General features: G+C 43.7%; 3 protein-coding genes across 5 annotated transcripts; 1 reads left to right on the plus strand and 2 right to left on the minus strand.

Annotated features, from left to right (window-relative positions):
• Positions 1-17,873: 17,873 nt before the first annotated feature.
• On the plus strand, positions 17,874-76,250 carry Clint1 (clathrin interactor 1). Of its 2 annotated transcripts, none has more exons than XM_057775873.1 (12): positions 17,874-18,101; positions 50,061-50,165; positions 50,694-50,790; positions 53,055-53,163; positions 54,004-54,168; positions 57,467-57,644; positions 60,224-60,470; positions 61,365-61,434; positions 68,167-68,241; positions 71,356-71,642; positions 72,978-73,182; positions 74,207-76,250. In XM_057775873.1, the coding sequence occupies exons 1-12, from the start codon at positions 18,061-18,063 to the stop codon at positions 74,551-74,553; spliced, it is 1,926 nt and encodes a 641-aa protein (XP_057631856.1). In that variant the 5' UTR covers positions 17,874-18,060; the 3' UTR covers positions 74,554-76,250. The 2 variants fall into 2 exon arrangements, with proteins under 2 accessions (XP_057631856.1, XP_057631858.1); XM_057775875.1 differs by having other exon boundaries at positions 73,032-73,182.
• Positions 76,251-93,825: 17,575 nt separating this feature from the next.
• Positions 93,826-111,686, minus strand: Lsm11 (LSM11, U7 small nuclear RNA associated). The gene is made up of 4 exons (XM_057776143.1): positions 111,236-111,686; positions 104,982-105,121; positions 100,258-100,341; positions 93,826-99,868 (listed from the first exon to the last, which is right to left on the minus strand). The coding sequence occupies exons 1-4, from the start codon at positions 111,684-111,686 to the stop codon at positions 99,455-99,457; spliced, it is 1,089 nt and encodes a 362-aa protein (XP_057632126.1). The 3' UTR covers positions 93,826-99,454.
• Positions 111,687-114,063: 2,377 nt separating this feature from the next.
• Thg1l (tRNA-histidine guanylyltransferase 1 like) lies at positions 114,064-123,979 on the minus strand. 2 transcript variants are annotated; one of them, XM_057775228.1, is made up of 6 exons: positions 123,784-123,979; positions 122,426-122,602; positions 120,705-120,874; positions 118,774-118,862; positions 117,625-117,732; positions 114,064-115,587 (listed from the first exon to the last, which is right to left on the minus strand). In XM_057775228.1, the coding sequence occupies exons 1-6, from the start codon at positions 123,972-123,974 to the stop codon at positions 115,426-115,428; spliced, it is 897 nt and encodes a 298-aa protein (XP_057631211.1). In that variant the 5' UTR covers positions 123,975-123,979; the 3' UTR covers positions 114,064-115,425. The 2 variants fall into 2 exon arrangements, with proteins under 2 accessions (XP_057631211.1, XP_057631212.1); XM_057775229.1 differs by lacking the exon at positions 123,784-123,979 and having other exon boundaries at positions 120,705-120,779; positions 122,426-122,492.
• Positions 123,980-143,594: the final 19,615 nt, after the last annotated feature.

Raw genomic sequence — 143,594 nt, forward strand, 5'->3', positions numbered from 1 at the left:
GCAGACCAGCCTAGGACCTGGTTTGCCCTTTCCCTCACTCCACCCTGGCTGTTGGAAGGGAGGGGCAGGTAGAGAGGAGTCAGGAGAGAAGGGTCTCAAAGGCTAGGGATATAGCCTGGTGGTACAGAGGTGACCTAACATGCTTAAACCCTAAGTTAAACCTCAGTCTCACCTGAGGGACAGAGGGGAAAGGGAAGAGGAAGGGAGGGGAGGGGGAAGAGGTGGTTCAGGTAGCCCAGACTATCCTCTAACTCATGTGCCCAAGGGTGACCTGAAATTCCTGATCATCCTGTGTCTACCTCTCAAGGGCTGGGATCACTTGGGTGTGCCTCCACAGTGTGCTTCGGCACTGTTTAGCTTTAAAACAAAAAGCACTTAGCAAGGGTCCTCCTCCCACAGAGTACTTGTGGTCTCATTTGTTCAATTTTACTGCTGTGAACACCCCCTCTTCATCCCTGTGATGTGCTGGGACAGCAGCAGGAAACTAAACAGAATGGGGGGAAACATGTATGAGTGTGTGCGGGTGTGGGTACACGCGCACGTACATGTGCTGGTGTGTGGTGTGCATGTGCGCAGTGTGCACAAGGCAGAGGCAGGCAGATCTCTGTGAGTTCGAGGCCCAACTTGGCCTACAAAGAGAGTTCCAGGACAGCCAAGACTGTTACACAGAGAAACCCTGTCTTTGCCTCCCAAGCGCTGTTATTAAAGGCATGCACCGCCTGGTTTCTAAGGCAAACTAGTGTGGTTACTGAAATTAAAGGTGTGTGTCACCACTGCCTGATATGTAAGGCTAACCAGTGTGACTGTTTGACTCTCTGAACTTCAGACAAGCTTTATTTATTTATTTATTTATTTATTTATTTATTTATTTATTTATTTATTTATTTGTTGTTTGTTTGTTTGTTTGTTTTTCGAGACAGGGTTTCTCTGTGGTTTTGGAGCCTGTCCTGGAACTAGCTCTTGTAGACCAGGCTGGTCTGGAACTCACAGAGATCCTCCTGCCTCTGCCTCCCAAGTGCTGGGATTAAAGGCGTGCGCCACCACCGCCCGGCCAGACAAGCTTTATTTATTAAAATACAAATGAAATATCACTACAGTGTGGTGTGAATGTGGTGTGTGTGTGTGTGGAGTGTGGGGGGGATGGGAGGATGTGTGGGGTGTGCGTGGTGTGTTGCGATGTGTGTATGAGGTGCATGTGTGCGCAGTGTGCGTGTGCGCAGTGTGTGTGGTATGTGTTGGTATATGTCTGCGATCATGTGTGAGTGTGTGCATGTGTGTGTGTGGTGTGCGTGTATGATCGTATGTGAGTGTGTGTGTATGGCACATGCATGGGTGTGTGTGTGTGTGATCGTGTGTAAGTGCGTGTGAATGTGTATGAGCATGTGTGAATGGGAGTGGTATGCTTTCAACATTTAAGTTAATACTTGGGGACCAAATTCAAGCAATAAAACAGTGCTGTTTGCTGTACTTATCATATACAAACAGTGCACTCACTATAGGCATATGATCAGAGATTGGAAATGTCAATCTCCTCCAGATCTGGTGTGTTGGCCTGACTTCTGTCTTTTTATGTAACTGCACGTGGAGATCCTCAGAGACAAATTTTAGTCTTTTCATGGAGGAGAGATCAGACCAAAGGTCTTCATTCTACTAAATTCTTGAGCCCTGGGTAGTTTACTGAAGAAAGAGAGGAAGGGCTCCCTCTTGCCAGACCCCTCTCTCAGAGTAATCTATTGCCAGAATAAAAAAAAACAGCTCAAAGACGTCCAGGTCTTTCTGGAAGGGACGAGCTCTTCCCTAATGTTGATGAGGGAGGTAAAAATCTAGATGGAGAAGTTACATTCCAGGAGCTTGGTTAATGAACACCTGGAGAGTGTCACCCAGGGCCGATGGCTTCAGTCTCATGCGCCTGTATTTTTATGTGTTCTGATGGAGTCATGAAATGGAGTCCACTTCCTTCTGTCATTAAAAAGAATAGTGAAAGGTAAAACAGAACAAAAACAGACTTTACAAACAAAAAGGATCTGTGGTATTTTGAGATACTCTGCTTTTGAGTCCTATCTGAGGAGTTCCCCTTTGCTGCAGGAGAGAGCCTGGAACCTCAGCAGGAGGTGGCTGCTCGGGCTGGGGAGGTGGCCTGCTGTGGTAAGCTCGAGGATGAGTTACAATCCCCAGAACCCTGGTAAAGCTGAGAGTTTACCTTTCCTCTAGGGCAAAAGCTCAACTCTACATAGTCCAGTAGTCTTAGCCAGACTGAGAGTCACTTTGTTACTTGGCTGGCCTCAAACTCTGTATGACATTCTTAACCTCAGCCTGCTGAATGCTGAGATTATAGTTGTGAGTCACCCAACCTGAACAAAATACTAGAGCTTTGTGCTGGGCTTTGGGTTTATTTAAGTTGCTTCACCTTTACAGGATTAGGGATGGAATCCAGAATCTCGCTCGGTCTAGGCAAGTTGTCTACCACTGAACTAACATCTTCCGCTTGTGATAATACTGTTAATATCCCATTAGCCTCAAAAAGATACCAGTAGCTCTAGGATTTCTGGGTATCTGAAAGACCTAGAAGAAGACATCTCCCGAGAGGAAGAAGGGGGAGATGTGGTTCTAAAAGCTCCAATTATTAACATACACTTTCATCTGGTGGCCACTCACTATGCCCCTCACTTGGCCCATTTATTAGCCCATTTGTCTTGTGCCTATATATTTAACCCTCAACACATAACATCCATTTCACAGGTAAGAAAACGGAGGCACAGCCAATAAGTAGCTGTGTGTACATTTCTGTTGTTTTTAAGAATCAAGGCCAGCTGGCCGGGGTCTGAAAAAGCATGGGACAAAACCGGTCTCGCTGAACATAATGGACAATGAGGACTACTGAGAACTGAAGAACAATGGCAATGGGTTCTTGATCCTATTGCACGTAATGGCTTTGTGGGAGCCCAGGTAGTTTGGATGCTCACCTTAATAGACCTGGATGGAGGTGGGTGGTCCTTGGACCTCCCACAGGGCAGAGAAACCTGCTTGCTCTTTGGGCTGAGGAGGAAGGAAGACTTGATTGGGGGAGGGGGAGGGATTGGGAGGTGGAGGCGGGGAAGAGGCAGAAATCTTTAATAATTAAATAAATTAATTAATAAAAATAAATAAATAAATAAATAAAAAAGAATCAAGGAAGGACTCGCTATATAGCCCTGGCTGCCTTGGCTCTTCATGTGTAACACGAGCTAGCCTCAGACTGGTGTTGATTCTCTGCCTCCACTTCCCAAGTGCTGAGACCATAGGCACATGCCACCACATCAAGCTATGCTCACACTTTACTGAAGGCAGAAGCTAAAGGCAGTTACAGAATCTCAGATAAGTCAAGTAAAATTCTCTAACCGCGTGTAACTTTTTGTGGTTAAAATGGAAGGCACCTACGAAGAAACATTCATAGGGGAAGTTCCCTTTTGGAAATCTCTAGATCCTCATCTTGCTTCTCTGCCCTCATTCGCCTGAATTTCTGCCCTTTTCACCCCTTTCTAGAACAGTCCATTCTCTGTACAGGGACTATTCTTGCCCATGGCCATCCCTCTTCTTGTACTAGGTAAAATGTCACTGTGAAGCAAACTCAATGCTTGAATTACTCCATTTAAAATAACATCCAGACCTCTCAGAGAGGTTAGTATCCCAGTCGCCTGACTTCTTTGGTGCCATTGACACTTAGCCACAATTAAAGACCCTTTCTTCCCGCCCTGGTCTGTCTGTAAACTGTTAGGTCATACTTGTGTGCCCCAGAGTGACTCCAGAGTCCAGTGACTCTATAGTGACCTGTTTGGATGGGGAGAAACGTCTAAAAAAGCTGTGTGATGTCTCTCTTTCCCAATGAGGCAGCTATTACTTTGGGCTGATACTATTATTTGACTCACTGCTTCTTCCCTACAAATCAGGTTCCCTCGGGCACGCCATTTTTCTCCCCTTAACTCCGTGAGGTGGCAAATGGAGCCGAGGAAGGCTTGGGCTTTAAGCTCATCATAGTGTAAATGAAGCTTATTCAGATTGTTGTTTTGATATAGGGGCTCATGAATTCAGGCTCGCCTCAAATTCCCCACTAAGTAGCCAAGAACGACCTCGAACTTTTGATCCTCCTGTCCATCTCCAAAGTGCGAAGATATAAGCATGTACCACCATGCCAAGTTTATGGGGTACTGGATATCAAACCTGGGTAAGTGCTCTGTCAATTAAACCATATATCAATTAAGCCAATTTAGCCCAGGACTTCTTTAAAGAAAAAAAAAGAAAAGAAGAATACTCCTTCCTTAGTCTAAGCAATCAATAAAAGGCTGTGGTGGTGGAGGTACTCCTTAGTCACGCTCTAATCCAGACACCCGAGGTTTTTATTGGGAGTTGCCTAAGGGCCTGGTTGTTATTAAACAATGTATAACTACTTTCTTTGAGCCAAATACCAGGCCTTGGCCTTTGCCCAGATAAGTGGTAAGAAACCTCATGTTAATGTTTTATTGGGGTAAACATTGCTTGTGGTTGTTCCCTAAGAAGGGTAAATCACTCACTATAAACAAGCCAAAGATATTTCTTTTGAATGAAAGCGACTCACACTGTTCTCGGGGCCCAGAATAACAAACTTTCTGATGCACATTTATACACACACTCCCCGGTTTCAATCTAATAATTCAGAACAGTGATTAGAGCTGGCGTCATTACCTGCATTCAGTAGACCAGGAAATGGAGCTGCTTAGAGTCAGCCGACTGGGCAAGGTCATTCAGCCGGTTAATCAAAGAGCAAAGCTTGTTCTCTGGCGTCCTAGGGCAAATCTTGCCAAAGCATTGAGTTTGCTCCTTTATGTTGTAAAGGATTTTGCAGTTGTCCCCCTGCTGTATGATTCAAAGGCATCTTTTAAACCCTCTTCCATCTCCATAAACACTCTATGTAAAGACTTTAATTTTCCCCGCCCAAAAGATAAGGAAAATTTGCAGTTATTGGCCCATGTGCCCCTATATAAGTGTGCCCTTCAAATGCTTCAGTGTGTTTGGTACGGTGTTACTCAAAGATTACAGATCCCAGGACAATCTCTGAAACAAATGGCCTCAGAGTGGAAAGGGCAAAGGGTGGTAAGACAAGCTACAAGCCAGCAGTCATGTTATTATCCTTGACACTGGGAATAATTAGTGAGCATGAGCAACTCATTTTCAGCAAGGCACCAAAACAATTCATTAGAGGAAAAATAATAAACTCGGTAAATGGTGCTGGGACAACTGGACATCTTCAAGCAAAAGAGTGGAGTCCTCTTCTACAGAAATCCAAAAGTCATAGCATGTGCTTAGAAACTTAGAACTCTAGAGGCAGAGGCAGGAGGATGGCAAGTTTGAGAACTAGACTACATAGCAAGATTTTGTCAAGAATGAGGAGAAGGGGGAAGGAGGGGGAAAGAGGAAGGAAGGAAGTGAAAGAGGAGGAGGAGGAAGGAGACAGAAGGAGGAAGGAAGTGAAAGGAGGAGGAGGAAGGAGAAGGAGGAAGAGATGGAGGAAAAGGAGAAGAAGAAGAAGAAGAAGAAGAAGAAGAAGAAGAAGAAGAAGAAGAAGAAGAAGAAGAAGAAGAAGAAGAAGAAGAAGAAGAAGAAGAAGAAATAATAAAGACGTCATTGAAATGGACCATCTGAATGTGAGAACTAGATCTATGAAACTCTTGGAAGAAAATGTAGGACTTAGATAATGTCATAAAGAACAGGTTTTCAGACATGTCATCAAGAACATAAATAACTGGGACTCTGATATAGCTTAGTCGGGAGAGTGTTTGCCTATTATGCACAAGGTCCTGGGTTTGATTCCTAACACTACAGGAACCAAGCATGGTGGCACATGCCTATCTATAATCCTAGCAATCACAACTCTCAGAAGGTAGAGTCTGGAGGATGATACATTCAAAGCCATCCTTGGGAATTGGAGCTAGCTTAGGCTAAAGACTTGTGAGAGTCAGTTCTGTAGTTCTATCATGCAGTCTTCAAGATGAAACCTAAACATGGAAACAGGCATCTTTACCTGCTAAGCCATCTTCCCAGTCCTGTGTTTTTATTTTGTAAAGTAAGCATCATGCAGAGCATGATCTCAAAACCTACTTATGTGCAGATATATTTGCTTATATCTGTATGGACAAGGATAAAGGGTAGGAAAATCCAGTGACCTTTTATCAAAATTGCTAAAGAGGGGAGAAAGCATTAACTTTTGTGAGTTTTGGATTCTCTCTCTCTCTCTCTCTCTCTCTCTCTCTCTCTCTCTCTCTATCTCTATCTCTCTATCTCTCTCTCTCTCCAGGATTTCTCTAGATAGCTTTGGAGCCTATCCTGGAACTCGCTCTATAGACCAGGCTGGCCTCAAACTCACAGAGATCCACCTGCCTCTGCTTCCTGTGTGCTGGAATTAAAGGCATGGACCACCACCACCCAGCTTGGATCATTCCCACTTTTAAAAGTGACTGTACTGGTCCTTTCGCTTTTAATTCTCCTTTCCCACAACTCTTTATACCTCACCTCAGGAAACCACAGTGCTAATTTTTTTTTTTTTACCTCAGCTCTTCCTGTTCTAGCGCTTCGAACAAATACAATTATAACGTTTGTGCCCAGTTGCTCTTGCACATTAGCCCAGGTTGTTGCCTATCTTAATAATTCATTCATTTTTCTTGCTGAGTCAGATTTCACTCAAATGATGCAAGCCATTCTGTTCATCCAAACCCTGCTGATGCACATTTTGGGTTGATTTTGGGTTTCTGCTACTGTGAATAAAGTTGCTAAGAATATTTTTCCATTATAATTTTTATATAGCTTTTCATTCTAGGTAAATACCTGAGAGTTGAATTTCTGGGAGAAAAGAAGACACACGAGCATGCTGTATTTATTATTGAGATAATGAATAGACTCTTCTATAGAGAGGAAAAAGGAGGGCTGAAGTGTAGTTCAGTTTGTTGAGGGCTCACCAAGCACACAAAAAGCCCTAGGTTCCACTGACAACAATGCAGAAACAGAGTGTTACAGTACCTGCCTGTAATCATAGCACTTGAGTGACAGAGAGGGGAATATTTAAAAAATTCAAGGTTCTTAGCTACTTAGAGAGTTGTAGCCACTGCCTTGAAAAGAATTTTTGATGGGAAGAAATCTCTATTAAGGATGTTGGTTGTTATAACGTGTAATAAAATATTCTATCTTTTTTCTCCCAGTAGGTATTTGGGTCTCTTAGATCTTCACTTTCCTGGCCAGGTCCATGACCCAATGGCCTCTGGGGTGGATCATGGGAAAGGGACATTCCTAATGGTATGCCTGCCTGAGGGAAATTAAGCTTCATCAAGAGACTCAAGTAAGGTCAGAAACCCCACCAGCAGACTGGAAAAGCAGTTTCACCACACAGGGGGCTTGGCAAGCTAGACCGCACCCAGGAGACTTGTATTCTATAATCACAGGGTGTCACTGCAATATATGCTTAGCATTTAAATAGAAAAAGGGAATAGGTTCTGGGACCAGTGAAGAAGTAGCCTCACCTCTGGGAGGGTGTGTACATGCAGTGTGAGCTTGCTTCAGTGGCTTACCTGTCTTAAAAATCCAGCTGGTACCCTGAAGATACATCCTCAATAAGTACTGATAGCATGAAGACACAGTCTTAAGAAGCGCTGCCTAGAAATAAATACGATGTTGGTGTAAACAAAAATGGACACCGCAGATAATGGAAAAAAAAAAGAATGTAGATGACAGACCTTTGTGGTATCTTCTGTTCTGGTGACCCACACTCTCAATCTGTTGAGCGCGTCCTGAGAACTGGCCTTGAGTCCTAACCCAGAGCAAATCCACAGAAGCATCTGTCCTTCCAGATTTGGGGAGGAAAACCTGAAGGGTTAAATTTGAGCTCTACATGTCATGGGAAATAACTTAAGAATTGTGTACTGTTAGTAACATGATCTAATTTACAATCAATCCAAGAAAGGTTGTGGATACCCAGACTGAAGGGTGCTTACAAATACTTGAGAAATCTCGAGAGATGAACCGTGGCTAATATCTGCATCAGAGAGGAAAAGACAGAGGCCTCTCTCTGCCCTCATCTAGTAGCAAGAGAGGAAACCAAGTTTTCCAAGGAGTCTGAACTATGCGGAGAGAGGCCTTCTGTAAAGAAACGGAGGGTCCACAGTGGCCCAAGAAGTAGTGATGGAGATGTTAATAGAAACAGATGAGGCTGGGATACAGCTCAGTTGGTAGAGTGCTTGCCTCGTGTGCATGAAGCCCTGGGTTTGAACCCCAGCAGTGCACAACAGGGCAAGTTTATGCACACCTATACTCCCAGCACTAGTGAGGTAGAGGTAGGGGGAGCACAAGTTCAAAGACATCTTTGGCTACGTACTCATACCCTAGCACTCAGGAGTCTTGAGACAGAAGTATTTGGGTCTTGGGACCAGTTAGGACTACATAGAAAGAAAAAAAAGAAAGAAGAAAGAAGGATCCCAGAAAAATGAAAGATAACAAGTCCTTAATCTGATGTGCAAAAACCCTCCATGTTGTGATGTGAGCAAGATGGCTCCTTGGACAAAGTGTGTGCTTGTCACTCATGTCTGACAACCCGAGTTCAACCCTTAGAACCCGTGTAAAGGTTGAAGGAGACTTCTACATGTGCGCCATGGCATGTATATAGCCCCCCCAAAAAACATCATACATGTAAAAAATAAATAAAAAAGTCTCCAGGACTGGAGATATGGGTTAGCAGTTGAGAACATGTACTGCTCTTCCAAAGTTCAGTCCCTAGCACCCATGTCAGCTTACAACTGTCCAGCTCATCTGGCCCCTGTGAGCATTGCACTAATGTGAACATACTCACAATTTAACAAACAAAAGAAGCTGGCTGGTGGTGGCACCCTTGGGAGGCAGAGGCAGGCAGATCTGTAAGTTTGAGGCCAGCCTGGTCTAGAGAGCAAGTTCCAGGACTGGCTGCATAGCTACTGAGAAACCCTGTCTTGAAAAACCAAAAAGAAAGAAAGAAAGAAAGAAAGAAAGAAAGAAAGAAAGAAAGAAAGAAAGAAAGAAAGAAAGAAAGAAAGAAAGAGAAAGAAAGAAGTATTCCATATTGGCATTCCTTCAGTCAGCATAACAGCATGATTTGAAATTATGGCCAAAACCTTAACAAGGTGCAATTCCCAGTAAGGTGGGCAAGGTGGGACAAATCAACATATAGAAAAGCAAACATGGTTACCATCAGAGTGAAGATATTGTCCTCCAAAACCTGAAGACTCAAGGGAAGGAGCCTTAGGGGTTGCTAGAACCATGAAGGAGTGCCACCTGTCAGTAGAATGTCCCCCGCAGCAATCATGGTGTTGAACCACTCTCTCCCCTCCCTGTCTTTTGCTCTCCCTCTCCCCAAAAAGGCAGAATCTTTGGGGAGTCCGAAGCCATGATACTGTGGGCCCCGACGTCCACACAAGTCAGACTAAAGCAGAGCAGAGGATGAGTTGAGCAAGCAAAGAACCACCAAGTCCCCAAGCTCACCTCTTCCCTTCCTCCTCTCTCCTTCCAGTCCCCAGGTCCCAGAACAAACCAATCTCCACCATGGGAGGCCTTGACTGCTCTCTCCACCTGGACGGTTCTTCCATTCCCTCACCTTCAGATCATCTTTCCACTCCTTCTTTAAAGGTCACCCTGCCAGAGAGGCCTTTCCTGGCCCCACACCTACCCCGTCTAGATGACGTATCACCCTGCGTTCTCTTGCACCAACCTGTTCTCTCCTCCACGGCATTCCCCAGGGCTTGTGACGACAAATTGGCCCTGGCGTTATTGGTTTAGCGTCTGAATTCTCTCCAAGATGGCAAGCTCCATGAGAACAGGAAGCTGGTCTGGTTTTCACGGTACATTTTTTTCCCACGGAGATAAGTGCCTGGATGAATAGTTATTTGCAAGAGTTAACAAAATTCACCCACCACCCTCTCCCACCTCAACTGAGGTGTCTAGATATAAATAATTTAGCAGTAATAGACCTTGTCTTTAATGGGACCTTAAGCCATGCCAGGTGCTAAGGTAAATTTTTTTTTAAGATTTTAAGGTTTTACGTGTGTGTGTGTGTGTGTGTGTGTGTGCGCGCGCGCACGCACGCACATGTGGGAGTATAAATAACTATGGAGGCCAAAAGGGGGCATCAAATCCCCTGAAACTGAATTATGCTCCAGACAGTGATTTGGGCACTGGGAAGCCAACTTGGAACCTCAGGACTATTGGTCACCTTCTCATCCCCTATGGTGGAAGTTCAATGTAGGTCAGTCAGCCCATTCACTTCTCACAGCAAACTCAATGAGACCTAGACTCAACTTTACAATGAGGGTGCTAAGACCATAGTTACATTTAGTTAATGTCACACAGCTCTGTCGTAGAGACCGGGTGTGACCCAGGGGCTTGTAGATGCCACAGCCTTGGCGCGCAACCCCGACTCACCTATCTCCCTTCAGTTTTTTGCTTCCACACCTGTCTTCTGTATTGGGCGATGTGGGGGCACACCAGAACTCTAGAGTTAGCTAACAAATTAAGCTGAAGACATTTGAGATTCACCAGTACAGAAAGAAGCCTTCTGGAAATCCCCTTACCTGACCTCAAGACAGAAAATTCTGAGAAAGAGTGCCATAAATTCCCTTTCGGGAAGGCGTCTGCCCCAAGGACAGAAACCAAGAATGAACTGGCCATAGAGTCCCTCTCTGACAACACAAAGACCAGTCCCAGACGTATAGAGAAGCATCTTCACAGACCTTTCTCCCATAGCAGGGTAAAACCCACTTCCCCTGCCTGGGGGTAGCTTTTCTCCCTGCTCTCTTTCCCTGCTGAGTTAGGTATAGGAGCCCGGATTTCTAACTCCTCCCACCCTGTGTTCCTCATTGCTGAGCACTCCCGTGTGGATACACCTTACACACGGGAACTCTTCCTTGCCAACCTGTCCTGGCCCAGTCTCGTTCACCGGCCCCTGGGTGGAAAGACAGCAGAGTACAGAGTAAGGGTTCCCGCCTTTACACTAAGTTTTTCAGGTGACAGCTACTCCTTAGTCCCACCATGTATTACAGATGGTCCCGTAGATGACAAAGGTTGACTATTCCAGAAAGAAAACACACCTCGCCGATTGTTCCTCCCCCAAGTCTTCGGTCACATTCATGGTTTACTAAAGACAAGCCGTCCATCTTCGTCGCATCAGATGCTGCTCTATAGCACTGAGCATAATTCTCGAGACCTAAGAGAGTTCAGGAGCTAGCGAAGACTCAGTGGGTTTTCTCAGAGTACTTGGTCTTTCCTGAAATCCACCCCTTTTGGTGGGGGCGGGCAGGGGTTTCAACACAGGGTTTTTCTGTGTAGCCCTGGCTGTCCTGGAACTCCCTTTGAAGATACGCCTGCCTCTGCCTCCTGAGTGCTGAGATTAAAGGCTTGTGCCACCAACTGCCCAGCCTCAGAAATCCCTTCTTTAGAAATGAGTTAGCCAAGGATAGAGAGTTGGCTCGGTGGTCAAAGGACCTGGGTTCAATTCCTAGCACCCACATGACAGCTCACAACTGTCTGTAAATGTAGTCCCAGGGGATCAAATACCCTCTTCTACCTCTGCAGACACCAGGCATGCACGTGGTGCACATATATACATGCAGACAAAAAAAAAAATTCACACAAATAAAACTGTTAAAATAAATAAACCTAAAATATAAAAAGAAACAAGCTAGCCCATTATTTCTGACAACCAACCCAAGTCCTGCATCTGCCTTGGCAGTGTAGAACAAATTCCCACAGCCACACTGATGTCATCCTTTTCAGAGGGGCATACTAGGGGCAGCTTGTGCCCAGAGGCTCTCCCTGTTCAGAAAGCAAAGGAGCAATAGCCAGGAGGCACCCAGGCAGGCCTTACACCATCGCTTCTGTAGGCTCGGACCCGCCCATCTCCAGGAAGGCCTGCCTTCTCCCTGCAGCACACCCACCAGGCTCTCTGAGGAGGCCTCTCTGAGCCTCTGAGCCTCTAAGCCTCTGAGCAGGATCGAGTTTCATCCAGGAAGGGCCCAGCTACCAGCAGAACAGACAGTGAGCGACAAAGTCTGGATAGTCTGCTCGCTTACCTGCTGCCTAGACGGCAACCAGTGGCAGCCTTTCGTGGCTTCTTTCCTGAAGGCTCTTTCCTGTTATTCCTCCTGCCTTTCTTTTCACTTCCGCCTTCCCTACCCTGGCTGTCTGTGGAATTCAGATAACGAGGAAGAAAGAAACTAGTCAAACTTAGTACAGATCATTCCCAGGTCTGGCAAAAATGATTTGGGGCTTCTTTAGGCCCGAAAATACACTCCAGAACTCCAACCTCAGTGGGTGCTCTTGCCTGCATCAGAGAGCGTGTCCTTCGCTGGTGGTGTGGCTCTACTAGAGCTGCCCACTCCCTAAATTCCGCCGTGAGAAGGGGGCGTGTGACCCAACCCAAACCAATCAGTTCCCCCTGGAGATGAGTAGCCCTGATGGCTGCATATGTCAAATTAGGCTGATGAGAATCATCACTCCTAATGTTAGCCTCCTGGACCAAACAGACTTACCTCTTCCCCAAGGATAGTTAACTGAAAACAAATGGCTGTTATCCCTTTAAAGGGGCTAGGCCTTCTTCCTCTTGATGATGAGATGCCTACCTGCAAGCAGCTAAAATGAAAATCAGATGGGGAGTTCTGGCAATACTTATTAAGTTTGCAGAGCAAGTGTCTCAGTTTCCCAGGCTATAATTTCCTGGTTTTGTCATCCCTTTGTTTGTTCATTCATGTTACTTTCTCACTTTGTGCGCACTAGGCAAAAGCTCTACCCGCCAAGGTACAGTTTAAGGCCTTTTTATTCTATCTAAGGAGGAGATTGCAGATGATTAGGTCACGAGCAAACAAGCATTGATGGAAGAAACTGAATCAGAAATCCAAGAGGTAGACCAGAAGACTGGCATTTTGAAAGATGTCCATGACTTACTGATGGGTGGCTGAAAAATGCCTTCACGATAGAGCTCTAATCAATTCTCCCCAATCATAAGAGAACACTGAGATTGAGATGTAAAATAATTTTGATCATATGGCTAGTGAGTGGCAAAATAAAGATTAAAATTTTAAATCCGGCCCGCTTGGCCCCAAGTTCTGAAAGTCTCAGCCAACAACTCTGTTTTATTTTATTTTGAAACAGGGTTTCTCTACATAGCCCTTGCTGGCCTGGAGCTTGCTGTGAAGTCAAGGCTGGACTCAAACTTGCAGAGGTCCATCCACCTCTACCTCCTGAGTGCTGGGACTGAAGGTGTGTACTACAACACCCGACTATTTAGTTTGCCACTCATATCCCACATGCATTAGCAACATCCTTCCTAGTTGATCGTATAGCCTATTCATGATAGTCTATGTAAACGGTGCCCAAGAGGTTGCACAATCTATAATCTACCTGGCTTTTTGTGGCAGCCCACATAATACATCTAGAAATGAAGTATTCTCCCTCCTAAAGAGGAAGAACAGTCAGGTGTGATCAAAATCAAGACACGGGATCCAACTACAGAAAGCTAAGATATGTGGTTTTACTTCCTGGGTCAGTCTGAATACAGCAGACAAGAAGCTAAGAGGGAATCAGAGGTGTAGAGACGTATGGGTGTTGGGAGGAAGGGAGAAGGGAGTGGAAAGCAAGAACAGGTGTCTAGAGTTTCAAGCCCCAAGGCAGTTCTGCCACCTGCGAAAGGAGAGGAGGAAAAAAAAATAGTGGGCACAAGAGGAGTCATTGCAGCAAAGCTCTGATTGCCCTGGAGTGGAGGAAGTGGGTGGAATATTGGGCGGAAACAGCCCAGTTCTGGCCCACCTTGAGCCTGGGAATAAATGGTCCTATAAGAGAGGTTATTGGAGGGTGTCTGCAACCACACACCTTGCAACTGGTCCTTAGTTTATTTGTTGTCTTGCTTGCTTTGTTCACTATTCTTTTTTCATCATTTTGAATTGCCATCCCATCTCCTTCTTTTTCTTTCCTGAGTGTTTTTCTGCATGTATATCTGCGCACCACTTGTATGCCTAGTGCTCATAGAAGCCAGAAGAAGACGTTAGATGCCCTGGAACAGAAGTTCCAGAGGGTTGTGAGTTACCCTGTGGGTACTTAGAATCAAGCCCTGATCCTCTGAAAGATAAGTCAGTACTCTTAGCTGCTGAAACGCCTCTATTTTATTTATTTGTTTGTTTGATTGTTTGTTTATCGAGACAGCATGTTATTCTGTAGCTCGGGCTGTCTTGGAACAAAGTATGTTGCCACGTGAGCCCAGAACTCCTGATTGAGTTTCGGGATGATAGGATTATATGCCCTGGCCAATTGGTCCTCTTGGAAGTCTGGATGGCACTGAATTAGTCAAGCACAGGAGAGCCTAGCAACCCGGGACCCTGCTAGGTTTGAGTTATACACATACCCCTCTTCTCATAATACACTTGACCACCTGTCTCCTTCACCTGTATGTACTATGAACACAAGCCCCTCTGTGAACAATGCACCTCGAAACCTTAGAACCCCCACCTACAGTGAATTACCCATATCCTCCTCCCTCTGAACAAGGGACTATGTTTCTCCTTACCTAACAACAACCCAACACAGACAGTTTCTGTCCAGCTATATCCACCATGTATCCAGCATAACAAGTGGAAATGTCAGTCCAGCCTGAAGTGGGTTTGGGTGCATGAGCAACAAGGCAAAATAAGGTCCTCAAATGACCATTGAGGGATAGTCCCCTACTTACCATCTTGTTGTTCCTATGCATAGTTGGGCAAGGACATGTGCAGTAAAAAAAATGATCTTAAGACCTAATCTATCAATCAAACGCACAACCACTCCCATCGCTTGCTTTAGCAATCAAATCCCTCCTTTTAAACCCCATAAAAGGGACCTTGAGAGCCTTCATTCACACAGCTCTTGCAGTGGATTCTGATTTTTTTCTTTCATTTTTGTATTCTGATCTATTGCTTTGCTTTAAATAAAGCTTTCTTGCTACTTTGGAAACCAGTGTGAGCCCTTATTTCAATTATTTGAATAAGAAGCCAAAATCCTAGAAACCCCTAGACCTCCACTGTGATCTTTGGTAAAAGTGTTGTCCCGTGACTGTCATACTGTGCTCTCCGAAGGAACCACTTGAGAGCCAACCACCCGAGCTAAGCAGTTGGTGGCCATTTGCCTGTAACTGTTCATTGCATGTAACAAACAGAGCTGAGTGTGTTGTCTTTCAGAGCACATGTTGGCTTAGCCTTACTTTAAAAGCGTCGGCTCACTTGGTGAAAAATGTTTCCTGAGGAGGGATTGGCGGGGCGTGTCCCCATTTATTTTTCTACCGTGGACATAGTTAACTGGCTATAAAGAAGTTACTATGGAAACTGCCCTCAAACTTGCAAGATAAAAAGGTAAAAATGGAACACTCTGCCGATATGCAAATGCTTAGTCTCAGGAGACCATCTTTCAAACAAACTCTTTCTGAGCCCTTTTGGGGGCTCCCCTCCCTCTGAACAGTGGACAGAAGGGTTTTAGTGTTAGATTCTATTTGGCCCCAGTGGACTCTAAACACGCCACAGGTGATAACTCATATTTATTCTAGATATACTCAAACTTGGCATTGGATTGAGAATATGAGACACTCACATTGTGTTTGGTGGGTGAATGGCAAGCCTGGCCGAGCACTGCTATGAAGAGCCCAGGGCACAGTAGCTGCTAGTTTTGTGCCATGCCCATTCTGCAGGTGTTCCCCCCTCCCCGGTACCCCCCCCCACACTGGTTTATTTGGAAGTTAACTTGCTGAACTCTTATTTATGCAAAACAGTTTCTCTCATTTGCCCTGGCCGCATTCCATCCTTTGAACTTTGGGCTGGATAATACTTACAACCGGGAAAGTAAACATTGCTATTGAAAGAAATGGGGATGTTCTATTGGGAACCCACCAAGGCCAGCTGGACTGGGTCTGAAAAAGCATGGGATAAAACTGGACTCGCTGAACATAGCGGACAATGAGGACTACTGAGAACTCAAGATCAATGGCAATGGGTTTTTGATCCTACTGCACTGCACGTACTGGCTTTGTGGGAGCCTAGGCAGTTTGGATGCTCACCTTACTAGACCTGGATGGAGGTGGGTGGTCCTTGGACTTCCCACACAGGGCAGGGAACCCTGATTGCTCTTAGGGCTGACGAGGGAGGGGGACTTTATCGGGGGAGGGGGAGGGAAATGGGAGGCAGTGGCGGGGAGAAGGCAGAAATCTTTAATAAATAAATAAAGAAAAAAAAAAAGAAGAAAGATTGCCTCTGTACCTGTCTGTCTGCCTCTCTTCCCAACCTAACGCTTCCAACTTATTTAGTGTGATCTCCAGCGCCCTGTCTTATGGAATATGTGAGCCAGCTGTAGCTTGATTTCTGCTCTCTGTACTTCTCGGTTTAGTTTGCTCTTTTTCAGGGCCTTGCTGGAGCACTTTCAGAGCTGCTTCCAATGACCAAGTAAATGCAGACTGAACAGCGGTCTGGGCTGACGGATCTGGAATTGGAGGGCCTGGGACCATTGCTACTGACAGCCACCATTTCCCCCTCCATCCCCCTTCATTGTGAATGTTAAGGGTTTGTGTGTGTGTGTGTGTGTGTGTGCAAGCGTGCGCGCGCAGGCATGTCCCCCCCCACACACAATAGTTCTTCTCTTGATCTTCTTACAGCCAGTTCCTTTGTATTGGTCCAGTTTTACATTCCATCTCCTCAAAGAGCCCTAAATATTTTCTAATGTTATTTTCTCTGACACCATTGTCTGTAACATTGTTCTTTATTTCAACAAGCATTTCTTCTCTCTAATTAAGTGGTTTTTGATTGTTATGTCCCTCCTCCAAGGACCTTTAAGCTTCCAGGGAACTGGAGCCCCAGCTGCAGTCTTCACTTGTGCCATCCTGAAGAAGCTCAGCAAAAGTGGCAGAGTTTTTAAAAGTAAAAAATAAGAATCATAATTTTATCTAATGTTTAAATATTTTTATAAATATTTAATTAATTTTTAAAGTTATAATTTTAAAAACAAGGTCTTTTTTCCATATACAAAAGCAAAGAGTCTTTATTTATTCAAGCTCAGGCTTGGACTCGAACATAGCTCAGATGTGTTTACTTACTCAGAGAATCCTGTAACATATTTATCCACTGCTCTTTTGCTAAGTCGTAGGGTTTTTTCTTGAGAAAAAACAAGGTCTTATTGTGTAACTCTGGCTAAAATAAAACTTAAGGTTATGTCAAGTTTTCTCAGCTGCTTTGACTGACATAAATAAGTGGAAACGTGATCAGTGACAACTATTTTAGCAGATCTCAGAGAGCAGAGTGTATGTGTGCTTTTAGAAATTAAAACTACAAAGTTCTTGGGTGTATCACATAAATACATATCGGTATTTAGTGCTGGCTTTCTGGTTTCCCAACGATAGTGAGCTGGGTTTTTAAGGCTTGTAACAATGTATCCAACGAAGTTACCAAGTAACTGTTTACATATAAAATCATTGTATCATAGAATTAGAATGAGAAAGGATTTAGCAAAAAACTCTTAACTAATCAGAGCTGGAAGCTCCAGGCTTAGTGATGTATAGATACCTAGATGTTTGGAAGTAAGCGCAGAGACACGTGCGTAAAGGAAGAACACGCACGCCAATCACACCCATATAATCAAGCTTAGCAGCCACTCTGTGCATCTGAAGAAGGTGAGCAGAAGTCTTGCAACCGTCACTGGGATGGTAATCACCTGGAGGTTCGGTCCGAAGTCCCCAAACCGCGGCGACCTTAGTCGCCAGCGCTTCAAGAGCGCAGGACGCAGACTACAATTCCCGGCGTGCGGCGCGCGGCGCGGGCGGAAAGCCGGCCACTTCCGCCCCACGCAGCGCCGGTGCGGCCGCGTCTCGACGTGTCACCGGAGGCGCCGTGGCTGTGGCCGGGAGAAGGAGCTCCGGCGAGGGAGAGTTCGCGGCGGTGGGTGGCGGCGGCGACCCGGGCCTGGAACAGCCCCGGCGCGGAGGCGTCCCGGGGTTCGTGGGGTACGGCGGCAGCGGGCCGGGCCGCGCGGGGCGCGATGCTGAACATGTGGAAAGTGCGGGAGCTGGTGGACAAAGCGTAAGTATCGGGGGGCAGTTGCGGCCGGGGCCGCGCCGGGGGCGGGGAGCGTGCGCACGGTGGTCCGGCGCGCGGCACGCCCCCCCGCCCCGCGGCCTGGTGATGGCGGCGGCCACTGCGGGCCTGGGCCTCGGTCCCTGAGCCTCCGGTGGTGCAGAACCCCCTTCCCCCGTTCGCATCCCTGCTCCCCGGGACGTCCTCACCGCGCCCCTACCCCTCGCCTGGCAGGCGGCTGCTTTGATCGTACCCAGCCTGGCTGGAGTTTGGCCTCCTGGACACCAGGCCGGGCTTGGGGGCGAGGGGACGCAGTGCACCCGCCCACCGTCCCCCTCGGGGTATAACCCGGAGACACTTTAGGCCTGGCCGGGTATGCCCTTTAGCTTGTTGGAGTCCTTTTAATTTCTAGTGAACCTGCAGTGCAGTGGGTGGGAGGTGTAACAAGTGGTCATTGTGGCCAGGCTGGAGTTGCTGGAGACTCGCCCTTCTGGTTTCTCACCCTGAGTGAAAGCAGATGACCAGACAACTTTTCGCTTGTTCCATTCGTTTTCATTAAGACATCATTGCAATAAGAATTTCTCTAAAGGAAGGAAAAAAAAAAAGAACAACCAAGTTTGTGTATCCTGTTGACCTGCTTTTAACGCCTTTCAGACCGAAATAACTCCAGTGACCTTAGTATACTGAGGAACCCTTAACCCTTAGGTTGAGCATATCGAATTTAACAGGTCTTCTAGGTCACCAGGAAATAAAAGTTTAAAATATTTAACCAGTCCTCTTCCTTTTGGGTTTTTGCGATTATGCAATAGTGTGGTAAGAAAACAGTTGGTTTGAGCCACCCTCCTAACTGAAAACCAGGAAGTGAAGAAGCTCTTCTTGACTCCAGAAAGCAGCGTATTTTGCAGCGACTTGGATAATGCTTCAGATGGAACCAGAGTTTGACAGTGCAAATTTTGCCTCGTGCCCTAAGAAGTTGATCCAGTGCTTAAAGAGTACTGTTTTCAGATCTGAAAGAGTTGGGTTCTTATCACAACCTTGTTGTACTCCTGTCTTCCCTGGTTCAGAATGAAGATAGTTAGGGCCCTGTTAAGCTGTGAAAATGAAGAGCCGAGGGCTTCCATTTCATAGGAGTCTTAATAACAAATCGTGTTCATGTCAGCGCGCTTCTGAAAGAGCACACTTTTGCGACTTTGAAGTGAGATAAACCACACAGAGAAGCTGCAAGTCTGAAAAGATTTTCCTTTAGTGGTTTTATCGTTCATTTTTCCATTAAGTTTTCAGAAATTTATATGGGGCCATTCCACTCTTTGTAAACTCTGTTTTGGTTTAACCAAAGAGAAAAATCATTTTTTTTCCGAATCCTTGGGTATTTTCAGGGTATCATATAAGAAGTAGAATACCAACGTAGTTTAGAAATTGTAAGAAGTCTCTAGAAAACTACCCTACCTCTGCTTCTAAGTCAGAGGGTAGCTGAAGAAAACTAAGAAACTCGCCACCCACCCCCACCAAATGTGTGCTACTGCAGAGTCTGCAGGGACAGTGAAACATGCCTCCTTTCTTGTTTCTGCCCGGTGTGGAGCCCAGCCTTGAACCAGCTTACTCAAGGATGTGTAAGAATGTTGCCGCCAAGAACTTTTCCAAAGTTTTGTGTGCACCTGACACACTGAGGCTAAAACAGGAGGCAGTTTTACTGATGAGTGCTCAGCATTTGATTTTTGTCTTTATCTGGCAGGAAAAAAAAATTCTTTAAAATATAAGCCTTGTACAGACCCATTGTATAGTACTCTTATACTGTATGCTTAGAAAACCATGATGGGGCGGGGATCGCATCCGTGGAATTGCTGATTGGTTTGGTAGAGGGATGAGATTATGAGCAGGAAATGGCCAGGTGACTAATAATGGCCGTTCTGTTGCCAGACTGTCAGACTTTGATAGGAATAAAGAGTTCAGGTTCTGCCTCTAGCAGCCATGTTTGTAGTTTAAGGCAGAATGACTCCAACTTTGAATTTCTTATTTGTAAAATGGTGGCCACGGGCTAGGTGTGACTTCAGATTTATTGGGTACTTGATGAGATAAATTCCCATCAAGGAAACAATAAAGCTAGTATTTCACATAAGCAACCAAGTTTTGGAAAATCATGGTCCTCCAGAGACAATTTAGTTTGAAAAGAGTGTTTATTATTATTATTATCATTATTATCATTATTGTTGTCATTATCATTATTTTAATGGCAATTAAAGAGGCCTGAAAAGATGACTCGTCTATTACGAGTATGTATTGCACTTCTGGAGGATCAGAATATAATTTCCCAGCGCCTATATCAGGCAGCTTACAACCACCTGAAACTCCAGTTCCAAGTAATATGAAGCCTCGGCCGTCATGACTGCCCCCCCACACACTGACACACAAACACACACAGAGCTAACAACTTTTTTTTTTAAATTTAATGGCAATCAAAGGTTGAGGCTATAACTCAGTGATGGAGCTCTTGCCTGGTTCAGTCCCAGTACTGGGGCCAGTGAGTGAATTTCCCTAAAAGCTATGGATGGCGGCACATACCCGCAATCCCAACACTTTGGCAGTAGAAACAAGATCAGGAGTTCAGGGTCATTCTCTGCTACACAGCCCCTTGGAGGACTGCTGGGCTAAGGGAGACTCTGTCCCGGGTTTAGGAAGGGAGTGAGAATGAGGGATATATTGCTCACTGGTAGAGTGCTTACCTGATATGTGAAAGTCCTGGGTACTTCAAAGTATAGCCAAAAAAGATGACCAATAAATGTTACATTTAGATGTTTGAAGCAATCAATAAGTACAGCTCATGACTCAGGAAAACTTAATACTTTTAGTGTATACCCACTAGCAAATATGACTTATTTCAACAAGATAGATATATTTTTTTCTGAATGTTTCCGTTCCCCAGAGCAGCCCTTGGGGTCTGTGCCGAGGCAGTACTCAAAGGTAAGGAGGGGCTTCAAACACGAACTCTTGGTAGCATGAAGCCTCCTTCTGCGAAGTCAGGGTATAGTGCCCTCTGTGGTTAGCCCTCCGGGTGGTATGAAATAGGTCTAGAGCAGAACATTATAAAACATCCGGAAAGCAAAGAAGGCCCCATAGGCCAGCCAGTGCTGAGGGCACCCATTTCCCCTGTCTTGTCTAGTTGCTCTCAAGGCCAACTGTGGCAGGAAAGGATAAGTGAGGAAACTTCCAGCTGCAGCTAGCTAGGCGTTGTTATCTCTGACCCGAATTCAAAACTGTAATAAACTGAATACATTTATAATCTGTAATCCCACACAAGGTATGAATGGGAAGTTCTGTAGCTCTGTAGCCTTTTTCTCTGGAAATTTGGGGAATGTGGTAAAAGTGACATGCATGGTCTGGTCCGGAGAAGCTGCTGCTGGCTCTGCAAGCCAGCCAGCCCTTCTCTTTCCTTACAGGGAGCCGTGTATTCCACCAGCAGCCCTTTCTTAACACAGTTGTTTAAACAGCTCTGGCTGTTTAAGGTCAAGGCATCTGCGGTGGATAGTTCGTTTTAAGTTGGTCTCTCAATTATAGATCCCCTTTAGTTATTTTCCTTGCCATACATTGCTTGTTTTTAGTTCCTGGGTGTTTAGCTAATGTGATAGAGCTGTGTGCACTGCTGTTGGAGTCTGACTCCATGCGGAAACTTAGCTCTTCAGTTGTTTGAACAGAGCGTGCATTCGTTGTCTTAGATCAGGCCTGTGGAACTCGTGCAGTGTGGCCCATACTTGGCAGGGCACTTTGCTGCAGTCCACTGCAATGGGAAGACTCTTCCTTTGCTTTTCTTTCATCCCCCCCCCCACCCCTCTTGTTTATCTCCATCTTGCCAGTAAGCCTTTATTCAGTTCTTGGAACTTGGCATCAAAGATGAGAAGGTGCTTGTCAGCTCTGATCTTCCGAGAACAACTGCTCTGAACCAGTTGTTGAGAATTGTTGCCACCGAGACAATGAATTAATTATCCTTCTTTTCTCCTGGTAACAGGACACAAGTAGGTATTGAGAATGAAACTCCAGAGAAAGATGAGGTAGTTTCCCTCCTGCCAGCATTTCGTTGGGTAATTTTCAGGAGCTTAAGTTAGTGAGTTCAGTACTGCTCCCAGGGTGCCTCCTAACAGCCTTGACCTGCCCATACCTTTTGGTGTGCACTTCAGTTTTAGTTTACAGGTAGCTTTTATGTGTTTCCCGATATGGCCACTAAAGGTACTTGCCATCTTCGTTGTAAGCAACTCTAACTAGTCATATTCCTACTTTATGCAACATGGCTTCACAGTTGTGTGTGTATACTTCTATATTATTTTTCATACTCCTTTATGACATTTAATAATTTCTTTAAGAAAAAGAAAAGTGGGGCTGGAGATGCAGCTTAGTTGGTAAAGAGCTTAGTATTTAGGAAGCTGTATTTGAAATTTGGTGTGATAAAAACTGAAAATAAGTGCCAGCATCAAAGATCTAGATATGAAAGTAGGTAAAGCTTCTAGAAGACTTTTATTTGCTTTTGTTTTTTTTTGAGACAGAATTTCTCTGTGTAGCCTTGGAGCCTGTCCTGGAACTTGATCTGTAGACCAGGCTGGCCTCGAACTCGTAGAGATCCACCTGCCTCTGCCTCCCGAGTGCTGGGATTAAAGGCGTGTCCCACAACCACCCAGCTTCTAGAAGATTTTAAATGTTCTTTATGCTGCCTATATTCATGTATGCCTGCTTTCTTCTGGGGGCAACTAGGTGGAACACAGTCTTTGTGTAGCCTAGGGTGGCATTTTGGAGCAAATCCCAGATACCATATCAGTTTGTCTATTCTGTAAATGAATCAGTTCCTAAAAGGTGAGGCATTATCTTATTTATTTGTGTGGGTGGTGTGTGTGTGTGTGTTGGTTTGAGACAGGGTCTTGCCAGTGGCGCTGGCTGACCTAGAACTCCCTGTGCAGCTCAGACTGGCCTCTAGCCTGGAGCAGCCTTCCTGATTGAGTGCCCAGGTGCTGGGATTAAGGTGTGAGTCCCTGTAGTCAGCTAGGAGTCATTGATTTCAGTCATGACCACAATACCGTTGTCATCCTCAGTGATTCCTTGGTATCAAATGTCTGGTCCTGTATTTCTTAATTTCTTCATGATCCTTTTTTTATTTCCTTGTTTAGTTTGGGTTTTTGTTTGTTTGTTTGTTTGTTTTGTTTTTTGAGACAAAGTCTGGTTATATAGCCTTGACTGGCTTGGAATTTGCCACCATACCTAGCCATTTTGTTTTTAATTGTGTATGCATGTGGAGTGGGGGGTGTATATGTGAGTGCATTACCCATGAAGACCAGAAGAGGATGTTGGATCCCTGCAGCTGGAATTCTAGTCAGTCATGAGCCTTACCATGCAGGTGCTGGAGACCAAACCCTGGTCCTCCACAGAGCCAGCATTTTTAACCTCTGAGCCCCACCCCAGCCCTGTCATTTGTTTCCAATGTTCTGATTGGAAGATATATTTGTTAGTTTTCCTTGCTTCGCCTGTAATACTGCCAGACATACCAATCTTCCCTTGATTCTCTTATCCTGCAAGTCAAACTCCATCTTTTAGTCCTAAATGTCTCCCTACTTGTTTGTTTATTGGAGAGCCTGGGTTATTTGTATTTCTCCTCAGTCTGGATTTTGCAAATTCTTCCCTCATCGTCCACTGTATTACCTAAAGATATGACAATTATGACATCTTGTTAAATTTAAGCTCCAGTTTGAGGAAGCAAGACAGCTTCCTTCCTAGTTTAGAAGTTTGGTTTTTGTTTGTTTGTTTTGTTTTGTTTTTTGAGACAGGGTTTCTCTGTAGTTTTGAAGCCTGTCCCAGAACTCACTCTGTAGACCAGTCTGGCCCCAAACTTGCAGAGATCCATCCACCTGCCTCTGCCTCCCAAGTGCTGAAAGGCATGTGTCACCACCACCTGGCTTAGAAGTTCATTTTTCTGACTTCTGCTGATTCTTGTGTAGAGTTACTGCCTTTTAGTCCCAGTTACATGTGATTTAACTTTCTAGGACTACGTGCTCTTGTCACTTCCTTTGAGCTTTCTTTGGTTTGCCTACTTCATTGATCTTTGCTAGCCAAAGACGCTTCCCACCACATTCCGCTGTCTCTAGTTAGTGCTTACTGAATCTGGACACCACTAGTGGATCAAAGGTAAAACATGGATTGAAACTCGGGGCCACTAATGAGAAACAGTAGCTGTAGCTGTGGGTGTTAGAGCAGTGCCTATGACTTCCCAACTGTAATCTAAGACACGCTTGCATGTTTTATAGGCTCATGAGTTTTACATATGAAACCTTTTAAAAATACCTTGATAGCTAGTACCTTCTTGGAAAATCTGTTGTTTCTGTTTTGTGATAGTAGTCAGTAGCACTGAGGAAATTGAGTACAGTGAGAGAATAAAGATACAGTAGATTATTTACTAGTGTGTAGATCTGTGTCCTAATGATGAGCTCATTGTTTACAGTGGGCTTTTTAGAAAGATGTGTTTCTTCTTATCTTATGTGTATGAGTGTTTGCATATATGTGTGTGCACTGCTCATATACAGTTCCTGTGGAGGCCAGAAGGAGGAGGCAGATTCTCTAGAACTGGACTTACAGACTGTTGTGAACTGCCATGTGGATGCTGGGAACCAAATCGGGTCCTCTGCAAGAGCAGCGAATGCTCTTAACCACTAGCCATCTCCCAGCCCCTCAGTGGGCACTCTTTGTTGTTTGGGTTTTATTTTTATTTTTATTCCTAAGAAGTTCTCACTAGACAAGGACTTGCTGTGTCCTACAGGGTGACCTTTAACTCTCATTCTTTTTGCCTCAGCTTCCCTCCATCCTGAGTGCTGGTGTTATAGGTGTGGGCCTCCATGCTCAGTCTTTTGTCTTAAACGCTGCAGTGCATACGCTGTGTTATTTTTACCAACTCATGAATGCTTTTACTTGAATATTGTGAAGCGTACTGCAGAATATTCTTTCAAAAGACATATTGAGGACTGAAGTGTTTGGAAAGACATATTGCAGTTTCCACCTGCCACTTCCACGGTGCCGTTTAGCTTGTTTTGTATTTCTCTGAGATTTTAAAAATATTGCCACTGTAAAACATTGTATCTAAAACATGAAAAGATTTTATGAATGCCAGTGGAAGCCAGCATTTCATCCTTAAACTGGACCGTAAGATATCACTCAAATACGTGATAACAAATACACAGTTTCTTTCTTTTAAAGATTTAATTTTTATTTATCTGAATCTGGTGTCCACGTGAACTTATGGGCACTTAGAGGTCATAGGGCATTGGGTTCCTTGAACTAAAATTACAGGTGTTTGTGACCTGATGGGATGCTGGGAACCAACTGTGATTCTTTGCAAGAGCTATAAGTAGTTTTGAGGCTTTTCTCCACCGCCAGTACATGATCGCTTGATGGTGAATGAGTAGAGAAAGGGCTTCCTAGCTCCATAATAAAGTCTTTTAAAACTCACTGGGGCTTTTCTGAAAGTTGAGTGAGTACAAGTAAAGTAATAGAGCACATTCCCATGCTGGATCCCAAATATAGCTGCTTTTGAGTAGATTAGACTAATGATTTGTTAAGTACAAACGGTTCTTAGAGTCTGACAATAACAATAGGTTTTGTTTTTCACTTCAAAATCTAATAACTAATTATTTTAGAATATCTTTTGACATGGATTTTTGTTAATTTTTTAGTGTAGGAGAACATTTAAATGCTGTGTATAATTTGAATATAAATAATCTTTTTGTAATCTTGCTTTTCCTTTTTAAAAAACAAACACAACAAGGTCTCACTATGTGGCCCTGCCTGGCCTGGAGCTCTGTGTGGTGAACTTGGAGAGATCAGCTTCTTTTGCTTTGCTTCCCCCCCCTCCCCCCCATGTTAGGATTGAAGGCATGAACCAGTACACCCAACTACAGTGTTTTCTTTAAGACAGTCTTTTGTAGCCCGCACTGACCCTGAGCTCCCTTGAACTTGTGGTCATCTTGGTTCCACCTCCTAACTACTGGGATGATGTGAATGCCATCACACCTGAACAGTGCAGGGTTAGGGATTGAACTCAGGGCTCTGTGCGTGCGAGGTTGGCTGTTTGACGATGTGCACGCACTGACTTTGGTTGCTCAGCCTGCGCACGCACTTTCGTAGCACTTCACTCATCTCCTATCCACAGAGCTCTATATTTTCCTGGTGGAAATGTGCATCGTAAGCTCAGGGTTTATTATGGTTTTGTTTTATTTTTTGAGACAGAATCTCTCTACATAGCCCTGGCTGTCCTGGAACTCAGAGATCTGCCTCCCAAGTGCTGGGATTAAAGGCTTGTCTCACCATGCCCAGCCACATTCAGTTTAATTTTATTTTTCTTGACATTTCATGCATTTTTAGCAAATCTGAAAAATAATGTATCAGGCTAGCTGGTGTCTTCTGTAGTTTTTCTCAGATTCGTTATTGTCTTTGATTTTTTTTTCTTTTTAACCAGGGCCTTGATAGATATCCAGGCTAGCTTCACCATGGTTATGTTATGTTCCTCCTACCTCAGCTTTCTGCTACCATCCATATTTGTCTTTTTTAGGTGACATGAAGTTGTTTAGACAAAGTCATGTGCTACTTGCATTTCATATTTTTTGTTTGGCATGTTTGGCTCATGGTTATAGTTGGTGCTGCATGGACTTTTGGCAGGTAGCTCATTTATCACGAAGGCAAATAAAAGTTTGTAACGGGGCTGGTGTGATGGTTTAGTGATTTGAGTTAGTAAAGGCATTTGCTATACAAGTCTGGAGCCCTGAGTTTGATCTGTGAAACCCACGTGAAGGTGGAAAGCAAGAACTGACCCCAAAACGCTGTGCTTTGATCTCCACACATGTACTGTGGTGTGTACTCTCACATACATCCTGCACACATACAGTAATAAACATAGAGTTTATAGGGCCCTCCTTAGAGCGGCAGGACACTCAGCGCTGCACATGGTGCAACGCTCCTGTGACCCTGAGCTAAGGAGCCTAAGGCTGGAGGATCACAGATTCCTGGATGTCTGTACTACGTCACATAGACATATCTTTTTTTTATTTAAATTTATTTATTTATTAAAGATTTCTACCTCCTCCCCGCCACCGCCTCCCATTTCCCCCCATCCTCAATCAAGTCCCCCTCCCTCGTCAGCCCTAAGAGCGATCAGGGTTCCTTCCCTGCCCTGTGGGAAGTCCAAAGACCACCCACCTCCATCCAGGTCTGTAAGGTGAGCATCCAAACTGCCCAGGCTCCCACAAAGCCAGTACGTGCAGTAGGATCAAAAACCCATTGCCATTGTTCTTGAGTTCTCAGTCATCCTCATTGTCCGCTATGTTCAGCGAGTCCGGTTTTATCCCATGCTTTTTCAGACCCAGGCCAGCTGGCCTTGGTGAGTTCCCAATAGAACATCCCCATTGCCTCAGTGTGTGGGTGCACCCCTCGCTCATATTTGGTTTCTAGCCATAAATAAAGGACACTGAGCCTATAATTCGTGGTCCTAGAAAAGCTAAATAAGAAGGTGAACCCAAAGAAAAACATATAGGCATCCTCCTGAATATTAACCTTCATCAGGCAATGAAAGGAGACAGAGACAGAGACCCACATTGGAGCACCGGACTGAAATCTCAAGGTCCAAATCAGGAGCAGAAGGAGAAAGAGCACGAGCAAGGAACTCAGGACCGTGAGGGGTGCATAGACATATCTTAAAAGCAAAAATACCAGCTAGTTCTGCTCGGAATTCTTCAGTCGGAATTCTTCAGTGGCTCCTCATCTCACCTCTCTCCCTCTGACCTCGTGTCTCATTGCTGCCCTGGGCTTCTGTATTTCATAACCTGCACGCAAACAGCATCCCTGTGCCTGCCTTCTTCTGTTTGTGTGTAGTTGTCTATTTTAGTTCCTGCTCTCTTTATTGCCCAAATGCTAGAACTTCATGATGTGCAGTGGACACTTAATAAATGTTTTTGAATGAATTTGCTAAACTTGCTAACTTGATATTTGCTAGACTGTCCTTTAAATCAGGACATTTCTAGTAATAAAGGTCATTATGTACCAAGTAAGTGACGTCAATGTTCAAGTTTTTCCTTTCCTCTCCTCTCTTCTCCTCTCTTCTCTTCTCCTCTCCTTCCCTCCTTCCCTCCTTCTCTTCTCCTCTCCTTCCCTCCTTCCCTCCTTCTCTCCTTCCCTCCTTCCCTCCTTCCCTCCTTCCCTCCTTCCCTCCCTCCCTCCCTCCCCCTTCCTTCCTTCCTTCCTTCCTTCCTTCCTTCCTTCCTTCCTTCCTTCCTTCCTTCCTTCCTTCCTTCCTTCCTTCCTTTTTAAGAATATTTTTGTGGGAACCTGAAGAGATGCCTCTGCAGTTAAGAGTACTTGCTCTTGCAAAGGACCTGAGTCCATTCCCAGCACCTACGTGGCGGGTCAACATCTGCAATTCCAGTTTTAGGGGATCAGACACTCTCTTCTAGCCTCTGTCAACTTCAGGCACACAGATTCTTTTTAATCTTTTAAAATAAATCTTATTAAAAGTACCATTTTGACCATCCCACCCCTACCTCCCTGCTCCCACAGTTTTAATATTCTAATAAGAAAATGAGCTACATAAGTCTGGGTGCATTTCTAAGGTAACAGACCTGGAAAGTAGTCTAAGCTAAAATCACAGCCATCTGCCTTTAGGACATATATCTGCAGTCTTTGCTAGTCTTCCTAAAGAATCACCTGACAAACTTGTATCATTCATTATCCCAAAGTTGAGTTACTAGTGTATAACTTTTGCAAATTGAGACTTACCTGGAAAATATATTTACTACTTAAGATTCAGAACCAAACTTGGCAGTTACCCTTTTCTGCAGTATCCCACATACCATCTTTCTATTAGCTGACCCCAAATGGAGGGAAAGACAGACGTTTTCATATGTGAGATAGGAAACCTTCACTATTGTCATGAAGGCATTTCTGACATCAGTCTTAAAGAATGTTGTCCCATTTATGGGAATTTTCTCGATGCAGAACCACTCATCATCTGTAAATAGCTTCCAAAGCTCTTTAGTTTCCCAGCCCTTTGGTTTTTGTACGATGGTCACTTTGATATTCCCATACTGGTTTGATTACTATCTATTTTTCCTAATATTTCTTGTGTTCCAAATGAACCACTTGGAAATAGCATCTTAGACTTGTATTTTCATGTCTAGATACTGTGATTTTCTAATCCATTCCAAATATTTAAATGTTACGTAGTAACTGGATACACTGTTGAGAGCTTACAAGTATTCTGCAGACTTTGAAAAGTCTTACTCAGTTTCTAAAGAGCTCCACAGAGTCCTGGGCAACATGAAGCCAGACCTTAAGGTTCTAATGGAGTCTATAATTCTGTGAAGTTGCATGTGAAAAAGAAACAATACTACAGGAGATGTTCTTCCAGTTTGGATACTTCAAGTACAACACAAAGCCAGACTCCCAGAAGAACCAGGCGGAGCCAAAACCTGATGAAGATCCTTGTGTTCAAACGTGACTGCTGAAAGAAATTCAAATGAGCTACCAAACATGGAGTCAGAATTGAAGTCACAAGGCAGATGACACTTCTCACTGGTGATAAACTGCACCCAGGTGGCTCTAAGCCTCTTTCAATAGCAGTAAACACTTGTTAGGAAAGACAGGAAGTCCTCTTTTGCCCTCACTAAATAGTCCAAAGTCAATAATTTGAAATATAATATTTTTGTTATTTTACCTTGTTAGCCTTTATGTCACAAAGCCAAGCCTAATCTTGAGGATTTGGTAACATATGTGAGTTTAATCACAGGTAAAAGTGAAAAAAGAGGCTGGGTGCAGTGACACACATCTGTCATCCTAGCACTTGGAAGGTAGATCAGGTCAGCCTTGGCAGACTAGCAAGTTGTGGCTAGCCTGAGCTATACAAGACTGTTTGTGTTCACAAATGTGGTATCATGGATATTCCCCTATTGAAGTATGTATGTCCTGTTGTCCTTCTGTTGGAAGTGTATGAGAGTCATAGACAGACAATTTAGTGTGGATAGTTGGTGCTGTATCTGAAACTAATTGGCCAGTTTATAAGTGATAGAATCAAAGTCCACAAAGAGAATTTCCTGCCTCCTGACTGCTGGATGTTTAACCATTCTGTTATATGGTTTTCCTTGGAAAGCTTACTAATCCAGGTTGTTTAGGTTTTTTTTTTCATTCTTAGAGTAAGATAGTATATTTGATAAAATCCTCAAATATTTTAGGTAAGGTATGATATCACCTAAAAAGCCAGTCATGAGTGTGACAGCTGATCAGATTTCTTTGAAGTTTTATTTTATTTTATTTTTTATGGTTGAGATCATTGAAAGGGGAGACAGCTTTTTTTGTTGGTTTTGGTTTTTGGTTTGTTTGGTTTTTTTTTGAGGGGGGAGGGGGTTTGTTTGGTTTTTTTGTTTTTGATTTATTTATTTTGGTTTTTTGAGACAAGGGTTCTCTGTAGCTTTGGTACCTGTCCTGGAACTAGCTCTTGTGAAGTCACAGAGATCCACCTACCTCTGTCTCCTGAGTGCTAGGATTAAAGGCATGCGCCACCACCACCCAGCCAGACAGCTACTTCTGTGTGAAATTGGTATAGTTTGCCTGTGAATCTGTTAAAGGATTAAATGAACTGATGTGTTAGATTTTATCATTGTGTTCTGAGTAGATTGTTCTTCTGGGTTTTTTTGTTTGTTTGTTTAAATTTTGTCATTGAGATAACCTTAAAAGTTATAACACAGGGTCATCAAGGTGGCTCAGAGGCACTTGTCACTAAGCCTAATAATCTAAGTTCAGTTTCCAGAATTTGCATAGTAATAGGAGAGAAACAACTTCTGCAAGTTGTCCTCTGGCCTCCACATATAAACCACTCCCACAGCAGATTTGTAACTTTTTAAAATTATGACCCACAGGTTTTAAAGTTACATAATGACAGTATTTTTTTCAGGTTAGTTTTATTTCATAGGAATTTAAAATTTATTTATCCAAGCATGGTGACCCAAACCTTTATTACCAGCACTTTGGAGGCAGAGTCAGGGTCTCTGAGTTTGAGGCCAATGAGTTCTAGGTCAGCCAGAGCTATATAGTGAGACCCTGTTTATAAATTAATAAATAAGTAAAATATGATTTTTTATAACATTTTAACCTATTTTAAATGTAACAGTTTTACTAGTAATTATTATGGCTGTAATTCCAACTAGAATTGCAATCTTCTTTTTTAATTAATTTATTTATTATATATACACTTTCTAGGACACAGTGCTGGATCTCATTACAGATGGTTGTGAGCCACCACGTGGTTGCTGGGAATTGAACTCAGGACCTCTGGAAGAGCAGCCAGTGCTCTTAACCTCTGTGCCACCTCTCCAGCCCTAGAATTGCAATCTTATACAAATAAAATTCTTGGGCTGTGTTCATTTTTTTAAAGTACCTTGACTATTTGACTATTTCCCCCAGGAGAATAATACTACACTGTCCTTTCTTAAAAACAGCAAAGCATCAGTTTACTGAAAAGCAGCTAGTCTGTGCATACAGCATTATTAAGATAGGTCATGTAAGATACACTGATCGTTTTAAACTGTTTAGTAGCGCCTAGTACATTGCAGCATGGGCAGTAAGGGCATTTTCTCATAAAGCTCAGACTATCCTAAAATTAATATGAACCTAATGTGTCCACCTTCCCACTGCTGAAATGATAGATGTGTGGTGCTGTGGAGAGAACCCAGGGCCTCGTGCATGCTAGACTAGCACTCCACCATCTAAGGCTATATCTCTTGCCCCTGATTTAACTTCAGTTTTTTTTTTTTTGTTTTTTTTTTTTTGGGTTTTTTGAGACAGGGTTTCTCTGTGGCTTTGGAGCCTGTCCTGGAACTAGCTCTTGTAGACCAGGCTGGTCTCGAACTCACAGAGATCCGCCTGCCTCTGCCTCCCGAGTGCTGGGATTAAAGGTGTGCGCCACCATCGCCCGGCTTAACTTCAATTTTTAAATGTATTATATGCGTGCATGCACTTGAGTTTATTGAACCCTCAGGGCCTTGTAGAAGATGTCAGAATCTTTGGAACTGGAGTTACAGATGGTTGTGAGCCACCATGTAGTGCTGGGAACTGAATCCAAATCCTCTGCAAGAGCAAGATGTACTCTTAACCACTGAGCCAAATCTCAGCCTGTCTCTTTTTTCTTTTTTCTAGAATTTCATGTTTGGGTATTTTGCTTGCATCATTTTCACCCCTTCCCCTCTCCTCACCAGCACCTCCCATGCCCTTCTAAATACATGACCTTTTATATAATTATTATTTTTAGACAGACTGACACAGATGTGTGCATGTATACATTTAGGTATATATGTAAAAATAACCTAAGTCCATTTAGTGTTGATCATATGTATATGTGTTTAAGACTGACCACTTGGGTTTGGAAAACCTACCAGGAGGCCCCTTCCTTGGAAAAAACTAACCCTCCCTCTCCCAGCACACTGATTGCCTGTGTTTCTTCATCTAAGGTCAGGACTTGTGAAATCTTCCGGGTCCACATTGCTGTGTCAGCAGCTATTGTCACCATACAGGTCTTGTTTTAGCAACCACACTGTTAATCTCGTTGCTGCAGCTTGCCTGTCATGTCTAGAAGACACTGTCTAGCAGCCAGCGCTCTGACTTTTTAAACCTTGGTATTTTGAAATGAAAGTTCTAGAAATTATGACGGGGCGTTCCTGAACCCCTTTCCATACTGCTCAGTGTTTACATGTGTCATTCCCTACCCCCACCCCATGTGTCTGTAGACACATATTCTGATCTACATGAAAAGAGGTTACTTAAATCGTGCCCCTCTTTTTAAAAAATGCTGGTAATGTGCAGCCCTCTACCAGCTAAGCACCATCCTCAGTCTGGCTTCATGTTGTTAGATGACCGAATGCCGTGTATGAAGACAGCTAGTGCATAGCAGAGACTTGGAGGTTAAGAACACATTTATCTATCTGTTTTCTCCTTTTTTTTTTATCCCCAGCAATGCAGTTTGCTTTCCTTAAACCAATTAGATATGAACAGACAACAATCAAAGCATATTTATTCTGATTATGTCAATAAGTCGCTCTCAGGGACGGCATTCCTGCTAGTAGCACTTCCTGTCCCCCGCACACCTGTGTTCAGCACTCGTGTTACACTGCCCCTCCTTTAGCCTTACTGATCGCTCAGTAAGAGTCAATTATGACAGCGGTGCTCTAATTAGAATGCTAACTGTTGGCGCTTCATTTAGCAACTACAAGTGTGAAGTAACTGTTTTGAAGTTTGTCTAAGGAAGAGCTGACTGACGGTGGATCTGTAGATATCTAAGGTCAGATGCTGTGCTTTCCTTCCAGACTAAACCACAGCTTACTTGAAATAGGTAATCATTTTGAATGAAGTTGGAGAGGAACTGGCTATGTGTTCTGAGTAGCATTTTCCCACCAATTAAAAATCTATGTATGCCAGCACTCAGGAGACTGAGGCTGGAGAATATGAGTTCTTACTTTGTAGCCCAGGCTGGACTTGAACTGGCAGTGTTCCTGTTCCAGACTCCCAAGTGCTAGGATTATAGGTCTGGACCACTGTACACAGCACAGATACAGTTTCTTACTTTTTCCCTGTGTGTATATGTTGTATGCTTGTGGCTATTCATTTATTGGAGGGCAGAGTTTGGTATCAGGCTGTCTTTCTCATTCATTTCTGTCCTACACACCTTTTCTCCCCTTTGAGACAAGGTCTTTCACTGAACCTAGAGTTAGCCATTTCACTAGAGTGGTTGGCCAGTTAGCCCCTGAGATCTGCCTGTCTCCACCCCTTCAGTGTTGGGTTACAGTCACATATGCCAGTTTTTGCTTGGGTGCTGGACCCTCAAGTTCAGGTCTCCATGATTGACAACAAACTTTTTATTCAGGGAGCCATCTCCCTAGCCCCAGTTTCTTAATTTCAACATTAACATTAAGAATAGAAGAGGAACTTGCCAGGCGAGGTGGCACATGCCTTTAATCACAGCATTTAGGAGGCAGAGCAGTCGGAACTGCGTGTGTCTGGTCTATAAGAGCAAGTTCCAGGACAGCCAGGGCTACACAGAGAAAACCCTGTCTTAAAAAAGAAAAAAGAAAGAACGAAAGAAAGAAGATAAAAAACAAAAAGAATATAAAAGAGCTGGGCTGGGAAGATGGCCCAGTGGATAAAGCTGCTTGTTGTGCAAGCTTTCCTGAGTTTAATCCCCAGAATCTGTGTGAAGGGGAGGAGAGCGCCAACTCTGGGAAGTTGTCCTCTGGCCTGCACATGTGCACTGTGATGTTCATGGTCCCCACCCCCACCCCCCATTACAATTAAATAAAAATCTTAAATGAAAGAGCTTGAGGTACAGATGTTGCTCATTTGGTAGATAATTGCTACATGGTGAGTAAATATAAAATGTATTTTCTGAGCACGCAAAAGTATATGTATGTGTGTGTTGTATCTATGAACCAAACTCAGGACTTTGCATATTCTAGATAGACAAAAATCTTGTTATGGAGCCTATCCCTTAAATTTTTTCTTTAAAAAAACAAATGACTTTGTTTTTTGTTTTATTGGTGTGTGTGTGTGTGTGTGTGTATGTACATACGTACGTACACTTGCTTGTGGGACTCAGTTTTCTCCTTCTACCATGTTGGTTCCAGGGATTAAACTCTGGTTGTCAGGCTCAGCAACAAGTACCTTTACCCTCTCTGCCTGTCTTTTAACTTTGTTCTTTATGCTTATGTAATCCGTGATGAATAACTCTAATGAAAGGCATGTGTCTCGTGGCAGATGCCCACATCCAAAGGAACAGTGTCTTAACAGGGAATACAGGAAACCACAGGATAGTTTATTGAATGAATAATTATCTTTTACCTGGAGCTCTTGTGGTACTGAAGTTGTGAAAATGTTTAGGTAGAGACAGGGCTGAAAACAATAGTTGGGGCTTGAGAGATGGCTAGTGGTTAAGAGTACTTGCCCCCCCCCCCTTTTTTTTTTTTTTTTTTGACTGGAAGAACATCTGGGCTCAGTTCCCAGCCACCGATAGCAGTTGGCTCATAAACACCTGTAACGCCTGTCCTGGGGGATCCAACACCATCTTCTGGCCACCGTGGGTACTGCAAACATGTGGATTATGGATAAGCAGGCTCGTGTATACACATTTAAATAAAAGTAAATACTAAGGAACACTAGATGTTCAGAAGGGTTATGAGGAGGCTCTGATAATGAGTGATGATGAGGGCTTTTCCCTTCTGAGAATGCAGTGCTTCCAGTAAAACTGAAAAATAAAGAGTATATGAAGAGGAGGGAGTAAGCAGGGGTTCTGTGCGTGCAGACAATGGGACGGCATGTGACAGAACAGGGAAGAGTCATGCCTACGGGGATTTGTAAGTCCTGTGTGTGGAATCTGGATTTGTCCTACATACTATAAGCTACCCTTGAGGGATTTTGAAAAGCAAGGGAGTGAAATGACCCCAAGCATGTCCCTTACTCCTGGTGCTGAGTTGTATACTGATCGGGGAGGATTGTTGAAGTCATGGCTATGGCAACACTGAATAGCACGGGCTCTAAGGCCGCACTCCCTGAGCTTGGGTACTCAACACCCATTTAGTGGTTGTGTGATGAATGAGAGACTTTAACCTTGTACCTCAGTTTACCTTCTGTAAAATAGGGATACTAACAAAACTTGACTTTAGGGATTAAATAAGTCGCTACCCACTCTATTATTGTTCTCTGTGTTAAAGATTTATATTATTTTTACATTAAGTGTATGTATACACACAGGCACAAACACATACACATAACACTCATCTTAGTCAGTGTTCTGTTGCTGTGATGAGACATCATGACCAAAGCAACTCTTGTAAAAGAAAACATTTAACTGGGGGTTGTTTACAGTTTCAGAGGGTTAGCCCATTATCATCTTCTTGGGGAGCATGGAAGTACGCAGGCAGACATGGTGCTGGAGAAGTAACTGAGAGTTATGCCCTGATCTTCAGGCAGCGTGGAGAGAGACTGAGCCTGGCTTGAACTTTTAAAACTTCAAAATCTTCACCTAGTGGAACACTTCCTCCAACAAGGCCACACCTCCTAATCCCTCTCAAGTGATGCCGTCCCCTAATGACTAAATATTCATATATATGGGCCTGTAAGGGCTGTTCTTGTGTATACCCCCACAGCACCTGCGTGTGGGTGTCACCACCTTCTAACTGTCTTGCCACCTGATGTAGATGCTGGGAACTGAACTATAGTCTCTGGAAGAGCAGCAAGCACTCTTAACTACCAGGTTTGTTTATTTAAAAAAAAAAAAACAGTGAACAACAAATACAGCCGTTTTATAGGGGAGAGAGTGAAACCAGGGATGCTGTGCTTTGCTGCAGATTTTCTGTGCTTTGGAGAGAACCCAAGAGTATTTATCACTATACAGGCAATGGCAGCTTTGTGCACTTCTTCCATGGGAACAGATTGTGCGGAGAACACATTTCCAGCATGGAAGGGTTTTAGTAAACAAGCTTCCATGCAAAGAAAGAGACATGGGAGACTTTTCTTCATGTGTTAAATGGCGTCCATGGTGTTGCCTGGCTCTTCATGTAACACTCAGCATGAGGAGGGAGGAAGCTTAACTAAATGTTCGAGTATCCCATTAAGTTGTAGGTTTTTAATGTTGTTCTTCAGTTGTTTCTTTAAGACACAGCTCCTGCCACTGAGGTAATTTCAGGTGACAGACCAAATTCTATCCAAGCCCCAAATGACCCCTGGTTTTACGATATCTTTTAAAAGCAACATCAATAACCGTCCCCTACCATGTGGTGGTGTTCAAGGACATTCCTGCATTCATCCTCTGTGTGCTTTGGGTGGATGTCTTTTAATCTCTTGATCTCACTTCTTTACCTTCCAGCCCACCTCTGTCCAATACAACTCAATTTCATTTATGCATTCACTTCTCAAGTCAGATTTTATGTGTCCATTTACCTGTTTTTGATGGTAGAAATTGAACCTTAAGTCACCAGTGCATAAGAAACAGCAGTCAGTCCTTGTTCAGTTTTGTAAAGTTATCATCAGCAAAGTTAGCAAGAACCAAGTGCTTGCTCCTAGGGAAAAAGGTAGAGAGGTTCTGTGAGCCTGAGCCACAACATTTGCTTCATTTGATCCATAACCTTCCAAAAGTGTGTTTCTGATGTAAGACACTTTCTTAAATAGTTTGATGTGCATTTGTGTTTTGCCTATATGTATGTCTATGTGAAGATGTTTGATTTTCTGGGACTGGAGTTACAGCTAGTTGTGAACTGCCATATGGATACTGGGAATTGAACCTGGGTCTTTGGAAGAGCAGAGTGCTCTTATCCACCGAGCCATCTCTCCAGTCCCAACCCTTAATTTTATATGTTGTATCTATCTCATTGAACCCCTGTACACAGCGTTGTAACTCACATACCTCTATGAGGCACTGTCCAGCCCTCTTGGACTTAGAGCACCACTGAACAGCACTTGTGCACTGCCTTTGTGGGCTGTTTAAGCAGCAGGATTGTGGAAACATGTTACTGAATAGACAACAGACATCTGTACTGAGTGAACGAGGGCACAGTGTTATCCTTGACCACTGCTGAGAACCAGTATGGTGGACACTGCTTTGCACAGACATGTCCACAAGAGTTCAGGACAGCATGTGACTGTTGGTTTTAGGGTTGCAGGTATACTTTAGTTTCTTAGTCAGTTTGCAAGTATGGAGTCCACACCCCACCCTTGGCTGATGCCCAACAATTAACAGCAAACTACAAAAACAACAACCTTGGGAGGGGAGGGAGAGAGAGGAAACTGCAGTCGAGATGTAATATATGAGAGAAGAATTAAAAAGAAAGAAAAGGTACCAAAAACAAACAAAAACCCAGCGACCTTAAAAGCCCAACCAGAAAGCATCAGTTTTCTGCTGGCTGTCGTGGGTGTGCTTAGTGGGCTGGCGTCTCCATTACGAGCCAACTTCATGTGACTGCACTTAAGCATACAAGTAACCAAGAAGAACCAGAGACGGCTGGAGATCAGAGTTGGTCAACAACTTTTCATCAGATGACCTAGAACGCTGTTCTCAACCTGTGGGTAAGATCCCTCTGGGGTTGAATGACCTTTTCACAGGAGTCAAATATCAGATATCCTGCATATCAAATATTTACAATAAGAGTAATAACAGAAGCAAAATTACAGTTCGGAAGTAGCAGCAAAAATAATTTAGTTTTGGGGTCACCACAACTTGAGAAACTGTACTAGAAGGTCACAGCATTAGGAAGGTTGAGGACCACTGGGCTAGAGCACACTCTTCCCTTTCTGTCTTTTGTGGTTCTGGCTGCAGCTGAACTTGACATGATCCCTAGTAACTTTTGCTGTCTTTCAGCTTATTAACATTTTGACTAATTGAAGAGATGTTCAAACTAAATTTTTGTGTATGGTTTCCTTGAACTTTTCCAGCTCATGTAGGCTTGGTATCAGGTGACAGAACTTTGGTCGGAACCAAAGAAACTCTAAACCAGCTGCCTAAGCAGGTTTCTTTCTAAGCCCCTGGGTTCACTGAGAAGCTCTGTGCTTTCGTGTCAGTGTGTGGTGTTGCAGATGGGGCTCTCACCGCCTTCGCTGTTTCTGCTTGCACACTTTGTCCCCAAGAGGGAGTTTAGTCAACTTTGGTTCTGCCTCATCTGCTTCGTTTCCTGCTGTGTCCTCCTGTCACAGCCTCTTGTTTATTTATTTACCTATTTTGTTGTTGGTGGTGGTGTTTTGGGACTATTCAGTAAAGGTTTGATATTTGCTGTCACCAAGCCTATTTTAGGACCTAGGGGTTTAAGTAAGCAGAATACTATGTCATAGTCAGGGCAGGGGAAAGAAACAAGCAGGACACTTGTTTTTGTTTCAGATCAGTTGTAGAAGGCAGGTATAGATAGATGGACTCCACCTGTTTGAAGCACTGTAGGAAGGTTTTTTGGAGGAAGTGGCATTTGTAAAACCAAGTGCTAATGTGGTTAGCAGTAGAGCAAAGAACTTAAAAACAAAACCAGGAAAACCTAAGCAAGCAACCTACAGGTTGCTTAGTGTTGAAACTGGAGAGGTAAATTGTTATCCAACAAGAACCTTACTTCATGTCAAGTGACTTGGGTTTTGTGTTGAAAGCAAAGGGGGAGGGTTACCTTTGCTAACTTTAAGTAGGACTTGTATATGAACAAGAGTTTGACTCTAGTGTGGTAGGAATTTGTAAATAGACACAGAAAGACTAGTTAGAGGGCTTTTGGCAATCCAGGTGGGAAAAAGGTGACTGAACTAAGATAGTGCTGTGTGGGCGAAAGAAGTAGAGAGGTGCGTTGTAGAGGAGTGTAGAAGGCCTGGGAAAGACCTGGAGGATATGGACTGTTGGTGGAGAAGGGGAGGAGTGACCAGCAGCAGTGCTCAAGCTATTAGCTGGGACAGGAGTGCCCACGGAAGCAAGAGGACAGTGCTTGAGGTTAACATGGCCACCACCACAAGTTAGAAGGAGACTGAAAGGGCTTATTCCTGATCAAAGGGAAGAGCTGTTTGCTTAATACGGAAGTGAACAGGTAGGCTGTAAGCATTCCAGCTGCTGCATGTAGCCTGCCCAGCCTTCTGATGAGCTCAGAGCTCATATTACTCCTTGTCAAATAATACAAAGAAAAATATCACTCTGTTGTTTAAAAACAGCCCTGGTTTACAAAAATAATCATTTTTACTCTTGGGATTTGATGAAGTTAATTCTTTTGAAAACATCACATGCATCTTTAATTGGCATTTGTGAGCAATATTACATCTCTTCATGAGGGGGCAGAGCCCAGAGAAGCGCTGCTGGTCCAGAGTCAGGCCGTGTGGAGGGGCCATCCATTCATCTATCCATCCCATTGAGTACTTCCTTGCCTATCTGTTCAGTGCCAAATACAATTAGCACAAAGTGAAGGGGAAGGTGTTTGGCCTAAAATGATTAAAGTGGTAATTAGAAATTAAAATGTAACTGGGTGGTGGTGGTGCACACCTCTAATCCCAGCACTTGGGAGACAGGGGCAGATGGTTCTCTGTGAGTTTGAGGGCAGCTTGGTCTACAAGAGCTAGTTCCTGGACAGCTAGGGCTGTTGCACAGAGAAACCCTATCATGAAAAGAAAAAAGAAAAGAAAAAGAAAAAAAGGAACGAAAGAAAAGAAATTAAAATATAAGAATTTTGAAGGGATTAAAGTAAAGGTTAAATGCCTTTAGCACACCCCATGTACTATAACATTAGCCCAGTTACAGCAGGGGTTAAGATGGCAGAGAGTTGGGGCAAAGAAGGTTGGGTGTGAGTGTGAAGTAAGCTAGCACAGCCATTACAGAGAATAGTATGGAGACTTAAAGCAAAAGTTAGGCATAAATGGGCTGAAAAGATGGCTCAGTGGTTAGAGCATGGCTGCACTTCCCAAAGGACCAGAGTTCAATTTCTAGCTTCCACTTCAGATTCAGAGGATCTGACACCCTCTTCAGGCCTTCTTAGGCACCAGGCATGCACATGGTGCACAAATATACATACAGGCAAAACACCTATACACAAAAGATTTTTAAGATACCTTAAAAAAACAAAAACCAAACCAACGATATGACTCCCTAGCCCCACTTGCAGGTGTATGTCCAAAGGAAATAGTCTGTTGACGAGATACACAGAGCTCTCATGTTTATTGAAGCATTCACAACAGCCAAAACATGAAATCAGTTGTGTGCTTCGGTAGCTACATGAAGACAATGCACATTTCCACCATGGGATATTCTTGTCTTATGCAGTAGCATAGATGAAACTGGGGAACATGGGGGAAATGGGCTAGACACAAAGATCCCTCTGCTGTCAAACACAGAGAAGGTGACTGCAGAAGTGGAAACTAGCAGGAATAGTGGTTAGCAGAGGCTGGAAAAAGAGGAAGAAATTGAGAGGAGATGAGTTTGTTGTTACAAAGATGCTCGGGACACTTTGTAATGGTGGCACATTCCAATAATCTTAGCCTCAGGTCGTGGGTCAGCCTGGACTATGTAGCAAGTTCCAGATAAGCCTAAACTACACAGTAAGATCGTGTCTTGGAGAAAGAGGCATTGGTGGTGTGAACCAGAGTACATCCCAGCATGAGAAAGGGCCTCGGTTGGTCCCCAGCACAGTAGTCAATACAGGAAAGGAAAAGAAAGACAGAAAGGTTTGCTGACTGCGTCATCGCATTGTCACTGCTCACAGTGCGCCCAGAACAGGCCTTTTGAGGCCCACAGTGATGGGGTGCAGAGTCTTACCTGGTTGTTGCACGAGAGGGTCCCTTTGTTCCAGCCGCCCGGCTAGCTTACACCCGAAATAACCACACAGAAATTGTATTAATTAAATCACTGCCTGGCCCATTAGCTCTAGTCTCTTATTGGCTAACTCTCACATCTTGATTTAACCCATTTCTATAAATCTGTGTATCACCACAAGGTTTTGGCTTACCGGGAAAGATTCAGCATGTCTGACCTGGCGTCTCTCAGACTCTGCTTTCTTCCTCCCAGAATTCAGTTCTGTCTTCTCCGCCTACCTAAGTTCAGCCCTATCAGGCCAAGCAGTTTCTTTATTGATTAACCAATGAAAGCAGCACATAAACAGAAGGACCTCCTACACCACCTGGTGTATAACTGCATCAAAACATGAGGCTGTCTGCATGTGTGCAACTTTGTGTCAGTATAAAGTAAGGTAGGTACATAAAGCCAGCAAGTAGGGAAAGTAAAATGACACTCAGGAACAACTGAGATTTTTAAAAACACCACAAATAGGTGAAACTTGAGACAAGTTAAAAGGCTGAAATCTTAGCCCAAGAGTTATTTTTTTTTTTTTACTTTTATTATGTGTGTACATGGGTGCACATGTACACAAGCACACCATGGCACACTCGGATGCCAGGGGACAGTGCGGAACTTGGTTGTTCTTCCAGATGTGAGTTCAAGGATTGAATTCTGGTTGTCAGGCTTGGCAGCAAGCCCCCTTACCCACAGAGCCATCGTGTGCTCCCAAAGAGTTGTCAAAATAAAAACTTAGGACTAAAGGGAAAGTTATTCCTAAGGAGAAAAAAAGAGTGAGGTGGATGTGTATTTGACAGTTTGAAGAGGCACTTGTATTCACAGCGGTCATAGTAAGGTGGGTTTGGGGACATTCAAACACAATGTTCAAGGAAAGACATATCATCTCACAAGTGTGAGGAATGTACAGTGCTGTCACCTTTGGGGTGGGCCATTAGGCTAGGCGGGTCTCAGAAGCAGTACAGTTGGGAATTTCTCTGCATCCGGTGTTGCCCAGCTCTCCAGAGAACCCTCTTCTCAGGGCGCACCCGTCGTCAGTCCCCAGTGACAGTTTTCCCAGAACTGTTTAGACTGCTGTTTCAGAGGAAATAAAATGGTTTCAAGTCTTTAAAGTAGCTGAGAAACATACAAGGTTTTAAAAAGCAGAAAACAGAAATTGTTCGGGGTTGTGACTGTCATCCGTAGGGACTAGTGTCCTGGTGATGACCAGATGTTCTGGCCAGAAGGTGAGAACAGCGAGCACAGCTGTCCATCTGTAGATAGGTGACTGCTGAACCAGGGAGCTGGGAAGATTCCCAGCACAGTTATGTCTGTCCAGCCATCCAACACTTGCTAGAAAATGGGGCAAAACTTGATACTGTTTTTTTTCTCCTCTGTTTTTTTTATTGTCCAGATAATATTAAACATTTTAAATTGGCCATCTCTATTCACCCCACTCTGCTCACTGGCATCGTGTTTGGAGCTTTGGTTTGGTTTTTGATTTGGGGGGTGTCTTTTTCTCCATGTGCATATTCATAAAGTTTTGTGGGAACTTTTTCTGGGGAAGGGATTTCTCAGGATTGGAATTTTACCCACATGGGAGTTACTTCTTATTCTACTTCTTGTGGGTAATTTATTCTGTTTTGCTAGCCATGAGAAGCTTGATCTTTCAGTCTTAGCTGGCATGGTGCCTCTGTGGAAAAAAGTAACTCTGCCATGTCATGAGAGAAGCTATTTGGCGATGGATTTTCTGTAAGTTTGCCTAAATCATAAAAGCAGCACCCCTCCTAGGAAGTGAGCAGAGTTCCACACAAATCAGTAAGACCCAGTGACTATCCAGATATTTCATAGTATAATTTATGTCTTTGGAAAGGAAACTAGGTTTTATTGCATTTCTAAAACCCCTTATTCAGCCGCATGCCACATGGAGTAATTATATGGACATTGGTTTTGATATTTTAAGAGTTCAGACTTCTAATACTTTGGGTATTGGTTAGTTTTGGTAGTGCAAATTGAACCCAGGACCTTGTGCTGTACCACCAAACCATACTCCCAGCTTCTGCTAATTATTTTTTAAAAATTGAGTTTGACGCCGGGCGATGGTGGCACACGCCTTTAATCCCAGCACTTGGGAGGCAGAGGCAGGCGGATCTCTGTGAGTTCGAGACCAGCCTGGTCTACGGAGCTAGTTTCAGGACAGGCTCCAAAGTCACAGAGAAACCCTGTCTCGAAAAAAAAAAGAAAAAAAAATTGAGTTTGACTTTGAGTTATATGGCTGTACATCTGTATACATTGTGGGTGTGAGTGCAGTTGCCCAGTGAGTCCAAAAAGGAATGCCGGTACCAGGAGTTACAGGTAGTTGTGAGTTGTCAGAAGAGGGTGATGGAGAGCCCTCCGAGAGAACGGGATGCACTCTTTACCAGAGAACCATCTCTCCAACGCTCTGCTAATTATTTATTTGTTTTTGAGACAGAATTATGCATCACATGTATTCTTACCCTTCTGATGAGGGACTTTATAGTCAGTTTCTTTGTGTTTGTGACCAGTTACTTGACAGACATCCCAGACAGGAAGGGGCTTGTCAGCTCATGGTCTCAACAGTGCCTGGCCATTGGGACAAGGAGGAGATGGAGCACAGAGGCTCACATTCTAGCAGCCAGTAAAGATAGAGGACCTTTCCTAGTGACTGTCTTCTTCCAGAGAGACCTTGTTTCCTGTAGTTTCCAGAACCTCCTAAAATACGGTCACCAGCAGGGTTCAGGTTTTTGACACATGAGTCAGTAGGGTGTTTCATATTCAGTCCATATGAAGTCATATTTAGGGTTAAACACTCGACCTAAAACAGCAAGTGGATGAGAAAACTCAGCTAACTGCCTGTACATACTGTTTGGTCACCATAATAATGATGTATGGGGACTTAGTAAATGAGGAGACTGAGACACGCCAGTGACTAGAGACCCTAACAGTAGGTGTGCACCAGAGACATCAGTTCACACCTCAGTAACTTAAGTCACTGATGGAGTAAATCTGTGTATTGCTTTGCTCTTATACAAAATGGCTGTAAATGATGAAGTAGCTTGATGAAAACACACACGCGTACAGTGTCTTCTTTTACTGTGGCCTTGTGTCGTGGAGTAGTTCCTGGAGCCAAGGCCCGTGTTAAGTCTGAGAATGGACTGCTGTCAGTTAGCTTGTTTTGCTTAGTGCTGCTCACCCCTGGGGAGTAAGGAAAGGGAAATGGCATCTTCCTAGAGCTCAGGGTTTAGCTGCTGACACCAGGATGTTTTTCTTGGCTTGTCCCATCCATGTCATTTTCTTAGGACTCTGTCTCATAAATTACTCAGGGATTTTCCTGAGAACTTGCCCGATTAAGTCACCATTAGCAGCAATCAGAAAGTTGGTGCTTTGTGGAAACAACTTCTAGTTACATTTTAGGACAGTTTTAGGGTGAGAAACGAGCAAACTGGTTTTTATGAATCTCAGAAATTTATACATGAGTTTGGTTACTATTGCCTGCTCCACACTGACATGAAGTGGTGGGGATTTTCCTGGAGTGTTAGATATGTGATCATTTAACTGGGGGAACAAACACTTCTTTGATTCACACAGTAAAATTACAGGGTTTTAGAATGAATGCTTCCTTCTTTGTTCCTTTCTTCCTTCAAGGCAGCATCTCACAATACAGAATGCAGGCTGGCTTCACAACTTGGAGTCCTTGTAGGTGCTGGATTACAGACATAGGTCAACATACCCAACTTGAAATGCTTATTTTTTACTCTTGGAAATTTTAGAGAAAGACAGTTTAGAACCAGAAGAGAAAGTATTAGGTGGTGTCATCCGTCCGTGTCAGCGGCAGCTAAATTAACAGATTATTCTTTGACATTGCGTTTACCTCTGTGCTAAATTCTAAAACGCAATAGTTTCTTACTAGACTTTCTGTTGAAAGTTTTCATTTTTAGTAAAAAAATGGAAAGTTTACAAAGCAAAGACATAGTTTATACTTCTGTCATGACCCGAATATACTGTGTGGGGCTGGGAACAAGTCTATTATTGTGTTCCACCTCACAGCTCAGGGTGATTTCCAATCTGGGGGCCTTGGGGAAAACTGTCTCAGAGTTAACTCTGGGGACTGAGAGATGGCTCAGCTGTTCAGAGCCCCTGTGCCTGCAGGGAACTTGAGTTAACTCCAGGATCCAGTGCCCTCTTCTGGCTTCAGTGAGTATGCTTACATAGACACGAGGTTTGTGTCAGCTCTGTAGAGTCAACGAGTAAAGTGTACTACCCATAAAAATGTCTTGTTTTGAGAAATAAAAATGTAAGTGGCTTTAAATATGGGCCACCCTGTAGCGAGAAAATAGCAGTATTCACAGCCTGCTCCCAGGGCCTTTGTAGCCATTGCATTGTTCAGACCGAGGGTACAGTCTTCATGTTAGGGCTTTGCCCTGAAAGTTTAGTTTATTGTCACTTACAGTGTATTGTTAGGGATCACCTGGTGGAAAAAAAAGATGAGTCTGCTTCTGCAAGTTGTCCTCTGACCGCCATGTATAACACAGAGAAAGAGAGAACATGTGTTGTAAGAGAGGAGAAAAATTATTTTTATCTCTTTTTTTTTTAAAAGAAAGACTTACTATTTATTTGTATATGTGTTTTGGTGCTTCAAAAAGGCATCAGGTCCCCTGCAGCTGGAGTTGCAGGAGCTTGGTGAGCAGACTGCATACCTGAGTGCTGGGAACTGAACACTGGTCCTCTGCTAAAGCAGAAAGTGCTAGCTAGTAACCCTTGAGCCATCTTCCTAACTCCCACTTCCTCCTTCTTTAATAGATGCTTACAAAACAAAAGCAGTTCGGTAGCTGAGAGTGTATCTTTAAACATAATTTCAACTTTAAGTTCTTTGAGCAGTACAGTACCCATACTTGATGTCTTCTTGTGTTAATTGGGGTGCTGTAACATTTAAAGAAATTTTATGAGGCAGAGTCTTAACAGCATAGCCCAGGCTGCTGTGTTGATCCTGATCCTGTTGCCTCTGTCTCCAGGTGGGTGTTGCAGAAGTGAGACCCAGACAAACATTGCCTTTTATCAGGAAACATAACTGTTTCACAAAACTTCATTATCAGAATGTCCTTTTGAAGTTCTTCTGGCATAGACATCTTAAGAGGTTACTTAGATGTAGACTTAATTCTCGGTTTCTGTTTTAAAAATATTATTCCAGTTGCAGGAACTTAAGTTTGTGCACTGCCTTATTCACATAACACTGGGTGACATACTTCAGTCGCTGCTTTGTAGCACTCACTGTCCAGGTAAAGGAACACTAGACGTGCAGGTAGTATCCCTGTTGCTCATCCTCATGTCTCTAACCTGTAATAGTTAAAATGTAGCCAACTGTGACACAGAATTTGGAGTGCATTTTAGTAACATTGTATAGTTTCCCTTGGTTAGTAGTGCTTGTGGGGATGACTTGGGAAGATTTGAGACAGAATGAAGAAAATACTGTTACATGAAAGTGTTGCCTGGAACTAAGTTATTGGGTCCGTTTCTGGCTGTTTTTCTGTCTTAAACTTGTACACTTGAATATGACAAAACACATTTAGAGGTCTAATGTTTCATGATCTTGGGATGAGCAAAGTTGTAAGCTTAGACTTAAAGGGTGATGCCCTATGAGGGTCCAAACCCATTTGACTCCATTTGGAAAAGAGAGAGAGAGAAACAGGCAGACAGACAGAAGGAGAAGTGAGTGCTTGGTACCACATTGTTTGTTCATTCACAGTTGGCCCTGAGTTTTCTCCACACTTTCTTGGCTTATATTTTTAAGTAAATCATGTTCTTGAAAATGTCTTAGAGAATATCAGCAAGATGGGAGTATGCAAGGTTTTGTTGCCACTCATGTTCCCCTAATGGTTTTGCTGACCATGGCTCGGAAGCAACACTGGCTGGAAGCAGTGGTACCCCTGCTTCCTTTGGGTAGTTCTGCCCCTGTAACCGGGACACGGACTGTGCAAGGAAAACAACTTGATTTTTTACTCTTCTCAGGTGGTCAGGTAAGGGGGAATGGGAAATGAAGAGCAGGGCCACTGTTTAAAGGCTGTCTCTGTAGCGCTGCCTCCTTCAAAAGAGGGTGGTAGTGAGACTTGTCCTCTTCTTTTCACCTTCTGAAAGAGCTTCAGTCCAGAGTTTGAGCTCAGATTGCTACAAGCCCAGAAACTCCTTGATTGACAGTTGCCCAGGTCCTGGGAAGCTGTTTCCAGCTTAGCCAAATTCAGACGTTTCTCTAGAATTTGTATGTCCAAACACTGATTAGAGAGTCCTCCAGCAACTGAAACAGTCAGGGACATATGTCTCTGTCCATCTTAGGAAGATCTAGAATTAAGCTACCTGAGATTAAAGTTGTTTCTAATTTTTATTTTTGAAGGGAGTTGTTTTCCACTTTTAAAATGTTACTGATGTTAAGAATAGGTCCGACATTGAGAGCATCCAAATAACAAAGGGTCAGTATGCTGCTTTTACCTTTTTAGAAACTGGTACTTTGGCGTGGAATGAGGCCTAACTACAGTGTTCTTTGTTTTGTTTTAATTAAGACTTACTTCTGAGTTGGTGAAACTGAAAAAAAAAGTATTAATTTTGCTCATTTCTGAAAGCAACAGTTTTATTGGAAAATAGCTTTAGAACAGTGTTCTTGTGGAAGTATTAGGTTTTTGTTATCATAGTAACAACATAGGATACTTCTGTGGGTGTCTTTTATAACCAACATTATGTTTTAATGGCTCCCATTGTTTTTTAGCTAAGGAAATGAGGAAATTCTTAAGTTGCTGGCCCTTTGCCACCTCTCCTAAACACAGAGGGCTCCAGCATGCAGGCCTTGAGCTAAGAGCCTTTGAAGGGTTCTCGTTTGCCCACGGGCCTCTTCAGGAGCAAGGGAAGCAGTGTTTTGGGAGCCTCAGCACTGCTGACTGCTCTGGCTCTGGTGGGACTGTCAGCTGCATGAGTGCAGACTTCATCCTTGAGCGGAAAGCTCTGTAACGAATGTAAGGTGGAGTATAATCCTTATTGGTACTGCTCACTTTCCCAGCTGCATTTGGATGCTTTTAACTGCCCGCAGCCTGTAGTCTTCAGCCACCAGGATAAACTATAGTGTGAAATATATTGTTTTGTAGCATCTTATATTGCAGACCTGGTTTTGACTGGCTCACTTTTGTTTTTTTCCATTGTTGATAAAATTAAGGAGAAGAGGGACACTACTATTTATTCATAAATTGTTGTCAACACAATCATCACTGGAATTTTAGGAAAATTTGTTAATAGTCTTCAAGGGCAGCAGGAGTCGTGGGATCTCAAGAAATAACTTCTAGTCACGCTATCAGACATTGGTGCAGTCGGAGGAAGTGTCCAGGATTTTTATATATATATATGTGTGTGTGTGTGTGTGTATGTATGTATATATGTATATATATATATATATATATATATATGTTTTGATATGGATCTGTTTCTTGGTATCTTACCCAGGCTACAGTACTTGAAGGAATGAATAAGATTTAAAAGGTCTCCTTCCTTATTTAGAAAACAACTTGGGGGGGGGTGTAGTTCGAGACAGGATTTCTCTGTGTAGTCCTGGCTGTATTGAAACTTACTTTGTAGACTAGATTGACCTTAAACTCAGAAATCTGCCTGTTCTGCCTCACCAGTGCCAGGATTAAAGGCATGAGCCGCCACTGCTGGACTTAGAAAACAACTTTCTGATGACTTTTAAAAAACTACATAGTGGACGGAGGAGAGATGCCTCCCCTTACCTATTGCCCCTTGCTGCCTGTGGTAGCTGGGAGAGTTGGCCCTTGGGTCGCGAGAGTGGAAAAGCTAGGCCTGCCCCTTGCCTGAGCAGCACAGTAGAGTAGATCCCGTCGATAGGGGCGGGGAGAAAGGCACAGGTGAGCTGGCCCTGAGGCTGTGGGAGCAGAACCAGTCCCGCCCCTTGCTGCTTACTGCATAGGATGAGCTAGTCAAGGAGGTGCTAGAGAGCTCGCCCAGGTGAAGTACACGAGGGAGAGAATAGAATTCGTGTAAACACGAAACTAAATTCTTGTAAAGCACGACTGGTGAGGAAATTGACTTCTTAGTTCCATGATCCACTCTAGCATGTTCAGTTGTCTGTGAGATTTGGTTCAAGCCGTTTCTCCTGGGCTCATACCAGGGCTGATGGGATCTCTCGCCTGTGTTCTTGAAAGTAAAATCTTCCTAGGATAACTTTTTTTTAAAAAAAAAGATTTATTTATTTATTATGTATACAACATTCTGCCTCGATGTATGCCCGCATGCCAGAGGAGGGTGCTAGGTCTCAGTACAGATGGTTGTGAGTCACCATGTGGTTGCTGAGAATTGAACTCAGGACCTCTGAAGAGCAGCCAGTGCTCTTAACCTCTGAGCCATCTCTCCAGCCCTTCCTAGGATAACTTAAGCCTGAAATTTGGTGTCCTTGGGGTGGCCTGTGCTTAGAGACGCCCTCTGCCCCACCCCATAGAGGCCACTCATTAGGACATACATAGCACTAGTATCATGATTAAGTTTTCATGTGTTGCTCAGCTTTATGCTAATCTTTGTGTGTGTGTGTGTGTGTGTGTATGTGTGTGTGCATTCACACATGTGCATTTTTTTTTCTACAGCACCAATGTGGTTATGAATTATTCAGAGATTGAGTCTAAAGTTCGAGAAGCAACGAATGATGATCCTTGGGGACCTTCTGGGCAGCTCATGGGAGAGATTGCCAAGTAAGTGGTGATTTGACTCAACAGTGCAGGAAGAATCAAAGTGTCTTTACACAGAAAGTGAAGTTTGCTCTCAGGTTTAAACTGTTGAACAACAGTCATACATTCTGCATATCCATTTTGATCATGGTGTGGACAGTTTTATTTAGATTCCATTTCTATTAAAAATTAGCTTTTAAAAATGTGTCAGTCAAGTTTAGAGATTCACTAGAATTTTCATGGAAATTTTGAAGAATACATATAAGTGATTTAAAGTAAAAGTCAATAAAGTTTTTCTTTCTTGATAATAATGTGGGGCACCGAGGCCGTGAATGAAAAGCTTGCAGCATGGCACAGTGCTTTCTGGCTTTATAGATGTTCTGGATGCTGCACAGAATAAGAGGAGCCGTATTTTAGCAGGAATGTCATTGAAATTTGATTTAGGCTTATTTTTTAAGCTATTTGGGTAATCTAAAGGACCTAGAGCAAGCCTGCCACCTACTGTCAAAGTTAACCTACTACAAATGCTTAAGGAAAACTTTTTTCTTGCAGGGCTACTTTTATGTACGAACAGTTCCCAGAACTTATGAACATGCTTTGGTCCCGAATGCTGAAAGACAACAAAAAGAACTGGAGAAGAGTTTATAAGGTACGGTGGGGGCCACAGAGTGAGTGTTGACAGCGTACAAGCAGCTGCTGTCCACTAAGTCCAGACTTGCCGCAGAGACACAAGAGTGGCTGTGCCTGCTTTGTTTCCGTCACGAGCATCTCTTCATACCTCAGATGGTTTGCACACTTGTGTTCTTTTAAATATGGAAGATTTTTATTTTTTTTTTATTTTTTTATTTTTTAAAGATTTATTTATTTATTTATTTATTTATTTATTTATTTATTATGTATACAATGTTCTGTCTCCATGTATGCCCACACGCCAGAGGAAGGCGCCAGATCTCATTACAGATGGTTGTAAGCCACCATGTGGTTGCTGGGAATTGAACTCAGGACCTCTGGAAGAGCAGCCAGTGCTCTTAACCACTGAGCCATCTCTCCAGCCCGGAAGATTTTTATTATCTCTTCATTTTTTCCCTACTAAATTATTTGGATATTTCTGAGAACTGAATCTGTAGTCATATGCATGTTTACTACATGAGCATTTGAGATTAAAAGCGAGTCTCATGTTTGTCACTTCTGTGTAAACTTTGTTTAATTATAGCTGTGCTGTGATAGTGCTCAGGACAGCGGAGGACACTTATTGGTACTGTGACATGTGTAGGCTGCTGACTCTTCCATTGTGCAAGCACTGTCTGTCAGGTTCATTTCATTTACTTCGATTTCTGTATTTCTAAAACAAGGTGATGGGCTTTCTCTTTCATCATGTTTTCCTGCTCCTCAAATTTTATTTCCAGTGCACGCTGTGTGCCAGATAGGATTTTTATTAACATGCTGCATGACAAAGCAGTGCTCACATTTGAAACTTCAGATATTTTGGCTCTCGGGATTCAAAACCTGTTTCAGGTGCAGGTTTTTGTTGTTGTGGATGTGTGAGTGTTGTACATGAGTGTGTTTGAATGTGTGTGGAGGCCAGAGCTCTGCCTCGTGTTTTCCTCGGGCGTTCCATATTAGCCTCTGAGCCGGGGCTCACTGAACTCAGAGCTTTCTGACTCAGGTTGTGCAGCCAGCTTGCCATGGGACCCTGTTTCCTGAACACTAGGATTACAGGTGACAGCCAGGCCTGCCTGGCTATTTACGTGGGTGATAGGGAGCCAAACTTCTGTTTCCATGTTGGCATGGTTCTGGATCATGAAACCTCCCCAGCTATCACTCCCCATTCTATGAATTTTTTAAAGGGGTCCGGAGACGACAAAGTCTCTCTGTGTAATCCTGGTTGATCTTGAACTCATAGAAATCTGGCTGCTTCTACCTCCCAAGTACTAGAATTAAAAGTGTGTGCCGTCGTGTCCAACAAATTCCGTTTTTTTTTATGGTATTTTTTTCTAAGATATTCTCTGGGATTTCTGTAAATTTTATAAATTTCTCTAAAATGAGGGCTTTTAAATATTGTTGGACTTCTTTTCAAAAAACTATGGAATCTGAGTATGGTGACACAGGGCTGTAACCTCAGCACTTAGGAGACTGAGGCAGGAGGATTACTGTGAGCTAGAGACTGTCCAGGACTGCATGGCAAGACCCTGTCTCAAAACCAACCCCTAAAACTGAGTAGTAAAATGTAGGTTTGTCCTCTTGGCTTCATCGTCCTGCAGAGACCCTCGGCATCGAACGCTTGTGAAATGAAGGCTCACGTGAGAAAGAAGAGTTTCTACTGTGTTCACAAGACTGCAAGAGCCAGTCTGCCTAGTTCAGCAGAGAAGCCATGCCCCTTAGCATCCTTGAAGTTGACATTTCAGCAAAGTGTTCTCAAACTCTCGATTTTTCTTTTGTGGGCTTTTTGGTTTTGAAACCTTACTAGCTTCAGAATGAGATTTTATCTGAGGACAATGGTGCAGGGTCCTGTAGAGACAGAAGGAGCTCCCCAAGTCCTTAGTATTTGACTCTGTAATGCCCACAGTGAAAGCTGGGCCAATCCCCCAAGTCCCCAGGTTCATTTAAATCACACACTTAGTGTTGAATGTCAGAATTACTGGGTGTTTTGTTTTTGTTTTTTTTTTTTTTAAAAAACTTGAATTAAAGTGGCCAATGACTAGGTAGTTTGTAATTATTAACTAGTTATCAGAGGAACTTCAGGTTGAAGTTCAAACTATTTTGGTCAAACAGTAATAAAAGGGCACACTCCTTACCACTAACATGAAGTTTTTCCTCTAGTAATATTGGGGTTTTGTGTTTGTGTGTAGCTGTGTACCAGAGCTCTTCTAGAGCTTACTCCATTAAGTCATTTGGTGCTTTATATTTTCACAGTCGTTGCTGCTCCTCGCTTACCTCATAAGAAATGGATCGGAGCGAGTTGTTACAAGCGCCAGAGAGCACATTTATGATTTGCGATCCCTGGAAAATTACCACTTTGTAGGTGAGCAATAGAAAACCCTCATAAGCAAATTAAAACAGTAGTTGGAGTTGTCAGTCATCTGAACCAGCTTGGAAGCTTCTCTGCTCTAATTAGCATGTGACTCTTGGTAGTTATGTGACGAGTGCAGAATCCAAGGCGTGGGGCCCTAGAGTATTAATTAGTGAAGACAGGAGCTTGCAGAAAGGACTGGCTAATAACAACAGAACCAACACAACATGAGTGTTGGGGTTTATATTAAAATATGCACTGGAGACTGGTCCCCTGTGGTGTCCATAAAGGAATAGCTTTAATCATGTGGGAAGAGAAGGTTAGAGCTCCAAAACACACACATCTGTTTGAAGCTGGTCCCCTCCCACCAGATAGTATTTACTGGGCTCGACAGCAGGACCAGAGTATGTTCTGAATGTGAAAGCAGCAGAGGATGGCTAGCTTTCATTTTGTACCCTGCTTTACTTGTAATGACTGTAAAATGTCAGGGTTTAGCTATACTGAGTCCTAGTTAGTGTTCTCAAACTTGGGGAAATCAAGATACTTGGTACTTTTGGATCATCAGAATGTTAAAAGTGAGTACCTTTTTTAGTCGTTAAAATATGATAGAAAACACTTTCAGCTATCTGCATTCGACATGTCACATTTGTAATTCTTTCAGTAGCTCATAGGTTGATCTTGTCTAGTTGTGATCTAGGTCATCAAGTCAAATTAGAATTTAATGTCGTAATCTGCCTCCTTAAAAAATTTGAAGTTAGTTTTGTAGCTGTTTTCATTTCAATTCTGTTCTGAAACAGTCGGTACACACTAAAAGAGTTCTTAAAGTTTGCTTTCTCCCTTACTGTCCTCAAGATGAACACGGCAAGGATCAAGGTATCAACATTCGACAGAAAGTAAAGGAGCTAGTTGAATTTGCACAGGATGATGACAGGCTTCGAGAAGAGCGAAAGAAAGCAAAGAAGAACAAAGACAAGTATGTTGGAGTCTCCTCAGACAGCGTTGGTGGATTCAGATACAGTGAGTATCAGGGCCAGGCCATGGCCACCCAGGCCTCCACTTACTTAGCCTTGGGTGTATTTTAAATCATTGAAATACAAAACAAAACAAAAATTTTTTTAAAAAAAAATACTTTTTTCCCCAGGAATACACAGAATTCTAAAATATATGTAATATTTTGACCCCTGTTTGCCGAGATCTTTGGAATCTTTCTATTTTTATTGTGAATCCAAAAAATAGGGTTTTGTTGATTGTGGCTAGTTAGATAAGTACAAACATTTTGAGTTAATCAGAGAACAAAGAGGCACACACCCTCCTCTTAGGATTAGCCTTCTTACAGAAGGGAAGCTCCTCTAACAGTTTCCAGGAAGCCAGTTTAATCATGAGATTGGTCTTTCTAGTTCAGAAACTATTTAGCTGTGGTTCTAAACATGTCTGTTTCTGTAAGTCCATGAAACCTCAGTTTCCTCCCCTTAATTACACAGTGTATAACCCAGGAAAAGATGGCCGACTAGATGGCCAGCTCCTGGCTGTCTGCTGTTGCTTTCTTTGTTGTTCCCAGTACAGCGAAGAGCAGTTGGGATCCAGGTGTGGTAGTTCACACCGCAGTCCTAGCACTTGGGAGGTAAAGCCGGATGGTAAGTCTGAGGCTAGTCCTGGCCACACAGAAGACAGCTTGAACATTTGTTTCTGATGTTACTCTTAATGTGAAATAATGCTCTGAGCGCTTGAAGCACACACAGGTTCTTTTGGATAGCGTGTCTCTTGGGCCTCCCCAACTTCTGTGCACCGTGACAGTGCCTGGCCAGTGCTGTATGTAGTCTTAGCATTCACTCAGTGAGACTCTCCAGCTCCTGCGCCTGCTTCTGACTTTGCTTACAGTTGGATTCTGTTGAGGTTGTGGATATTGGTAAAAGGAAATTTCTTATTGCTGGCGTGGTGGACACTAGACGCAGGCAGATCTCTGTGAGTTCAAAGTCAGCCTGGTTGACATATGGTGTTCCAAGCCAGCCAGGGATATATAGTCAATCTTGTCTGCAGAAAAACCAAAAAAAAAAAAAAATAATAAAATTTATCATTTTGTGATTTCCTGGAAAATATCTTCTTTCTTCTGTTCCTTTACTTAGCTGCTTCCAGAGGAAAAATGCTGTCTTTAGTTAGTATTGAAAGTTGTTTCTAGCAGCAGAAAACCAGTCTTTTTTATCTCATATATCACATAAAAAGCCAGGCCTTCAGCCGGGAGGTGGTGGCACATGCTTTTAATCCCAGCACTCGGGAGGCAGAGGCAGGTAAATCTTTGTGAGTTCAAGGCCAGCCTGGTTTACAAGAGCTAGTTCCAAGACAAGCTCCAAAGCTACAGAGAAAGCTTTTCCTCAAAAACCAAAAAAAAAAAAAAAAGACGCCAGACCTTGAATTGATTGAATGCATGTCTCTTCTAGTAAGCACTTAAGTCTTGGAGTGGCTTCTCTGAGAGCGTGAAAAGTCTTTGGGTTTGTCCAAGTAGTCTTTTTGTTCTTGACTTTTTCTGCACCACTAAATTGCCGCTGGCAACTTTCCTTCCATGTGCATGCATCCTGTTTGGTTACCAGTGTGTAATTGCAGCTGATGAGTTCAGAAAGTTGAGTGAATTTGTAGACAAGATCGTAGTGGGCTGGTTCAGCTTCTGTGTTACAGTGGAGTGGAATAGCCTGTGTTTGCATTGACAGTCTTTGGTTTTTATTAATGGGTTTTGGATTTCTCAACAGCTTGAGCTGTTTTGTATGGTTTTACTTCTTTATCCATTCATTCATTTATTCATTCTGCAGCATTTGTGTTTGAACCCTGGGCTTCATGAGACCTGGGCCTTTGCTCAGACCTGTGTTCCGAGCTCCTACTACACATACTTTAAAATCGTTAAACCTGTACTGTAAAATTTAGCCATGAAGGATCTAGCAGGCAGTTCAGCAGATTATATTTAAGAACTTTCCCAAAGGACGCCTATGTCACCCCACCCTGTACCGGGTTCCGAGTGGAAGTCCCTTTTGCTGTCCTTTGGGTGTCTTGTTCTCGTCGCCCCCACCCTGCCTCCGTTCATATCAGTTCTCTTTCTTTACACTCATGTGATCTCACTAGATCCCAAGTTTGCTTTCTAAGTTAAATTTGGAGATGGAAATGGGTGGTTTCTGTTTGTGTCCATAATCCCCACCTCCTCACTGAGCTCCAGACCACACCAGTGCAGATCGTGGTGCTTGCCTTCCATCACTGATCTTTCCCTCCAGGGCTCTCCCGGGATTTCCACCACTCTGGCAGATCCTCACAGCTCAGAGCTGCTGACACACTTGGAGTTCTAAAGTGTAAGGTTTGGAAAATTAGAATTCTTTTTATGAAAATTACAGATTTCTTTCCCAGACCTTAAAATCCATTCAGTTACAGTGTTTCTAGTTTGGTACCAAAGAATGGGATTCTTTCAGCTAATTGGGCTGCAGAAGTCAGACTTGAGTTCCATTAGGGAAGCAGTGTTTTTAGAGGAGGTTGGTTGGTTTCTCAGTCAAGTAAGACAGCCTGTCTGTCTGTCTGTCTGTCCATTCTTCCTCTTTCACCTGTTTCTAAGAAGGTATCTCACTGTGTTGTTTCACTAGATGGCCGAAGTCTTGACCTCAAATGCTCACTCAACTTCATTCTGGAGCAGTCTAGAGTACAGCCTCCATGTCTTTAGTTTGCTTTGCATGTGTGTGCTCACTCTTCCAGCCTTGTTCTCTTCTCTCTCTCCCTTCAAGTCTCTACCGCTCCCCACTCCACCGCCTTTCTTTGTTGTTCGGTTGTTGGAAGTGTGACCTGTTATGCTGTCGTGGAACTAGCACTGTGCTTCTGTCTCCTGAGTGTTGGGACTGTAGGTGTACGCCACAGCGCCTAGCTTTACTTTCTATTCTTGTGAGACGTTGTTGTTGTCTCAGACTTTTCTAAAACTGAAGCACCATTGAGACAAAAATAAAATAGGATTCATTAAATGACTTTTGAAAACTTGAAAGATTTCCCTCCAACTTCTGTTTGTGAAGTGTGTCTTGTGTTTCCACTCCTTCTCCGCAGCAGGTTCAGGGGCTTCACGACGGCTGCCAGCCATCAGGTCTGTGACGTTCTCATGAAGAAACACATCTGAATCTGCATTCCTGACACAGTGATTGGCATTTGTTGCACCCTGCCATGCAAAGCTTGTGTGGCACTGCGAGATTCCTGTTTTCTCTTAAAAATAATGTTTTATGAGAAAGTCTTCAGAAGGAAGGACTGTGGGACCTTCCAAATTCAATATCCTTAGTTGTTTCTTTCTTCATTGTTTACACAGATGAAAGATATGATCCTGAACCCAAGTCCAAATGGGATGAAGAATGGGATAAAAACAAGAGCGCTTTTCCATTCAGTGATAAGTTAGGTGAGCTGAGCGATAAGATCGGAAGCACAATCGATGACACCATCAGCAAGTTCCGGAGGAAAGACCGGGAGGACTCTCCGGAACGCTGCAGGTGTGCCGCCTTCCCCGCCACTCACTGGAGGGCTGCGGGCTTATGCAGCTGTTTGGTTTGATTTTGTTGATTTCGAGGTGTTGATCTTATCTGAAGTTCAGCTTTTGGATTTTAACAGACTTTGTTAGATGAGTCTTTTTTTTCCTCCCTCCCTCCCTCCCTCCCTCCCTCCCTCCCTCCCTCCCTCCCTCCCTCCCTCTCTCCCTTCCTTTCTTTTTCTCTCCCCACCCCCAACAGGGTTTCTCTATGTAGCTTTGGTGGCTGTCCTAGAACTTGCTTTGTAGACTAGGCTGGCCTCAAACTCATAGCGATCTGCCTGTCTCTGCCTCCCAAGTGCTGGAATTACAGGCATGTGCCACCAGCTCCCCGCTTAGAGGACACTTGAAACTTGGTTATAAAGTACCGAAGGCAGCTGCATACCCCTCTCCTTCCCGAAGTTTCAAGATAATTGTGTTAATTTGATATATTTGTTAACTGAGAAACCAGTATGGATGTGCAGTGTGGCCAATGTGCGAATTTTTCCAGTCACATCTCACAGAGGAAGTCAACTCCTGGAAATGCCCCATGTCAAACAATGGGAACCGTTCACAATGCTGCTAGGCAGTCCCACACGAATACTAGGTCGGATAGAAGTACTGTAAGTGTTCACACTTCTTCCATACTGTCCACACCTGTGTTTCTATAGTGATCTGGTCCTGTCTTCTGCATTTTTCTTCAGGCATCTTAGTCTTGCCCTGTAGTTTTTTTATCCATGATAAAATTTTTATTCATAATTTTACACTTGGACAACATATGGTTCCATGATCTAAAATGTTAGAGAAATAACACTTAGAAACTGTTGTAGAGAAAGTTAAGGGCTGAAGTTGAACCACCTGAGATACTGCATTACCATCCCATACCCACGTGACCAGAAGAGTCCTGTGCAGTTGGCTCCTAGAGCTGTAATACAGCCTGGGTTTCTAAACATTCTATCAAACAGTAGAAGTAAAACCTGAGGCCCTCAGACTGTGTGGGCCTCTGTAAAATGAGGGTTTTTTGTTTTGTTTGCTTTTTTTTTTTTTTTTGTCGCTGTTCATTTGTTGTTTGCTTTTTTTTGTTTGTTTTTTAACTAAATACCATCTTTTTCCTACCCATAAATTCATAGTAGTTTGGTTTTAGGGTGTCATGGAAATGAAGTTCAAATAAAACCATAATCTGATTTTGAAATAGGTCGTTAAGGACTCTAAGAATGAGTGCTTTAGTGTATTTTCAGTGTCTTCCAGAGTCACTACATCTCTAGAATGCCCTTCTCAGCACTTGTAGGAACATGGTCTTTGAAGGGACAGAGTTTATGTCAGCAGTAGGAGCATATCTGCTTTCTCCCGGAGATCTGTGTGTTTCAATTCTAGCACTGAACTTTGAGAACCAGTGTCTGAGCACTCTCCTCTCTCCCCTTCCTCAAAAGTGTTTGGTCTGACCTGAAAAATATAGAAGCTGTATGTTTATATTTTGTAATTAAGCAATAAAGTAATGGGATGTATTTCAGGTTCTCATGGCACTCTTCTTCCTCCCTCCTGCTTGCACCCAGACCAGAAATTCAGTGGCTTCATAGTAGAGTAGACTCTTCATTCCCAACAAATGGAAATCCTGGTTTCCTGCTCTCTAGGGATTTTGATCAGTTGACTTGCAGTGTTAACATGAGTAAGATAGTTGTTTCAGCAATATTTTAAATATGGCCGAGTTTCTACAAAGCACAGCTGACAGGTAGGTAATGTGTGGTGTGACAGAGGAGCGAAATGCAGCAGTTACGAAAGACCTGGCTTTGTGCTTGTATTCATTCTCAGGTGACAGTTGATAGGGCCGACCATCGAAGTTTTACTCTCTGGTGTTTTCTTCCCTCCGAGACAGTCGCTGGTACCTCAAGCTGACTTCAAACTCATTCTACAGCCAGAGATGGCCTTCAGCTCCTGACTTTCCTCCCAGGTGTTGGGGTTACAAAGGTGCTCCACATACCTGACCTTAGCCAGTCTTTGTTATGTCCCTAGATTAGTGCATGAGAATTGCTAACACACTGAGTTCTTAAATAGAGCTGTGAAAAGCCTGTGTGGTCACAGCCTCAGACCCCAGCCTGGGAGGTAGAAACACGAAGATCAAGAGGTCCAGGTCATCTTTGCCTATATGGTAAGATAGAGACCATCTAAGACTACATGGCAATGTTTTTTCAGAAAGTTGGTAATGTTTAAAAGAAGACAAATGAATTGTAAACATTTGCACAGTATTTATCTACTAGTTAAGTTTTACATCTGTAACAAACAGGTAGTTTAGACATTCTTTTGCTCAGGCACATTTTTGAAAATAACTTCCCCCTTTGTAGGGGTGTTTTAGACTTAACTAGGAAATTGTGCGCATTCCTTCTTCCTCCCTAATACATACACATCATTATTCAACAACCTAAATAACATTGTGTTGATCCTGTCAAACAGTCAAAGTGTCGAATTTTGAAATTAGTGTATTTGATTCTTTCACTCAAACCACTAAGTACTCCATCTTACAATATTCCCAAGTTGTCTTATGTTGTTTCATTTTTAAATATCTTTTAGTGACAGCGATGAAGAAAAGAAAGCAAGAAGAGGCAGATCTCCCAAAGGTGAATTCAAAGACGAAGAGGAAACAGTGACGACGAAGCATATCCATATCACACAGGCCACAGAGACCACCACAACCCGGCACAAGCGCACAGCTAACCCTTCCAAAACCATTGATCTCGGAGCAGCAGCACATTACACAGGGGACAAAGCCAGCCCGGATCAGAACGCTTCAACCCACACACCTCAGTCTTCAGCGAAGGTGTGGACAACATGGATCTATACAGCATGTTTGCCTTATTCTCGTAAACTGCTTTCAGAATTCCTGCCTTAGTAAGCTGGGGCCTTTTAATCAGTCATATTATTTGCTCATCTGGCATGCCCTATTCATTCATTAATAGCAAGGGATCTCTTTGGGAGAAAAAACCTGTCCCAGGGCTGAATGACTTTTCCTGTGAGGTAGAAATGATACTGTCATTCACACAGGGAGGTTGTGACTCCCACTGTAGCCCATCTGTGTCCATCTCATACCACCAGCATCACCAGTCTCACCCACATTCAGGGAAAGCATGGGCATATTTGACAGTTAGGAGAAATGATAAAAGAACAGGCTGGTGCTGTACCATGGTTGGTGTGAAGTGCAGTGCTTTCCCATATTGAAATGCAGTATGAAGAAAAGTGAGTTAAAATTTACTTCTAATTTATTAGAACTTGGTTCAGTCATGCATGCCTGTAATTCCAACACTTGGGAAACTAAGGCAGTAGGATTGAGTTCAAGACTCCCCTGGGCTACATAGCAAGACCATCCATGTATTGTTGAGGCTAGAGAGATGGCGTATGCTTTTACTGGCCCACATCAGGCAGCTCAGAATCACCGTACAGTATTCCAACTCCAGAAGATCTGATCCCCCCAATTCTGAACTCCATGTCACCTACACTCGTGTGCATTAACATTCACACACATATATTTCCTTAATAAAATTTTAAGATGGGGGAACTGTTTGGGAAAAGAGACTTATGTGATAGAACTTCACGGTGATTATATAGGGAGTGATTGATGCTTGCTCTTCCTCTTTTCTTTTAGAATAATTTCTGTCAAAGTTGGGGGTTGGCGCTGGAGTTCTTTGTAAGCTCACTCACTGTTCTACTGTTTTAGCCCTCAGTGCTGAGCAGCAAGTCATCAGGGGACCTCGTTGACCTGTTTGATGGCAACAGCCAATCAGTGGGTAAGGCTCCTTCTTCCCACCAACTGCGGTTTCTGCTGTTTGCTTTCTAATGCTATGTGAAAGATGGAATAAAAGAATTATAGCCAGGTGTGGTAGCACACACCTTTAATCCCAGCACTTGGAAGGCAGAAGCAGGTGAATTTCTGTGATTTGAGGCCAACCTGGTCTACAGAGCAAGTTCCAGAACAGCCAGGACTATATAGAGAGATCCTGTCTCTTAAAAAACAATTAGCCAGGTCTTGTTATGTAGCCTGTAAGCACTGGTTCTTAGGAGGTTAAGGCAGGAAAGGTTACAGATTTAAGGCCAGCCTGGGCAACCTAAAGAGACCTCATTTCAAAATAAAATATAAAAAGGGGTTTGGGAATACAGCTCGTTGGCAGAGCACTTGCCAAGCATTTGGGTGACTTTGGACTGTCTCTCCAGTCCTGCAAAACATACTTCCGGATTTGCTAATATGACATTAATATGACTCGGTGCTGTTTGGAGAGAATTACATAACTGCGTGATGGGTGAAGATGATAATTTGGTAGTCTCTTCCCCTATTGTCTTCAGTGCCTGTGAGCTTTGTGAATGTGTCTCTGGGTTACCATTGCTGTTTTTATCTCATATGCATGCACCCATTTCTCAAAGCATTCTTTGAAAAGTAACTCGCTCTGTTTTGTACTTTTTTCTGATCTTTAGGTTTGGAGGGAGAAAAGACTTGTTTGTGGTAGTCACCAGTATTAGTGAATGTATGTCATCAGTCACTGTAACATGCTTTAACTTACAGGGCTTCCTCTCTGTTTGGCTTCCTCTCCATACTGCTTCCTCCTTCAGAGTTTAATATACTTAAGAAATTTTCCACCAAGATTTTGGAGGCTTTGTAGTTTGCATTTTTAAGCTCTACAAGTAATTTTGAAGATGTAAAAAATTACATGAAAATTAACATTTTAAAATTTCTTTTATAAAAAGATGTGTTACCCTGCACGTTTTCATGATTTTCTCTAAGCCTTCATTGTGATTGTCAAAGCAAATATGCCTTGTGTTCTTTACCTTCTTGTTCATCTGTCAGTGTGCATTTGCTGACCCAGACACTGGTTGGGTGCTTAAAATGGAATTCTTAGGCTCTGGAAAAGTCAAGTGGAGGAAGTAATCATTAGTCAAAGGGAGGTAATTGACTGTTGTTACCTAGTTATAAACATGCTGGTGCTTTGGAGGAAAGGGGCATTATATGAATATGCATCCCCATCAAGCATGTTGTAAGAGGTCTGTGGCCCAGGCGGAATGCATGTGCCTATAATTACAGTTCTTAGCAGGCAGAGTTGGGGGTGGGGGTCACCTGGCCTGAGGAGTTCCAGAGCAACCTGGGCAACATACACAGAGCTGTCAGGAGAAGAAAGAGAAGGGAGACATCACATTGAACAAAAAGGACCAAGCCTTTCTCATCAATGAGACTGAGGATGTCTTCATTGTGATCTCCAGCATGTGCTATATTTTGAGTAACTCCTAAAAAATTGAATCCAAGTAAATTAATGCTGTAGAATTGCACTTGATGATTGTAGTCTTAATAAACTACTGTACTCCAAGTAAAAACAGCTCAAAACTAGAGCTTTTTAAAGATTAGCTTTTCTAAGGCTGTTTAAAGTTCATTACATTAAAATGAAGATCAGCAGGATTGGGTGTGACTAGTGTGTAGAGTGCAGCTGTTTACAAATAGTGTGTAAGTGTAATAATTCTCAGAAGCAAAGTTGTTTTTAAACTTGCTTGTTTGCTTTAAGCATAGGTCCATGATGTAAATTACTTTTCACTGATAGATTAGTACATGTGATTAATATAGAACCCCCAGTTATTCTCTCTTCTTTCTTGCCTACTGTCATAAAATTACTGACCTAGGAATAAACTTGCAAGATATCTAGTTTGACCCAGTTCTGAGATTCTTCATTTCCCTTCCAGTCTCTTCTATAACTGTCCCAAAGTTACTGTGACTTGGTGAGACTGCAGTGCTCTCAGTGGTAAATGCTGCCTTGTTTAACAACAGATGTGCTGTCTTTGTATCTTTAAGATTTGAACTATTTTATGGACTTGTGGTTAGCATACAGCCATCTAATGTGGATACAGTGTTAGGGAGTATCAACTATTTTGGACTTCCTGGCATGAAATATTGAAAGGTCCCTTTTGTGCTTCTGTGGAACAAAGAAGAATGAACTAGGAAGGTCAGCTGTGTGGATGTGACTTCCTCTGTGATCCCAAGATTGCTTTGAGCAGAAAAAAACCTTTGTGTGGTTTTTCTTCTCTGGTATAAATGGTAGACTAATTGTATATGAACAACAGTTAATACTAGTACAATAACTGGGGAAGGGTTTAAATGAAATCTGGAAGGTTTCTTGCCCTTAAAATTTATCTTAATATTATCTCAAAAGCAGCTGAACGTGGTTTGACATCAGAATTACTTTTTAATTATTTCGTTTGAAATAGTATATTTAACTATAGGTCTTAATTGAAGTTCTGCCACAGAAGGAAGTTAGATTTAAATCTTAGCACTTGCACATGAGAGTGTGTAAGGATATGCCAGATGTCCTGTATTCATCACAGGGCTTCCATGCCAGTAATCCAGCTGCAGACGGTGAGGCAAGCAGATGAACATCTGTACCACTCATCAGATGAGTGTCTCCACCAGCCACACTCAGGTTCTCTGTGCTTCTTCCTGCTTCCTCCTGTCTTCCGTTCCTCCTCGTGTGGGTGTGTGATTACATCTTCATATTTTACATTTACAGAGTGTCTGCTAAAATCACTATGGACCATCTGACCAAATTTAAAACTGCACATGCAAAACCTAGGCTGTCGGCTTGCTCTTGAGATTGTTTTGATAACTGTCCTGTTGTGATCTTCCATTGCAGGCTCCTAGAGTGATGGTTCAGTGCCTCCTACATAACAGCTCATTTTTAAGGGAGCATTTTCCTAAGATGATGCCAGAAAATAGGTATTAAAATTAGAAACTAAGCCAACTAGAAACAATGCTAAAATCATTTCATTTCTCTTTTAGAATGGGTCCACCCTGTAGGCCTTGTGTCTCTGATTAAGAGTTTAGGTCTTGTCTTGTTGCTCTATAAGATGTGTTTCTCTTGGGAGTGGAGAGAAATATGTCACCAGTACCTAGAACAGCCGTGTTAATAGGTCTTGGTATAGCCTAAATTCCTTTTGTCAAGTAAAAAACAAAACAACATGTGTTAAGTCCAAATTTCTCATTGCCATTTGACCCTAACTGCATTCTATGTGACTTGGAAGCGCTGTGGGCAGTCTAAGCACATCATTGTGCATTGGATGGAAGCTATCTTTAAGTTGGGTTACTCAAAGTTATTGTTAGGGAATTTTTCACTGATGGGGATGATGATTGTGCCCACTTTTTAAATGTGGGAAACAACTGATTTGCACCAAATTAAATATATAAAGGTAGCTGTCAACATTTTTGGTGACTGTTCTTTGTAAAATGCTTTTAAGATGAGGCTTTGCCGTCCAGCCCAGACTGGCTGCACACCTGACCCTTCTACATTGGCCTCCCAGGTGTGCACATTGCCTCCCCAGTGTTCTTTGTGCGTGTTCAGTCAGATGGACGTTAGCATTTATTATGTGGCCAAGCTGTGAGACCTGATAGTGAGGATAGCTTGTCTGCTGTCCTGCTGTGATTTACACCAAGTTTTTTAACTTAATGATCTCTGTTTTCTGTACTTCAGGTTTCTTAGCTTGTCTGACGTTTTCATAAATTCTTCTGTTCCAAACACAGGACATGTACACCTTTCGGAATCTTTGTTTTATGAGTAATCACATTTCGTTTTGAGTACTGGGTTCGAACACATTATATTTTATAGGCCAGTTGTGACTATGCCTACTGGTGGTCTAGGCTTCTTTTTCTCTCTAGTGTAGGTATTTATTCTTAATGATTATTTAAAAGTTCTTTTTCATCAGTCACTTAACTTTATATATATTAAAACTCTTCAGTTTTTAGTGCATTGAATTCAACTATTTAATTTTTCATTTGTAGTTTAGGCATTGTCTGTCCATGTTTTTTCTTGTTCCCAGTATTGCTTTGGAAAATTCATGTTCCCAGATGGTGGTTGTAAATAACCTCCGTGCTGCCCTGGAAAGGCAGAAGGATATGATTCATTTATGATGACAGCTCTCATGTGGGAATCTGCAGTGGTCTTCCTCATATAGCACTCTTAGAGAGAGTCTTCCCTGTATTTCCTTAGAGATGATATGGGAGGTGCTGGAGCATGGGCACTTGTGCTGTTAGAGCATCACCGTGTTTCTCCCTTTTCTGAGAAGCTTGCCCCTGAAGAAACGGGTTTGTAATTTCTCAAACACTTCTTACAGTTAAAGGCGGTTTTGTGTTGCATCAGAAAAGGGCAGATCCATGCTATAGAGCATGCATGCCCATTCTCACTGCTCCTTCCTCAGGTCATGTAGAAACCAAGCCACACGTGAGTGGGTAGACTGGGTAGGAGTTGCCGTGTACATTTGATGTGTATAGTTTTCGTGTAGATGGGAGAAGGGAAAGAACTGACACACTGAAATACCACATTCATGAAAAGCTTCTTAAAATCTGTGCTCTTCACCGCTTTTATCTGCAGCGTGGGTTTTTCTCTGAACTTTAGACTAGTTCAGATTTGATGGTCTGTGCTTAGCATAAAAATTACTGGTGTTTTATTCACTGCCTGCATGAAGCAAATTAAAATGATCTGTTTTGAAATCCCTTACTGCTAATAGAAGTTGTCATCCTGTTAGCAGTATACTTTGATCAAAATGTTGAACATGAAGGAACATGGAAAACAAACTTGAATATTAAGCTCCAATGTTTGCAACATTCATTTCCCTGCTAACTTTTAATATGTGCTTGTCTGTTGTATGCACATTTATCTCACTGTTCTTTGTGCTCATAGCATTTTATCTTGTCCCATATACCTGTAAGGAAAAAAACAAAACAAAAGTACTTTGATACTGTCCTTTGGATGAGTGTTAATATAGCCATGGGCACGGTTGTGTTGGTAGGAGTGCAGAGCCTGTGGTTGGCACTAGCTGGCTGCTGTACAGATGTATCTGTAGTGCGTCTAATGGTGCGCAGTGTGGAGAGGGAAGGAGGAAGCAGTTACACCTGCTGATAGTTGGCTGCAGTAAATGGACCTTCAAAAGAAAGAGCAACACACATGTACCAGAAACTGATTCTTCCCTTTATTGTGCTGGCCATCTTAGAAGGGGCGGGGTTATACTTTAATTAACCCAGCTGAGGATAGCAGATGGGACAGAATGTCTCGCAGCGATAAAGCAATTCAGAAATGGCACCAGATGTTGGAAGCTGTCCCTGGTGGTGTTTGAGTGCCGCCCAGATGTTGCAGTCCTACCTGGCTAGTTTCTAAGCACTGCAGGCTAAGCAGCTGTGATGTAACCTATGTAATGTTCACATAACACTAAAAGCACTGTAACTGAGCTGCTGCTCTAGACTTCTAAGGTTCTGACTCTTAAGAAGTAAAACCTTAAGGACAAAAATAAAGACAGCAGCTTAAAGTTTTAGATCTTAAAAATAAATCCCTGATCTTTGTAGTATTGTACCAATTGTGAAGGAGATTGACCCAGTGGCTGTGATTTTGCCATTTTAAAAACATCAGCTTAGCAGTTGTAGCAAGGGTTGACAGGATGGCTCAAATTACACAAGCAGATCCTGACCTTTAACCTCTGCTTGTGTGCCAGAGCATGTGTCATGAGACACACATACACACAATAAAAATAATAAGTAAATAGTAGCAAAAAGCTGATTTTCCCCCATGTGTTAAAAAAAAAAAAGAAAAGGCATTTAATCTTTTGTGAAGTGAGCAAGAGAGAAAAGGCAGCATTATCACGCTGAGTTTTCTCCCATTGTCTGTTCAATGGGAGAAAACTTAAAGTTTTTCCCCAAGTTTTTGTTTTAAAACATAAAACTGTAAGCCAGGTGGTTGTGGCAAGTGCCTTTAATCCCAGCACTAGGGAGGCAAAGGCAAGCTGATCTCTGAGTTCAAGGCCAACCTGGTCTACAAAGTGAGTTCCAGGTTAACCCAGGGCTCCACAGAAAATTCCTGACATGGGAGAAAAAAAGCAACAACCAAACAAAAGCCAACAACAACAACATTGAAATTGGAAGCAGGAGAGATGACTCAGCGGTTTAGCTCATGCGCTGCCCTTGCAGGGGACCCAAGTTCAGTTCCCAGCATCCACACCACGACCTCCTGCAACTCCAATTCCAAGGAGATCTGATGCCAACACCCTCCCCAGTGTGTGTGTCTGGTTTTTTGTTTCATGGTTTGCTCTGTATCGGTTTTGAAAGAGGATATACAGTCAGTTGTTTTTTCTGGTTTTAATCTAACATGGAATTTTCACTTGGTGGTGGTGGAAATACATCTGATAGTAAAAATGTAAAATTCCATCTGAAGGTCCACAGCTTCAGAATGACTGTTCTAACTATATAGAAGTCCATTGAGATGTATGGACTTTGGGTCTGGTTAATTTCAGTGTGTGTGGTGGGGGAGGGAGGGATAAAGTTTTAACAGATTGGGATGTCAAAGAGTCAAGGAGTCCAAGAACCTTGGCTGGGAGAACCACAGGCAAGCAGGCCAGCTTGTCTGGTGAGCATGGACCTCTCCTGTGGCATATTTTTGTGTGTTGCCTGAAAAGGATTCCTGAAATTGTTTGTAATTGTTCAAAACGTCCCCATTTTTGCCTTCTAGGAGGATCCACTGACTTATTTGGGGGATTTGCTGACTTCAGCTCAGCTGCTGCATCAGGCAATTTCCCTTCCCAAGGTATGAGATGATTTGACTGTCCACAACCAGAAGTTGTAGAAAGTTATCAGAAAAGTTGACATGCATACACACAGCTATTAATCAGCATTTTCAATCCCTATGGTATTTATCATTCTCAATTCCCAATCATTTTATCCACAAGATAAATTGGTTCAGTGTCTTAGGTGTGCTAGATCAGTTAACTTAGTTGCATACGACTCAAAATAAGCCAGCAAACCCCACCTATATCAATAACATACTCTTTAGTCCTCCAGGGATGAGTGTAAGTACATGGGTCTCATTTTAGAGCAAAAGCACAATAATTAGTGTTTCCCTTAGTTGGCTTGGTTTTCCAGGAATGAAAATGGGCAGCTTTCTGAAGCTAAGGATAAACACCACCTACCATGGTTCCTTATATAGATGGTTATATCTCTAGAGATCTGGAGAGTGCAGACTAAGGTCCTTTTGTCTTTTTCCTCAGGGTGTGAAGGCATTGTGGTATTTCTTTCATAGAATCTGGGTGGCCCACAGTGTGAGAGAGCACTTAACAATAGCTATAAGGATCAGAGGCATGAGGGCCAGGGGAGAAATGTATGTAACTGAGTCAGTGTTACTCTCCAGATCACGTAGACTCTGTTGCTGTTATAATAACCTGGGTTGTTCTTTATACTGAATGATACCTAATGTAAGTTCAGGGAGTGGTTAGGAAGAAAAGCACATAACTTTGAGGATAGTTTGCATTATTTTGACAACCTCCTTCTATAGATTCCAAGTGTTTCCCCCCAAACTAGAGTTGTTCTGTGATTGATTAACTGCTTCCTTCTGGAAGTATGGCACACCTTCCCAAGGCTGATGTGCTATAGGCGCATCAAAGTAGAAGGTAAACATGGCCTACTTGTACAGGCTCCCTGGGTAATCCTTGACTTTATTTTGTATATATGAAGTTGTCTAGTATGCAAATAACTTGAATATGTTAGTTCAGCCTTCTCATACATCTCCATCCATATATGTGTGATTAATATAGTCTGATCACCACCACACAGGGGCTGAACCCACAACAGTGATTAATCATTTCTGAACAGTGTCTGCACCGTTTGAAATCTTGTCCTTGCATGATTAATCATCCCGATGGCTGAGTTTTCAGATGGAGCAGCATGCTTTGCCCATTTCCACTCATATTCTGCTTAATGGGATCCTGCAAATGGAAAATTAGGATAAAGTCTATGTTCATTCAGCAGCCTTATTTAAATGGTTTTAAAATATCTAATAATCAAGAAGGAATTGTAAAAATGACTAATACAGTGTCTTGTAAAGATTAACAGATGGTTATAGTAAAACCCTGGATAAAGAATAGCAGCCCCGCTCTTACCTGAAACTGTCAGCACAGTGTGGGGTTTCTCTCTTGAGGGTGCTGCATGTTACTACAGTCATAAAGGAGTGCAAGCTTCAAGACATCATGTGACTGGTGTCTTCATGAGACAGTGCTGCTGTGGAGGTGACCTTTCAGGCTGGACACGTATTCCCAGACCGTAGAGACCGAGGAGCTTTGCACTTACAATTCCAGATGATGGTCCAGAAATGGCGTTTCTTTACTTTCTGCTTTTTCAGCTGCCACTGACTCCTATTCGTGCGGATGTCCCTCCCTAAAGGACAGGTGTATTTACTTGGAATCATGTGTAGCCTAGTCAAACTAATGTTTAACTATGACTTCCTTGGGTAGTCAGTATATTACAGATAGTTATGCAGCTTTTCCAGAAGCCAGATGCAGCATTTCTGTGCAGTACACTCATTTGAATTGTCCGAAGTAATAATTTTGATGCCGCATGTGCCCTTACTCCATCTTTACAGTGTAGATTTGAAAGTCGGGTCTAGAGGAGCTAGCTGATTAGTTGCTTTTTAATAGTTTGCCTCTGGAACATATGAGCTCTTACTGGTGACTTTCTCTTTTTTGGTTTTTCGAGACAGGGTTTCTCTGTGGTTTTGGAGCCTGTCCTGGAACTAGCTCTTGTAGACCAGGCTGACCTCAAACTCACAGAGATCCGCCTGCCTCTGCCTCCCAAGTGCTGGGATTAAAGGCGTGCGCCACCACCGCCCGGCTACTGGTGACTTTCTAAAGCTAGCTTGAAGCGTTAGCTTCCCATCACTGTGAGAGGACAGAGGACATGTGAGAAGTCTTCTTTGGCTCCCAGCTTCAGAGGCTCTGGCGTCAGCTGGTTCTTGCTTCTGGGCCTGTGGTAGAATGGCTGCTGTTCTCAGAGTGAAAGCGGAGAGGCTGCCAGAACAGGGCTGTGACAAAATATACCCTTCAGAGGCACACCCTTCCTCCAGCCGGGCCCCACCTCCTGATCACCTACTCTGCGTGAACTCATCACTAAAATGGCCCATTGATAAACTTAACACAGTCATCATCCAGTTGCCTCTTAGTGGCACAAACTACAGACTAAGCCTTCAGTATATACCCCTTCAGACTGCATCAATTCAGACATGAGTTCCCCTTGCTGTTCATTGACATCCACTAAGCAGTCAGCATGCTGGAGCGGCAGTCTAGGTGGTAGCACCTGTGGAGTCCATGAAAACAAAAGGAGAGGGAGAACTTCTAACGGAAATGTATTAAATACCCACACTTTGTTTTATTAGCTTTTTATCTTTCATGATTTCTGTTTGTTCTTAATAAATTTTATATCATGAACTTGGGGTTTTGGCAATTACACAGCTATAATTTACAACTGGATTTCTCTTTGAACCTTCTAAATGATGAGCAAAATTGAACTCTGTGGAGTTGTCCTCACTCCCAGCAGGAAGTTAATCAGTAGAGAATTTCCTCCCTTTTTGAGTCCCACGTGTTTAACTGATGCAGACTTGGTTGGAGTCATTTCATGGTGCTTTTTGTGTATCATGAACAGACCTGCCAAGAGGTAGGTTTTACTTTGAGAGTTCTAGCTCTTTTCTTTGCCACCATGTTAACAGTCTTGTAATATTCATGAGGAAGGATAATGTCCAGATGGAGATGCGACCCACAGATGCTAACCTGCGTGGACTCCTATCAACTTCAGTTAGCTGCGGTTCATAGAGTTTGCATTTCTCTGTGCACTTCAGAGTGCATCTTACTCTGCCTTCTTTCTGTCTTGATAACAGCAACAAGTGGGAATGGAGACTTTGGTGACTGGAGTGCCTTCAACCAAGCCCCATCAGGCCCCGTTGCTTCCGGTAGTGAGCTCTTTGGCAGCGCCCCACAGCCTGCAGTAGAACTCATCAGTGGCTCACAGCCAGCTTTAGGCCCACCTCCTGCTGCCTCAAACTCCTCAGACCTGTTTGATCTTATGGGCTCATCCCAGGCAACCATGACATCTTCCCAGAGTATGAATTTCTCTCTGATGAGCACTAATACTGTGGGGCTCGGTTTGCCTATGTCAAGATCACAGGTAAGTTGTCTGCTTCCCTTGGGGATTGTTATTACACCTGCTAAGATGATGGGTTAGTGTAAGACAATAGGGAACCCTCCTTCCCATAGTCTACTGTGGACCTAAACACCATTAGGTGGCACGTGACTGCACAACAGAGATGGGGTTGTGCCCGTTTTGTAGGTTGTGCTAATCACCCACTGTGTCTTGGTAGAGTCAGGTGTGTTCTAGAGGGCAAGGCCGCCTTACCTACATAAGTCCCTAAAATACCAAGCATGGTAGCTAGCACAAGGAGACATGCTGAAATCTGTTGGGTCACAAAATTGTTTGGGGGAGCAGATACATTTTTTGACCCATGGAAAATAATCAATAAGTTCAGGTTCTGTCTTATCCAAGTTTCTCTGTGCATCATTGCTCATGTAGAAAAGCATTGTCTCAGTGATGAATGTTCCCCCCATTCTGGGCCTGTTGTCAACCTTCATTTTCATAAAGGTAAACTATGGGAGTTTTTAAATTCACATTTTAGGAATTAAGTACAAATTGCTTAACAGTAGAATTTTGAATGGACAGAGGTGAAAGAGTGTCTGAGTTGTACTTGGGACTTGTTAGTTTTGGCTGAGTTACTGATGTGTTTCTGATACTAATCACTTGTTTTAACGTATAGATCCTCATCTTTGGGGTTTGGGATGAAGGAGGGGAAGAAAGAAGCAGAAAGGTGATTGTGAGAGGGCCAGTGGCTTTCTTTCAGCCTCTGTTGTCCTCCTTTGACCCTTTGCCTTGGTAGTTCTTTTCTACCATCCTTTCCTTGTTTCTGTCCCTTTATAAATTTATCTTTAGTAGCCACCATACACCTCTGCTTCTTTCTCCTGAGTTTTTCCTTTGTGAGTCCATTCATGAATGAGTGCCACTGGAGGCGCTCACTCGAGGCAGTTAGAGGTGCACAGAGCTGGGAAACACCAGTCAGGGCCTGTGCAGTGGACTTGCTGCTTGATGGCTTGGGCTTTATAACATGAGCAGACCGGCCTGCACTGTTTGTAAGGCTGCATTTCCACCTGTCCACCTTAGGTTGTGCTAATCTGGCAGGTGGTTCTTTGCTGCTACTCAGGTACTGCCCTTTGGAGTCTACTCAGTCTGTTTTCCTGGGGGTCGGGGCCTATAGTAACCTCAAGTTGGTAATTGCCCTGGGTGTTTTTTACAGATAGTACCTTCTAGAGAACTGGGCATTGCTATCCGGGAGAATACCCAGGGTCTTCGGAGGGCTCCATTTAGGAAGTTTCTCAGGGCACTGAAGTATTAATTTGCTAGTATGTGATGAAGGTGTCGTCTTGATTCCTAGATTGGACTTTTCTTTTCCAGCCTCTGCAGAACGTTAGTGCAGTGCTGCAGAAGCCTAACCCTCTCTATAATCAGAATGCAGATATGGTCCAGAAGTCGGCCAGCAAAACCCTGCCCTCTACTTGGTCTGACCCCAGCGTCAACATCAGCCTAGACAACTTACTACCTGGTATGCAGCCTTCCAAGCCCCAGCAGCCATCGCTTAACACAATGATTCAGCAACAGAGTAAGTTACCTCAAATGCCCATCTGTGTTTCAGATCTTCTGTATTCAAATATAGATGACGTACACTGAGGACACTTGGGATATATGTGAAGATAACCATATTCACCTAAGATTTTCTGCTTAGTGTTCAGTTGGTACCCCTCCTCCTAGCACACCAACTCTGTGTTGTGCTTCTGGTATGATAAGATTTATGAGTTCTAAGGCTCTGGTCTTCTAAAATAAAAATACTTCTGAGAGCAGTGCATGCCACTAATCCCAGCACATGAGAGGCTTTTGAGTTACTAGGACTGCCTGAACTACATAGGAGACTGTGTAGAAACCCAAGCACCGAGTCAGAGCTCACTGGTACAGCTTTTGTTCCATAGTGATCCAAAGTAGGAAGTTGGGTTTTGTTTGTTTTTTCAGAATTACTGTACAGCTGTTTTTGTAAACAGTGATGAAGAAACAAAGCCATCTGAACTCCCCAGCTCAGGGCCCCTGTCTCATGGTTGTTGTCCTCTCTCTTTCAGTGTGCTGAGTGATAATGTGGATATATGTACTGTTTTCTTTCTTGGTATTTGCATTTAACAACATTAATATGATGGTTTATCCTCTGTTGAGCATTTTCAGAGAAAAATGATCTTTAGATTTTCCCCTCGTACCATCGCACAGCTCCCTGTTGGTCATTTAAATTGTTTCCAACTCTTTTTTAACCATAAAAATTTTGCATACATCCTGTACATCTGCTTTTTCCTTCATATAATATTTTGCGTCAACAAATATAAACTTTTTTAAGGATTTTGGTAGACACTGCTTTTGACAGTTTGTTAGGAAGGATTCAACAATATTTTGGAGTCATGTTTTGTCTCTAGGAGACTAAAGCAACATCTGCTGAATATTTGTTGAATGTAACCAGGACAAATTAATCGACTTCTCTTCTTGGGTTTAGAAGTATTGTCAGTCAGGAAAATGTGTCTTATTTTTCTGCTCTGTGAATCTTAAGAATTCACTTCTGTTGAAGTTACCTTTCTCCTTTCTCCTGGTAGATATGCAACAGCCTCTGAATGTGATGACGCAAAGCTTTGGAGCTGTGAACCTCAGTTCTCCGTCAAACATGCTTCCTGTCCGGCCACAAACTAACCCTCTGATGGGGGGACCCATGCCTATGAACATGCCCGGTGTGATGACGGGCACCATGGGGATGGCCCCTCTGGGAAACGCCCCAGTGATGAGCCAGGGCATGGTGGGCATGAACATGAACATGGGGCTGTCAGCCACGGGGATGGGCTTGGCAGGCCCAGTGGGGATGGGCGTGCCCAACATGGCCATGCCTTCTGGAACTGTGCAGCCCAAGCAAGATGCCTTTGCAAACTTTGCCAACTTTAGCAAATAAAAGATCATAAAGAAGCAAGTGGAAGAAGAATGTGTAGCTGCAAGTAGGTGATGCTGGGATGGAAAGTGCTAAGCAGTTCCCTTTTCTTTTATCAGTTAATTAAATAACCCACATAAAGAACCAAAAAGTCTGAGGCATAAAGTGAAGTGTCTGGTACTTCAGAAGCAACACAAACCCACTTCAGACGAGGCAGTCAGGATCGATTTCCCCAGTGAAGATGCCCAACTCATGGTGAGGAGACCGCAAAGGCCTTTCCGAGTCGGAGAGCGCATGTCACAGGATAGTCCGTGGGAGGACTGGCACAGGGCTGAGGAAATGTGCTTCTCTCTAACTTTATACTTTGCTTTTCCTGAGGAACTTGATTTTTCTGTCCCTCAGTCGCCTTGTCACAATTGGGTCTGTTCCTTTACTACCACTCTCGAGTCCATATACGAAATCATTAAAGTTGGATGATCAGTTTTTTATAAAAATATATATTTTTGTCCAAAAAAAGGCATACATATGTGATTATGGCTAAATCAAAGGTAGCTAGATGTATATACCTTTGCCGAGGTCCCAGCAACACTGCTGACAGGCCATCTGAGTTCTTACAGGATTGAACCCTGTGTCCACAGCTGGCATAGCTGTGAGCTTCACCCATGTCTCCTTCTATAACTGCCCCGTGCAGAACTGGGAAAACGTTTTTTTTTCAGGACTGCACGCACTGCGGTTTCCTTTAAAAGCTGGAGAAGGAAGACCTTTTGTGTCGTTTGTCTGCAGCAGTTGGTGGCTGCACTTTGCAGTGATTGACTTGGCAAGGCTGCCTTCTGTGCACCTCCCCGTAGCCATCATTCAAGTCAGAAACAGTCAGAAGAGAAAAATATTTATTTTTATCTTTTTTGGTGTCTTTTCAAAAAATTGAAAGGTAAAAATGCATTAAAACCTTAAGTTAAATATAAATTTTAGGACTCAGCCATGTTCACGTTTAGATTTTATACAGTATTTGTTTTGTTTGGGTTTCGAGTGTCTATATTACGGCATTAGCAATATGGTTCCAATAGAAGTTCGATATATATTATTAAAGGAGACCTGTAGCAGTCAGAGATTTTATTGATTTAATGACAAATAAAGGAAGTTAATTAAATTTTTTGTTTTCCTGCTGTGATTCTGCATTAAGCTCACGTGAAAATCATGATGCTAGAGTTTGGAATGCAAAATTAAATGTTTCAGCCTCAAGCTGGGAATATTTTTTAAAATAAATACTATAAGTATCGAATTATTACCTCCCCACTTATGTTGAAAATTTTTTTATTCAATTGATACAACTTTGTTTCCATTGTATTCATGATGTTCTGTTATATATAACATTAAAATGTTCATTAAAATCAACGTGGAACCGCCTCTTCCCTCACTCCACTAGACGCAAGGCCATTTGGGGAAAAATAATTATAATTTGGGCAAAGTAATTTTTATAAATAATTTAAAATTATTTAATGACTTCTCTATTCTTTGCTATCAGGCTCTGCTGTCAGGAATTAAACATGAAGCGGCAGAGACGCCCTGGCCCGCTCCGCTCTCGCTAATGTCCCATCTACAACATTTCTAATTAGGCAGAAATCCATGTACCTCAGCTAAGTGGGCAGGAAAAGTGATTCATTTGCTGAATAAGAGATGAGAGAGGGTGTAATTAGCTGACTGTGGTTTTTAATCTTTCAACAATTCTGTGTGTTTAAATTAGTTTCAAAGAATGGGAGCTTTCAAATGTTGTTACTTCAAAGCGGTCCAGCCACCTCTGCTGGCAGTGGGCTAGGCTGTCTTCATTTATGCTTGAACCCTGTAATCTTAGTTTATTTTTAATTGAGAAGTATGTCTTCACTTTCTCAAATATATATAGTTTTTAAGGGAAGTAAATGTTTTATACCTGAGTGTGTTTTTGCTGTTGTTGGGTTTTGGTTTTTCTGGTAGCATTTATCTCAAGACATTTTTTCCAGCCCTTGCTTTTCTTTGTTGTTTCTCTGAGGACACGAAGGACCCCGTCCCCTTTCTCACTGGACCTCAACACTTAGTTTGCCATCTCCAAAGTGGTTTTTGTTTCAAAACCCACCACAGAAAAAGACTTAAGTGCTCCCTCGGTCAGGGCCTGTCCAGTTCTCTTGCCTTTTGAGATAGTCTCCCTGCATAGCAAAGCCCGCCTCGAACTTGTTAGCTTCCTGAGGCAAGGATTACAGGTATGTGCCACCAGGCCAGCAAGGGCCTGTTTACTGTAGGGTTTGTCTGTTGGGATCTCTTTATTCTCTAAGTTGTATAATGGGGAAGCTACCTAGCACCGGATTCACCGACAGTTCGGGTCCATTTCTGTGATTTCCCCTAGCTCTGTTTTCCCTTCTCTCATAGCTTCAAGAGCCATAAACTTGGAGCCTGTGAGATGGCTCGGTGTGTAAAGGCACTTGCCGCCAGGACCCACGTGGTGGGAGGAGAGAACCAAGTCCCACACTTGTCCTCTGCCTCTGCCTTACTTATGCACAGGTGCTTAGACACCAACTCCATTTCAGCCTGTTGCTCTTTGCTGTTTTGCCCTTTCTTGTGATGTCTCTTAATTGATACAGTAGAATTCCAAAGTTCCTAAAAGTCAAGTCATTGAGAAAGCCAGGTGGCTGTCTTAGGAGTGGTTTCTGTAGTGACCGAGAATTGTGCTGCCTGCGTCAACTTAACAGCACTCTAAATGCTTTTAACTGTCAAGGGAATTATCACCAACTCCACATGTATTTACCGTGGACATGGAGGTGTCTGGGAGAGAGCTGTTTAGTGTGCTTTTTGTCTAAGATCTGCACAATATTTACAGCTTGTTTATTTACTTTTGAGGCGAAGTTGCATGTACCCCAGGCTGACCTCCAACTCACTATGTAGCCCAGGATAACCTTGAGGAAGTGCTCATCCTCTCAACCTCCTCCAAGCTAGCATCACAGTGCGTTCCACCACACTAGCCCTGCTTTTTATGAGCTGTAGAGATCTCAAATCTATTAACTGATTGATTTTGCTCCTTTGAGATCCAGGTGAGTGATTACATTTAAAAGTCAAAGGGAGAAAATAAGATCCTTCAAGGCTATAGGTGAGGAACTGGCCTGCAGCCGACTCCGAAGTATAGCTTTCCAGAAGCATTGAAGTCCTGATGGGCAAAAGTGGACTTTATTTTTCGAAGTAGCTCATAATATGAGACCTTTTCCTTTTCTTTTTTTTCTTATTTTTTTTTTTTAGCTTACGTCTTGAAAGTATAATTTAAATACCCCAGGCACATGTGTTTCCTAGTTTATAATGAGATAAGGTTGTATATGAAGCATTGTGGTTCCAAGATCCCTGTGTAACAAACCATAAGAAGGAAGACCTCAAGAGCCTTTTCATCTGTGGATGCTGCAGTCGCTCACCAGCAGTAAATTCTGAGCTCTGGGACAGCACCTTGTCCACTCAGTTCCCTTCATTCTCCCGGCTGATCGGATACTATTTCCTTACCATAAAGAATGGGCAAGACAAAAAGGGGGGGGGGGTCTAAAAGAGTTGTCTCCCAAGTAAAGACGGTTGTGATGCAGTCACCCAGCTGAGTCTCCACTATAAAGATGGTTGTGATACACAGTCACCCAGTTGCTGATGGGCTTGTAATGGAAAGGCAATGCCACCCGGAATCCTCATCTCGGCTTCTTTTGGAAACTAGTTTGTAGTGTAGATACAGAATTCCTTTTTTCATGACTAGAACATTAAAAATGTGGTGTCCTAGATCATAACCTGTAGATTTTATTAAATACTTTTCTTAAGATCTTACTAAGTTGCCTAGTCTTAATGAACTCACTTTGTAGCTGAGGCAGGCCTTGAGCCTGCAGTCCTCCTGCCGAAGCCCTGAAAGCAGCAGGGATTACAGGCCTGGTTTGTTTTTTTTTTGAGACTGGATGCCTTGGTAAATTGTCCAGGCTGGCCCTAAATTCATGATCCTTTCCATTTACCCCCCAGCCCTAGGCTGGGATTACAGGCTATTGACACCACACCCAGCTTTTTTTTTTTTTTTAATTGTTTTGGTATTTTGGAGGTAAGTGGTGCAGGTATAGACCAGGTTAGGCTTGCTTCTTCCTCACAGGTGCTAGGATTAAAGGTGTGTATCACCATGCCCAGGTTTTTTCTTTTTTTAAGTGGCAACTGGCTAGTGGACTAGGTCCCAGTGATTGTATTTTCCCCGTGGTGTTTTTACTTTTTCAGTTAACCAAAAATTTAAGAAGCCCAAATCTTCTGAACTGGGAAATAAGATTGCAGTATTGTAAGGTTCTGCCAAAGCACAAAATCACCCAGTGTTTCTTAGGTGCGCTTATTCAGACTTAACCACGCGCCTTCCGTCTGCCCTACCTCAAGTCCTCTGCCGTGTCGTTGCAGCACAGCCACCAGACAACCAGGGGATGTGCGGACAAGGCTTCAGTGTGACGAAGGGAGGTCAGGGTAATGTTCTTAGAGAAGAGCCATGGAGAAACAGAAAGCCTGTGGTGACTAGGGACCTCCTCTGAGGCGCAAGACTGTGCTGGAGAATTGAGTGAGAAGGAGGCAGCTATGCTCGGTGAGAAGAGAGACTGGTCCTGGAGACAGCAGGTGCCAGGTGAGTGTGGACAGATGGACTTAGCAAGCATTCCACTCCTTAGGAGTTCCTCACAGGACTCTCAACCTGGACTATTATGAAGCACCCCCACCTCCACCTTTCAGGTTGACAATGGGCTGGGGATGGAGCTCAGTGACGGAAGTGCTTGGCTAATGCACAAAGCCCTGGTCCACATAAACAGGGAGGGGGGCACTGAAGACAAGAGTCCATTGTCATCAGTGGCCACATACAAGTTCAAAGCCAGTTTGGACTGAACACATGAAGCACGGTCTAACAAAAGAGAGAAGCTTCACTTGGCCTTTAAAAGACCAGTGGAGGGGTTGGGAATTTAGCTCAGTGGTAGAGCAGGCAAGTGCAAGGCCCTAGGTTTGGTCCTCAGCTTCGAAGGAAAAAAAAAAGACCAGTGAAAATTTGTATGGTGTGCTTCAATATTTGCTGTTAAACAACAAATGCATTGACAGTTAATTGTGTGTGAAGGGTGAGTCCAAGGGGCCACTATAAAAGCCAGTTGAGTATTTCAGATGGTAATGTTCATGTATCTATTATGGTCAAAGGGTGTGTTCACAGTTATTTCTTCTCTGATTGGCACAACAGCCCCAAGATAAGACAGCAAGGCACTTATTAGCTCTTCTGTACTGACTGGAGAGACCATAGACTTTAGGGAAGAGGCCATGACTTCCAGGCCCTGGAATTCCCATTCCATTTCATTCCACCCTCCTTCGTCACTTGTTTATTAGTATTGCAGGCCTTACACAGGCCACAGGTAACTGTCCTCTTTCTCTTGATCCCCAAACGCTCCACATACAATATACAACTGATTATATTTGCCTAATGGAAATGTGTCTGTCTGTCTGTCTGTACACATACATGTGCAGCATGCATGTTGTCACAGCATACTTGTAGAAGTCAACTTGAGAGAGTCAGTTCTTTCTCTTGACCATGTGAGTTCTGGGAATCCAACTCGGGTTGTTAGGCTTGGCAGCAAGTACCTTTCCCCACAGAGCTATCTCACCAGACCTTAACGAGTATTTTTAAGTAAATGGGATATTTGTATCGCCTATTTGCATTTCCTATAGGTCGGCAGTGGAAGATAAGCCTCGCAGCAAATAAAACCCTACACGCTCTAATAGAAGGAAAGCTTTTTTGTGTATTTCCAGAAATGAACATGTCTCTTATACACACACACACATAGAACATCAACCAAATCTAGAAAGCAGAAAAACCCGGCAGAGTCAGAGCAAGTTAACACAGAGGTACCTCAAATGGTCAAAAGGGAGGTCATGAATAAGCTGTAGGCAGAAGGTGGGTGAGACCGGGTGGCCGCATGAAGGGATCCGTTTCAAAAAGCATAGTGGTTTCAAAAGCATGTGTATGCTCATGTGACTCTAACTCTCGAGAAACAGAATGGAGAGGCCCTGCCACCAAAATAAACTAGATAAGGATTTCTATAGGTAAGGTTCTTCTTGTGTTTTTCGAGATGGTTTCTCTTTGTAGGCCTGACTATCCTGGAACTCACTTTGTAGACCAGGCTAGCCTCAAACTCAGAGATCCACCTGTCTCTGCACTCAAGCACTGTGATTAAAGGCATGTGCCACCACTGCCTAGCTAGTAAGGATGTTCTTAAGGGCATGTTTGAATGGTCATTGTTAAGGGCTTTGAAGGCTGTTCAGACAACACTCGGCCATTTGAGAACCTCTCTTGGATTACCACTTGTTGAGTTTGTTTTTGATGGATGGGGGTAGCAAATATAAAAAGATTTGAACATGGACCACACATACACAAATTTTAAGTCCTCTTTTACAGGAAAGTAATAAGGTTAAATAAAAGAAATATTAAAGCACTTGGATTTTAATTTACTTGGTTTATTAGTTTCGTCCTTCTGCTCTCATCCCTGTAATAAACTAATAAAGGATATTGTAATAGAAAAAAGTTAAGAACTTTTCTTAGCCAGATGGTGGTGATGCAGTGAGGCAGAGGCAAGCAGATCTCTGAGTTTGAGGCCAGCCTGGTCTACAGAGGGAGTTCCAGGACAGCCAGGGCTACACAGAGAAACCCTGTCTTCAAACAAATCCTTCATACAGAGACCACTGAGAAGGCTCACTCAGTAGGTAAAGACACCAGCCGCCAAGGCTGAGGGTCTGAGTTCGAGCCCCGTGACCCACGTGGTGGGAGGAGGAAGCTGACTTCTCTGACCACCGCACTTGCACTGGGGAGTGGATGCACACACATAAATAAAAAAGAACTTTCCACACACTCTTAGCTCCTCTACTGTGGAATTGTGTGTAATCGTGTGTTTCTCTGTGTACAGCACCTATGTCACCTATCTTTGTGTATGTAATAAATATGTTGGCTCTTAAGTACTGTGTCTTCACCCAATTTTTAATTGTCCCAAGAGTTCTTGGATTTGAATGATAAAAGGTTGCCATAAGGAGCCGCTTTGGTAATTAACCAGTTCTTTAATAAAGCCTCAATTACTTTGTTTTCCTGATAAGGAAGGGGAAAAAAACTGTTCCAAGAGAGAGTTACATTCGACATCTGGGAACCTCCTAACAGCTGGCTACCTAATGAATATTCATCAGCCTTAGAGGCTGCAGACCATTAATAAACCAGTAGATGTAAAGCAGAAGCAATCTTCGTCACCTTCAAATGAGATCGGACGCAATGTGCTGCGAAGTGTCATTGCCGCATTGAATTGAGTTTGAGACGTTAACGATTCCATACTGCTTCTATTATCTCCTCGCTTCGAAAACCCTGCCCAGACTGCTGGCCTTGTTTTTGTGTCCAAATTTGTTCCTCCCTGAGTGCCTGATAGGAAGCTTACATTGTCTGTGTTTTAAAAAAGTCTTCCATTTTGTTCTCCTAAGTTACACGCTCATCACCACGACTCCAAAATGAAGGTGTCGTCCCCGCTAGAGAAAGGTAGGGAGGATGTTGACGTCAAATTGGTTTTGTGTGTCTCCCTGGGAGCTAGCAAATTCTTAGAGAGAAACCTATGTACATAACAAGAAACTTGGGTTTGGCGTTTATTGGGTCCTTTTGAGGGACTCCTCCCCACACTCCTCCCCCCACCACACACACACCAGGTAGGCAATGCCTCCATGTGACACTGGTGTGTGCTCACAGTCAACCTTCACATTTCCTGGGTGAGGTCTAGAAAGGCAAGTTCCAAGAAGCCTGCCTGAGGTTATTTCCCAGGTGAGAGACGGGGCCTAGGTCTCTGCACTTTCACAATCAAGCATGAGCCCTCGTGAAGATGGGCGCTTAAAAGAAATCCCACACTAGCTCAGAATTGAGAATTTCCTACAGCACCCTGGCTCAGTTCTCGTCCAAGTACTCAGGTGTTTGGGAGAATGCCAGGACAAGGGGAAGTGTAAACTCTTGGAGGCTCTTTCAACTACCTTCTGGATTTCACTGGACTAATCCTTTTTGGTAAAGACGTGGTCTCATACAGTCCAGGCTGACCTTAAACTTACCATGTAACTGAGGACGACCTTAACCTGACCATCCTGCCTCCCCTCCGTGAGTGCTGGGATTTCATATGTGCATCAACACACCCTGTTTATACGACACCAGGATAATGAGCCAGGCTGGTACCTGAACTACCTCTCCGGCACACCTTTAACTCATGGTGAAATATACTTTTGTTTTAAGTGTATAACATGGTAAATATTGTATATAAGCACACAATACTATAACATTTACCTTTTGTTTTTTTAGTTTTTGTTTTTTGAGACAGGGTTTCTCTGTGTAACAGTCTTAACTGTCCTGGAACTAGCTCTTGTAGACCAGACTGGCCTCGAACTCATGAAGATCCGCCTGCCTCTACCTCCCGAGTGCTGGGATTAAAGGTGTGTGCAGCAACATTTACCATTTTTTAAGCAGACAGCTCAGTGACATTGGGTCACTCATTGCCACAGAGCTGTCACTACCATCCATCCTCTTGAGTCTCTCATCTTCCCCAACTCTAATTTCCCACCCGTCTCACTCCTCTGAGCTGCTGGTGGCCACCACCCTGCCCTCTGTCTCTTGAGTGTGCTCTAAGTATCTCATGTTGTATACTATTCATTCTGTGTGACTGGTTCATCTCAATGTCCTCAGGACCCTCTCATTTCGTATCATGCCTCGGGCTTTCACCCCTTTTTTAAGGCTGATTAATGTTTCATTGTCTGTATCCGCCATGTTTTATTTATCGTTCGTCTATGGATGGGTGCTTGAGTCATTTCCGCTCTTTGCAAAGAAGGGTGCGTCACAGGTACCGTACAAATGTCTGTTCAACTCCCTGCTTGCAGTTAAGTACACACCTAGGTGTGGGATTACTGTACTATATATAGTTCTGTTTTGTTGTTGGTTTAGATGGGAGCCTCTTTGTGTTATCTGGACCAGTCTTGAACTCAGAGGCAGCGATCCTGCTGCCTCAGCCTCTCCTGACTAGCCATTATGTTTGCTGGAGACTCAGCAGTTAAGAGCACTGCCTGCTCTTCCAAAAGTCCTGAATTCAATTCCTAGCAGCCACATGGTGATTCACTACCATCTGTAGTGAGGTCTGGTGCCCTCTTGAGGAAGAGACCTGGGCAGTCGTCCTCATCAAAACATTCATTTTAGATCAGGAAACCCAATGTGGACAAGTTTAACAGAACTGCCATATACGAGCCACCCACACATGCCAGGGCGTCAATTTCATTTCATTTCTATTTTAATAAATACAGCTTACCTGAAGATCAGAGAGTAAAACAGTCCCACTGGTCACCCTTACAGACCAGACAGTGGTGACATATACCTTTAATCACTAGTTGCCATAGAAACTGGATGGTGCATGCCTTTAATCCCAGTGGTGCACGCCTTTAATCCCAGCCCTAGAGAGGATTATAAAATGGGAGGAGACAGCTCTTAGACACACAGTCTCATTCTGAGATTCCTGAAGGCTGGATCACCATGTTTGGACTGAGGCCTAGGTAAGAGCTTTTCTGACCTTTAGGTTGAACCCCAGTTTCTATCCCTAAATTTTTATTAATCTGCAACAGGCAGAAGCACCTAGGTCAGCTAGTCTAGAGGAGAGCGGCAGAAATAAGAAGATAGACCATACCTCAATAAAGTAGAAGGAAAGAAAAACTCCCCAGAGCATCCTCTGACCTCCGTGACCTCCACAGGTATGCCCGATGGTACATACACCCACACACACACACACACACACGTGCATCGCAGCCAAGTTCCCAGACCTGATGATGATCATGACCTGACGATGATCATGACCTGATGATGATCATGACTTAACAGAACCTCATCCGCTTCCTCCAGCGTTTTCTTACTCGACCGCCTCTCTGTGGTCTCCTCGGAGAACAATTTGTAGGAGTTGATTCCTCCCTATGTGGATTCCAGGGATTGAACCCAGGTCCTTGGGCTTGGCAACAGTTGCTTTTGCCTACAGTGCTCTCTTGACAGCCCTCCTCTTTTTAATGTTATCTGCCTAATTCTTTATACTAGCTAACATTCTTTTTCACACTCTGTTCCCTTGCAGATTGTCCATCTGTCCCAAGATAATATAAGCAACATGCAAGCAAGGTCTCTGTGCCGGCGTCTCTGATGCCAACCCAGGGCCTGGCCCTTGTGCTTAATAAATCACCCCCTTTAGGGTACAAAACACGTACCCTCAATTACAGAAGACAAAGGGGACGTGTGGAACGGATCGAACTGCAGTTCATCCTGAAGAAAGAGACCCTAGGGAGAAGAGTCAGGTGGATTCTGAGAGACATGAGGACAGTGAAGGAACTAGCCCAGGGGATGACCGGGAGTCGGGTAGACAGCAAGCACTCAATAAAAGAAGCTGTTGGGCTTTTATTATCATGTGTTGTTAGCCAGGGAGATGACCTGGCCCCTAGGATTTGAGAGTGTTCTTTCGCAGTGAAAGCATTTACTTCCTCTTGCCTCTCTCTGACCCCAGAAAACAATCCTCCCTAGAGCCTGAAAGCCGACCCTCCCAGACCAGCCAAGGTCCAGCATCGGTGTGTTTTAGCAGCCCCACCCCCATCCCGCTGCTCCTAAAAATCCTCTGGCCCGAACTCCCCGCAGGATTGGCCTCTGCTTCCTTTGTTCACTTTGTTTGTTTGAAGCCCTTCGCAGGCACTGAGAAATCAATAAGCCCGCTTGCTGCTGACCCTGAGAGTGGCTCTTTTCCACTCTCCTCTGGGAGGCTGGGCTCACTCCAGCCCACCAGCAAGTAAGTGGTGAGGAGCCCAGCTCCGCCTGCAAAGGAAGGGTCCTTGTAAGTATTCAAGAGGCACAGGTTTAGCTGGCTGGGGATTCCCTACCCAGGCTGTCATAAGATGAAATGGAAGCGGGCGTCCAGGTTCGCGTGATGAATACGCTTCAAGTTCGGCTTGCTTTCGATAGGGTTATCCGTCACGGAGCAAGTGAATTATTTAGGAGACCGCTTTTTATGGTGGGGTTTCATTTAAATTTTGCCCCTTGATGTACGTATATAAAAATGACTAATCTGTCGGACACTGCTATTGTATGCCAGCATCTATCACTATAGAGCCTCTTTCTCATAATTGGTTTATTAATTATAGCACCTTAATGATCTGTTTAAAATAAATAAACCATTTGCACCATTTCAAAGATATTTTGTGAGGCTCAGCTGATATTAAAATAGCACCGGCCTTATGTGCCTCTTCAGCAAGTGACCTAATTAGTTAATAAAGTAATTGAATATTAAAAAGGATGTTGCAAGTGATTAAAATTTAAGAGCCTTCAGAATGTTATTAAAGCTATAAATCATACATCAGGGTTTTAATTTGCATAGCTACGGAATTACTAATGGTCCCCGGTGCAGGGGGGGGGGGGAGTTCTGCAATCAGTTCTTCAACAAAATGTTGGTGATATTCAGGCACCAAATTCTTTCAACCTCTTTGCAGAGCCACATAGAAACCTGCGCTTGCCAAATTAAATGTCTAGCTGTTGACACTGCTGCCTGCTCCCTCGGGCAAGTACGTACATTTACACATTCATCCACGGCCCAAAAAGAAAAGGGAGGGAGGGAGGGAGGGAGGGAGGGAGGGAGGGAGGGAGGGAGGGAGGGAGCGAGAAGAAAGAAAGAAAGAAAGAAAGAAAGAAGGAAGGAAGGAAGGAAGGAAGGAAGGAAGGAAGGAAGGAAGGAAGGAAGGAAGGAAGGAAGGAAGGAAAGACCAAAACCTGGTCCGACTTCTGTGCCAGGTGTTGGGCCTCATGAGAAGAAAACAGGTGGATCCCTCCTCTTGGAGATTTCACTCTGTAGCCGGACGTCATCAGCCATGCTGTCCCCGCTTTGGATAATTCTAAAAGGCGCCGAGGAGTTATGAAGGAATGATATCTGCCAGCAAATGAGCCCCTGTCTGCTAGAATAGGGAGGGAACTCCTGATCACAGGTCGAGCCTGGGCTTCTCTGCATAGGCTTTGGGTGAGGCTTGCCCAAGCCAGACAGACTTGAATCTGCCAGTAGAGCGTAGGAAGGACTGGCTGAAATTGTTTCTTCAACAGTCATCATGCCTTCCTTGATACAGGAATCCTGACCGTGTTAGGCAATATGGCGAACACGATGCTCAGAGAACACAGATCCAGGCCTAGGGACAGCCGGTCATTGTAATTCTATTCCACTCCGCCTATGGTTGGTTTAAGGTAGCTGTGCTTTGAGGAATACTAGGACGCTTTTAGAAAAATTTTTCTTTTTTGTGGAGGGAAAAAGACCCTTTCTGTGCCCTTGGATGATATTGTAAGTAGAGGTGATATTTGGAGCTAGAGCAGCCATACTGACACCATGAGGTAGAGGTCAAAGAAAACAAAAAAAAATCATAATTCATGCACTCTAAACTCAAATCCTGGTACTGCTTGATTTTTTTAACCAGCCATGGAAATTAAGTTTTGTGGGTTTTGTTTGTTGTTTGTTTGTTTTTGGTGGGTGGGGTGGGTAGGTTCAGGACAGGGTTTCTCTGTGTAGCCCTGGCTATCTTGGAACTCATGCTGTAGACCAGGCTGGCCTCGAACTCAAAGATCTGCCTGCCTCTGCCTCCCAAGTTCTGGGATATAAAGGCATGCTCCACCATCACCCGGCAGAAACTGGGCTTCTTATGTATGAAATCCCTTTCACTTGAATGCTCTGCTGCTTGAGGCTTCTAGCATCTTACCAGCTGTGTGGGTCAACAGTGTGCAGACACCTTGAGGGACAAATGGAAAGATAATTAACTGAATTGGGTTTTTTATTACTTTTTTAAAAAAAGAAAACAAACTATCTTTTTTCATTTTATATACCAATCCCAATTCCCACTCCCTCCTCTCCTCCTATCCCTATTCCCTCCACCTATCCCCCCACCTACCCCATCCACTCCTCAGAGAGGGTAAGGCACATTGCTTTGGGGAAGATCCAAGGCCCTCCCTACTATATCTAGGCCGAGCAAGGTATCCATCCAAAGAGAACAGATTCCAAAAAAGCCAGTACAAGCAGTAGGGATAAATCCTGGTGCCACTGCCAGTGTTCCCGCAGTCTGCCCCAGCCATACAACTGTCACCCACATTCAGAGGGACTAGTTTGGACCTATGCTGTTTCCTTCCCTGTCCAGCTGGAGTTGGTGAGCTCCCATTAGCTCAGGTAGACTGTTTCAGTGGATGTGCACATCATGGTCTTGACCTCTTTGCTCATACTCTCACTCCTTCCACTCTTCAGCTGGACTTTGGGAGCTCAGTCCAGTACTCCAATGCAGGTCTCTGCCTCTGTTTCCATCAGTTGCTGGATAAAGGTTCTATGGTGATATTTAAGATAGTCATCAGGGCAAGGCCAATTCGGGCACCCTCTCCTCTAATGTCTTACTTGGCGTCATCCTTGTGGATTCCTGGGAATTTCTCTACTGTAAGGTTTCTAACTAGCCCCATAATGACTCCCTCAATCAAAATATCTCTTTCCTTGCTCTCATCTCTGTCCTTCCTCCATCTCAACTATCCCATTCCCTCAAGTTCTCCTCCTTACCTTCCTCCCCTCATCTTTCCTTTCTGCCCGCCTTATACCCCACCCCCATGCTTCAAATTTTGCCAGGCGATCTTGTCTATTTCCTTTTTCCAGGTGGATCTATGTATGTTTTTCTTTGTTTACCTTGTTATTTAGCTTCTCTAGGATCATGAACTATATATAGGCTCAATATCCTTTGCTTTACAGCTAGTATCCACTTATGAATGAGTACATACCATGTTCATCTTTCTGGGTCTGGGTCACCTCACTCAAAATGTTTTTTTCTAGTTCCATCCATTTGTATGCAAATTTCAAGATATCATTGTTTTTTTACTGCTGAGTAGTACTCTAATGTGTAAATGTGCCACATTTTTTTAAATCCATTCTTTGGTTGAGGGGCATCTAGGTTGTTCCCAGGTTCTGGTTATTACAAATAGTGCTGCTATGAACATAGCTGAACAAATGTCCTTTTAGTATGATTGAGCATCTTTTGGGTATATGCCCAAGAGTGGTATTGCTTGATACTGCTGAGATAGCTTGATTCCCAGTTTTCTGAGAAACCACCATACTGATTTGCAAAGTGGTTGTACAAGTTTGCATTCCCACCAGCAATGGAAGAGTGTTCCCCTTACTCCACATCCTCTCCAGCATAAGTTATCATTGGTGTTTTTGATCTTAAAGGCTAACTGAATTGTCCAGGTGAGCAGAGATGAGTTTCTGAACTGTGGCCACGTGGAAGAGAAGAAAGAGAGGAGGACAAAGGCAAAAGCTGAGGTCTCATGGACAGAGAGCCAACAGGGCGTGTCTATGTTCAGCTACCTTGTTTCTGGGCATGGCACCTGCCATTTGTCGTGTGTTCCCTAAACTCCAGGCATAGTTTTATGCACCCCTTATTCGATATCTCATGGGACAATTTTGACCACGGAATCCTGTGAAGTACCACCAGCCATTACCAGGATTGAATTTGGTTGCATTTCCCAAGTCAAAGCCAGCAGTGTCTCCCATGCTGGATGGAAGCATTGGCAGTTCCTCCTAAGCCCTCAGACTGCCTGAGAGAGCATAGGTGAGAGTGTTGCTTCCAGGTTCTGCTCCAAAACACACACAGCAAACTTAGTACATGCTGGGATAAACTGGAGGGAATCTGAGGTACACATGAGGGAGCTGACGAAAAAACAAAAACACTTTCAGTCTTTTATTTTTTTCCTAAACAGGCTTTCCCTGCATAGCCCTGGTTTGCCTGGAGCTAACTGTGCAGACCATTCTGGCCTTGAACGCACCTCCGAGATCTGCCTGCCTCTGCTTCCCTAGTGCTGGGATTAAAGTGCACCACCATGCCTGGCTAGTAATCTTACTATTATAAAAAAAAAATCAAATAGCCAAGTGTTGCGCATCCTGATAATTCAGGCCCACAGGAGGCTGAGGCAGGAGGACCATGAGTGGGCTGAGGGCAGAAGCTGGCTAGTGACCGGAAGAGCAAACGGGGCTACACCATAAACACGTCTGCTTTGCACTTGCTTTAGTGTTAAACGGGTGGTGGACTACAGACGAAGTTACGTCTGGGTTATGGACAGTGAGGGTGGAACAGAATCTGTGACTTTGGAGTCAAAGGTGTATGTAAATAAAGCCCTGGGTTTGTTTCAATTTAATAGCTGCTCATTTGTGGCTTCCAGAAGGGCCTTTGGTGTCGAGATTCCTGCAATGATAATAATTTTCTCAAAATGAAGTATGAAACTTCCAGGTCACTGGTCCAAGGTTCCCCATTACGACAAATTGGTTTCATTTCTCATAAGCAAATGTTTCTAATGCTCCCTTTGCAGGTGGCATTTGAACTTTTTTTTTTTTTTGGTTTTTCGAGACAGGGTTTCTCTGTGGTTTTGGAGCCTGTCCTGGAACTAGCTCTTGTAGACCAGGCTGGTCTCGAACTCACAGAGATCCGCCTGCCTCTGCCTCCCAAGTGCTGGGATTAAAGGCGTGCGCCACCACGCCCGGCTACTTTTTTTTTTTTATTAAAGATTTTTACTTATTGTGTATACAGGGTTCTTCCTACAGGTATCCTGCAGTCCAGAAGAGGGCGCCAGATCTCATTACAGATGGTTGTGAGCCACCATGTGGTTGCTGGGAATTGAACTCAGGACCTCTGGAAGAGCAGCCAGTGCTCTTTACCTCTGAGCCATCTCTCCAGCCCCTGTAGATGGCATTTGATTTCTGGCCCAATGTTACACAGCACACACTGAGACTGTCTCTACATTTATTGTCGTGCACTGTCGAGGAGTTGTTTAGAGATGGCCTGAAGAGGACCGTTTTCCGTGCATAGTTACATAGTTAATGTAAACTCCCGCTTCAGATTTCTCAATTTTCCTTTCTCAGCTTCCTTTGAAGTCAAGGTTACAAAGTAAGTCAACTTACCTACAGGAAAGAGGTAGCTAAATCAAAACAAGGCAGGTGGTCCGTCCATGACCAAGGCAGAAACTGTGAGGACGCTCTGAGTTCCACGGAGCCATGCAGTCACAGAAGGACGATGGAAGCATTGGGTTGGGTTCCTGTCAGTGGCGATAGCTGGTGACAAGCCATCCTGGCGACCAGTAGCTAATGCGTGAGCTGCTGCTTGCTGCCTCCAGAGTGTGCTTTCCACGTGACTCTAATTGGCCCACACAGGAGTGAAACCGTGACCCTTCCCTCATTAGTCACATGCACAGACCGGCTGAGCTAGCTCGCACTGGGTCACTGGGGTCTCTTGTAGGAAATTACCATTCCAGTGCTCCATGGGCCTCTTGTAACCCCAGCTAATGAATGTCCCATGGAGCCTAATGGCCTTCCTGGAGATGCGAGCGGCTCCCCCAGCAGCAGATGGGATCTTCTAAAGGTTTAACCCAGGAAGAGCTAACTGATGGAGCACAGAGAATTCGGGGGAGCCAAGAAATAGCATCACAGACACCTGTGTGCTGGGAAAAAGGAGGACACAGGACCAGTGTGGTGAGTCTGGTTTCAGGACCCAGGATGCAAGCCCAGGGGAACCTTAGAACATCACACAGCAAGTTCAAGTATAAATGGCACCAAGGGTGTGCTCTATCGGATTAGCAAGCTATGTCACTAACATTTTAAGGTTTACTTTATTATGTCTGTGTCTGCCATACAAGTTCAGAGGCTCAGGGAGGCCAGCGGTGGCCATCAGATGCCCAGCTGGAGACACAGTAGTCGTGAGCCACTGGATGTGGTTTCTGGGATCCGAAGTGGTATCCTCTGAAGACTAGTAAGCACCCTTAACCACAGCGCCATCTCTCCAACCCCTACTGCCAAATTTTAAAGATGAAAATGGTGTGTGCCTATTTTAGAGATGAGGAAAGTGAGGCTTGGAAGTAATTAGTGATAATCATGACTACATCATGAACCAGAAAGGGCTTTACTTTGCCGTGGCACACTGCCTCCCTACAGGCCTGAAGCAATGGGGCTCATCAGTCATGGACAGGAACCTCCGAAATGATGGGTCAGATAAACCCTTCTCCTTATAAGTTGACCAACTTGGATTTTTCGTTGTATTTACGGAAAGCAAACAAACATAACCATAATCCTGTTTTTAGTGATTCCTTTGAGAAATCAGCTGTGATTCCACACACCACATTCCTCTTCACCATGCTTGTTGGAGAAAATCATGCTTCAGGTAGGGGTAGGGAAGTCTTTTGGAGGTCTCGGCATGTTGGGGGTAGATAAACATTGACACACCCCGCCCTCACCCTAAAACAGCGGCTCTTTTTGGTTAATTATAGGTGCTTGTTTGAGTCATGAACATGTCTGCATCCAGTTCTGGAGTGATCACTCCGTTCTGGAGATGAAATCTAAAAACAGTAGCAACCACTGTCTTAGCTGGCCTGAGAAACAAGGGCTTCCAGACGCAGTGCAGACGCCAGCCTCCTGCCAGCAGGGGGCGATGAGAACAGTGACAGACACGGAGGCAGGGGCTACCTCACTTCTAAGTTTATCCTTCCCTGGCTGCCAGCAGTTGGGCTGCCTGAGTTTAAGATTAGGCAAAGACAGCAACCCACATTGCCACAGGGCAGATCACCGTTTATTTATTTATTTTCTTGATGTCAAAGATTGTACACATTTAAGTATGGATTGCAGCTGGAGACATGGGTCCTTCTGAGACCTAGTGAGGCAGTTTTCTTTAACCCACTGCCACCTAGTGGCGACTGAGCAGACTGATAAACACAGTTCTATCCTTCTATCCAAGACTAGAAGACAAGTTCTTTCTTTTAGCTTCTGCTTACCCTACTCAGAAAGCCAGGGTAAAGATATATTTATTTTTATTTACTGACTCCCTAAACCCTGGACAATCTCTGATGTATGAAACAAAATTGGAATATGGGAATTGGGAAAGACCAGACCTAGAGCTGTGGGTCTTACCCCCCCCGCCCCCCCCCCCCCCTTTTTTTTGAGACAGGATTTCTCTGTATAACAGCCCTAGCTGTCCTGGAACTCACTCTGTAGACCAGGCTGGCCTCCAACTCAGAGATCCATCTGCCTCTGTCTCCGAGTGCTGGAATCAAGGTGTGTACCACCATTGACTGGCTTCCTTCTCCCCTTTTGTGGTGGTTAGGAATTTACAAGGGCAGTTGAGCTCAGGTTAACCCATGTCTTTTAGAGTGTTAACCTGCATACCCAGTTAACTTGAGAAAGAATCAGTGTGAGTCTGTGTCTCTGAGCATGTGTGTGTGTGCACTGAAGATGGAATTTAGAGATTCACACATGCTAAACAAGCACTCTGCCACTGCGCTATACCCTGTCTTTGGAGTTTTAGAGTTTGGGTCCAGTTGTGTAGCCTAGGCTGGCCTCCAGCTCCTGAGTGCTGGGATGGCAAGTATATGCCATGTATGAGCTAGCTTGATGTTCATTTGTTTTACTGGGTATTGTGAAAGTACACAGGAGAGATTAAGTCACCAACATGGCAAGCCCTCAGGCCGCTCAGCTTCCATACATGCATGGAGGGAAGCTGGGGCCCATTCACAGATTTCTGGAAGTGTATGTAGATCAATTACTCCAGTGTGGAAAGACATTCAGAGGGGATAAGAACCAGTGGTGACGTCAGCAGATCTGAGGAGAATGGATTAATGCCAGTGAAGACCAGGCAGAAGAAATCCACAGGGCAATTAGTACAGCTTTGGGGTGAGAGAATTCAAATTTGGGGGAACAAAGCTGCCTCAATGATGGGTACCCAGGTGTGAGTTTTGGCATCAAAAAGGCCCAAGACCACAGCACCAGGAGTACAAATGGCTAGAAATATTTCATTTGGTTATTTGTCTTTGTGATGCATGTGTGTGCATGCATTTGTGTGCGTGCCTAGGGTACCCTCCTCCTTCACTCTCCCTCTTTCATTTGAGGCAGGGTCTCAGCCCTGAACTTGGACTCAAGTTTTCTCAGCTAGGCTAGAAGGCAGCAGCCCATGTCTCCTGTCTCTGTCCACCCAGGAGCTGGGGTTACAGGTGTATAAGGGGCACCCAGCTTGTTATGTGGCACTCACATTTTAACTCTGGTCCTCATGACTGTAGCTCTGAACTGCTGAGCGATCACTCCAGGCCCTCTGAAAATACTTCAACTTTTGAGATGTGTGTCCTCTCTTGGTAATAGACCCACATCTTTCCCGGGCTCCCCCAAATCAGCAGAAACCAAGCATCAAGCAAATGGATACAATCATATTTATTACAGTTTCCAGACTCCCATCTGACACATACCAAAAGCACACATTGCAAATGGAGGTTCCTAGCAGCAGGCCCCGTCAACAGGAAGGGGCTCGGGTAACCTAACAAGGGGTAATGTAAAGATGACACCAGCTGAGGTTTAGCAGTTGCTGTATGAGCACTGAAACCATAGCCATCCATCTTTAGCCCTTTCATAAGACCATCAGCAAGTCAGGGTGCAGAGGGGACACGGTCATCAGAGCCTTTACATGTCCGTACTGAGTAAACAAACCACTTTTTGGTTGCTGTCTTTTTTTTTTTTTTTTTGAGACAGTTTCCCTTTGTAGCTTAGACTAACTTGGATCACAGTGATCCTCCTGCCTCAGTCTCCTAAGGGCTGGGATCACAGGTGTGAGTTTTTTAGGACATGGCTTACTGTCCGCTTTCCGGTTGAGAGAACAGAAAGAGATGGGAAGAGCTGTGTGGCCCAGCTCAACATGACACTGCCAGGTCAGCTGCAGCAGCCCTGGAGTGTCCAGACATTTCCTTCAGGGAGCTGAAAGCACGCCAGACACCTGCTCCCAAGGACTCACAACAAAGGCGATTGCAATGTGCCAGCAACCAGTTTCAGCTGTCCGAAGGGAAACCCTGTGTTTGCAGAAGGTGTTCCCATGGAGCCTGGTCTCTGACAGCTTAAAGACCCCACAGGTCCTGAATGCATGAGTTTTCTTGCTCCCACCTTCAGACCACTTCTTGACAGAAGGCTTTCACTTTTATTAGGAGAGTGAACTGACAACCATTTGAAATGTACTCGCAACATGGGGAGTGACAGAGGCCCAACCCTTCTTCAGAAAACTGACAGGAGCCTGAAGGCTTAAGTCCACCAATTTGCCAGAAAGTAACAGCAGACTTTCCCACACAGATCAGATGAGATGGTCTTGCTTTCAGCCACTGAGAACAAGCCTTCTGGGCAAGAAAGCCATGGACAGGTGAACAGAGGTGCTGACAAAGAGCCGCATGCATTCCAGATGAGATTCAGGAGGAGAAAAAGGAAAACGTCTCTCCAACTACTCAGCTTATACTACCAGACTCTTTTCTCCCATCAACCTAACCTACGCACAGCAACCATTTCATTCATAAAAAGTACAGAAGGGAACGAAACACTTTGGGGGAGCACCAATGACAGCTAGCTGTCTTCAAATAATTTTAATTTTTTCCTACAGGAGAAATCTGCAGGACATTTAAAGAAGCAATTTATAGAGCCAACTGTATTTCATGATTTTGCCTGGGTGGCCGTTATGGAGAGAGTGCAAACAGAAACACAAACACCCACTTTGCACCATGCTGGGTTGATTTCTTTTTTCTTTAAGGGCAGAAGTGTCGACACAGGTCTCTGGTGGGCCAATGAGGATTAAGGGCAGCTCAGAGCGCCACAACCGCGACCTGACAACCTCTGAAGGGGCATTCTTTCCCTGTCAAGATAAACAGGGCTGCTCCTGATCTGACTGACCGCAGCACACTGCAAGGGTTCCTGGACATCCACACTGGAATGCTCACTGACTTGAGCACCAGGCAAAAGCAGGGTGCAGACTGCTCCAAATCCCTTGCCTCAGAAGCTAACGAGCTAAGCATTTCACAAGTCACCTGCTGGCCCTAAGAAAGAAAACGTCAAGCTTCGGGGACACTAAGACAGGCAGCTCAGGTGAAAGCTGTGACCATGTGGAGCACAAGAACAGCTCTGTGGGCACAGAATGGCACGTGGCAGGGCTCCGGCAGCCATCTCTTAACCACAGGGCACACCAAGGTTCCTACTTCCACATTAACATTGCCCATTTAATGCAGGCTACTTTCAAAACAGTGTTTCCACCCAAGACCAGGTTCAGCAGCTGCTGGCTCCTTCCCCAGCTTTCCTGTAACCTAGATGCTCAACATGTCTGAACCTGACCAGCATGTGGTCATCCCAAGTGGTGGTGTGAGCACCACCAGGAGATTCTGCAAGCTGAGCACAAACAAAGCCAACAGACATGAGCAGACCACTCTGTCAAACCAGTCACCGCAACATGGGCAGGAATCCTGGGGTCTGTACATGGCTGACTGCGCCTGGAGGAGCCTGGCCTCCTTTGTCTATTTAAGCTGCAGACCTTAGTCCTTGGACATCACCCAGGGCTCTGACCTGTAATGCTGTCTCCCTTACACTTGAGCAGGAACTTTTAACAACCTTGTTCAGGAGATGATGCTTGCCTACTTGTAATTTCTATTCAAAATTCCACAAAAACTGTGGCTAAACTTGTAACACTTCTAGCTGAGCCAGAAGTGGTGGGACACCCATTTGGTCCCAGGACTCGGCAGGCAGATGCAGGCAGATCTGTGAGTTTGAAGTCAGCCTGGTTTACATAGTGAGTTTCAGACCAGCCAGGGAGACACAGTGAGACTCTATCTCAAAAAACAAAGCAAAGCAAAAACAAACAAATGAAACCCCAAATAAAATGGATGGATCTAGAGAAAACGCCATATTGAATGAGGTAACCCAGACCCAGAAAGACAAATATCATATGTGCTCACTCATAAGTGGCTTTTAGACATAAAACAAAGAAAAGCAGTCTACAATTCATAATCCCAGAGAACCTAGACAACAAAGAGGACCCTAAGAGAGACATACATGGATCTAATGTGCATGGGAAGTAAGAAAACACAAGGTCTCCTGAGTAAATTGGGAGTGTGGGGATCATGGGAGAGGGTAGAAGGGGAGGGGAGAGGAAGGTAGGGGAAAAGAAAAAAAAAATATATAGCTCAATTAAAACAATAAAAAAAAATTAAAAAAGAAAACCAAACCAAAACAAAACAAAAACAAGCCAAGCACTGGCCATACTAATTGCAGGCAACACCACCACCCAACAAAGCCAAACACTCCTGAAAAGACCTCAACAAGAATACAGGAATATTCTGTGAATTATCTGGGTGTCTAAAAAATAGTTTGAACAACCAAAACTGTTTATTCAAAGAAAACCCTAATCCCCACAGAACACCAGTGAGGAGGCTCTACTCCATTCTCGATTCATGGGTTCCTCAGAAGGAAGGGGTCTTCTAGAGTCTGCTAGTACTCGACCTTACCAACCCCTTTCCTCAGGGTCTTTCTTTCTCAGCTGTTTCCATAGCAACTTTTATTGACTGATTGACTCACTCACTCATTCATTCGTGCCAGGGACTGAACTCAGGGTCTCTGAACACCAAGCATTGGGCCTATCACTAAACAGCCAGCCCAGTCCAGTCACTACAGTGACTCACTATAATCTATGTGATATCATTTTTGAACAGCAATACATTAGAACTTATTTTTCTTTATTTTTGAAAAATTTTCCAATAATAAAGAAAAGGCAATAATTAAATTGACTTATCGAAAAATAAATACCATGCTTTGCACAAAATTGCACATTTCCTAGCGAGCATTCATTTCAGATCACTGTCCAAATTAAACAGATAGTGGAGGCGATCGAAAGGGAGAGCACACAATTTCCACAGCTACCGCTGTCATGATGAGCAGGAAATTATCAATCAATCCTTACAGACATACAGGAGAGTCATACAGCAACATGAGACTAGCATGTGTGTGAAACGAGTCAGGACGGTCACTAGGATGAAAAGAACTTCCTTCTATTCTTTCTGATTGCACATTTCCACGTAGGCAGGAAAAGAGCACCCGTTACAGCTCCTAGCTACGGACAGCCACACAGGCAACATGGGTGGAGATAGAGGCGATACAGCCTGAGGAGTGACTGGAGAACAGAGACCGGCACAGGAGGCAGAAGGAATTTAGATCAGAAGACAAGAGTCATGAGCCTGGGCTGTACCCAAAGCCTCCACAGCCCTCAGTGCATCTGCCCTGCCTTCAAACTTAGATACGATGAGAAATAAAAGCAGGTGAACAGAAAACAGACAGAAAGCCCACAAATGCCCCTCTGGAAACAATGCACACAACAGATACCCTTGAAAAGCAGGGACTGAGATGTCGGGGAGCAGCAAAAATAAAGTCACTCTTTCCTTAATGAAGATGTTCCTCTGAGAACAGTTCCTCTCTGGAGGGAAGAACAGGCCGTGAGACACAGTTGCTCAGATCTCACGGCCCTCTGCGGATGGCTACAGGACCGCAGCCGACAGCTGGGAAGACACCTTTCTTAAATAGCACCTGCCTTGCTCGTAGGACTAGAGAATGTTTACTGATCTATGCAAGAGAGTGAGGAAAATTACTCATGGCACTTAGATATGCTTAGAGGCTGTAAAACACCTTCCTAGAATTCTGCCACAATGCCCTGGTGAGGTAGGTGTCTGATGGGGAAACTGAGGCTCATCTGCTCACTTTTCATTGTCTGGTGTGGCAGTGGTCCAGTTAACGTAACTTTATTTAGCCTGCGTCTGAGGAGGCTTATCCTTGCTATCTACAAACCCAGCAGGGGAAACGTTCTATTCATACATATATTTTGACTAGTTATTTTTTATTCTTACTTGGAACATAAGTTATCTAACATAAAGCAAGTATAAACAAAATTCTGAAAATCAACATTGCCTAACAGTCTATGTCAAGATGTAGCCTATTCTGTATTGTGACCGAAAAGCATACGGTGACAGAATTCAAGTAGGAGCATCCCTGGGTCCTTTGGTATTCCTGTCACTCAAGCTTAAATGGGAGCCAAGTGCCCTTAGGACACACCCATTCATTTCTAAGAACCTCACAGGCATGACACAGGGAAGAGAAGTGTATGACCCCTCTTTCACAGTAACCACCCAGTCCCGCCTAGAAAGGGGACTCTCAGCCACGTGATATATGGGTATTACTGAGTTCATGCAGAACTCTCTGTGGTCAGACACGAAGGTCACATCAGGACGGTTGACACACGACACACGGGGTGATACCACAGAGCACATGCACACTAGCACCATGCCACAGGAGGCGGAGAGGACAACGAGCCACAAGCACGGCACAGTCCCATCTGGTACACCAAGTGCAGAGGCTACCTCTGGTAAGGGGAAGATCAGCAAGCTTCTGCTTTCCTTCCCACGAGAAGAGGGGATCAAAGCAGAGCTGTCTCCACGGACTACTTAGAGCGGCCACCCAGCTGAGCTTCACTCCTGCATACACTGGTAACTTTCCTAGACCTTATTAATATTCAAGGATGAGAAATGTCACTTCTTGGTCAAGACAGAATGATGTAGAGCAAAGGTCAGTTCCAAGAAATGGGCGCAGGGCTCTCGGGCGATTTACACTGTTGTTCTTAGGTCAGACTCAGGGTGCTCAGAGCACTAGCTTTTAGAAATGAAATCATTCTTTCTCAGGCGTTTCTTACAGTTTCCACAGAGTGGATTCCACTTGTGCTATGACCCTGCGACAAAGGGAACAGCTTACACTTGAGACTCTGGAGTAGACCAGGACAGCCCGGCAAGAGATAGACCGTGGATGGCTTCTGCCTGCTTAGGACTGCTGGCCAGTCCTCCCCTCGACTCGGCTTCCAGAGGGTGAGCCAGCTCTGTCCTCTGAATGGGCAGGACCAGTGGGAACCCCTGCGACTCACACTTTGATTGGGGTACTAGGGTACAGCAAAGGAGCAGGTCATGCACTTTATTTCTAAACCCAAGGGTCAAATGGGGCTGAGCTGGTCACTGTGCGAGATGAACCAGCAGGACATTCTCGCCTCGAATGAAAATCTGATTTATGTGTCGCGTGAATACCTGCTGGTAATCCACCTTGGGCTTTTTCTTTTTCTTTCGGGATGTGCCCCGTGAAAGGGTGGTGGCCCTGGAGAAGGTGCCTCCCGCACTGGACCCCTCTGTCCGTGTAGTCCTCCCTGACAGCTCAGACCTGGACCCCTCCCTCGCAGATGCCTGTAGGGAGGAGGGGACGGAGCGCGAGCGCCTCTGGGAGGAGCCCCGGTCGGTGTCTCCTCGTCCCCACACTGAAGCCACCTTCCAGGTGGATGTCTGGGAGTATCTAGACAGGGTGGAGTCTTCAATTGCAGACTTGGAATCTGCTTCCTTTTTGGAGGAATCCTGAAGTTTCAGCCGATCAAACAGCTATAAGGAAAGCAGTGACAACCATTAGCTACGGAATACCTCCATTTGACTCTACCAACACACCAAGTTCAGAGTCCTCAGCTACAGCTCGTGAACGCCTTGTATTGACTTTTTTTAAAAAAGGTAATGGTCACTTTTCAATTTCCAGACAAAACTCAGATAACTATGACAAGAGAAAAGGCACCCCTTATATCTGCGGTACAAAGTTGGAAGGCAACTTGTGGCTCACATATGCAGGAAAAAGCAGGTGCTTTAGGATCTGCTGGAAGTGTGCAGTGAGGGACTAAGACTCTGCTGTGGACACCTGGTTCCCAGGCAGTGGCTTGTGACCATAGCATCTAAGCTAGAAGGCAGGGTGGGCACACAGGAGGTCAGGGGGAGCTGCCTACCCTGGTGAGAGTCAGCGAAGAGTCCCGTTCGTAGGCTTTGCCTAACACAGGCTTACGGTAGGTCTCATCCACATCAGTGAGGGCCTGGAGGAGCCCAAAGGAAGAAAGGGGAAAGGATGTTACTGATAGCGGCACTGATAAAGGTAGAGAGCGTCTAGGTACGGAACTACACAGGTGACTCAGCCTGGTCACAAGCGGTAAAGTCCGATGCAACTGCCTAGGATGTCCAAGCTTCCTCCGGCATATTAGGCGAGCTTCTTTGACAATGGCAAGGCCTTTACAACCCCATGGTAGGTGTTCAGAAATTTCAGTGCACAGAAATATGCAGAGAGCTTATTAAAATACAAACATAAGGCTGTTCTTAAAATAAAAGTGAAGTTTTTTTGTTTGGCTGATTCTGTTTTACCCCTTCTATCCTAACTCCCCCCCCTTTTTTGAGACAGGATCTCATTATATAGACCTGGCTGGCCTGGAACTCTCTCTGTAAGCCAGGTTGGCCTTGAAATCACAGAGCTATGCCTGCCTCTGACCTGATGAACTGGGATTAAAAGTGTACGCTAGCACACAGCTAGAAAGTATTTACATTTGTGTGTCTGTGGGGAGGTGGACACTGAGCTCTGAGGAAAGGATTTCTCCAAAGCCAATGCTGCAGCTCTTAGGGGAAGTCTGGCAGTTGGGAGCTGAGGTATACCACAAAGTCACACTGCACAACAAACCTCACACAAGAATTTACTGGAAAAGACACGGAGGGTGGCTGCCTCTGCTCGGGAGAGAAGCAGCAGAGAACTGAGTGGGAGGAAGGCTTATATAAGGTTTCTTGGGAGCAGAGTTTTCCAGGATGGAGATTTTCAGGGTAGGACTGGTGGGATTTCAAGCTCAGTAACTAGTGGATTTTTAAACTCAGGGATTGGTGGGATTTAGAGTCCAGGGACTGGTGAGTTTTGAAGCCCTGGAACTCTGATCTCAGATTTTCAACCCTGCATCCTCAGACCATCACATACTTCCTTAGACTCTCATCGCAACTGGGCTGCATTTTCACCACCGCCTCCCCTGTGCTCTAGGAGCCCCAGTCCTGCCACACAGTGCAATGCCTCAGTTGCTCTCCACAACTCTTCCATGTCCTTTTTTAACACTAATGCCACCTAGGTGACTCTTGTATTACAAATTTCAGTTAGCAGTTGAGGTACAGTCTTGCATATGAGTACACAAGGGTGCAGCTCTAATCCCTTATTAAACATCCGGTTTGAGCTTCATAGCTAGGAGGAGTTGATTCTTCTGTGGTTGGCTTATTCTATGTGGTCACTTTTAACCAAGATGGGAGTAAAGTCATATGGCAAATTCCATCCTTTCTAACTCTAGCAAAGATGGCTGTCAGCCGCGTGGCTGCCTCCATCCCAGTGGGGTGACAACAGCAAGCTACATTTCCTTTAAGATTACCTATGTGTAGGTTTTTAAACTTTCAACCCCAGTGTCACAAGTTTTATACAGCTGGAGCGTGGTACCACATGCCTTTAAACAGAGAAACAAACAAAAAGAACAACAACAGAGAGGGACCAAGAAGGGATCTGGCTCAGGGCTTGTCAAGCATTTTACCACCGACCAACATCTCCAGCCCTTGAACTCCAAAAAGTTTGCACAATAGTCTTACAAATCTTGAGATAAGACTTTTACCTTAGCAAAAAATTTTAGAGTTAGACAAAACCAAAAGGGATGAGATGAGTAGCATGGCCCCCTTTGGGAACTCTGTCTCTTTGTGTTCCTCTCCTTTCCTGTCACAGAGCCAGGTGGCTCCCCTAGTATGGGACAGAGATCTTAGAGGAAACCTTTAAACAAACACACTTGGGTCTAGAGGAGAGGAAGCCGTACCTCGACTCCAGAGCCAGTATTTAATTGAAGGGGACAGCACAAAACAGTCTAATGCCACTCCTACCTGATACACCTGAACCCAGTAAGCTGAGAAGAGAGAAGCCTTAGAGACAGGGAAGTCTGAGTCCTGGCTATAGACAGAGGATGATGCAGTGTGTGTGTGTGTGTGTGTGTGTGTGTGTCCATGGGTGTGTATGTGGCAACTGGCCTACTCCTTCGCTCCCCCTCCCCCCACCCCCGGCTCTGGCTCCCACATTGGAACAAACTTACTGGGGAAGATTTTTCCATTTCCTGATCTCTCTCAGTATTTGTAAAGGTCCTAAATATATTGGGATCTGGGGTTATGGCTGTGACGGGAAGACTTTCCCATTGAAAGAGTTACAGCTCTGCGGGGGATGGGGGTACCCTGGCTGTTGGGAGCCCAGGTGGTGTGAGACAATTGTCTGCATTGTGTCAATTATATTTTAAATAAACACTGATTGGCCAGTAGCCAGGCAGAGAGTAGAGGTGGGTCAATGAGAACAGGGGAATTCTGGGAAGAGGAAAGCTTGGTATGCAGTTGTGAGCCTGCTACAAAAGAAGCAAGATGTGACTGTCCCATGCGGCTAAAACAGATAAGAATAATGGGCTAATATAAGAGTTAATAAGAAGCCTGAGCTAATGGGCCAATCAGTTTATGATTAATGTAGACCTCTGTGTGATTTCTTTGGGACTTAACGACTGCTGGAACCGGGCAGGACAGAAACATCCAACAACACCAAGGATGACAACTTGTGCACACTGCACAACACACCTCACAGAAGAGATTGCATAAGAGGAGAGACACAAGAGTGGCCAGAAGCAGCAGGGAACTGAGCAGGAGGCAGGTTTTACATGGAGTTTCCTATGGGGTAGAGATTTCCAGGTTGGGGCTGGGTGGAATTTCGGGTTCATGGATTGGTGAGTTTTTGAGCTTGGGAATTGGTGGGTTTTAGGATCCAGAAGTGGGCTTGGACCTTTTACCCTACATGGCAGGCCTTTATAGGGTTTCTAGGGGGTGGAGTTTTCGAGGGTAGAGATTTTCAGGGTGACCACTGGTGGGACTTAAAGCCCTGGAAGTGATTTTGGACTTTTACCCTACATGTGTGCAGTCCTACGTGGGCAAAGATGTCAGATAACAATCTGCAGGACTCAGCTCTTGCTTTTTACCAGTGGGATCTAGTCTTCAAGCTTGCTGAGCAATGACTTTATCTGCCTGAGCCATCTCATCAGCCCCAAGGCTATTAGAGATTCCCATGAGTTCTGTTAAGCAGAAACCCTAGGTGGTTATGCTGCAGGACAGCTGTAAACCCATGCTAAGAAGCATGACTACTCCTTTATCCTCCTCAGTTTCAGTGAGCCTGGGGTTCACCAGGCAGTTCTCACCAGCAAGATCAGCATCAGCCTCACAGGTCAACTGTCAAGATCAATGAGATTATGCAATGGAAATTACTCTGAAAAATACAAACTTACCCTACACATCTAAAGAAATAGTAATTACGACCACTACTGACAATAATTATTCTCCATAATTCGCCCCAGGGCCAGGTATGGTGGCTCACCCCTGTAATCCTGGGCAGAAGACTGAGGCAGGAGGACTGCTGTAAGTTCAAGGCCAGTCTAGGCAGCATAATGGGATCCAGGTTACAGAGTGAGATCCTGTCCAGAAAGACAAACAGAGAAACTTGGCTCCTATCAACAATAAAATCATCACAGCATGTGAGTCTTCTTTCTGAAATGAGAATCCTGAGGCTCGGAGGAGTCACTAAATGGTGAAGCCACTAGGATTCAAATTCCGTAACAATTAAAAGAAGGGTTTAAAGCCAGATGGCGCACACCTTTAATCCCGGCAGTTGGGAGGCAGAGGCAGGAGATCTCTGTGAGTTTTAGGCCAGCCTGGTCTAGAGTGCTAGTTCCAGGACAGCCAGGGCTACATAATAAGAGACACTGACTCAAACAAACAATAAAAGCATGGTTTTAGGAGCCATAAAGACTCAGGCTAAAGTCTTGTACTTTCTTTACAGTCCAACTTCTCTGGACTCAGTCTTCATCTGTAAACAGTACAGCAGAACGGGCAGCCCATCCATCAACAGACATGGAGGGAGATGGGTGGGAAGGCTGCAAATCTGAGACCAGGTTCCACTAGAGGTGTGTGTGCTCAAGGTCAGCAGTCAGACCCGGGTGTCACAGGCCACAGAAGCTGTGCACCTTGGATTTTGAGAAAGGAATAAAAGAGTGGCTGTCAGGTATAGTGATGCACGCCTTTAATGGCAGCACTCAGAAGGCAGAGGCAGGCAAACTCCATAAGTTCTGGGCAAGCCTGGTCTATATAGTGAGTTCCACCAGGAGTAAATAGTGAGACTTTGTCTAAAACCTGATTTACAGAGGTAGTTCTAGGAAAGCCAGGGCTACACAGAGAAATCCTGTCTCAAAAAAAAAAAAAAAAAAAGAATTACTAAATAATAACATAATTATACCTTAGGGTTAGGTCTCTCAACCTTAGCACTAAGGCATGTAGGACAAGATAGTTGGTTGATGGTGGAGGGAGGCTGTTAGTGTGCTGTCAGTGCTTATAAGGCAGCATTCCAGCATCTCAAACAGATGTGATTTTAAAAAAAATCAACCAACTCTCCACACACTGCCCTGGGATCCGGGGAGGGAGGGAAGAGCACAACACAGGCTGAACACCCTGCTTTAAGGAAAAGGAGCAATAACGCTGTTTACAGTGGGGACGGTCAAGGTATATAGAAAGATTTCAGTTCTGAGGTCTTCCAAGGGCTTTGCTTAACAAGGCTACCCATGTCCTTTCGACACATAGGAGCTTTGAGAAAGGCACTTACCATATTCCAGAACTTGTCGAATGCAACCAGGAAGCCTGTGCAGACACCCCGAAGTCCCTTGAAAGTGCGGATGTGAACATTGACCTTCACTCCCTCTCGGATACAGCGATGGAGCTCACCCAGGGGGCTGCCTTCATGCACTGAAACAAGAGAAGGCCTGGGTTAGCAATGGCCAATACCTGCCTTCAGCGGCAGGCCAGCCAAGACCACTGGGCACTCCTGGCACAGCCAAGGCAACCTCACATTTACCACTAGAAGCCTCGTGAATGGCAGAATTAGCACAGCCAACACACTTCAGAAAGAGGCCAGATTCCAACAGACTGTGGAAAGACACACATGACTCAGATCTAAGTCTTTCACTCTCTATAAATGTCTCCTCTATTTGATCATGACAGTGATTCTAAGATGTACCATCATTTTTAAAAATGTCTGCAGGCAAAAAAAGAAATAAAGGGGAATGTTCGCACCAGTAGTTGGGTTCTTCAGAGTTCTGTGTTCTTCTGGTGAACTGCATACCCGGGCCAATTCTCTCGTGAACTAAAAGCCAATTCATGCATTTGAGGGAAAGAAGCTGTGCTTTATACTGCCTCATGCTATCCCCTCAAAGAAAAGAGCCTTTTAAACATTACTCACTAAAATAAAAACACATTTTAAGTCAGGCATGGTGGCATACCTCTTCAATCTCAAAACTCAGAAGTCAGAGGCAGGTAGATCTGAGTTCAGGCCAGTCTGGTCTACAGAGTGAGTTCCAGGACAACCAGTGCTACACACAGAAACCCTGACTCAAAAAAACAAAAATAAGTATAAAAATAAAACCGTATTTTAAGAATATGACTATTATACTTATTTCTACAGGTGTAGAGACTTGTTCATCTGAGTAATTCTATATTATGTACCATAAAAGTTCAAAATTGTGAACCGGGTGTGGTGGTGCACGCTTTTAATTCCAGTGCTTAAAGGCAGAGCCACGCAGACCTCTGTAAATTCAAGCCTAGCTGTTCAGAAGATGTAAAGTTGTTACAATGTTTGTAATTTTATCTATTTTAGTTTAATCAATACGTTGTTATGTCTGCCTTTAAGATGAATTATATATTTTTTAAATTTAAAAATTTTATTTTTCAATTTCTCATAGACAATATTAGGTTTCAGGATGGCACTATGGAGTAATGTTTGTTTTTGTTGTAGAATAGCTTTTTGATGTACAGCCTGCAGGAGCTCCTGAAGTTCCTGGTATTTCAATGTACATCTCCATGCTGGGAAGAAATGGACCTGATGGTTTGAAGGGCATCTGCTGAACATCTGGCTCCCGAGGGTCCTAATAAGCATCTTGTGAACATAGCACTGTGACTATGCAAAGAAGAAATAATAGGCAGGAAAGCTTTTGTTTTTAGAATGAGAAATTCTCTTGCAAAGCTTGGGGCAATGACAGGTTTTTCTTCATGTCAATTTATTTTTTTGTGCTCTGCTGGTTTGAGTATTAAAAAACAAATAAACAAAAACTTCCCAAAAAGACCTCAATGCATTTTTAAACAAAAACTTGATTCTTGCTAGGGATATAAGAGAGAACAGCCTTGCACTTGCGTTCAGATAACCGATTTCCTCATTCATGAGTTGGCGTAGAAATGAATACCGTGACAAACGAAGGAAAATCCTCTTGGAAGGAAATGACTCAACAGACGCAAGTGGGCGTTTATGAGCCAGATTGGAAATTAGGTAACCCAGTACAGTTGGAGGCAAAGTGACAGTGGCCTCCCAGTGACAGAAACAGCAGCCTCAGAAGGGAAGCAGAGATACTGTTGGTCATTGGCGTGTCTTCTGGCAATGGCTTTGGACCCTTGATAAGCTTGTATGTGTGTATGAGCATGCACACGCCTATACATGGATCTGTGCATGTCATAGGCTTTCCAAAATCAGGTATGGAAGTAGCATCCAGACCTTACCCAGAGTAACGCCGGTGAGTGACTTTTCCCTTATAAGTTCAAATTTCTTCATTTGTAAAATGAAATTGGACTAGTGAGCTTCTAGATCACTTCTGGGAACAGGTATCTATTCCATTTATTAAGTGCATCACAGTGTCTCTGTTAGACCCTTTGCACAAATATGCACTACCCTGCTTCCCAGGCACACGCTTTCACAAAGCGGAAGTTGTCTTTCTCAGCTGAACAAACCAGGGGCCTTAATGTAGCTTCCTAAAACAGAGGGAACTAGCATGCATCTTAACTAAGGGAACGGCAACACAAGGATCTTGCTTACATCGGTAAAGTTCTTTTGATTTCTCTTCTTCCAGAGATTCAACAAGCTGTAGTTCCAGGAAGCATTCTTTTCTCTCCATAGGTGGTCAAAATACAACATGAGCACCACCTATGAAAGCATGCCAGCAAGACAAAAAGGAGCCTTCAATTCTACTAACACTGAAAATTTCTTCCAGCCATTTCCATGACAGACTCCAAATGGACATGAGGCAGGCTCCTTAGACTTCGTATGGAAGTGTGTGTGTGTGTGTGTGTGCATTATTTTGAAGAAAATTCTTCCAAAATCTCTTCCTCTACTGCCACTACTCTTGAGACACATCTGTTCAACTCCAGATGAGCTTTGCCATCTCTGCTTGTGGTTAGCAAGAAGTTCAAGACATAGACTGTCAGGGATTAAGACCTTCCCAGAATTCCCAGTACTCTTTCTGAAACAAATTTGGTCCAGAATCTTACCAGTTGATTGGCACATTCCAGGTCTCCTGGCTCCCTTCACCAGCTACAGCATCCTCCTCATTACTGCCACTCCAGGCTCTCCAAGAGTCAGGCCCTTGGATGCGTCCCTCATGTCATTTAAGTCTCACTACCTTAACACACAGGTGCTTTCGCTCCCAATAGGCAGAGGGTGCTTTTGCTGTATTCAGATGGAAATCATGAATGACGGATTCTTAGTTCAGCGACTCCAAGCTTAAGGTGCCAGGATGGCTCTCCTAGGTCCACACCTCCACAGCCAGCCGGTACTAATAACTCTTGATTGTTGGCTACAGCTCCTCCATCTTCATGGCTCTCAGCTGCCCTTCTCTGTCCACAGACTCATCATCTCAGCACGCCTTCAGTTCTTCACTGGCTCAGCCTGTGCAATCTCCATTCCCAGCCACTCTCTGAACGCTCCAGCAACCCTCTAGCTGCTGCTGGCTGTGCCTGGGCCAGCATCCTCAGGACTGTCTGCTCTTCATGTTACCAGGTCTGCCTGTTCTGCCCAAGATAAAGAGCACAAGTGGACAATGAAACCATCAGATGAAGATTCACCTGAGCCGAGTGGCAAAGGCCGTGTCCATAGCACAAGCATGGCCCCCAGTCTGCTAACCGCTAACTTTGCGCTTGGTCACACAGACGTGCAGGTTTACTGAGCACGCTTGTGGCTGTCAGGAGTAGAGGAGGTAGGAGGTGATCCTCCTCCCCCATCTGGGGATATCTGCAAGATGGGTGGGGTCATCCAGAGAGGTTGTTGAATTATAGGAGGACATTGTAGAGTTGAAGCACAGTCTCCCAAGGGGGCAGTTGTCAGTCAGTATGATGAGAAGAAGTGAGAGCATATCAAACACGTACGACAGCTACAGAGATTTCTGTGACCAGACAACGGCCTGAGGTAACAGGTCCTAGGTGGCTGAGACAAAGTGTTCCTGGTGGATATGAAGCATTAAAAGCAGCCATACCTCCAGCTGGCTGGTGTTGGTGGCGCACGCCTTTAATCCTAGCACTCTTAAGAGACAGAGGCAGGCAGATCTCTGTGAGTTAAGGGCCAGCCTGGTTTACAGAGTGAGTTCCGGGACAGCCAGAGCTACATAGAGAAATCACCTCAAAGGGAAAAAAAAAGTCGCCATAGTTCCTAAGAACGGTCCCTAACTGTGGAAGTGGCTGGATGGTTGATGGCTCCAGAGTTTCTGAAGCTGGAGCAAAAAGGGTTCAGTCACCACCTTCCCCAGTGTAAACCTCAGGAGTGGCAACAAAGTCCTTCAAGGCACCATTGGGCTCAGGGACCACACAGATAACAGAAGGTCCTATCTGGCCTACTGCCCTGCCTGACCTGATGGGCTGCCTGGGCAGTTTGGGCTACAGAGGACTCTGGGGAGGTTCTGACAGCTGCCATGAACAGACTGAAAAGCTCACTTTCACCGCTTCAGCCTTTTCTAAAGGTAAACAACATACTAAGGAGTGCTGTCAGTGGAGGTCTACCACAAAGTTAACCTTTTCTGGTGCGCTTTCTCTAGTACCCTTGGGGAAGGCTGGGTCCTCCTGCACTCACAATTATCTCACTCCAATTTACAGAGGCTCCACAGCAGGAAAGGAATCTGTTCAAGGCCACTTATCTAGCTGTCCGCTGAGCCAACCGGCAAGCAATCAGTTACAAGTCTTCTGACCCTTAATTATGTCAACCTGCAAATAATAATGACCACCACTACATCCTACAGATAGTGACAGTAGACATCGCGGAAACCTTCTCCATTAGAGAATGTCACTGTTGCAAATGGTTTCAAATTGTTGATCAATTTAACCCTTACAGCCACAGACAGATGTCACTACCGCTTTCATCACCATGTTGGAAAGTCAGGTCCAGCCAGCGGCGTGACGTGCCTAAAATACAACAGCTGGAAGGAGATGAAGCCAGTGTTTAAACCACGATGAACCCTGTACATGTGTGAGAGGGACCAACCTCTGCAACATGTTAAGCATACTGCATAACTTGATTTTTGAAGACTTTTTATGCATGTCCTTTTTTAACTTTAAATCCTAAAGAGGACCCTTGAAAAAAAAAACTTAAATATAATCCTTTGACTTTAATCATTTGCTTGCTTTCTGAAGGCTTTGTGGTATCTACCTAACTCTCATGGTGCTCCCAACTGCTTCACGTTTCCAGTGACGGGGCTAACCCTGAGATCCTGACTCCAGAAATGAACTTAATCAAGAGAACCAGATGGAGCTGGTCTTCACACAGTCCTAACACAGAAAAAACAGAACCACTCTCAAGTGTTTCCCTTGACAATTCTTGGTAGCGAGGCAGTAAGAGGAATAAATGGGAAAAAATGTGACACCCAGAGCCTTGGGTGCAATTCAACAAGCGAACAGCGCAAAACCACATAGGCAAAAGAAGGCACTGCAACGGCTCCTTCCAGAGCCTTGCACACTCTGTCCTTCTGCTACTGCTGTGCAAGCCAGCTCTGAAAAATTCTAGCTCGGCAGGAAGGCTCTGGTACCGTGTGTCTCCCACAAAGGCACCAGCAGCAGCACACAACTTTTCAGGATATTTCTCTCTTAATAAACAAATATTTCTAGGAACATCAAAACAAAATCTCTTGCCGAGTTCACTCCTCTGTTCGAAAAGAAGTCACTTGAACATTGTACCGATTTAATTAGTAGGCTACAGACACCCTAACTGGATAACTAGGTCATTGTGTTCATAGGGCAGATGTCAGAATTATTTGGTATAACCCTAGGCTGTTTCTATCCCATTTGCACAAGACCCAACTAGCACATTAGAATCTTTGCTGTTTACAGCTTCACCTGAGCACCTATTTGGAAGCTGCAAGAAATTCCTTTGTGCCATTTACACCTTCCGGATTTTAAACCACCTGCACGCCCGGGCAACTTGAGCCTGGCAGATACTGCCCCAGCCAGCTAGCGCGAATAAAACGGCACCTGTGTGTTGGTGGCATTGTGTCTGCAGCATTCCAACAGTAGTGATTTAGTTAATGTGAACAGAGGTGGATCAAGTCCCCGCAGGCAATTTTGCAAACGGCACCCCAGGCGGAGCTGTCACTTCCCATACCGGGATATGAGATGTCTCTCGTGCTATGAGAACAGATCCACTCACTGCCTCACTCTCCTCTGACCCTCAGAACCCACTCACCTTAAGACTGGCAGTGTGTGTTTCCACTCAACTTCCCTACGTCTCCTGCCCATCTGCCTGCAGTGGTCCCCAAGACCTCTCATCACTTCTGCAGATCTCTGATGCTCCCCAAACTGTCTGCAAGCCCCACAATCGCTCCGCATGCCTCATGACTCCCGCAGCCCCTCTGCAGCTCCTCTCCACCGGGGAACACTCCTCCAGACATCAATTGCCTGTGTAGATCTTCTCGCGTGGGTCGTCACTCTCCCTCGTCCTCAACTCGTGCAGAGCCCCTGTAACTCACAGGCGACCCTCCCCGCGTCCCCACCACCCCCGAGTCTCCCGCAGAGGACCCCTGCAAACCCTCCCTAGACCTCCCGCCGCCCCGCAGCACTCACGGGGCATTCGCGTGAGCACATTGCGGGGCGCCTTCTTGCTGCGCCCGGGGCCCTGGCGTCGAGTCCCGGCCGTGCCGTCCGCGTCCTCCTTGACCACCATGAGGCGACGGAGACGCTGGATGCGCTCGGGATCTGGGGTGGGCGCGGCGCGGCGACGGCTCCTGGTGGCGGTCCCGGCTCCCGTGGAGGTTCCGGTGGAGGTTCCCGCCGAGGCCGGCTCCCCCGTGCCCCGCGCCCGGCCGCGCCCGGTACGCCCGCCCTTCAGGAAGCTCTCGTACTCCGCCACGTTGTTAAAGCAGGGAGCGTTGGGGTAGGGGATGGGAGGCAGGCGCGGCGAGTACAGGGCCAGCAGCGGGTCGAAGCTGTAGGAGCTGACGTCCAGCCGCGGGCTGGGCGGGCTGGCTGGGCTGCCGGCGCGAGCCGGCCTCGCCCCCCACTCGCGCTCCTCCATGTTTGAAAGGCCCGCAAGCTGAGGCCGATGGGAGGGAGGAAGGAGCCGGGCCGGCAGAGGGCGGCACTGCGCAGCCGCAGCCGCGGCTTCAGGGCCCGCACTGGGCAGCCGCGGCCACCAGGGAGCAGCATCGACTAGCTGCGGAGAGCTGCAGGGGGCGTGGCGCGCGGTGGGGGCGTGGCCGAAGGCGTGCCCTACTTCGGCCTCGCTCCGCCTCACAGGCAGCTGATAGGTTGAGGCTGTTCTCTGACCTTTTCCTTTTGTTAGTGAAGTAGATACTATTTATAAGTTCTCATTTCCCCCCTCCTATTGACATTTACTGTCTTTTCTGAATTTGAGATCTAACGCCAACAAAATAAACAATTAGGGACAAATTGTTCGGAAACAAAGCCAACCTTGGGAACACAGTACAAAAATTAACCGTTTATTTCAAAAGCTCATTTGACAGCTTAGGGTGTTTGATGCTCCCGGATGGGCCCTGAGACCTGCATTTTAAAGTCCCCGGACGTTCTCTGTTGTCCAACTTGTGCAAAGGACAGGACAACAAAACATACCCCATTTAGCTTTCCTGTTAAGTACTACTCCTGATATGGGTCGGGTCGCATTAGCCGGTCTGAGCTCGAATTATTGCGCCTCTTTGGGTTTCTACTGTGATCTGAAATATGACAGGAAAGGTACAGTGCACACAATGGGCGCATATTAGCAGGTTAAATACTAAAAAAAAAAAAATGGGGACTCCAATCCTCATTTCCTTCCCCTGCTCACTAAGTCTGGAGACCCCTTAGTATCAAAGGAAAGAAAATTCACTCCATCGTTTTCCCGAGTACTGCAAAATCCAAAGGATCATAAGATCAGACCAACACTATTTTATAGGTCGAATTCAGCAAAACTAAGGTATATTTCACGTGTATGTCTGCCGGCATGTGTGTCTGTGCACCACGTGCGGTAATCAGTGCCAGCAAAGGCCTGAGAGTTGAATCCCCTGGAACCGGAGTTACAGACAGTTGGGAGCTGCCATGCGGGTTCAAGGAATTGAACCCGAGTCCTCTGGAAGAGCAGCCAGTGCTCTTACCACTGAGCCATCTCACCAGCTCTAAACTAACTTTTTTAAAAATATATTTATTTGTTTATTATGTATACAATATTCTGTGTGTATGCCTGCAGGCCAGAAGAGGGCACCAGACCTCTCATTACAGATGATTGTGAGCCACCATGTGGTTGCTGGGAATTGAACTCAGGATCTTTGGAAGAGCAGTCAGTGCTCTTAACGGCTGAGCCATCTCTCCAGCCCTAAACTAACATTTTTTTTTAAGTGAGTCTCCTGTTTAGAACCTCTTCATCCAGCAGAGCTGACCTCTTTCCTACTATCTCTGACCACACAAGCCACTCTCCTCACTGCAGTCATCTCAAAAGATCAACCAGTATTAAGTCTACACGAGCTGTTTTAGGGTCTTATTTACTTTCTTTAAGTTTGAAAATGTGACCCGAAAGAATACCTAAATGTTTTCAAGACAAAGATGAAAATTAACAGGCAACTGTGAGATCCACGGTGGGATGCAAACACAACACAAAAATCAAGTATTGGGTAAGTAATGCTTTTTTTTTCTAAAAAAAAAAAAAAAGGTTTATTTACATTTATGTGCATTGGTGTTTTAGCTTAATATCTGTGTAAGGGATATTACACAGATCCCTTGGGATTGAAGTTATAGATAATTGTGACTATCATGTGGGTGCTGGGAATTGAACCTGGGTCCTCTAGAAGAACAGCCAGTGCTCTTAACTGCTGAACCATCTCTCTAGCCCAGGGATGGTTTCTTGATGGCATGGATATAAAACCTGGTTTATTGCTTTAAAATCTCCTTTGTGAGTGAAAACCTCCAAGCCTCATAACTCCCTTAAATGACTATCCGGACCAGTCTGGAGATAGGTTTCCCAGTGTCTGAAAGCACAAACTTCCTCTAGTGCTCGTCATGAAACCTTGGTTTTTATTCCCTACTGGTCCAACTTTGATATAACATGCTATGTACTTAACCATTAAGTTAAATTTGCTCATCAAGAACTAATGATCTCATTGCCTCATCAGTATGCTGAGGGAATTGCTTGCCAAAAGTGCTATAATGCTTATAGCTGTGTATCAGAAGCCTTTGGACTTTAAAAAACCCACATTGCTGAGTCCCAAATATTCACATGGGTGTTTTACACTGTCACTTTCAAATTAAGCATTCAAATGAACATTTTTTAAAATGTATCCAGAAGTGTCTGGATGTCTGCCATGTGGGTATATGCCTCCTAGCTTCCTCAAACACACACACACATACACACACACACACACACAAGTTAGACTCATTCTGCAGAAACTAATTAAGTGGGCCAAGGAACTGAAATCTTTATTATACTTTCCCCCCCTTAAAAAGATTTTAGCAGTTGCCAAACATGAGCTCTATTGCTTCTTCCTGGGGAGTGGGGAGAACAGGAAGGAAAAAAAGGCATCAGCAGATGGGGTGTCAATTAGTGAGGGATGAGGCCAGACGCTGTTCTTTCAAAAATACATTTTCTTCTTGGCTGGAAATTCTGCAATCAAGACCAGAAAGCAGGACATAGGCTGTCTTTTAATTAATTCCTGATGGAGGCAAATAATCATTTTCTTCTAAAATATAAAACAAGGTCAAGGAGAAACGTGACTTTCCCATTGAGTCCAACACCTTGGCAACAAATGATTTTTATTATTACTCTCTGCCCCCTCGCCAACTCCATCCTGACATCAGCAGGAGGGGCTATTTTCAAACCTCTGAAATCAATAGAGCCTCCAACTCCACCTTCTAGTCCTGCCATGTAGTCCAGTTTGGCTTCAAATGTTAGCTTCAAATTTCCTGCCTCAACCTCCTGAGTGCTAGGATTAGGCTAAACCACCATATCAGGCCTCCTGGTGCTCTCGAATTCCAATGTTACGGCTACACTGAGGCTGTTTGAGAATGCTTGCCCAGAAGTCTAACGCAAAGTCCGCTTTTCTGAGGGAAGTACTTCCAGCATCCATGGCGTAGCTGCTCTCCAGCCTCATTCGCATACACACACACACCTCCCCAAAACACCTTCCCTTCAAAAGAGATAGGTGACTGGAAACGATGTCCCTGGTAAGAGATGACGACGATCATGCTAACGATTCCAGACAAAAATCAGGCCTGGAGTGGTGTGGGATACCCAGAACACTCCTCGTTTGTTCAGCCAAAGCTGCCACCCTGGGGAACTGGCACCAATCTGCGAGTGTTCTCTGGGATTCCTCAGTCTGGAGGCATCGTGCAGGCAGGAACCCATATTTAACTTCACGCCAGAAGATGAGTGCAAGTACACGGGTGTCAGAGTGGGAATGTGCAGTCACCGGGTTCTCGAGTTAAGAAAGGTGGGTGAGGGTAAAGTCTGGGCTTCCCTTCTATCAGAGGTGAAAAGAGGTGACGGGCTTTTGTAAGGTTTATGCCACAGCTAAAAATGACTCATCCAGCAAAGCATGAATAGTTCTTTTATAAAAATAGGATCATGATTTTGAAAAGAGCCAAAAAACTAACACCGTAAAAAAAAAAAGGTATTCTGTTTAAGCACAGTGAGATACGCCGCCTCCGTCCATTGCTTCTTTCTCTGTAGCTCTTTACAGTGCTCTTGGGGCTGGGGATGCTCGAGCCACCCAGGGAGAGGAGCCTCCGGGAGACCTGCATGGCTAAGCACGGCAGAACTGCAGAATGCAGGGTCAGTTCTCTCCCATCAGAATATCTGGGTGTTCTTTCCAGAAAGCATCCCCAATGAGATCGCAGTACAAGGGCACGGGCCTGCTTCTGGTCCGGGTCACAGTCATCCTTTCCCCTTCCATCTCTGCAGGCAGCCTAACTTCTTGTGTCCTGACTTCATCCACCTATGGACAAAGGCAGGGACAGTGTTGTGAGTGGGAGAGGGATACAAAGAGAATTATGGGAGAAATTAACCTTTTTATTTGATATGCCACAGACAGTTAAGAGTGTTATCAACAGAGTAGACATCTTTCTTTTGAAGTAGAAATACATTTAGGCTGGCATGGAGCACACACCTTTAATCCCAGCACTCGAGAGGCGGACAGATTTTTATAGGTTCAAGTCCTGCCCAACCTGCATAGAGAGTTTCAAGCCAGCCAGGGCTACACAGTGAGACCCTGTCTGAAAAACAGAACAAAATAGTACTTTCAGGGCTGTGGCTGTAGATCTGGGCAAAGTTCCTCTCTAGTAGACCTCGCTCTGGGTGGATCCTTAGCAACCAAAATTTTCAACACGTCTTCTAAAAAGGTGACTTTACTGTATTTTGAAGAGTGACTGTGACAACTGTCCACCAATTAGAGTCACCTGAGTCAGAAGATTCAGCTAAGGAATTTTCCAGACTTGACACGGAAGACCCACTCTCTGTGGGCAGCACTTTCTGGTACCAAAGTCAGCTCCCACCGTTGACTTAGGACCAGCAAACCCAGGAGCCTTGAAGGTTTGCAGTGCCAGGTTAGGACTGCTGAGCAACCCAGCCCTGTGGACTGTGCAATCGCGGGGTTCTCTCCCTTGCCAATGTGACACAGCCCCCAAGGGACAACTCCAGCCGCTGAGGCGTAGCCCAAGAACCAGGTGACAAATGGGTTCTCATCTTCTTAGGTGAGAGACAACTGCTGTTACTATTTTAATGTAAGATGATTTACTAATATATATATTAGCATATATATATATATGTGAATACATATTTATACTTATATTCATATTTATCCTGTCGCTGTTTCTCCAGAGGCACCAACTAATACAGCAGACTTAAGGACAAAGCAGGGAACTCACTGGTTATTACTGACCATGGGCCTGAATGTATGTTTCCGCTGCCTGCGTCAGTATCTGAGGCTATACCAAAGAACACACATGTAGGAAAAAGCTAGTAAATGAGCGGAGCTTACCAGTAAGATGGATGCCTCTCAAGGCACCTTTAGTTCTTAAGAGCACTCACTCATAAAAAACTAACAGGAAAAGAAATGAATTTAGAGAAATAATTATGCCTATGGGTTGATAGCAGAGAAAATATTGGTGGAATTAAGAATGGAGGCATCCAAGAATATTAAGGCAAGTGTGAATTTCTGGGGAATCTCATGAAATTGCTGAAAGCCAAAGTCTTTTTGCTACCTCCATTCCCCTGTTTTACATCTACCTCCATTCCCGTTTCACAACATCTACCTCCATTCCCGTTTTACAACATCTTCTAGTGCTCAGCACTTTGGCTGTCTTGGAGTGGACGGACCATTTAATGATATGGAGAAAAGTAGTTTTTAAATGTTTTATGAAAGCAAAATTCTTCCTATATTTATTTTATTTTTAAGACAGAGTCTCGCCATGTAGCAAGGGCTGGCCTGGGACTCATTACGTAGACCAGGCTGGCCTTAAACTTAAGAGTTCTGTCTACCTCTATATTCCACGTGCTGGGATTAAAGGAGTGTGCCATCACAACTGGCTTATATTTATTTTATGTGTATGAAAATTTTGCTTCGGTGTACCGCATGCATGCCATGCCTGAGGAGGTCAGAAGGAGGTACTGAATCCCCTGGGACTAGAGTTACAAATGACTGTGAGCCACCACGTCGGTGCTGGGAACTGAACCCGAGTCTTCTAGAAAGGAACAAATGCTCTTAACTTCTGGGCCATCCCTCCAGCAGAAAACAAGAACTAATTTAAACTCTGTGATACTATTCACATCAACTCTGAGAGATTCTAGGCCACTTCTGACTGATGAAATGAGCATCCAAAATGTTCCTCACACTGCCTTCTCTTGGAAAGTATCAATGTCCTGGTAGCAGCCAGCACCTTACCACACATGGGGTGGTGGGCAAAACATTACCTGGGGAAGACTAGGGCTCTTGCGTCCTGACCACCATTTTTCTCTAATAGATAGATAGCCTTACCTTCTGCCACACCAACACGGTCCCTTTCCTGTACATTTGTGGCTCGTCATTGTAGTTTATGTGGAACTGAGAGAACAGAATCTCGTTCTTGTCTCCGGCCAGAGTTCCCTGAGGAGACACAAAGAGAGATAAAGCTCAGTCAGTTTCTCCTACACTCCCGCCCCCAGGAATGCTAGAGTTCATCTTCAAATCACTCGACTGCTGAGCTACACCCTGACATTCTCATCTAACCGAGATCATTACCAGCCCCTGACATCCTCATCGCATCGAGATGTCTACATTCATCAATCCCCCTCTGCTGCAAACCCTAGCTGCACTGTCCAGACTATGTGGGGTGTGCAGGCGCTGACAGGAAACAGGAACTCTGTATAGAAACTTGGTGCTAATGGTTCTTGCTCGATCACAATGCCATTTCTGGGAAGAAAAAGCGGTTGAAGGCTGCCTTTACCCTTCTAAGAGGAAACAAAATCTAATTTTGGTTCTAACTAGACATGGCTGCTGGCATGCCTGCTGGTGTTAGGTCTTCACTACTGACAGCAGCAGTAAAGACAGCTACCCCAGGAATCATAACATAGAAGACATTGTATCAGGAGCTGTCACAGTGCATCACCACACTGCAGAGTTAATCATCCCACAGGGAGCAGTGCTATCTCAGAAGGAAGGGCAGTACTTACTTAGGACTTACTTCTCCATGGGTTTAAATGCATCAAGGCATGTTCTTTCCATAAGCCTATGAGGCAAAAACTAGTATTTCTAAACTTTACTGAGGCAGAAAGGATACACAGAACTATGGTATTCTGACTCTCAGAGCACTGACTCTCACTATTCTCCAGGGTTCTAAATCTAAGAAGCAACAGGAGTCGAGGATGACATAGCATGAGGGAAGAGGCTGTGCAAGAATAAAAGCACATGTACCATCTAAACACGCAGCTGCAGCTAAGAGTAAGCATGCTAGCACAGCAGCCCAGGGAGACATAATAACCAATCCCTGCTGACAGTGAGCAAGGGAGAGCTTCTGCTACTGAGATCTTATAGCCTTTCAAAATGAGCTGTAAAGGAAGCTAAGGAACCAAAGAGAACATTCCAGAAATGCTATGAGAGACCAGAGCAAATGTTGTCAGCTGTGTTTTTGCCATAGGATCTTTATACCTTTAATCTCTCCTGGGCTTGAACTGGTGTTAGTCCAGACTTCTGGATAAGGGCCCAGAACACTGTATTATAAAGATTATTGATGTGACCTGTGAGGAAAACAAAATAACATTTATGTATACTGAATCTTAGTTATATATAAATATATGTTAGTATGTTTTATAGTATCTGTACATTGTTTTATATATAGACTATTATTATTCTGTACATTGTTTTATATAGAGACTATATATGCCTCCAGGAACCCACAACCTAGCTTCTTTCCACTTTAAAGTACACAGATCTCAGAAAGATTTAGTGGCTTGCCCAGCCCACCTACACAGGAGACAGACAGGGAAAGGGCTAGGTACGTAAGACTTATTCCCTGAAAACAGCTTCATGTGGTCATTTCAGTAATACTTTATGCAAATATGCCGACATGCGCATTCATTCTAGAGATATTTTCCAGCCTACTTGATTTATATTATTTCAGTTTCGTTCCCAATTTTTCTGGCAAAATAAAAACACGCAACTACAAGCCTCATTGTGTAGTAATATTTTGTTTATGTTTTAACATCAGAATGCAGAGCTAAGCCACTAGAGGCCAGGCAGTGTTGGCACACACTTTTAATCCCTCTGACTCGGGGGACAGAGGCAGTGGGGTCTGTTAGTTCAGGCCACCTTGGGCTACACAAGATTGAATCTGTCTAAGAAAGAAACAGAGCTCACACAAAGGTGATGCCAGCACTTGGGACCCCATGCCTTTAATCCCAGCACTAGGGAGGTAGAGACAGGAGTGATATGCCTGGGCGGAGAGAGGAACCTAAAGCAGGAGGAGATAGGAGCTCAGTGCCGTCTGAGGAGCAGTACAGTCTGAAGATGCAGTCTGGGGGCCAGTGCAGTCTAGGCAGTAAGTCTGAGGACACAGTCTGAGGACCGGATTGTCCCTTTGGTCTGAGCATTGGTAGAAGTAAGAAACTCTCTAGTGGCTGGCTACTCTGCTTCTCTGATCTCTCCCCTTTCACTCCTTAATCTCTGACTCTGAGTTTTTATTATTAAGACCAACTAGAATTCATGCTATATCAGTGTAGTCATGTAAGGCAGGCATCACAACACTGCTGGCACTGATGCTCTCAAAGTTCACAGATCAGTGGATTAACTCCAGGGAAATGGCTGGGAAGAGCAGGTACTGTGCAACTTATGACTTCACATGTATGTGTCTCTGTGTGTGTGTTTCAGAGCGAAAAGGCAGCTGCCACCACGCAAGCTCTCATAAACTGAGTGCAAATGCAAGACTGCCTTATCTTCTGATTTTAAAAAGCTAACATGGATGGGAGAAATGGCTACATGGGTAAGAGTTCTTGCTGTGCAAGCCAGAGGACCTGAGTTTGGATCCCACGTGGAGCTGGGCGGTGGTGGTACATGTCTTTAATCCTAGCACTCAGGAGGCAGAGGCAGATGGATCTCTGTGAGTTCCAGGCCAGCCTGGTCTACAAGAAAGAGCTAGTTCCAGGACAGGCACCAAAGCTACAGAGAAACCTTGTCTCAAAAAAAACAAATAAATAAGTAAAATAAAATAAAAGGCACATGCACCTGGAACCCCAGAGCTGTTGAGCTGTTGGAGACAGGAGGATCTCTGGGGCATGCTAGGTGCCAGACTTGTTCCAGGAATAAAGCAGAGAAGAGTGACAGAGCAGTACATCCCACTTCTCCCTCTGGCTCTTGTAGAGGCAAGCACACATAAGCACATACACATACACTCATATACAAACATGCACATGCATGCACATGCGCACACGCATGCGCACACTCAAGACTCTATTGAAAAGAAAAACTTTTTTTGAATACTTGACTCTAAACAACACACCAGTGAGCAAACCTTGTATGAGACCCACGGCGTTAATGTACAGGTTTGGTAGTTTGACTTGAACTGTGCACACTGTGCCACTTACAGTCTGCCTGTCGCCAACTGAGGTAGTCCTTCAAGGTCTGGTTGCTAGGATACAACACAACTCTGCCATCAAATCCTGGTGGATACAGAAGTGGCTGATCCTCAAAGTAATCCCGCCAGTAGAACACATAGCTGGAGGCGAACTGGGAGGCCACGAGAGTCATGAACTTACTTGCAAATGCAAGACAGGTTGGGTGGAAAGGAAAAGAAAGTGTTTGATATTAATTCGACACCAAGATAGGACCCGTGGATGCAACAGAGAAAGTACACAAACTGTCCAACCACCCAGAAGAGAAAATATATTCAGCTAAGAAAAACTACTAACATTTTGGCTATATGTTTTGAATGTAGTCTGCCTCTATTTAAGTTATTCACTATCTTAGTCAGGGTTACTATTACTGCAATGAAACACCATGACCAAAGCAACTTGGGCAAGAAAAGGGTTTATTTGGCTCACACTTCCGTATCACTGTTCATTGAAGAAAGTCAGGACAGGGACTCATGCAGAGTAGGACCCTGGAGGCAGGGGCTATGTAAAAGCCACGGAGGGGGTGCTGTTTACTGTTTTTTGTTTTGTTTTTTAATTTTATATACCAACCCACTTCCCCTTTCTTCCTAGTTTCCCACCCCCACCTCCTTCCATTCCACCCCCAGTCCACTCCTTAGAGGGTAGCCTGCTTTCTTATAGAACCCAAGACCGCCTAAAAGATCTGCGCCCTCCCCTATCAACCACTAAGAAAATGCTCTGCAGGCTTGCCTACGGTCGGGTCTTCTGGAGGGATTTTCTTAATTGAGGTTCATTCTCGGATGACTTTAGCTTGGGTCAAATTGACATAAAACTATCAAGCACATTCCAAATGTTTCTCCATAGCCAGGCGATGGTGGCGTACACCTTTAATCCCAGCACTTGGGAGGCAGAGGCAGGCGGATCTCTGTGAGTTTGAGACCAGCCTGGTCTACAGAGCTAGTTCCAGGACAGGCTCCAAAGCCACAGAGAAACCCTGTCTCGAAAAACCAAAAAAAAAAAAAAAAAAAAAAAAAAGACTTTGTCGTTGTTGCTTTGGGGTTGGGTATTGTTTTCAGTCTCGGAAGAAGGGGAACTGATATTTTTAAAACATACCAATTCATCATATAATTTGATTCCTCTAAAAGTTTCATTCTACTACCAGATTAAATATCAAACTTATCTCCTTAGTTAAATGTTTAAGTAATAGTTTAATGGAAAAGAATGACACTGGCAAAGCTACCTATGAATCACTAATACTCTATTTTAATACTCTCTGTTTACAGTCTTATATATCCAATGTAGGTCAGTCTGGAAGTTGCACTGATGAGATACAGATGGGAAACAATCAGATAAAGAAAGCATCTGAAAAATAGATAGCACAGGAATGCTCAGACCTCAATAGAAAGAAACAGTTAAAATAGGAAATGTGACCTCTGTAGATGCAACATCACCCAAAATCTTTAAGATCTCAGCTGTTGAGATAAAAAGAGGAGCAGGGAATGGGAAAAAACAACCCTAACAGAGGGCTGGTTTTAAAGCTAACCTGGCTAGCTGGACGGTGGTAGCGCATACCTTTAATCCCAGCACTTAGGAAGCAGAGGTAGGTGGATCTCTGTGAGTGAGTTCGAGGCCAGCCTGGTCTACAGAGCTAGTTCAGGACAGGCTCCAAAGCTACACAGGGAAACCCTGTCTCAAAACACAAAATAAAAACTCACCTGGCTCTTCTTTTAAACCAATTGCTTTTCCGCCTGAACACGAAGCTGTACTCATCACTCTGTCCATACGCGATCACGATGTCCTCCAGCTCTTCCATTACTGTCTGGGCACATTTGGTCATCAGCTGGAGAGCTCGGCTGTCATTAGGTTTTACAAAGTTGTGCTTCTCAGCAAACCTTCACAGATGAAAGAGAAGGGTACACATGGCGGAGACTTGGTCATTACCAACACCATCCATGGAGCAGTTAAGAGGGGGCGATGCCACAAGTGTGTTACTAGCTACAGCTGAACATAATTCCTTGAGAACTACAGCCCAGAGATGGAGAAACGCCCCAGTAGGTAAACTATCTTATAAATATGAAGGCTAAGTTCTATCACTGAAACACAAAAGGGGGGGTGGTTGGTGGCACAAGCTTGCAATTCCAATGCTGGGGAGGTAAAGGCAAGTGGATTCCTGGGGCCAAATGACCACCAGGCTAGAGTATTTGGTGAGTTCCAAGGAAGTTCCTTGAGAGACTCTGTCTCAAAAAAGACAAAGTGCACAGCTCTGAGGGGTGACACCCGAAAACTGATCACACGCTTACATACACACAGAGGAAAAAAAATTGCAAGTTTTCTTTCTTGCTTTAATCATCTGATAAAAGGGATACAATTACTAGGCTTTAATTGACTTTCCTGTGAAGTTCACCTTACTGGGTAAATAGAGACTATTACCTTATTAGTCCTGATGATTAAGAAATCAAAATGTATTTCTGCCTGGCTCTTATTAAGTACACAGTACACATTTTTATATCTATATGTAGTTATACAATTGTAAAATGATAATAACTAATAATAACGTAACCCTTTATTAATATTAAGTCCCCATCGGTTTACACTGTCTCCCTCTTTTTCCTCCTGACTACATACAGTGCAGTCATCCTTGTTATCTGAAACTGACAGGGAGAAAGGAACATGCTGTCAATTCCTGCCCACCTCTAGGTTTACGGAGGCCTCTTAACAGTCCACAGAGATAACTGAACGGTTGCACATTTGACTGGAGTTCAAGTGCTGGCCCGGGATGTGACGTTTCCCTTCTCCCCCCGACAAAGTTCTTGCTTAAGAACTGGTTTCTTAACTGGTTTCTGCTTAAGTAGCACGGGCTCTTCACAGTAGCTGTACTACTGTGAAGCAGCTTTACAGTGGCTGGCTCCTTTTCAATATCAACTAGTTGGCAACAAAGTCTGACCGTAACAAGCCCTTCCGGTGACGCTCAATATTGAGTGCTCATTGGCTGCCGCGTTACCCCAGTAACTGGGAACCGCCCATTTCCCGGAAGTGCAGGCGCCGCACGCGGTCTCCCGCCCCGCCAGCTCACCGGTGGAAATTCCGGCCGTCCAGCCGCACCACAACCCAGCAGTGCGGCAAGCAGGTATCGTCAGCCTCAAAATCCCGCACGTACTCGAACTTGCTCTTGGCCATGGTCACCCCCAACCTCAGGCACCGTCTTAAAGTAACACAAGTAGCGGTAAAGCGACTGCCAAGCTCAGCAGCGCTGAAAGGCCACATTCCCCGTGGGGGGAAGCACTAGGCGGGCCCCACCCCGGAAGTTCCTGTCGCTGGTGGAGCCTCTCTAACCTTGGTGGAGGTTTCTCTCTCGACTGTCCCGTTTTCAACGCTGCAAGTTACTGAACTCGGCACTGTTGTCCGTGTCCGTGTCCCCGTCCCCCTCCCGCAACATATCTCTTTCACGAAGCTGTTTGTCATCAAGTTTAAAAGTGTAGTTGTGACTCTTTTTGTCTCGTATTTCTAGATAGCATTTGTAAATTACTAAATAGCGTTTATAAATTCCTTGCAAAAACTGAAATATACTAAATTATCACTTTAAAACTGTGGGTAGGATCTTCCAGATTCTTCCCGTTAAGTTTAAACAAGGAACATAAAAGAGAAATCAGTCTTCTGTACAATTTTGTATTTCTCCCATTGGTCTTGTTTGTTTTCTCCTTGCTTTATTTACTGGTTGTTCTAAAGATGTGTGATTCAAACAAAGACAGTGCCAGCGAGACAGCTCAATCTATAAAAGTGTTTGATATCAAGTGTGATGACTTAAGTTTGGTCCCTGGAAGCCACATGGTGTGACTTTCCTTCCTCAGGCTTCCCAATAGCTAATACCAGAGACATGTTACTCTGCCATATACTACTAGGTGAATTTAAATTTTGTACTCATCAATATAAAGTAACTTTGCATGTGTATGAGTTTGTGTGCATCTGTTTATGTGCACGTGGAGATCAGAGGTGGACGTCGAGTGTCTTCCTCAGTCCCTCTCCCTCTTAATTTTTGAGGCTGTCATTCACTGATTCAGCTAAACTAGGTGGCCAGCAAGTTTTAGGGAGCCTCTCATCTCTGCCTCCTTAGTGTTGAGATTACAGGAATAAACATGTCCCACTTTTTATGTGAGTGTTTGGGATTTGAACTAGGTTCTCTATGTTTTCCTGGCAAGCATTTTAATTGCTGAGCCATTTACCCAGCCTTGAACTCACGGATCCCTTTCCAGCTTTGCCCACTGGCACAGAAGAAATATCGTCAGCTTTTGATTGCAGCGCCGCTCCTCTCCTCATTAGAGTAAATTTCTAGAAGACATGACTGCTTCCAAGTTAGTTGTATCACAGAAAACATAAAGTGAGACAGAGCCACATGTTTTGCCAGAAGGGAAAGAACTGCCTGAGTAATAGGAGGTGGGGACAAAAAACGAGCCTGTATGAGGAGGGCTCCACCAGGCAAGTTAGAGATGATCTGAGCATCAGTAGGAACTATGGTCATTGATGATGGTACGCGGAAAAGGCGAAAGCCCACAACACCATAACCTTACCCACAGGAAAGCTTTATTTGATGGTGTCAGAGGTAATTATTACACTAACCACTAACTTCTTACCCTGGTAATTGGTGGTATTTTTATTTAGTTTTTTTTTTTAATTTCTGTTTGTTTGTCTTGTGTAGAGTTGTAATCCAGTGCCAGTTGATGAGGGAAAGTACTTTACAAGAGAACACTGCGTAGTTTCAGATATAGAATGATTCAGGGAATCAGATTTTTCTATGAAATAATTCAAACATGGATTACTAATGAATACTAAAACTGTAGTTTATATAATTTGTGTAAAACCCCACATTCCCCCAAATCTGGTGGTATTGTCTCACAAATTGTTTGCTAGTCACAAAATAGAAAAGCACAGACACGAGCCAGATCACTCGCTACCCTCAGCTAGTCACCAAGGTAGCGCCATTGATTTTGTTAAAACCTATAGCCCCTGGAGATCCCGGTCAGTGCTACGTGACAAACATGCTAGAGTTGACTCAAGTAGTGAACCAATGGTCATAATCTTCCCCACATCTTAAAATTGGAGGATACTTTTGAAATTGCCATGTCCCAAGCTTCTTCTTTTTTTTTTTTTTTTTTTTTTTTTTTTTTTTTTTTGGTTTTTCGAGACAGGGTTTCTCTGTGGCTTTGGAGCCTGTCCTGGAACTAGCTCTGTAGACCAGGCTGGTCTCGAACTCACAGAGATCCGCCTGCCTCTGCCTCCCGAGTGCTGGGATTAAAGGCGTGCGCCACCATCGCCCGGCTTTGTCCCAAGCTTCTTACAGAACACTTTCAAGTATGATCCAGGCAATGGTATATTTTCTTTTAAATAATTTTCTCTTTGTGTCTTTTAAAAGAGATTTTCTTTTTTATTGCTTGTGTATTCCTGTGTACTCAAGAAGACCAGAGGAGGGTGTGAGATTCTGTTGGAGCAGAAGTTACAGTTGCTTGTGAGACCCCAAATGTGGGTGCAGGGAATTGAACTCCAGTCTTCTGAAAGAGCAGCAAGAACTCTTAACCAATAAGCCATCTCTGCCACGTCTCTGGTTTTTTAAAAAGTTAAAAAACAAAAACACAGATGAAAACCTTAGTGTGCATACTAGGACAGAAGGACGAGTTGGCCTGGTTATTGGGTAGCTGACCTACCATAGGTTTGTGTACAAACATAGGTTTGTGTAGAGATAGACACCAAATCCTAGTAATGGTTTGCCTGGAAATTCCCAGTTTCTTTGCATTCATTTATCTATCAAATCTTTAGTGGTTTTGTGTTGGTTCTGGGGTTTTTATTGTTTTGTGAGTTGACCTTAAAACTTTGTGTTTACTTTTCTGATTAGCACCACGAATGAGGCAGGATTCACCACAGGTGTTTCTGGGAACTCAGGTCATCATTTTCATACATGTGTGTACCACATTCTGATTATAGTCATCTCCCATTGTCCTCCCCATTTCTCATGCATTTTCTACTTGATCCTGTTTCTTTCCATCATATTTCCTCTTCTATTTCCACATATTTATTTTAGAGTCCACATATGAGAGAAAAATGCAGCCTTTTGTTTCTCACCTATTCCTCTCGGTTGTGTGAGATTCCTGGTGCTGTGATAAATAAGCCCAAATAGGAAGAATTTATTCAGCTTATGATTTCAGTTCACCATGCTGGGGAGGGTCTGGAGGAGTACTGCAGCTCACTTCATGGCATTCAGGAAGTGGGGGTGTGAGGGCGAAAGCCTGTGATCTAATAAAACAGTTGTCATAGTTATCTTAGGGTTATTGTTGTGATGAGACACCAGGACCAAAGTCCACTTGGGGAGGAAAGGGCTTATTTGACTTACTGCTTACAGCCCCCTGTCAAAGGAAGTTAAAGCAGGAACTTGGAGCCAGGGACTGACATAGGAAGCTGGTGTGCTGCTCAGTTTGCTGTCTTCGTTTCCTTTCCCTCCCCTCCCCTCCCCTCCCTTCCCTTCCCTTTCCTTTCCCTTCCCTCCCTTTTCCTTCCCTTCCTTTCCCCTTCTTTCCTTCTTTCTTTCTTCTTTTCTTTTCTTAAGTACAGGGTACCACTATGTATTTCTAGCTGTCCTGAAACTAAAACTCACTACGTTCCCTAGTGTTGAGATTAAAATCATGTGCCACCATGTCCAGCTCAGTTTGCTTTCCTTTTTTGTTGTTGTTGGGTTTTGTTTGTTTGTTTTTTGATTTTTAAGACAGGGTTTCTCTGTAGATTTGGAGCCTGTCCTGGAACTTGCTCTGAAGATCAGGCTGGCCTCGAACTCACTGAGATCCGCCTGCCTCTGCATCCCAAGTGCTGGGATTAAAGGCGTGCGCCACCACTGCCCGGTTTCAGTTTGCTTTCTTATACCATCTATGACCACCTGTCCAGGGCAGCACTGTCCATAGTGAGCTGGGCTCTCCCACATCAAACATTAACCAAGAAAATGCCCCAAAGATAGGCCCAAAGGCCAACCTGATGGAGACAGTTCTTCAGCTGAGGTTCCTCTTGCCCAGTTTGTGTCAAGTTGACACAAGCTAACCAGTATGCTCTTTCAGATTGAAAAGGTCTTCAAGGTCAAACCAAACACAGGGTACGCACTTTGACTCAGCGCTACCTTCAAAACTGCTGTACACACACTGGGAGTAGTCTAATAATAAGTAGTCATTAATCACCACTGTCTGCCTGAGTTTATTTCTTGCTCACTACTGCTTTTTTTTCAGGAAGGCCTCTTGATCCCCAAATAATCTCAATGCAAAATCCAGGAAGTGATTGAGAAGTTTCACCACTGGGCGGTGCAGCATCTTTTTGCTGTTTTTTCCCATTTTTGTCAGTTTCATACACATACGGTGTTCTGTGATCATCATCATCCCCCATTATCGTCTTTATCTACCTCACACCCTCATGACCCGCCCCTTTCTTCCCCAACTAGTCCCTCAAACCTCCTTTCATACCTTGTTTTCTTGGCACAGCCCTTCTGCATGTCACCACAGCTGCCAGCGTTCCTGATTGCAGTGGCTGCCCCACTACCAGAAGACAATGTTTTACGGCACTCCTCTCTCTCTTCTGTTCTGCCCCCTTTCCCTGATGTTCCCTGGGCCCTGGAGCCATCAGGGGAGTATTATCCTCCTACACAGAAGGGGGAGATCAATATGTGGAGCAGTAATGCAGTCTACCGGAAATGTTGGCTAATCAAAAGCAGGGAGTTAGGGAAGAGAACAGCTATGTGCTTGGACAGGAGAATAAACTTAGGAGATATTGGGAGTATTTGGCAAGGTAAACATAGGTTGCCAGAAAAGGCACATGTGGCAGAATGTTAACAGTGATTGATTCTAGTGTTTGCTGTAGGGACATGCATTGTGTTTAATATCGCATCTCTCCTATATGGACATCCCTTAAAGTCCAAACAGACATCCCGTGTAACTTTATCTGGTCTGTTTTTAAGGACCTGCTCAGCGCTTGGCTGTGAACTATTCACATTGTGTACACAAGCTCATGCACTATGCACATCACCCTCAGAGGTTGGGGCCTCCCGTTCTGGTATGCAGCTTGTCTTCAGTGGCTGCAGCTCTGATCATAGCATCTCGGTTCCAGACGGGCAGAAGAAAGAAAAAAGGCAGCCAAAGGCCATACCTCCCCATGAATCATTTCTCTTTATGGGTTTTTCACAAAAGCAGGACAAATTCTTCTGACTTATTTCTGGCCTTTCTTATCTTCAGAAGACACTAGGACATGCAGTTCTTTTAGCCTGGCGCCTGGCTGTCACCAACAATGGGGATTTTTTTTCTGAAGTTTTTTTTTTTTAAATGCCAACATGTTTTTGTTATGTTTCTATTTCTGAGACTCTTCCATTCAGAAACCACTGCTTCATTAAGATTTGGCTGATTTCTCCTTAACCTAAGCTTATTTTGAGAAAAGCTTAGTTTATAGAATTAATTATAAAACTTAGGTATTTGTTTTTACATTGCTGTTTGATCTTCCATAAAGGCCAAAACTGCGTGTTTCAGCAGATGGCACTGAAAATAAAATGGGACCTCTTTACGTAACCTGTTTTGCAAAGTGAAAAATATTTAATGCGCCATTAAAAATGGTCTTGGACTGGCAAGATGGCTAGGCAGGAAAAGGTGCTTGTTACTGAGCCTGATGACTCAAGTTAGAACCATGTGGTCAAAAGAGAAAACCAACCACCCCAAGTTGTCCTCTGATCTCCAAGTGCACATCATGGCATGAAGCCCCCCATCCCCAGCAAACACAAATACACAAAGTGTCTAAAAATGTATGAAGAGCTGGAGAGATGGCTGTGGTTAAGAGCACTTGTTGCTCTTGCAGGGGGACCTGGGTTCAGTTCCCAGCACCCACGTGGCAGCTAACAACCACCTGTAAATTGTTCTAAATTTCTAAGAGGTACACCTATGGCCATAGCTAAGATGAAGATAAAGCCCAAATGTCCAATCATGGATGAATAGGCAAGGCAAAATGTGGTATGGATTTATGACAAGATGCTATTCTGTCTGGAAAAGTAAGGAAACATTGACATACGCTATAATATGGCTGAAGTTTGAGGGTGCCATGCCACATGAAGCATGCCAGGCACATAAACACAAATAGCATGTGACTGCATTCATGTGACGTGCCTCATGCAGTCACGCCCACAGAGGCTGAGAGTAGGGTGCTGGTTGCTGGGAACGATGGAGAGTTCCTTTGTTTAATAGATGCAGAATTTAGTTTTATAAGATGAAAAGAGGTCTGGAGATTGGTTCACAATAATGTGGTTGTACTTAACACTACTGAACCGTATGCTTAAAAATGGTCAAAATGGTAAATTTTATGTATATTTTTCCACTCTTAAAAATAAAGAATTCTGAACATGACAGGTATTTATGACTCACAACTATAATGGCCTCTATTTTTCATTATTATTTCTATTACTTCAAAGACGGCTTTAATAGAGAGAGAAGTAATTGGTTTTGGTTTGGAAGTCATATTTCAGTTTGTCTTCCTCCATGCTGACTCATTTCAATTTCACTAAGAGCGACATTATGCAAATGTGATTCAGGGTGGAAGAGGGAAGGATTGACTTGCCCCCAAACTCTCCTTCGCCCTCCGAACCACTCTAATCCAATTTCTGTCTGAGTCACAGATGTACTTCCAGGAAGGGCTGCTTAGTTCTGCCATGGTTTTCAAACATAGAGGCATTAGGACATTCCAGGATGCACAAGGTTATGAAATCTGGAATGAACATTCTAGAAGAAGTGAATAATTACAGAGCCTTGAGGGTTTTTTTTTGTGTGTATTTTAAGATATTTCTTCTACAACTCAGAATGAGTGGCTTTTATTTTAAGATAGTCATTGATTGTGTGTCCTTAAATGGATATATTTAGTCAACTGCCCTATTCAGCAGAATTCCAGAAGGATTTAGTTGCTGGAGGTCTAGGGAAAGGAGTTAGGAGAACAAAAATGGGAAATAGATGTGCTTTTTTAGTCCACTAGAGCTTGTCACATTTATTCCATGACTTTACTTTTAATCACTGGACAAATGTTTCTTAATTTTCTACTATGTTGCATGTCCAGCCAGTAAAACAATGAAATGCCCATGGTTCCTGACTAATGGAGTTTATGGTCTGTTGAGATGATGCTAATTTAAGGCACAGCACAATCTCTGCCTTGTTTAAGGTGCTAGGATTACCCATGGAATTTTCCCTGACAAAACAATATTTAAATTGAGACCCAACATGAGGCTGATAATTTCTTTCATAGGTCCCTTGTAGTATCAAATGAACATTTTGCCTAAGCAGTTTGCTTGAATACGTTTTCGGAAAAGTACCCACAGCAAATGAATTTTAATATCATTGACCAGACAATTCATAATTATCTATTGAGCTCCTTTGATATGTGAGAGAGAACACTTGTATAGAAAGATATAATAAACAAGGACAATAACTTCCAGGCTGTGTTAGTCACTTTTCTCACTGCACTGACAAAATATCTGACAAAGAAAAAGTTAAGAAAGGAAGGAAGAGTTTATTTGGGCCTACAGTTTGAAGGAATACAGTCCGCGATGGTGAGGAACACATGGCGGCAGGAGCTTTCGGCAGCTGGTCACATTCTACCTGCAGTGGAGAAGCAAGAGAGATGATGCTGTACTCAAGTCATTCTCCTTTTCCTTGTTATTCACCCTGGGACCCTGGCCCATGGGATTGTGAGTTCCACACTCAGGCTGAGTCTTGTCTCCTCAGCCAAGCCTCTCTGGAAACTCCCTCAAAGAGTGTGTCTCCTAGGTGATTTCAAAACCATTTAAATTGAAAACAAGGCCTAACCATCACACATGCAGAAGAAGCCGAGTTTCCAAACCATTTTCTCATACAGGATTTCACTTTTTTTCCTCCCAATAAGTCTGTAGGTGAGTCAAGACAGAAATCCTCAACATCATAAAAGAAACAGTTTGTGGGGGTGGGGTTCATGAATTGACTTTCTGACATCTGACTTTTAGAAGTGTAGTCAGAAATCAGTCCTCTTGCTTCCAAGTCCAGTGCCCTCTGTACCTCTCTGTTTCTTCATGGTTTAAGGAACAAAGTAGATAACCATAGTTTTTTATTACCCCTCATTATCTTCCTAAGTTTAGGTCACAGCAGCCCAACAGTCTGTTCCCACATGCAGACCATGTGACTCAGGCAGAGATAACTTTTTTCTTATCTTTGCTCCAGGGTGAACACAGTGCAAATTAGTACAGAGGAAAGACCTCCCCTCCCCAAGCAGACCCAGACCTGTTCTGGGAGAAGGTTTGGGTACAGCCCACTCTGAATTCCATACTCTGTTCATCCTCTCTGTAATAGAAATATCTGGTGGTCATCCCAGTCTTTCAGACACCGAGAGAATCAGAGATACCTATCTGACCCAAGCCAGGTCAATGGCCAGGTCAGTGTTCTCCTGTTCGTATTGCCTCCCGGGTGTTCACACTGCCTTCACAGGGGAAGAACAGACTCAAGAACCAAGTCCCTTCTGGTCCTGGGGAACAATGCACACAATATCCCAGGAGAGTTCTAGTGAGGTTCCAATAATGATGGCGTTTAAGAAATCGGAGGCCTTAGGCCGGGCGGTGGTGGCTCATGCCTTTAATCCCAGCACTTGGGAGGCAGAGGCAGGCGGATCTCTGTGAGTTCGAGGCCAGCCTGGTCTACAAGAGCTAGTTCCAGAACCCTGTCTCGAAAATCCAAAAAAAAAAAAAAGAAAGAAAGAAAGAAAGAAAGAAAGAAAGAAAGAAAGAAAGAAAGAAAGAAAGAAAAGAAGCCGGAGGCCTTAAACCAGGCCAGTGACTCATTGCAGTGAACATTGGCAAGTAAAGCTGACCGGACAGTAGGGTGTACTGTATGACAGACACACTAAGGCTCCTAGTGCGACCAGGATGAATGTAGAGGTGTGTTTGAGAGGCAGGAAAGAGAGATGTGAAGAGGCGTTTTGTTTTTGTTTGTTTTGTTTTGGTCTAATTTAAAAAAAAATTTTATTTTGTGTGTGGGGGGCACTGCATGGGTGAGGGGAGATTATGGGTGACTGGGAGGTGAGCAGAATTGGGGTGCAAAATGTGAAACCCTCAAAGAATAAAGACGTTAAATTATAAAAATAAAACCCTGTCCTAGTTAGGGTTATTGTTGCTGTGATGAAACACCATGATCAAAGCAACTTGGGGAGGAAAGGGTTCGTTTAGGATACACTTCCACTGCAGAAACTCAAATAGGCCAGGAACCTGGAGGCAGAAGCTGATGCAACAACTACAGATGGGAGCTGCTTACTGACTGAGCCCTCATGGCTTGCTCAGCCTGCTTTCTTATACCATCCAGGACCACCAGCCTAGGCATGGGCCCCACGCACAAGGAGCTGGGTCTTCCCACAGCAATCACTAATTAGAAAACGCCCTGCAGGCTTGCCTACAGCCCAATCTTCTGTAGGCTTTTTCTTAATTGAGTCTCCCTCCTCTCTGATGACTTTCTTTGGCTTGTGTTAAGTTGACATAAAACTGGCCAACACAGTCCATAAAGGGAAGGAAATTTGAGAAATTGAGAAGAAAATTTCTGATGACATTTTTGAGTGTCGTGACTGGACCAGAGACAGCTCTGGAGTCTTCTAAGCCCCAGGAGAACAAGAACTTTGTTTAATTTTTAGGGGGAAGGTATTTTTCTTTTTTTTTTGAGGCAGAGTTTCACTACATAGTACAGACTGTCCACAAACTCAAAACAGGTCTCACTCAGTCCTCACCACCAGTGCTGGGATTAACCTTAAAAAGTCCTGTTTACTTTCGAGACTCATCCTTCATGCTAAGCAAGTTGCTGGCACACACAAAGCAATTAGTAAACATTTACCAGGTGATTAAGGCCAAACATGTGTTTTTCTATGTAACAGTTGGTTTTTTTGAATTCTTAATTCATTGGGGCTATACATCATATGTAAAATAATATATATATATTTTTTCTGCCGGGCAGTGGTAGCACAGGCCTTTAATCCCAGCACTCAGAAGGCAGAGATAGGCAGATCTCTGTGGGTTCGAAGCCAGCTTGGTCCAAAGAGTGAGTTCCAGCATAGGCTCCAAAGCTACAGAGAAATCCTGTCTTGACAGCCAAAAAACAAACAAAAAACAATAAAAAAGAGTTCGAGACCAGCCTGGTCTACAGAGCTAGTTCCAGGACAGGCTCCAAAGCTACAGAGAAACCCTGTCTCGAAAAACCAAAAAAAAAAAAAAAAACCAAAAAAAAAAAAAACAAAAAACAAAACAAAACAAAAAAACAATAAAAAAAGCCTGTATTTTCCCGATAACTATTCTTTCCTCTTCTCGTTTCTTGGTAGTTAGTGACTAACTTGAACAAGCTCGACCAGGGCCCAAAAGACCGCAGGAAAAATGCACACCTGCCGCCAAGCCTGAGAACCTGAGTTCAGTTCCTGGACTGCGTGGTAGATGAGAACTTACTCATGTGAGCAGCCCTCTCACCCCCACACTCACCCCTACCTGTAAAGTAAATAAAAATGTGGTTTCAAAAGTAAAATAAAAGAATTTTGACCAGATTGCTTTTGTCACCAAACCCTTAAAGGAGGTGTGTACAAAGTAACAGTGGGTTCTTTTCCTTCCTTTCTTCCTTCCTTCCTTCCTTCCTTCCTTCCTTCCTTCCTTCCTTCCTTCCTTCCTTCCTTCCTTTTTTTCCTTTCCTTTTTTGGGTGTGGGGTTGGAGAAGACTCTTTCTGTGTAGTCCTGACTGTTCCGGAGGCCTCAAATTCAGAGATCTTTCTGCCTCTGCCTCCCGAGTGCTGGGATGAAGGGTGTGTGCCACCAAGTCCGACTGCCAGTGGATTTTTAAGGCCTCTGAATTTAGAAATTCTACATACTACTTTATTTTTTAACTTTGAGCCTTTGGCATGCTTTCCGAATATTAGGAAAACTCATTTGAATCCCGTTTCTTAGGTTTTAGGGAATCAAAAACAGTTGATACAGTGAATGGAAGAGAGACTCTGGCTGTAATTCGGGATGTGTAGGTGCGGGTGTGGTCTTCATTGCCAGGCTGACGGACTTTACAATTTTACTTCAAACCTTTGGGCTCTGATGCTAGCGTGTTTCCAGAGAGGATGAGCTGAGACGATTTCCTCACTGGGTGGAATTTTTTTAAGGAAGCCCTGGTACAAAGAGGACTGAGAAAACACCTATGTGCCAGCCTGTCTTGGCACCTTCCTAAATAAGTGCTGTCACCATCATTGTTGTCACCATCTTCCTCTGATATCGGATGCCAACTTCTATTACCTTCCGATGGGCGTTCAATACCAGTGACATTGCAGGGGCTTCAGCCCCTCAGCAGCAGCCAGGTACTACTGAGACATTAAGGTTCAGAGACTGAACAGCTGCGGGGTTTCAGCTTCTCCAGCACGCAGAGGGCCCTTGTTGGACTGACTGCCTCTCTGCTGCTGCTGCTACTGCCACCTTACCCTAGCCTGCTCGTCAATCTAATAACGGCCCTTCTATAAATTATACCTGGTCTGTCAGATTTGCTCCTCTAAAGAACCAAGGCTAATGCAGTTAGATCGAAGAGCATGGGACAATCCCAAGAGAGATGGCGAGCAGGCTGTAGGAGGGAAACCAGGAGACAAACTGGACTTACAGAGATGAAATATGAGCGGAGGATTTGACTTCGTTGTATCTAATGTTTTAGGAAGATTAATTTGCTGAGGCGTGAGGAGTAGAGGAGAGCAAAGGGAACCTGGAGGCATCTATGCCAGCTGAGAGTCTATTTAGATATTTTTGGATATGCAGCATTGATTAAAAGGAAGAGTTTGATTAAAACGATAAAAAATGAAAAACATTTTGTAGGTCTTAAATCACAATTTTTAATCTATTTTTAAAAGGCAAGGTGTTGAGATGTTCTGAACAATGAAAATATAATTGGTATAGAGGCAGAGCCATGCTTCATGAGGTATAAATTATACCATACAGCTAGGAGTTATTTCTAGGACTGTGTAATTGAGTGCTTCATAATTATTGTGGGCCCTAATTAGATAGCCAGATTGACACAGGCAGATAGATTTCAATTTAATTTTTTCAAATGAATAGACCTGGATTATTGAACAAGCCAATTTGTACTCTTCACACCAATCTAAACATGGAACCTGGACTGCCAGTCTAAACGTGAATTCTGTTTCTATGGTACTCTCTGACATGTTGATAGAGGGAACATTTCCAGTAAAGGATTTGTGTGTGTGTGTGGTTAGTTTGAGAGGATTATGTCACATTTGTAATTCAATAGGATGACCTTTTTAATTGTAGCAACAGAAAAAAAAAAAAAGAATTAAAACCAGTGCATTGTGGAGGGTGAAGCGAGCATTAGTTAAGGTTTATTTAGTAGGCGAGGCAATGGTCTGCCCCATTTGGGGAATGGTCTTAGATGGTTTCTTTCTGCCAATAGGCAGAGGCAGTTTTTTTAGAAGTTGCTCATGGTGGTTGGAAGGAGAAATGTCTCACACAGGCTCAGGTATTTGGACACTTGGTTTCCAGTTGGTGGGTCTGTTTTGAGAGGAGACACAACCTTGCTGGAGGAAGTATGTTACTGACAGTGTGCTTACAGAGTTCCTAGACGCTTGCCAGCGGTGGTGGCGCACACCTTTAATCCCAGCAGTCGGGAGGCAGAGACAGGTGGGTTTCTGTGAGTTCGAGGCCAGCCTGGTCTATAGAGCAAGTTCCAGGACAGGCTCCAAAGCCACAGAGATTGAGAAACAAAACAAAACAGTTTATAGCTTCACTTCCAGTTTGTTGTCTGCTTCCTGCTTCTGGTTGGAGACATGGTTCCTTAGTGCCCTGCTTTTGCCTTCACGTCTGCCACCCGTCACTATGTCTCTCTGCCACGAGGGACTCTTACCCTCTAGGACCATCAGCCAAAATAAACTCTTTCTTCTGTAAGTTGTTTTTGGACACAGTCTTTTATCACAGGAGCAACAAGAACAAAATGGTTACTAGAGCACCTTTATTCCCAATTCAGTCTTTTACAATTAGACCCAAGAATATTATCAAAATATGATTACCCATAAAGCTGAGAAGTTTACTAGAGCAAATGGCAGTGACGCCTAGTATATGCTACTCAGAGACTGCCTCGTGGAAATGGGCCAGAGGCCGCCCAGGCTAGCCTTTCCCAGAGCCCTGTTCTTCCTCTTATCTGACCAGCTTGGCTAGCTTATTCTGAGCTGTAAGCCTTATTTGCCCACCTCAGTGTTCCTGACCTTGACAATTTAACCCTAACTCTTTAATTATAACATTACCACTGGTGAAATATTAAATTGGGAAGAGAATTCAAAGGCTTTCAGAGGCTAAACTACATTCCATCATGGGCTCAATGTGAACTTGCACCATTTAAGGAAATCTTTTTTCTCCGAGATATTTTGGTTTTGAAGATGACTGCTTGAGAATACATTCTTAGACCAAACACCAGCAACTCCTGCATGCTTGGATTTGACTCATCGCAGAAATAATGTGAACATGATCCTCCCTTTAAGCCTTTGTAAGACACGGTCCTGGAATGGAAGAATTTCAGAATGAGAAGCTGCAGTATGAAGCAGAACTTAGTAGAATAGAAAGAAACACCAAATATCTTTACTTTGTAACTAGACATATGTTCTAGTTTTTAAATCCGGAGAGGAACATTGCCTTTTCCATTTCTGAATTGAATTTTGGCCAGATGTCTCTCCATCTTCCCACTCAACCAGGACTGAGATTTACATCGTTGTCAGCTAGTCTCTATTCTTCGGCAATAAGAAGAGCCCCATTTTAAGTGTTTCTTCAGGACCAAACCCCATGCTCAGCCTTTCCAATGGAGTATCTCTTTACCTCTACTTAAGTATATGTGGTCATTTTATAGCTGGGGAAACAGGCATCAGAAATTCAGTGTTGTATTCAAGGTTACATAGCAAGTGACAGAGCAAGGATTAAGGAAGTCAGGGCTGTAAAGTAAATCTTACGTCGTTAGCCAGTGTTTTGATACTGCATGCTGTAATATCACATTCATCTGTGGATTCTTTTTTTTACAAACTCTTTTTTAAAATATTTATTTATTTATTTATTTATTTATTTATTTATTTATTTATTATGTGTACAGCATTCCTTCCATGTGTGCCCGCAAGCCAGAAGGGAGCGTGAGGTCTCATTATAGATGACTGTGAGCCACCATGTGGTTGCTGGGAATTGAACTCAGGACCTCTGGAAGAACAGTCAGTGTTCTTAACCACTGAGCCATCTCTTTAGTCCTTATAAACACTTTCTTTAAAGAAGGTATCTCATGTAGCTTAGACTGGCCTCAAGCTCCAAATATAGTGGAGGATAACCCTGAATTCTGATACCCCTATGTTTTTTTTTTTGACACTTTTTGTTATAGTTGTTCATCAGATAGCATTGCCCATAACTCAGTCTGATCTCATATTTGCTATGTAACTGAGGATGACCTTGAACTTCTGATCTTCTCACCCGCTACTGCGTTATGGGATGCAGGCCTATGCTACCATGACCACACTATGCATACTAGGGTCCAAACCCAGGGCCTCTTGCATACTAGGCAATGACTCTACAAACTGAGCTACATCCCTATCCTGAGGCTTACTAGTCTTGAGGCAGGGTGCCATTATATAGCCTAGGCTGGCCTTCAACTCCGAATCCTCTTGTATCCAATGCCCAAATTCTGGGTTTATAGACCTGTGCCACCACATCTGGCTGGTAATTAGTACTTTCTTGAGAGATGAAAAACTTATCAGACTCATCATATTACCAAAACAAAAGATCATTTCCCCTGGATAGAAATTTGTTCCAAGTGTGAAGGCATAAGTCACAAAACAGTCCCACACCAGTTTGGAATTATGATTAATAAAAGGGTTATTTATTTAAAGGAAAAACTTACAGATCACCATCCTAGACAACAGCCCTCTGTGCGACCAGGAAAGGAGTTTAGTAGCAGGAAGCAGAGTCCGAAGCAAGAGAGAGAGAGAGCAGGGCTACTACTGCTTTTTAAGGAGAAAGAGACCACGCCCAAGTGGGCTGGTATCTTAAAGACTATTGGCTGAAGGAGCAGAATGTGCTTCTGCAGCACCTCCCCTTTTGTTTAAGAGAGTTCCAAACCCAATACAAAACTATATACACTAGGAACAGATGTCAAATATAAGATTAGAATTACAATCAGCATAAACAATATTAAGTAAGGAACATATGCTAAATGTTTTAATAAACATTCTATCCTAAGGAGTCTAAGTCTTGTATTGGAAATGGCTTGGCTAGATCCTAAGAGGACAGTAACTTCAACTATCTAATCTTCAACTATCAAAGGCCTGAGAAGAATATTACTTGACCAGGCAGGAAGTACAATCAAGTAGCTTCCAAAGCTAGCAATATATGACAAAGACAACTGGCTACCTGGGCAATCACCCAAAGTCTCATTTTCAACGTTGAAGCAATCAACTTTGGCTAAGGCCTAGAATAACTGACAGACCATTTTCTTTTTTTTTTTTTTTTCAGACCATTTTCAAAGGCAAGGAATTTTTCAAAACCATCTTAACCTGTCTTGGCAAGATTTGACAGTCCTGTTTATCCATTTTTGGATACTATATCTTTTCAGTGGTTGAGGTATGAGCATTTCTTTGCCCAAAGGCCAGTTTTTGCAAAGAAGAAAACAGGCTCCAAGTAGAGTGTCTTAGGTGCTTAACATTCTCTTGGGAATAGATCGGTACTGCCAGGAGCAATCATGTCTCATGTTAATAAAACCCTAAGTTATTTAAATGTCATGTTCCACAGATCCTTGAAGTGGTTGAAGATTATCTATCTATACAGAATATAATCTCTATGTATCTAAAGAACCTGATTATTCTAACTATAAGTATGACAAACATAGATGACTATTGATCTATAATTCTTAATACCTATCTAACTTAAAGACTAAGACAATAAACAACTGTACAATAATTGAGGACAATGTACAATGTATAAGTATCTTGATCAGAGGTAGAAATGTATACTGCAATATGGTAAATATATATATATCAATACATAAAAATGTTTTAAACAGAGGTAGAAGCTTGCATGCATACAATATTCAATATAATTTAACTTTGCTATCAATATACAAGAATCTATAACAATGTAATTGTCTGTAAACAATAACTCACAAATATCAATTTATTATCTTATCCAATTTTTCCTCTTTTCTTTTTCAAAAAGATCCCTGAGCTTATAAAATTCCTCCCCCAACCCTCAACCATATACCAATTATAATCAACCCCTAAATGATGTCTCTAAGCCTGAGAACAAACTTTGCTGGGAGAGGGGACATCATCTTCTAGAATTACTTCCAGCTGTCATGGGGGCGACGTTCTTTCTAGGGGATCCTGTAAAAGTAAAATGATGGTTAAATTTCAAGATTAATGTCTGGTAAGACTGCAAATAGTCTCTGAGTATTTTGTGGAGGTCTGGCCAGAATGTTGTAAAAGATGTGCACCATTTCAGTTAACCAAGTTGGAAACATCTTGTGCAGCTGGTACCCAAAACAGGTCTTATAGTAGTGCTATCAGTATCATGACGTCATATCAACCAGGTGGAGTTGTTGTTATGGGGCCCCATCTTCTTCCTGGAAACTTCAAAGATTACTGCAGGAAAATTCATTGTTCATTGTGGAAAACGTAAAAATTATTTATATAGACATATACAGACATATATATCCAAGGAAAAGTATGATAAAGACAAAAATAGATATGAAGAAAAGCAAAGATGTTTTCTAAATTCTTTTTTATTTCTGTCCCACATCAAACGGCTCTTGACATGAGATAGAAACTCTGAGTTTTTTTCTTTTAACAACATGTTTGGATTTAAAGAAGGACAGAGCTGTTGTCCAACTCTAAAACCAGCTCTATCTATTCATAAACATATACATACATATACATATATATATAAATGTATACATTGTATCATTTGTACTTATGAACCATATTTGATTTTCTTGATGATCCTTATTGGATAGTTATTTTTCTACCTGTAATAATTCAAACATAATGGGTCTCTTGAGTTTTTGAAGATGAGTATTTTCCTGCAAAGACAAGAACAGGACCCTGCCCCCATCCTATATGCTTTTCTTACTACCTGTATGGTTATCACCATTGTGGATGAGCTGTCATCTCTCTGTTTCAATAGGTTTCTCCTTTTCAAAATGAATCTTTATTAATTTTGATGGTATCCATAATTTTCATCTCCTGTGGAAACAAGAGCAAAACCCCTTCCCTAACATAGTACATCTCCTGGTTTCCATTGTGAGGTCAACACATCCTTGATATATACTGGTTGATTCAATTCAGACGATTTTTTCATTATCCAATGTCTCTCTGCTGCTGTTGTTCCTTTCTCATCAGCATTAAGAAAATTCAAGGTTAATCAAGCATTATGCAGTCTATTTCTGGGGGTATTTTCCATCCCTTTCTGTTTGTTCAGCCTATCCTTTATAGTATGATTTGATCTTTCTATAACTGCTTGACATGTAGGACTGTGTGGTATACCTGTAACATGCTTAATATTATAATAACCAAAAAAGTTTCATTTTCCTAGAGACATAAGCTGGGCCATATTATCTGTCTTTATTTGTGCAGGTATACCCATGATGGCCATAACTTCCAATAAATGTGTGATTACTGAATCAGCCTTTTCTGAGCTCAGGGCAGTTGCCCATTGAAAACCTGAATACATGTCTATGGTGTGGTGTACATATTTTAATTTACCAAATTCTGTAAAGTGGAACACATCCATCTGCCAGATTTTATTCCTTTGAATACCCTTTTGGTTACTTCCTGCAGGCAATGGTGTTTGATTATAGAAAGAGCAAGTAGGGCATCTCTTTATAATCTCCTTTGCTTGTTGCCATGTAATAGAAAACTCTTTCTTTAAACCTTTGCTATTGACATGATGTTTTTTTAATGAAATTCTGAGGCCTGAAACATGCTTCCAATTAATAATTGATCAATTTCTGCATTACTTTGTGCTAGAGGACCTGGCAGACCCATATGGGATCGGATGTGTGTTATGTACATAGGACAAAGCCAATTCCTGATTATGTCTTGCACCTGGATAAACAATGAAGTCAATTCTTTATCATCTGGTATAAATTCAGTGGTTTCAATATGCAAGATAACTCTGTATATTGTGAATCTGTAACTATATTAAGAGGTTCTTTATAATCCCTTAGCACCATAAGAACGGCATATAATTCTGCCTTCTGGTCAGAATTATAAGGGCTTTGTTCCACCTTACTCAATTCTTCTGATTTGTAACCTGCTTTTCCTGATTTATTTGCATCAGTATAAAATGTACGGGCTCCAGTTATTGGAGCATTACGTACAATTTGAGGAAGAATCCAAGAAGTTCTCTTTATACGGTTAAGTCTATCACTTTTGGAATAGTTACTATTAATTTCTCCCAAAAAAATTAGCACAAGCTCTTTGCCATGGTTCATTGTCTTCGCATAACTTTTTTTTTATTTCATCAGTAGTGAAAAGCACTATAATTTCTGCTGGGTCTATATCTTCTAGTTGACAAAGTCTCAGTTTACCTTTTATAATTAATTCAGAGACTTTTTCCACGTAAGTTTTTAATTTTTTACTTGGTTCATGTGCTATAAATATCCATTCTAAAATAATATCTTCCCTCTGCATTAAAATTTCCATAGGAGAAATTCTGGAAGGCAATATAACTAGGATATAACTAAGATTTGGATTCACCCCATCCACATGTGCCTCCTGTAATTTTTCCTCAACCATTGTCAGTTCCTTTTCTGCTTCAGCTGTTAATTCTCTGGAACTATTTAAATCTTTATTACCATCTAAGGTTTTGTTTAAATGAACTATTAGATCAGGTGTTACCCCAGCAGCTGGTCATAGACTGGAAATGTCTCCTAACAATCTTTGAAAGTCATTAAGAATCTGTAACTGGTCTCTTCTAATTTGTGCCTTTTGTGTTCTAATTTTCTGTAAACCTATTCTGTAACCTAGGTAATTAACAGAATCTCTTCTTTGAATCTTTTCAGGAGCAATTTGTAATCCCCATTTAGGCAAGACTTTCTTTACTTCTTCAAACATTCTTTCTAAAGTATCTGTATTTGAATCAGATAATAAAATGTCATCCATGTAATGGTAAATTATAGACTTAGGAAATTGCTTACGAATTATTTCCAATGGCTGACTTACAAAATATTGGCACATGTGGGACTATTGAGCATCCCCTGTGGGAAGATAGTCCATTGATATCTCTTAGTAGGCTGAGAATTATAAGTAGCACTGTGAAGGCAAATTTTTTTCTATCCTTTTCTTGTAAAGGTATAGTGAAAAAACAATCTTTCAAATCAATAACTATCAGAGGCCATCCTTTTGGTAAAGAGAAGGCAAAGGAATTCCAGATTGTAGAGGACCCATAGGTTGAATTACCTGTTGATAGCTCTTAAATCTGTCACCATTCTCCATTTACCAGATTTCTTTTTTACAACAAATACAGAAGAATTACAAGGGCTGGTTGATTCTTCAATATGGTGAGCATCTAGTTGCTCTCATACTAGCTGTTCCAAAGTCTGCAATTTATCTTCAGCTAGAGGCCACTGCTTGATCCATATTGGCTTCTCAGTTAGCCATTTTAAAGGTAGGGCTGTTGGTACCTCTAAAGGTTTGTTATTTGCTATATGTTCTTGTACAGCCTGAATGGCTAGTGACCTTTTCCCATAACACTTCATTATATCCTTCCCAGAATTATGAGTTCCTGGGACTGCAGGAATATAATCTGGGCATTCCATTGCTATAGCAAGTCATGGCCTTATAAATTTATTG

The sequence above is a fragment of the Chionomys nivalis genome, chromosome 7 (assembly GCF_950005125.1).
Source record: "Chionomys nivalis chromosome 7, mChiNiv1.1, whole genome shotgun sequence".
Lineage (NCBI taxonomy): Eukaryota > Metazoa > Chordata > Mammalia > Rodentia > Cricetidae > Chionomys > Chionomys nivalis.

Bases quoted from the DNA above. Each gene is read 5' to 3' on its own strand.
- Clint1 (XM_057775873.1), top strand. From the start codon at position 18,061: ATGCTGAACATGTGGAAAGTGCGGGAGCTGGTGGACAAAGC. The intron at 50,791-53,054 runs GTACGGTGGGGG...ATATTTTCACAG, and splicing joins ACTGGAGAAGAGTTTATAAG to TCGTTGCTGCTCCTCGCTTA. The intron at 68,242-71,355 runs GTATGAGATGAT...TCTTGATAACAG, and splicing joins AGGCAATTTCCCTTCCCAAG to CAACAAGTGGGAATGGAGAC.
- Lsm11 (XM_057776143.1), bottom strand. From the start codon at position 111,686: ATGGAGGAGCGCGAGTGGGGGGCGAGGCCGGCTCGCGCCGGCAGCCCA. The intron at 100,342-104,981 runs GTAAGTGCCTTT...GGGCTCCTCCAG, and splicing joins TCGACAAGTTCTGGAATATG to GCCCTCACTGATGTGGATGA. The intron at 99,869-100,257 runs GTAGGCAGCTCC...CTTTCCTTATAG, and splicing joins CTTCGCTGACTCTCACCAGG to CTGTTTGATCGGCTGAAACT.
- Thg1l (XM_057775228.1), bottom strand. From the start codon at position 123,974: ATGTGGCCTTTCAGCGCTGCTGAGCTTGGCAGTCGCTTTACCGCTACT. The intron at 122,603-123,783 runs GTGAGCTGGCGG...TCATCTGTGAAG, and splicing joins GACGGCCGGAATTTCCACCG to GTTTGCTGAGAAGCACAACT. The intron at 117,733-118,773 runs GTATAAAGATCC...GTGTCTCCTCAG, and splicing joins AAGCCCAGGAGAGATTAAAG to GGAACTCTGGCCGGAGACAA.